The sequence below is a fragment of the Tachypleus tridentatus genome, chromosome 10, assembly GCF_004210375.1.
Source record: "Tachypleus tridentatus isolate NWPU-2018 chromosome 10, ASM421037v1, whole genome shotgun sequence".
NCBI lineage: Eukaryota > Metazoa > Arthropoda > Merostomata > Xiphosura > Limulidae > Tachypleus > Tachypleus tridentatus.
In genome coordinates, this window is record NC_134834.1 from 170,133,627 (window position 1) to 170,277,805 (window position 144,179).

General features: G+C 33.3%; 1 protein-coding gene across 11 annotated transcripts; it reads right to left on the reverse strand.

Moving 5' to 3' along the window:
* Nucleotides 1-59,313: 59,313 nt before the first annotated feature.
* Nucleotides 59,314-121,032, reverse strand: LOC143230894 (protein C-ets-1-like). Of its 11 annotated transcripts, none has more exons than XM_076465185.1 (9): nucleotides 120,883-121,032; nucleotides 119,554-119,658; nucleotides 113,669-113,846; nucleotides 91,669-91,785; nucleotides 90,565-90,765; nucleotides 80,726-80,881; nucleotides 69,213-69,416; nucleotides 62,821-63,123; nucleotides 59,314-62,089 (listed from the first exon to the last, which is right to left on the reverse strand). In XM_076465185.1, exons 2-9 carry the CDS (start codon nucleotides 119,650-119,652, stop codon nucleotides 61,749-61,751), a joined length of 1,599 nt encoding a protein of 532 aa, XP_076321300.1. In that variant the 5' UTR covers nucleotides 119,653-119,658; nucleotides 120,883-121,032; the 3' UTR covers nucleotides 59,314-61,748. The 11 variants fall into 11 exon arrangements, with proteins under 11 accessions (XP_076321300.1, XP_076321306.1, XP_076321302.1 ...); XM_076465191.1 differs by having other exon boundaries at nucleotides 62,830-63,120; nucleotides 120,883-121,028; XM_076465187.1 differs by having other exon boundaries at nucleotides 62,821-63,120; nucleotides 120,883-121,028.
* Nucleotides 121,033-144,179: the final 23,147 nt, after the last annotated feature.

The following is a 144,179-nucleotide window of genomic DNA, read 5'->3' on the forward strand; positions in this document are numbered from 1 at the left end:
ATGAATACCTCGACGAAATCATTGAACTTCAGCAGAGCCAGGTTCAACAGCAACTTTTCAGAACAACAACGCTCTCAACGTTTTGGTGTCACCAAATCGTAGTGTACCCTGTTATTCCTGAGAAAGCCCTTGAGATACTCATACCGTTTGTTACAATGTATTTTTGTGAGCAATTCTTTTCGAGGATGGTAGACATAAAAACGAAGAAAAGGAACATACTTTGTTGCGAAAATGATATGAGAGTGGCACTTGTCAAGGTGAAGCCGCGCATTTCTGAACTTGTCTCTGAAAGGCAATATTAAAAGTCACATTGATTTGCAGTAAATATTCATTGAGTTATGTTTTTGTTTCTGTGTGAACTTCATGTTTTGTTGGTTTTGTTCTTTGAACACAGTGATATTGTGTGTAACTGATGCATGGTTCATTTTGTGCACTAATAAAATATCTACTTATGTTTTGAATTTGAAAAAAAAATCATATTTATTTCCAATTACGAAGGGTTCAGTGAATGCAAGTACGAAACTTCCGGAGTTTAGTATCTTCAGCAAAGTTAAGAACCACTAATATAAACCCATGGATCATAAAGCTATCAGTTAGGTTCTGATACTGGCTTGTATGCTTTACTAAATGAGCGATGAGTATGACTGCTAAGATATTCTCATAAAATGCGGTTCTATTCTGGAAATACGTTTCTGTATGGTACACTTATTAACACTATAAGAACTTTGGATTGATCTGTTACTCATATTTCTAAGGTCTTAAGTTCTTAGTGTGTCATAAGTATTTTCGTAATAACACCTTGAACATTAAGGAACATATATAACATTCCCAGAATTAGAGAAATTGTTTTAATATTAAAACTACAACATTGGCAACTTGTATTATTGCTTTAAAAATATTCAATTGTGTTTACTTTATGTTTGGTGTGATATAAGGGTCTTTTTAAATTTTCGAAAGCATACAATCAACTTGGTGCAATTAACAGCTCGTGGGGCGAAGTTTGAAGTAAAATTTAACAATAAAGTTCTATATTCGGTACATAATAACGCCAGTACTAGGATAATGATTCTTCCGGAGACTGAACGTTAAGTTGGAGGATATATAACGGTAAAATTCAATATTTGAGCCATTCGATGAACACAGTACATATCTCAGATAGCATAGTGTGCAATTTTGCTCAATAAACAAACAAACTAAGAACTATGTAGTGAGAAAAGGTTGTTTGTAAAACAACGTGGTTAAATTGAATTTAATTAGAAGTTAAAGTTGAACATGACTACCGTATCCTCGGGATGGTTTCATTTTTTCGATAAAGTTGTTTAGTCTGAAGTTCCTTTTTATAGAGGATCGATGAAAAATCCTATAATAATTTTTGTTAAGCAATAAACAAACCTTTCTTTGATATGTCATGATAACGTTTAATATAATCTAAATAAAAACAGAACGTTAGCAATTTTGTCTTTAGATTTTTTAATAGTACATTTAATTTTCGAGCTAAGATTAATCATAATTCCTAATTTTTTAATTAAAAATTTTATCCCAAGTAATAAAACAATTACTTAAGATCCTAAACCAGTGTCACATTTATTAGTTATCAAAGTTGTGCAATCTTTCTTTTATAAATTTCATAACTGATGTAGCATAAAGAGGAAACAGTACAACTTAGTTGTATGACTTTATGATATTTTTAGATGCAAAAGGTTAAAGGTTTAGTATCAAGTTCATGTTTAATATTATGTAAATTACATAGTAATAAAATCACTAGAGGACAGATGGACTTTACTTGGAAGCTTAGGCAGGAACTCTAGACTGTCTACTTCATAATGTTTTATTGATAAATAGTTTCAGTAATACATTACAAATGCAAGTGAAAAGTATGTTACGTCCTGATATGATATATCACGATCATTTGCAAATCCTCCTATCGTAAAGCTATAGATGTGTCTAAATTTATTTTAATATTTACGAATTTTAGAAAGGTTATAAAAATAACAGAAGAAAAACAAGTTAAATATTCACACTCCTCTTTATTAAGTGTGTTTTTTATTAACCATCTCGTGACATTCATGAACATATTTCTTTAATGACTTACTTTGCTCGCCTAGAATCCACTTTCGATTTGTGCAAATATCAGTTAACAATTTTTTCGTGTCAATAATTAAAATGTGAGTAGTCATATTCTTATATGTTGTTGCTTTTTGTTTTACTCATAGATAGAAATATATAGATCTTTCTCCCATGGTTTTAATTTCAGCTCTCAATTGTTTCTATTCTCATTTAAGATTTTTTTACGCTTTCACTCATTATTTGTTTTTCTTATATTGTAATTTTCTTGGAATAAAAATAAAGTTTAGGAAATAAGTTTGTTTGTTTTTTTGTAAATATCTGAACAATTTTCCTGTGTTCAGGGATCTTAATTGAAATTTGTATTTCCAAGCCACGACTGTTTTGCTGTTGTTTTGAGGAAGTGAAACGATTTCAACACAAGTTCTGAATGTGCTTTAAATGATCATTGCACAAGATATATCATATATACATATATTTATATGTCCCCAAATGTTCATTTACTTGGGAAGTTACTATAATAATTTCTTATATATAATTGTCTACTTCAAGGTTAATGTTCGCCAAATAAATGACTGGAAATAAGTTTTGTTTAAAAATTCCTCTAAATATATATCAATATGTTAACAGAAAGTTTATCAATATGTTAACAGAAAGTTTAATTTTAAAAATTATTTTTTTTCGTTTGTTTACCCAGTACCACAGTGGTATATCTGCGGAGTTACAACGCTAGAAACCGCTTTTCGGTACTTGTGGTGGTCGGAGCACAGATAGCCCATTGTGTAGCTTCATCCTTAATTACAAATAACAACAGCTATTTTCAAAAATTATTTTTAGAGAACATGCAATATACCTAACTTAAGGAATAACCGGTAACTATGCGTTGTACAAATATAAATAAATTATGCGTACAAATTCTTATAAGAATGTTATTTTTCAGTTGGAATTCAAGGATATTTGACATGTTCCTGAGAAACCAACGGATATTTTGACACTATAATTTGTCGAATATTAAAATTAAGTTCAATCCGGAAACTCCCAGAGAAAGTGTTTTTGCACTATCTTTTCGAGGCAAGTTTCCGTTTGGTAAATGATAAATATTTAAGTGAAATACAGCGTCCTCAAGTTTCCATAGTAGCTAGTACTGAGGTCTACCCGGTTGGAGTAAATTCGATATATATTAATAAAGCCACATTTTCAGCTTCATTAATTAAACATCTACTAACCTCTTACGCTTCTGCTATCAATTTTTAATATTTAGCTTTGAATTGACATACAAACGATTTCATCCGCGATTCGGTAGAGAAGGTCGAGGTATTACAATAGTCAGCAGTGGGATGAGTAGGCAGCAACACTTTATAAGCAGCTACAGGTATAATATTGTACTCGGTGTGCTATACGGTATCTATCAAGGTGGTTCTGAACAGTTCTTGAATACCCCTGCGTGTCATTTCGAGACTTCAATGCTTCCTGTGCTTAGCAGTTAAGCCCGTGATGTGATGACGGATTTCAGTCACTTTACCACTTCAAATCACTTTTCGCAACCTCAACGCTAAAATAGTGCACAAAATAGTTTCTTTAAAGCCAATAAAAATGCTCAAAAATTTTAGTTCAAAGTTTTAAAAATCGGATTGAGTAGTTTTGTTTTTTGTTCAACAAATATAACTCTCACTAGCTCTTAAGTGGCCTGTACAATAACAACACTTCAGTAGTTCATTAATAAAATATTAGATGAACTATTACTGAGATGGTGAAGATACAATAACGCTCAATTTTCAAGCTCTGGTTCAAAATTATATTGAATTCCGTCACCAAACGTGCTCGCCCTTTTAACCGTCGAGTGTTATAATGATTCCCTCAATCCCATTAACGGTTGGTAAAGAGTAAACCAGGAACTGGCTATGAGTGACACTGACTATCTGCCTTCCCTCTCTACTCAGTCAAAATTAAAGTTGGTTAATGCTTATAACGCTCAAATAACTTTTCACGAAATTCAACTAAACAAACAAACAGAAAACGAGACTGGCAAAACAGTAAGATGTACGACACCTTTACATAATCTTCTATCAAAACATATTTCGTGCTACATTTATACGAATGTTCATCATAATCAAATTAGGATGAGACGTAATTTTAATGTAGTTTTTCATTAACTGTTATAGATTATGAGATAGAAATTATCACAACTGAATGAAACTGCTCGCTTTTCAAACTTGCGTATAAAACAGAAATGTTATAGTGTTTCAGTAAGTCAGCACTTTAAGAACGAAATAAAACGTTGCTGCTATCATAGACCCTTTACAATAATTTCTGTTGTCAATATTTTAAATACTGTGAACATAGTTTAAAATATTATTAATATTTGGGAAATAATTTATTATCAAAGGCTCCATTTTGATTCGTGTTAACTGTCGATAAAATTGTTTGTTTGTTTTGAATTTCGCGCAAAACTACACGAGGGCTATCTGCGCTAGTCGTCCCTAATTTAGTAGTGTAAGACCAGAGAGAAGGCAGCTAGTCATCACCACCCACTGCCAACTAGGGCGCACTACTTGTAATCCGTGGGTTGCGGGCTCAAATCCTCGACACTACAAATATGCTTGCCTTTTCAGCCGTGAGGACATTATAAAGTGACGGTCAATCCCACTATTCGTTGGTAAAACAGTAACCCAAAAGTTGGCAGTGGGAGGTAGCGACTTGCTTTTTTCCCTCTAGTCTTATGTTGCTAAATTAAGAATGAACAGCGCAGATAACCCTCGTGTTGCTTTGCGCAAAAATTCATATCAATTCATTGTTTTTTAATCAAGTTAGCAGTGAGTGCTTTCTACTTATATTACATTTCATCTTGAAGATATCCTACTTTTCATTATTTTGATGGAAGTTATCAGTTTTTTGTCTTCAATCTTCAAGCAGATATAAAACTACCGTTTTACTACACATCATTAATCAACTAAAGTATTTCAATTTTGTCTGCCCCCTCCTCCCGTGGCACAGCAGAATGAGTACAGACTCACGACACAAAAATCAGATTTCGATACCTGTAATAAGTAGGTAGCCCACTGTCTAGATTTTTGTTTAACTTCAAACAAACAATTTTGCCTAATATAACTAAAATTACGAACTTGAATATATTTGCTTTGAAGATGGAATATATATTATTGGCAAAAACGTTTAAAATAGACTATCCAACTAAAAGAGTAAAAGCTAGTATTTCGACATTTTTTTTCACAGTATCAAATTGGCATAGATAGTAACGCAACTTAAGAAAATGAAGAGTGACAGTAGCTAAGAAAAGTCGTGAGTAGAGAAAAGATGGGTTTGAAGTACCAGAAACAATGAAAGTTAGACAACAAGTGCAGTTTCATTATTGTAGATGTACATCTTTGATGGAATAGTAAAAGTCTAACATCTTGACTTATAACTATGTACGATTTGATTTAATTTTATTAAACAATAAGTGTCTTGAAACATAGAACACTAATTTCAATTTCTTTTAGTTTTTCCTAAAAATTAAAAAGGTTGTTGAACATAAATTGCCAAATGTTTATATTTTTGACATAAAGTATATTCTACATTTCAGTGTATTTATGTTTTGCGGAATTACACGTTGACTTTAAAAAAAATACTTTGAACAGAGAGTATGACTGTATAAATTCGTGTGTTGTCAGTTTTCTATACATAACAACAACATTCAGCAGGAGTTTAACTTTATATCGTAGTTTTATATTCTGAATAAGTGTATCCGCACAAATAGTTTTGATAATGGTCAAAACCTATTTATACGCCTAATAAGAGCTGACGTGTATAATAAGTTCAGCCATAGTCTTAAGTAAAACTTGGTAATAAAGTTGTTGATAAAGCTAAAAGAAAAACTTACTACTTCAGTGTATTTTTATCGACTATGCTTTTCGCCATTATTATCCGACTCAGTTTTATGATGTGATTTTCTGTGTCGACGACCAAAGAAGCCAGTGGCCACAAGACAGCTTGGAAACAATCTTGGTTGATTAAGGTTTAAAATTTTGACGCTAAATTGAAACTGTCGTATAACACTTTAGATCAGGAATTGTCTTTTAGAGAAGTGATGTTTTCTGGGAAGAGTGAAGTAATCAATCCTAAACAGCATCTGATGCTGTAAATAAACACACGTGCGTATATACGGTACAGTGCAAAAATATAAGGGTAAAGTCAATAATTAGATTTCAGGCTACTTTTAAAGAACAATGGAAGATAAATTACAAGTGAAACATCAAGATTTGATTAATCTCCATATTTAGTACAACAGAAACTCAGTGGAAGTGTTTGAGTTTAACAAATGATTAATATTTTGTGTCTCCTTTCGCTTTAATAACTGCAGACTGTCTTTCAGGCACTTTAGCAACATACTTAATCAAAGTGTCCTTTGGGATTTTACTCCATATGTCTCTAATACGCTCCCATAACGTTTCTTTGGAAGTAACGTTTGATTTGTCAAGTTTTGATATATCACATCCCAGATCTGCTTAGTTGGTCTGAGGTCCGGGTTCTGTGGGGATTATTGCGCCATTTAAATAACTCCAGCAGCTTCTTTCTCAGCTAATTAATTATTGTATAGGTTGAATGGATGTTTAGGGTCATTACATTCTTGGTAGTAGAATCCATAATCAGTAATACGTAAACAACTGGGTATACCATCTCGAATCAGTATCTGATAGCATTTGTACTGGTTCATTATTCTATTTTACAAATATCTCCGTCGCCTCAGCAGAAAAACACCTCCAAACCATCACACTGTATCACCGATGCTTCATGATAGGTGCTTTGCATTGTGGTAAGTATGTTTCACCTTTCATCCACTGAACATAAATCTACAGTTTGAAGTGAATATTTCAAACTTAAACTCATCCGTCCATGAAAACCTTTTCCAATAATAAACAGTTCAATTTTTGTAACTTTCAGCAAATCTCAATCTCTTGACGATATTTGAAGATCAAAGTAGAGGTTTTTCAACTGCCATATGACCAAATATTTCATTCTCGTTGAGTCTTCTTCATACTGTAGACCTGGAAGATTTTCTTTCATTTGGTACATGGTTGTTTATCTCATGCTTGAGATCAGTGACAGTATTCCTTCAGTCCCAAAGGCTGAATAAGCCAGGATACTTAGCACCAATATGATTGAGTTTAGGTGTTCTGCTTCTTCCTTTCCTATTTTTAAATTTACTTGTCTCGGCCTCAGGATCTTATATACTTGACAGTGTTTGAAAAGTATTTCATTTCTGCAACAATTTTCTGGACAGTCCAACCAGAATCAAGTGAAGTTTTTTAAGAATTCTATGCTGTACTGACAATTCTCTGCGAGTTTTTTTTGGTTGTGACATGACAAAAACCTGATATATTGTTTTAAACATTGTTTTTTAAGGTTAATTTGCGGAGTGCTATTAAACTGATTTTTTTGTCATATACCTCTACCATAAGCTAGCTCCTTGCTGGCTGCTTCTTTTTATACAGTTAAAGGCACTGCATAGGGTATCATAACAGTGATTTCATACTCTAAATTTTATCAGCATATCAGTAACGTCAGGTATATCATGCCTTTGTATGAAAATTGGGAAGGATTTAGTTCTAAAGTTTTCTAAATGAATATTTGCTTGTTATCTGCTTGAAAAGTGAAACTCAACTCACCTGTGGAAAAATACTTCTTTACAAAGTGACCCTAAGAATGTGTCCTTGGCTTCATTTCCAACCACACCTCACTAGTGTACAAACTATTAAGATTTATTTAGCAAATGTTATAAAACTATAAATAATTTCTGTTTCTATATTACAATTAAATACATTTGATTTCATGAAATTGTTTTTACATGACTGACAAAATATTTCTGTATAATATCCTAACAAGGTTTCCTGTGCATATTATCAATCAAAATATATTTAAACTACGCATTGCAAGAATTAGTTCATAAATAATAAACAGTATCTGTCATTACGTTTCATTTAGGTTATTATATGCAGAATTATCTGTGGTAAACAATTAAAATTAAATGTTTGCAAAATATTGTGGGTATTTACTATGGTTTATGTTCGTTTGTGGTTGATAACTTTGGCGAAATTTAACATAAAGTTTGTTTTGATAGGAATTGATTATTTGACAGATTGTTTAGGCAGAGTATTCATGATGAAACTTTGTAGAACTGCCTGTTGTGGAGATACAAGTGTAGAGGACAACGTTTCTTCCGCTTTTCTTCTTCAGTCTATGAATTCCTAGTAGTATACAAAAGACAAGAATGGCACAACAAGAATAACGATAACACCAAATTAAAATTAAAATTTTAACAAATGTATAACAAAAGAATACAATCCGTATTTTTAAGTCTACATGAGAAGAGTGAGGAATAGTATGCGCTAATGTATATGTATGCCTGAATATTTATATTGCAGATACAGATTGATATGAAACAAGTAATCACACTCTTGAACTAAACTGACTTCTCCTCAGAAATATTACTGTATAACACAGATAACTTATTTAATTTGCCGTACTTACCATTTTCTATTGTCACTGTTTCTATGAGAAGAAGTCCACTATTTGAATGTACCACATTCTGAAGTAGATTGTGAGCTTCAAGCATTGGAAGAAATAATTTCATATTCTGTCACAACACTGCAAGAGAGCAACCCAAGTTTCAAATATAATGTGGTGCAGAATTATAGTTTACGTAGATGGTCAGCAAGTAAGAGACTGGTCGTTTATGGAATGTCTTAATTGTAAAAGCCATTGTTGGAAAAGTGATTTTTTATCACACAACTAGTGAGAATGCAACTAGTAATGGGCACCATGAATGATAACATTAAAGCTTTGGAAGAAAAAAACTGAAGAACCATGATGATGAGCATCATGAATGATAACATTAAAGCTTTGGAATAAAAAAACTGAAGAACCATGATGATGGACACCATGAATGATGACACCGAAGTTTTGAAAGAAACAACTGAAGAATCATGATGATGGACACCATGAATGATGACACCGAAGCTTTCAAAGAAACAACTGAAGACTCATGATGATGGACACCATGAATGATGACACCGAAGCTTTGAAAGAAACAACTGAAGAATCATGATGATGGACACCACGAATGATAACACCGAAGCTTTGGAAGAAACAACTGAAGAATCATGATGATGGACACCACGAATGATAACACTGAAGCTTTCAACTGAAGAATCATGATGATGGACATCACGAATGATAACACCGAAGTTTTGGAAGAAACAACTGAAGAATCATAATCTAGCCTATTTTTCTAGAAAGTGAAACGATTAAACACCGTCACAAATCAGTAAAAAAAATTAAACAAACATAACTTCAGACATTTATATGTTCTGTTTTTGCTCAGCAGGATATATTACGCTTCACATAACTTGAAGGAATCGAGGAGAAAACTTTAACTGTTTATTATTTGTCAAATTTCTTCCATCCAAGAGACAACAAAGCCCTAAAACCATAAAGAGTGTATAGTGGCGACTTTTAAAGTGTAATAATAGAAGATGTGTTGTGATAAACCTATTAGATAGAGACAAATAATTCATCTTGTCAATTGAGTTCTAAGGTAACTGAACCAACTTGTGTGAACTTTTGACGAAAAGAGAGTTATTTAAAGCTCCAGATTCAGTTGTGGTAAATTGTAGTGTAACGAAGTTTTTTACATACATTTGACTTATATGTATTATTTTGAAACACGTGGATTGTGCTCTGTCCGTTTATTGTTGAAATTATTCGCTAACTAGTAACAGATATCTACTGTAAATAATTCGTCTCCGTTGAAGCTGATAGTGTGCATGTTCTAAAGAAACGTTTAACGAAGAGAGGAAAACTTAAGCAGAGAAGATGTGAGCTATACTATGGTGAATAGACTTAATCATTGTTTGATCCCTTCTCAGAGACTGCAAATAATAATTGGTATTTACTGGGTTTTTTTCTATAATTTCAACAAATGAAATGAAATTTATTTTCTCAATAACACTCTAATTACAACCATAGCAGAGAGGTCAGCTAAGTAGAATTTATCTTGTTCACATAACCTCATTAAATCGAGAAAAGAATGTTAACAGTTTGTTGTTCGTCAAATTGTGTAAATACAGACGTGGAAAATGCACATTTTAACACATCACTTTCAGTCTGATGGTTGTCTGAACAGAACATATAACTGTCAAGTAGACAGAGATTTATTGAGTCCAAACGAAATTGCCCCTTTTCAGTGGTTCAGTAATAAGTCTGAAAACGTATAACGCTGCAAAACGTGTTTCTACACACGTAGTAGAAATAGCACATAATATGTGTTTGTATAGCTAGCTTTTCGCTTAACAAAAAATAAACGAAATCAATTCTGGTAATCACATCTATATATTTCGAAGGCATACTGATCAATATAAAATCCGGTTGTCCTCTCAAACATCACTCATCTGTTGCTTCAGAATTTTTCTATCGACCTCACAATGTTGATGTACATTTGTTAATGAAGTACTTGTGATTCATATCTTGTTCTCCATGAGCATTTTTTTCTTTGTTGATTGTATTAATACAGCCCTTTATTGTCTTCTATTTATAACGTAACAAAATTTGCACCGAACAATTGCTAACGAAGCTCAGGTTTGAAAATATCTAAGGCCAACAGCTAAGCATGATTGGATAGAACATACTGTGTCACTATAGAGTAAATAACACACTATTCTATGCAGTACTTTTTTGAGATACTTGTTAGAACTCCTTTAGGAAAAAATAAAGTATTCGAATGAGAAATGTATAATAATTAGAAGCAAACCACAACTGTTAAATGTTCAGTTTTTTGTACTCTTCTTAGCAACATGTCCATTCAGATCACTTTAAGCTAATGTGTGTCTTACTTCAATCAAAGTCTGTACTCAACTGTCTTTTATTTTATAAAGAATGTACCGCGACACACTTAACATCTCTTTTAAAATGTTTCGATTTTCTACCTCTGCCACTTGCATTATTCACAGTGCCAATTTCATGTATCCCTTCTCAGAGAAGAAATCTTGTCATGCTGTTTAAAATGAAGTATCTTTCACCATACAACACGTAGATTTCTATCCACGTGACATGCATTATTTCACTTCTAAGAGTCGCTATTGGAATCACACTACTATTCTTGGGAATTTTATGACTATCTGTACATTTATAGTTTTTATTCTGATGAGACATTTTCTCGCAACTAATTAAATATGAAACTATCAGCTAATGACTGTCTCTGGCTCAACTTATTAATATGTAACAAATGAATAGCATTTTCCATCTTTGTCATGAGAGTATTTTCAGTATGATGCCAATTTAAGCTTTTGCTTTGTTAATTAATTATTTCAAACACCAGTTTGAAAACACTTTATGTTAATATTTATCCTACTTTTCTCGAGGTAACATTAATAATCAACCTTCGTCTTTTTCATAAAGAGCATAGTCCTTATTTAACATCGCTCTTGCAGAGTCACGATTTTCTACCTTAACCATCTCTATTATTAATAGTGCCAAGTCATATGTTCTTTAAGACGTTCTATATATTTTCCACATAGAGTATCTTAGACCAGTGAAAAAAACTGATTTTTACAAACTTCTCATGCAGTGATACACTTTGTTATCGATGGTATGACACTCGGTCTTAGTGTCAGCAATAAATATGTGACTATATTCTTCTGCAATTTATTTGCAATTTATTGAGTGAATTTCCATTATATTTGTCTTCTATACGTTTACTCATTATTTCTGTAATTGTTTCCAAAAATGTCTGCATAACAAACCGTCAAATATAACTTTTTCCACATATGCTTTACCATACACACATGATAAAATTCAAGTAGGTAAGCCATAGTCACAAGGTAATGAGAAAATAGGTAATTGTATTGTGGTGTATTAAATAAAGTTACTATGAAACATACATTACACCAGACAAATATTCATCAACTTGATTAATAAAATGTTTATTTATCAACTGTTTCAAATGCAGGAGAACTATTTGTTGGACATTTTATCTGATGAATAAAAGATGCAGATCTAAGTTACCTTGACCGTCTGGTTTTTGATATGTGAATTGTGAAAAGTATGAATGACCTAACAATTGGTTCTGAGATTGGAGAACGACAGTCAATTGATAAGTAATGAAATTGGAAAAATTGCCATGCCATGAAGAGCTAATCTCAACGGTAAAATGTCATGAATAGTAGTTGTATCCCAGTTCTGGCTTCTCTAGCATTACTGTAGCAAAGGTCTCGTCCACCATGGCGTCTGTAGAACCAGTCTTTACCAAGCACTTCTGCGGCAGTCAAAAATGCTTCTCAACCGTCAAAGAAGACGTTCCCTCAAACGTGTTAAATATTTCACCAAGAGAGGTCACTAAGAGAAGCCAAGTAATGCTTGAAGAGTGAGTGCAGCTGATACAGGATCACCTCCTCTTGAAATTAAAGTATTTTATCTTGGTATTAAAACTAGGAAAACAAATTTTGCAGACCATGAAATATGATGAGAACCGAGATCATGGGCAGAACTACAGAATCACCAACATTAACATGAAACCAAGTCTGGTAAAGTCTGTTTGATTCTATTTAACTGGCTGATCCATGCCATTCGTGTGGTAATTTTAGTCAAACTGTATGATATAGTAAACTGATGTTAGATATTCAAAATAATAATAATAATTCAAAAGAACTGCTGTTTTTGTTTTCATTTTCATGACTGTTAGGCTTAGGTCAGCAAAGTGGACAGGGCGCTTGACTCGCAATCTGAGGGTCGGAGGTTCTCTGTTCCACCAAACATATTAGCCATTTCAGCCGTGGAGGCGTTGTATGTGAAGGTTAATCTCACTGTCCGTTGGTAAAAGAATACTCCAAAAGTTGGCGGTGGGTTTTAACTGCTACATTATGGACGGCTAGCGCATTTAGTCCTCGTGCAGCTTTGCGCGAACTTCAAACCAAACAAACCGATAATTGCTACAGACAGCCAACCTTGCAAAGAAAAAAAAAACATTTGTATTTCTCAAGCATTGTTTTATTACTTACTCCAAGCTGTGTTTCTGGAGGTTATCTTCAGTCATTTCACCAGTATAATAGTTTTCTTCTTACTGATTTAATTCTATGCTCGCCTCTTCTTTCTTGGTCAAATACTTATCTTTAAAAGTTCCTATTAGGAAATTCATTAAACCTCTTGTTCTCTGTGGATACCTCGGTCAATATTTCTAAAGCTTTATTTGTTTGTTATTGAACACAAAGGTCCACGACGGATTATTTATTTTGACCCGAGTATTAGTATTAAGTTCTCAGGCTTATCGCTAAGTCATCAAAGGACATTTTTAAATTCTCAAAATATCTGATTTCTCTGTAGTATGTTTGTTTTAAACACACAAACTTTAATAATTCTTGTAATTACTTTTTTACCGTTTCATAAATAAATGTAAAAACGTTTAAATGCTTTAATGTTATTATTTGGATAATAACTTGTAGATAAACATATACAGTCAGGTGAAAAAGTTAGGACACCTTATGAAAGCCTGTGTATTTTTATAACATTTTTGGATATATAGATATTTAATCTCAATTTTAACAATACTTGAGATATTATAGGAATACAACTAAACAATTAAAACTGAAGAAAAGACTTTTTAAGATTTTCTGTAAATGTAATCCTACAAAAATGCATATTCTAACTCAGGAAAACGTTTGTACACCCTACCTCGTAATAGCTAGTGTTACCCTTTTTGGCTGAAATAACTGCAGTGAGACGCTTCTTGTAGCATTTTGAAGGCTTGAAAATACACATATGTCATTTCATAATGATATTTTTTTATTATATCATATTGTTCATATAAAATTCTATCTAAAACTAAGTTATGAAAAACATCAAGAATGTTTTTTGGTTGTTGAACGTTTTTCGTGAAAGAATCCGAATAAAATATGTTTTCAATCACATTCATATCTCTTAGGACAAATAATATTATTAACTTTTTGCGTGTTTAATCCACCAAAACAATAAATTTTCCAGCATTATCACACTGAAGTTTTGTCAATACCATAACTGCTTATTAATGATCTTCTAAAAAGTAACCAAGATTCATGGCGAGAATAATGCTTATCGCCCTCTGTTGTTGTTTTTTCTTCTGTTCAAACAATGATTTTGGGTGTCATTGAAAAGAAACGGTGCTCTTTTGAGCATCTGGCACGTGCTTTGAAATAGTGATTTATTTCACTGAAAAATGATGCCAGGCCTAAGGTTGTTGTTTTGACCACTGACTTCACTTGGTGTTTGACTGCTGGCAAGTGCTAGTGTAAAGACTGACGGACTCGTATCAATCTTCTTCGAACACAAAGAACCCGTAACTATAGCAGCAGAGACAACCAGCCAGCATAAAGTTTGTTAACGATCCACGGATTTTTTCCATTGAACGTGGTAGTTTTCTGTCATATATTTGGACATAAAATGTTCATCATATCTAATATATGATGTTCAATTATAGATTATTATGAACGTGTTGGTAATCAATCGCTCGGAAACTTTCTTAGAACCTGTAATTATTAGAACTTTCAATCCCACTATTCGTTGGTAAAAGAGTAGCCCAAGAGTTGGCGGTGGGTGGTGATGACTAGCTGCCTTCCCTCTAGTCTTACACTGCTAAATTATGGACGGCTAGCACAGATAGCTTTGAAATTAGCTGTGTGCTGCAAAGAAATTATAAATTCTATACGCTGTGTGCGAAACAAACAAACAATATATATGTATAATTATTTACCTTATGTTGTTAGACGTTAACGTGGTTGTCATTAAATATACCGTAATACGATGCCCCTATAAAATTAATCTTAAAAAGACGGCCCGGCATGGCCAGGGGGTTTAAGGCGTGCGACTCGTACTCTGAGGGTCGCGGGTTCAAATCTCGGTCGCACCAAACATGCTCGCCCTTTCAGCCGTTGGGGCGTTAAAATAGTAGCCCAAGAGTTGGCGGTGGGTGGTGATGACTAGCTTTAGTCTTACACTGCTAAATTAGGGACGGCTAGCGCAGATAGCTCTCGAATAGCTTTGCGCGAAATTCAAAAACAAACAAACAAACTTAAAAAACTATTAGTAGAAAGTTTTGAGGAAAATATATGTAGAAGAATAAATGCTATTATTATAAATATTTGCCGTTATCAACATAACATTTTTGTTTCCTAACTTAAAATGTTTTGTTTTTAACTAACTGTCAACAACTACACATTATAATTACTGCAGAAAGTTATATATTTCCAATAAGAACTATTGGCAACTTATAACAGCCAAAGTCAATGATAGATTAACATTATTAAGACATTAGACAAATTATTATATGCACCACCAATAAATTCCTTTATATTACGATAAATCACAAATGTCTTTCTCTCTTTAAAAAATTTAATTATGTGAATAATCAAATATTATTTTAAGACGTTCCATCGTATGTTATAATCATAACTGTATTTTGCTTAATTAAAGAATATGGTATATGAAAGATTCATGAAATTAAAGTTTTTCTTTGGAGCAAATAAAATTGATAATTTGTAAGAAACTACACCTATTGGACTGAAAGTAAAAGATGAAAATTAAATACTGTTTCTCGGAAGAGCATTGTATTACAGAGTAGTTAGATGAAAGTCTATTAAGCCCGTCTCTGATAATGAGAACAGTTAGCCAATAATGGCAAAGCAGTAACACGAAAGTTAATACTAGTTATTATCCACAGAAGCTATTTAACAACAGCAAACTATTGATGACCGCTTTTTTTTGTTACTGGTTCTCGACAGAAAATTATTCAGTAGTATGTATATGGATTTTGTAATTTCGTTGTCAAGTATTAAGAACTTCCTTTTCGGCATTATTTAAGCTGTTACTTGTAGTTAGTTTTTCAGTAATTGTATAGAATTATCTACATAGTAGTAAATATGTGAAAGCTTACTCAGAACCTCAAATTCTTCATTGTCTATTTAAACTAAAAAAAGAAGCGTAATTTACTCATACAACTACTCTATTCTCATGACATAACAGAATGAAATATACCAAGATTATAGAATAACTGAAACACAACAAGAAACTTGTTATATGAAAGAATATAGAATAAATATCACAACATGGTATCCATACAACCTGATAACGTATATGTTTATCAACATGGCTTTCCGGGTAGAACTTTTTTTATTTATTCTAATATGAGGAAAGGTATTGTATGCATACCGTCGTGTTAAGGAAAATAAATTTTCTAGTCGTGTTGGTAATATAAAACATGTAATTTGTAGAATAATTAAGTTCCTTTTATACTTACTAAATTGAAAATTAAATGAGTGGGTGTTTTGTAATAGCAAATCCACAGCAGGCTATCTGCTGTGTCCACCGAAGGGAATCGAACTGCTGATTTTAACGTTATAAATCTGTAGACTTACCGCTGTACCAGAAGGGGGACAAGATTAAATAATTTCAACACATAAATAAACTTACTTTTATTTATTGTTTTTATAGAGAGCGCTCCAGGCCGTATTCAAAACAGTTGTCGCGCTCGCAGCAAAATTGTAACGTGACTTCAGTTACTTTATCCTATGATAATTTGTTTGTAGAAATTGGGAACAGTCAACAAACTTAAAGAAAAACAAAGTTTTCCTGTTTTCTACTCAAGTGTAAAAGCATAAATCGGCTGGTGCACGTGCAGCTGGTATACGGAGGACGTTTTCAAAGTTGATAACCAAAGTAAAACAGAGAGAGAAAATAACTCAATATTTCACAGTACGTAGCGAAAATAAATCAATACCATATAATAAGCTTCAATACAGAATCAGATTCTAAGTTTGCGTGCATGGAACAGATTGAGAATCTTTTTACTTAATGAAACTTATGAGAGTTGATAATAGATAAATATTTTTGTGAGTAATTATTAAAATGTAGTAAATTATAAGCAAAAGTTTTTGTTTGTTTACACGATGGATACCTGCACAAGCTGTCCCTAATTTAGTGGTATAAGACAGATAGTCATGATAATCCATCGCCAACTGTTAGACTACTCTTTTACTAACGAATAGTGGGATTGACCGTTACATTACAACGCCCACACGGCTAAAAATGCTAATATGTTTGCTGTGACGGGGATTCGATCCCACGCCCCTCAAAGTGGGAGTCGATCGCCTTAACCACCTGACCATGCCGAAGTCTATCAGCAAATGTTCAAGTTTATTTGAAGAATTTCACGCTTTGTGTTGTTGAATTCTAGCTAACAGCAAAATACAACAAATACAGTTCTAAGTTCGATTTCACTGATTAGGCTTAGCTGGGTAGTTAGCATGCCTAGATTGTGAATAAGAGGAATGATGATCCAAACCTTCAAAAACGCGCTCTACCTTTGAAAAATGTTTGTACGAAAAAGTAAGAGTGAAATTTCATTATTCGATCAGATAAGAGTGGCACAAAAGTTCGCGAAACGTGCTGTTATATATTTACCTTTCACCCAACTTATCATTTCGGCTTCCTTTGAATTTCGCGCAAAGATTAGAGGGAAGGCAACTAGTCATCACCATCCACAGTCAACTCTAGGGCTGCTCTTTTACCAACTAATGGTGGGATTGAGTGTCACATTACAACTCCCCCACGGCTGAAAGGACGAACATGTTTGGTGTGATTGGGATTTGACTTTGCGACCCTCAGATTACGAGTCGAGTGCCTTAATCATGTGACCATGCTAGGTCTATCATTTCGAAATTATATAAAGCTGTTTGCAGATAGTCTTTGTGTAACTTTGCGCGACAATTCAGAAAAAAAAAAAAGACCGATTTAACACCACTTTCTGTTACGGAAGCGAAATTAGGTTTAATAGGTAATCAGCTTGTTATTCTTTATTCTTGCTGTCTTGTGAAATTTCGTTTAATAATTCAGCGTTTAAAAAACACAGAGTCATTATCGTGATATCTTTTTAATTACTTACGTTACGGAAAATTTTTCTCCAGTGGAAGAAAAACACCCTTTAAGACCCCGGAAAAAACGAAATAAAATCACACTTTCCTTACACTTAGTAGAAGATGAGAAAGAAACAATGACAGAAATACTTTTATTTCTCCTAAGAGATCGATCTTTAATTTTAAAAAAAAACGAAAACAGAAATTTATTTATTTTACATTTTACAACCTTATTATTACAATAAATGATCTAACTTTCACTTATAGATAGTAGATACATTAGAGATAATTTGTTATCAGAATAATAAACAACCGTCTTCTCTGAAATGGAGCCACAATATTCGGATTTACAACGCTAAAATCAGGGGTTCGATTTGTCTTGGTGGACACAAAAGATAGCCCGATGTACCTTTGCTATAAGAAAAAACACACAAACACGCTCTTCGAAATGTGGAAATGGAAACTTGCATCACTATTATTTCTTGTTTTGAAACCGACGCAGAAGCATTTCTTTTTATTGTTGGTGTCAGTCTAGCACTGGACTATCTTCGACTGAAATTGTATTTTCGTGTAACGAAAATAAATTAGTAAAAAAAAAAAAATCCAAACCGGAGTCTAACTATCCAGATTTTCTGACCATTCAATGAGCATGAAAGCTTATGTTCTAAGCTATAAATACCTAGGTATTCTAAAATATGCCCCGTTAATTATTCATGATATCCCACGACGGTTGTACTTTTTTCCATCTGTGATGACACGGATGTGCTAAAGTACATTAAAGACATGTTTTAATAAAATATTTGTGTGTTGTATTCTAGCTTTAACATTCTATCAGATTTCATATTTACTCATTTGAATTTCTTCAAGATACGTGAAAACAGAAAAAATACAAAAGTTATCTTTCTCCTTCTAGGTCAACATTAACTTTACAGACTTCAAACGTTAAAATAACGGTTTGATTCGGGGCCCGGCATAGCCAGGTGAGATAAGGCGTTCGACTCGTAACCTGAGGGTTGCGGGTTCGAATCCCCGTCGCACCAAACATGCTCGCCCTTTCAGCCGTAGAGGCGTTATAATGTTCGGTCAATCCCACTATTCGTTGGTAAAAGAGTAGCCCAAGAGTTGGCGGTGGGTGGTGATGACTAGCTGCCTTCCCTCTAGTCTTACACTGCTAAATTAGGGACGGCTAGCGCAGATAGCCCTCAAGTAGCTTTGCGCCAAATTCAAAAACCAACAAACAAACGGTTTGATTCTTCGCGGGGGACAGTGATGAAACAGCTCATCGTTTGACTCTGAGCTAAAAACAAGTATGTCTTTTCACAGCACTAGTACTATAAATTTATACAGCCAAGTTTCACTTATTTTATTCTATAAAATATTGAAGAAACAGTCAGCTATATCTTTGCCAAAACCTAATAAAGTATAGGAAAACCTTACGATTGCTTTGTGTGGTATGGTTGATTCATTTGTTTAACCAAACCAAAGAAAGGAAAAAAAAACACATTGATATTGTATTCTAACATTTTTGTGTTCATTACCGTCTTATATTAATTATGCTGATTTATTCAAGTAAGCTTACCTTTTTCTCATTTATTTAATGTTCTCCATAAATGTATAAAGTCTGATCATTATACACTGATGTTGTATTCGAACAGTCTGTGTTTACAACCGTCTTATGCTAAGGAAACATATTTGAAATATCATGTTTCTCTGTTTATCTAATTTTCTACATATATCGTATAAAATTTATATGAATCTATACAAAATTACCTAAATTAGTAATTGCATTTAGACTAACAATGAAAGACCGCAATTTTTATAGGCTATGATTTTTATCAATTGAAAATTACAGATCCAAGTAATACAGCTCTTGTTAGTCTACCCCTCTGGTAATCCAGCTCTTGTCAGTCTACCCCTCTGTAGTCATCGATAACATTGCGGCCTTAGTTTCCAAAAATCGAAAGTTTGATTTCTATTAGTCAATAAATCGCAGGTAGATAATTGAAAATATTATTCAGTTCACTATCGTTATGTTTTGAACGGCGCGGCATGGCCAGGTAGTTAGGGCGCTCGACTCCCCGTCGCTCCAAACCTACTCATCCTTTCAGCCGTGGGTGCGTTATAATGTTACGGTTAATCCCATTATTCGTTGGTAAAATAGTAGCCCAAAAGTTGGCGGTGGGTGGGGGTGAATAGCTGCTTTCCCTCTAATCTTACACTGCTAAATTAAGGACTGCCAGCGTAGATATCTCTTGTGTAGCTTTGCGCAAAAAACAAACAGTGTTTTAAACATACTTGCTGTACTAAGGGAAGAAGTAATATGTCTCAGAAAAGCACTTTTATTTTTAGTTCAATGATGGTAACCTAAATATCTTACTGTATAAAGTTAATAAATTTTAAGTGGATGTCAACTCAGTGAAGGCAATTAATCTTAAGTAATCAATGAGGACTACCTATTAACTAAAACTGACAGCAATAGCTTATTCGTAGCTGATGCTGTGTGGCTGATGACTCAATACGATAAGTATAGTTGATATGGGAAGATTGATGGAAACTGAAAGTTTTTAAATCTTTCTTTCTTTTATTTGGTGAACAAAGACCTTCGCCTTCATTTGTCATCCATTATGGATATCAAAGACATTGGGCAACCAACGAAAGATATAAAGCATCAAAGATACACCGCGTGCCTGGCGGGAGAATACTAAACAAGAAAGTACTACCAGAATGATATATTGTACCATCTCTAATGAGACTATACATTGGAGAAGTCAGAAAGATGTTTATTTGAGCTATTAAATGGATTGCAACATCGAAATAAAAAAAGGTTCAGCCAAGACGTCCTTCCTAGTAAAGAAAGTCAGTTTAATGAATTTGGTTGTGATGACATCTGCAGCGTGAACATCCATTGAGCTTCAGACCAATCAACATCAGACTTACTTGTATCTGATCTCATGGTTAGATGCCTAGGAACTGCTGACAAAGCGCCTAGCAAACAGCTTTCCTTTGGTAGTGTCAGTGTCAGGACTGGGTCACCAAGTGTATTTAAACATACCTATTATAATTTAAAAGATTATGAAAATAGAAAGAAAAGGGTATACTCAGAGGATAGAGAATCACTGGGTGTTCTAATATATAAAAATAATGTTCCTATACGTATGTTTGTGTTTGTATCGCTTAACATAGCTATCTATTTTGCGCATTAAGCAACTTGCTCAATAATTACTAAAATGTCTTTTAGCGACTTTGACAGATGAAACATTTATTTTGAACGTGTGTGTCATAGGGTAAATGTACGTGGATAGATAGGTGCGCCATACTATGTTTTTTAATATTTTATTTACCCTTATTAATCTATTATTTTTGTAATTCATTTTAAGAGTTATCACAATTGTAAGATTATTTTCTAACATGTAATGTGAATCGTGATTTGTAGAGATATGTATGTACATTTCGTTTTGCTGTGATATTCCTACATGTTATTCAAATTGTTCGCTACTGTCTATTTGTTTCTAATTTTTCTTTGACTCTCTTCTTACTTACTAATTCTGTCTGTTTTACTTATTTATTTCGAAAGTTTAATTTACAGGTTCGCACTAATTTGTTTAGTTTGTCTTTACTATTGTGCGACATAATTAGTTTGTGGTTGTTTTTCTATTAGTTTTTTTTTCCTCCCATTAAATGTTTCGGACGTTTTTCGACGTTCTAATTTTGTTTGTTCCTAATAACTTAAGCTATTTGTATGGTGTTTTATAAAGCATACTGAGCTATATTTTGATATCTTATTATAACTGAGCTATATTTTGATATCTTATTATAACTGAGCTATATTTTGATATCTTATTATAACTGAGCTATATTTTGATATCTTATTATAACTGAGCTATATTTTGATATCTTATTATAACTGAGCTATATTTTGATATCTTATTGTTACTGAGCTATATTTTGATATCTTATTATAACTGAGCTATATTTTGATATCTTATTATAACTGAGCTATATTTTGATATCTTATTGTTACTGAGCTATATTTTGATATCTTATTATAACTGAGCTATATTTTGATATCTTATTATAACTGAGCTATATTTTGATATCTTATTATTACTGAGCTATATTTTGATATCTTATTATTACTGAGCTATATTTTGATATCTTATTGTTACTGAGCTATATTTTGATGTCTTATTACTACTGAGCTATATTTTGATACGTTATTATTACTGAGCTATATTTTGATATCTTATTATAACTGAGCTATATTTTGATATCTTATTGTTACTGAGCTATATTTTGATATCTTATTATAACTGAGCTATATTTTGATATCTTATTATAACTGAGCTATATTTTGATATCTTATTGTTACTGAGCTATATTTTGATATCTTATTATAACTGAGCTATATTTTGATATCTTATTGTTACTGAGCTATATTTTGATATCTTATTATAACTGAGCTATATTTTGATATCTTATTATAACTGAGCTATATTTTGATATCTTATTATTACTGAGCTATATTTTGATATCTTATTATTACTGAGCTATATTTTGATATCTTATTGTTACTGAGCTATATTTTGATGTCTTATTACTACTGAGCTATATTTTGATACGTTATTATTACTGAGCTATATTTTGATATCTTATTATTACTGAGCTATATTTTGATATTTTATTATTACTGAGCTATATTTTGATATCTTATTATTACTGAGCTATATTTTGATATCTTATTATTACTGAGTTCATGTACTCAATTGTTAGTGTAAATTTAATCCTTTTCATGTGTTTGTTTCCTTTTTCATGAATAAATGATTAATTTTCCAAGTTTTAGTGTGTCTTTTATGATTCTGGGTAATACGGTGTGGCATGTTATGTGGTTTTTACAAAGGGTGTAACCAGTTAAGACTTAGTCTGCATTCTTCTATTATATTGAAGTGATCGTCCTACACTATTATATTGTATTCAAAAAGTAAAATTTAAACAATGTCGTTATTATTATCTGTGTTTAAAGGTTCTTTATGTTATTTTATATATTATTTATTTAGCTAACATCATGTGTTTGTTAAATTCGTGTCTTATAGTTATGTATTCCATAAATGGTGTTCACATATTACAAGTTGTCTTCACTTTTGTGTGATAAAAACGTCCAGTCTACCTCATGTTATTTAGTTATATTCTCTTCAACTTCGTCAAGAATGTATATATGGATACTTTATAACTGTCACAACAAGGTTCTGTCACCTATCTTCTGATTGGTCAGTTATAAAGAGAACATGGATGAAGAAAGTGGTTTTGGTGCTTTGAGATAGATTCTTTTCTGTTGTGAGGAAGGGACGAGGGAAGACACAGTTCTGTCCAATATTTCAGGATTGAAATAATTTTTTGGTGTGCTCTTTGCTATTAGCCTTTAACCCACTCAATTTGATAGATGGATTTCTTTAAGTAACACCTATTTCCTTTCATTAATTCCCTGATCAATAATTCCCACCATTTGTCACGATTGACCTTTGTTTGTAGTGTCATTCTGTTCTTTGTTAATAAATAGTTGTTTATGTTTGTCTTCACGCTGTGTCTTGACACTTTCATTCATCCTGTAACAGATTACTAAACTTGTTCTTCTAAACGCTAAATCCAAGAACTTCTTGTTGTGGTGGAGATTGAGTGTGTTCCGTCTATTCAAAATCACGAAACCACAAGGGAAATTGATGCCTCGTGTTTGTTGGCAACACTATACTGTAGGTAAGTCGTAGTAGTTGATTGCTGATAATAATTCAAATGGGAAATTAATACTGAGTACTTGTTGTCAACATCCCAGGGAGGTTAATTGATAGCTGACAACAATCCATTATATATATATATAATCAATGCATCGTAAGCGTAAACAGAGCCTTAGTAAGGTAACTGCACGATTCTCGACGACAATTCACAATAAGGGTAAATAACTCTTAAAATAACATAACGTTACATGTTTCAATTGGTGCTGAATAATGTTCATAAGAACAATGTACTAGCAGAGTAAATAATCATGAATGAGCACTAAAAACAATCTGACATGAATAATGGGTTGTCTGCCCTGAATGATTCTTTACTAGAAATTAGTAAGGAAAGCTAATATTGTGTTGTTGTTGAATTAAATCTAGTAAGGTTTGTCGAAGCTGAGAATTTACTTGAAAACAAAATAGTTCGGTTAGTTCTTGCGAAGTTATAACCAACAACACTCTGAAATGAGTGGTTAATTCTGAGTGGTTATTGATAATAATTCAGTAAGTTTGAGTAGTTCAATTTGATAATTACAGCAATTTTATATTTGGTCAATGCTATGTGATTATGACAACAATTCAGTCAGGATAATTGATAATAATTCAGTACGTTTTAGTAATCGAAGATTGTAATTACAGAAATCCTATAAATATGTAGTCAATATTGAACGACAGTTAACAACAACCAGTATGGATAATTAACCCTGTACGAATACTCATATTGTGGTTAATTAATCCGGTGAAGTAATTTAAAATACTTCAGTATGGTTACATAATGTTTACAGTGCTTCCGATATTTACAAAAAAAAAGAGAAAAATATGAAAAGTGATGTTTTATGTTAATTAAGCACAGATCTAATTTTTTATTGACGTTACTGCAAATGCGTTAAAACTTTCAAGCTCTAAAGATAGTGTCATAGTAAACCGAAACGTATTTAGAGCCCTTTTTTGAGGGAAAGTCGCTGTTTTAATAACTATTTATCCCGTAAAGATTTGAATATCGTATTCCTTTTAATTGTATACATACAGTATTGTCTTACTTTGTTTATAAGTCATGATATTAAGAACACGCCTGTTTCCCTCGTATCAAATGGGAACAGTCACACGGATCTCAGTTTCAAAGATAAACATGAAATTTTCTGTTTATATTGTATTTCATTCTACTGATCCAGAAACCCATAACGATTGCTACTCAGTCCTTGAGGTAAAAATCTAATGGAACACGTGTTTCTCTCCATAAACAACATAGAAAAGTAGAAAATGCACTTATCTGAGCTTAAACTGCACTTCAAAAAAGAGATCGAAATAACAGAAGGACTAAGCCTTATAATCTCAAAGAATCATATACCCGTTGCTTATGTCATATATTCTTAAGGGGTTTCTTCCTACGTTGAAAAATACACATTCTTGTGAAAATAAGAAATGAAACACTACAAGTGATCATAGAGAAGCATCTTTATATCCATACAGACGTTTTTACACGAACATTTGAGCATTCTTATGCGCAAATGAGACAATAACACATGAATAATTTCAAGTTAGCAAGCAGGTGAGAGAGAGATGGAAAAGAGACAAAAAATAAGGTGGCCATGACAACAGAAGAAAGTGATTAATGAGTCCTTTAGCAGAAAGATGATTTCATTTAATGTGCTCTTCTGATTGTTTTGAGAAATTGGAGAATTCATTAACTCAAATCATCCCAAAGCAGAAAAATAATATCGATTATATTGACCATATAATGTTGTTAACGTTAAAAACATGTGGTATCTTATTATGGTGGCTCCTGAATTATCTGTAAAAACATGTGATATCTTGTTATGGTGGCTATTGAATTATCTGTAAAAACATGTGGTGCCTTGTTATGGTGGCTACTTAATTATCTGTAAAAACCTGTGGTATCTTATTATGGTGGCTACTGAATTATCTGTAAAAACATGTGGTACCTTGTTATGGTGGCTACTGAATTATCTGTAAAAACATGTGGTATCTTGTTATGGTGGTTACTGAATTGTCTTTTCCTTAGACATTTATAGTATTGTCTTTATATTCCTACATAAAAAACTGACAACTAAACTTACAAAAAACAGGACTACTTAAATGGTTCATATTTACTAATTAAAGTATTGTTTAGCATATCAGCATATCGTAAGAAAAATGGGTGTTTCACATGAAATCTCAAGATGCATGTTTATATAGATAAAGTATTGGAAACGTATTAATCCTGAGCTTAACTAAATATAATCACAAACAGGAAACAAGCAATATGAAGTACATGTTTTCCTTACTACTATAAAAAGCAATTTGTAGTTTGAAAATCCTAATTTCCTATTTGGATTTTCTAGGTTTAGGATATATATGTTTATGAATGTATTTTATTAACAGGCTAATGTATTGGATATTTCTCAGCATATCAACATTAAAATGCTCATATATTACTTAATTTGCGTTTTAATTGTAATGATAGGATCAACGCTTCATTCTCAAGGTAACAGTAATAATAACTATGTGTATACAGGTTAACAATTCTTAACTTAAACGTTGTGAAACTGTGAATAATATCCTTATGCAATTCTCAATTTAATACTATTTAGTTATTTGGTAGAATTTCTAGTCGTTTCAATTTCACATTCCATTTACTTTCATCGTTTCACTTTCGTTTATCTGTCGGAAAATGCACACCATGAATCACACAATAGTTATTAATTTTCAATTTCACTCGAAAAGTGACGAGTGATAAAGTGTATAATATGTTGTTTGACGTCCGACTTGATGATTCTATCAACTTGTATATATATCGGGGCAGTAAGGTGTTTTAAGATCGTTATCCGATTAGAACTTTAAATAAGCATTGATAATGACGCTATAATGTATAGATTGTGTTTCTAAATAGTAAACAATGATCACTGTGTATTTTCTTGCTCTTTGGTTTATTAGAACACACGCCCTTTGCTTTAAATTATCATTGATTATGCGTGAAAAGACACAATAACTAATACGAGTTGCATCTAATATAAGTAACAATTGAACAGCCCGTTTTTCGGATATATGAACTGATTTACATATCAATATTTAAACATAACTGTTATTTTAAATCTGGACAGCATTTTAATGAACTCTCCTGCCTTTAACTTTGCCATCGACAGTTATGACCAAAAGTGGACAGCATGGTCAGCTTGTCCTTATTCAAATTCTAAAGTATTTGAGTCACATTTTAAATCTACGCTGTTAAAGCCTCAAAGCTATTCCTATCGTACTCAAATGAAGAACCTAATAAAAACCAACGTAAAGTGTATTTTCAAATGGAACTGTTTATTTATACTTTAATTTAAGATAACACTTGACACCCCGTGAGCTCAAGAAAACTACCATCTGTTAAGCAAATGTGTAGATATGATGGAATACGTATCCCACGTTTCTGAGAAAAATTTATCTTTCCACAGTTGTGAAAATATATTAATATCGAAACAAAGTTTCATTATACAATATGTATCAGGCAAACGAAAGAATTCGGCAACTATATACAAAATCATGTAAGCTGGAGAATGGTGATAAGTGAAAATATCAGATACATGTTATTACTTTTTGTTCTTATATTTTTCGTCATTTCAATGTTTAAGACAAGTATTATAAGCCCGGCATGGCAACATCATTAATGCATTTGACTCGTAATCTTAGGGTCGTGGCTTCGAATCCTTGTCACACCAAACATGCTCGCCCTTTCAGCCGTGAAGGCATTCAAATGTGACGATTAATTCCACTGTTTGTTGATAAAAGAATAGCCGAAGAGTTGGCGGGTGGGTAGCGATGACTAGCTGCCTTTCCTCTAGTCTTGCACTACTAAATTAGAAACGGCTAGCGCAGATAGCTCTCGTGTAGCTTTTCGAGAAATTCAAAACAAACAAAACAAATATTATTAATTATGTAATTGAGGTATTAACGTCAGATTCAAACTTGTAAACTATTACAGTGATATAAGTTACAGATTATTACAGGGTTGACTGGTATAAGTTACAGATTATTACAAGGTTGACTGATATAAGTTACAGATTATTACAGGGTTGACTGATATAAGTTACAGATTATTACAGGGTTGACTGATATAAGTTACAGATTATTACAGGGTTGACTGATATAAGTTACAGATTTTTAAAGTTATAATTTCATTGATATTTAACTACCACTTACTCAATTAACATAAAACTTGTTGTCTGTAGGTATGAAAACAAAACTTTATTTTATGAATTAAGAACGACAGTTTCTTTTACATAAAACGAGCAACCTATTATGTGTACAGATTATTAGAGTATTCAGGTTGATACTTAAATCTGTATCCTTATCCTCTAAATGTTTCAAAAACCAGTAGGGAACTGAGTAATGGGTTTAAGTGTATAGTTCTGTATTTGATTCAGATAAAACAATAATATTCTGAGAAAATTCGAAGCTTGTCACCAAAAAAGAAAAAAAAAACATTTTTTTTTTGTAAACAATATAAATATTCTAAATCTTGATGTAAATTTATATTTAGTCTATTATCAGAAACATTTCTGATAATGCTGGTTGTAAAGAGAATTACTGTGGTGCTTGATCGCTCTGGAACAATATTATAGATTCGAATTTTCCTTATGTCGTCCTACTGACTAACCTATCACCTGCAGCAAATATCATGTACTTGATTTAATATTTTACATGTATAAATATATCTAAAAGTTAATACACCTGATCACCATGTGTTATGTAACTTATCCACAGAAATTTCATAACTATACTATGGAAAATTAGATATATAGAAACACACTCATACAAATGTATTCCCCATTATATTGTTTTAAATTTATTTAACACGTTTCAAGACGAAAAGTATAATTTTCTTCATTACCACAGGTTTCAGAACAAATTCATCTTCACATCTAGTTCAATACGGAAAAACAATGGTGTAGATGCACAATCAAAAAGGCAGTTTTTTATTGTTTTTTAGTATAATAATGTTGTTGTTATTTTCTTTCTAAAGAATTTGCCTTTATAATGTCTAACAATTTCTATGCTCACCGTGGCGGCATCTAGTGAGAATCAATGCTTTTCATCGTACATCACGTTAAAATTCGGTTCACCGAGTGACTGTCTTTTGAAAGACGCGAAGAATTCTCGTTTGGAAGATCGCAATTTTTGTATGACTTATTAAAACAACCATCCGTCGCACTTAGCAATTAGTTTGTCGGTAAATTGGTCATTACTTTCGAGAGCTCTAACAACTTTGAATTAATGAAGGCCTACTGAGTTCTAGACGTAAAAGAGCTTAAAGTTCGTTGAATGTTGTTCTCTGTTATTGAACGATGAAACATGCATAGCTGGAGAGTATAACTTGAAGATCTGTATGTACGTGTGAGAAATAGCGTGTTTGTTTCAGTATTTAATTACTTCCGCAACCCGAACATTCTATTACCTTCCCTATATATATATATATATATGTTTGTATAGATTTAGCATGATTTTTTTACCTTCGTAGCATTTATATTTTGTACAGAGTTTTTCTATACATTCCTGTTATAATGGTTTTAGCTTTCTGATAGCTTACTTTTACTGTATTGTTAACACAGGTTTGACCTCGTGCCATTTTTAAATGAGACCTTTTTGTTGGTATGTGTGTGTGTTTTCTTATAGCAAAGCTACAACGGGCTATCTGCCGAGCCCACCGAGGGGAATCGAAACCCTTATTTTAGCGTTGTAAATCTGTATTTTTTTTATTTTTTTTTTCTCTTTATTTATCCCACCTCAACGAGGGGGTATACACAGAAATACAACAAATAAAACACAAGTTAATGAATTAGCATGTAACAATAACTCTATAGATTACCATGCTGAAAATTACCACAAAGTTAATAAAATTAAGGAAAAAGAAATAAAAGAGGTAATTGGAACAGCAGGTAATCCAACAAACATTATAATGAACATTAACAAACAAGAAATCAATGGATCTTTCATTGGTAACAAAAATATAATGAAATAACAACTTATCTTAACAACGTACACAAGAAATAACCTTGGGCACCTTGGGTTACCAAGCTACCAACATAAGAATACACAGAATAAAAAACATTTAATGAGTTATGTAACAAAGATCTATGATAATGAAGATATATATGTCTCCGTACACGCACTTTAAACATGGAAATTAAATGAATGACGCGATTTCGTGCCAAAGAAACTGAACGAGCAGAACATATAACCTGACGTGCCAAACTTGTAATTAAACGGAATATGTTCCAGGTTGTAAATCTGTAGACTTACCGCTGGACTAGCGGGGGACTTTTTTTTGTTGTACTGCGATTTTAACATTTTAACATTGTTAAGCATTTCGTAGGTAGCGTGATGTCTTCTAAAATTGTTGGTTAAAGAAAAGGTATGTAACAGCCTTTTCCAATACAACGAACATATACAATAAGATAATAAGATAACATAAGTCAACATCACCATCAAGAAATAATATGTACCTCATCCGCGATAAGCAAAGTAAGAAATTGGTTTGAAATTTGTGCATAGCTACAAGAAAGCTAACTGTGTTAGGCGTCCCTAGTTTAGCAATGAAAGGCTAAGGGAAGGCAGGTGTCATCACCACCCACCGCCAACTCTTGGGCTACTCTTGTATCAGCGAATAGTGGGCGTTATAATGTTACGGTCAATCCCACTGCTAAATTAGGGACGGCTAGCAAAGATAGCCCTTGAGTAGCTTTGCCCGAAATTCAAAAAACAAACAAACCGTACTGGGTAATAGTGAGAAAACTTAAAAATTATATTCCACATTTGAAATTTTCGAAATACTAATTACATGAAAACATGTGACAATAAAGTTCTTTAAACAGCTGATTTAGGTTTTAAGACAAATATTGTTTGAGTAAATGTAATTATGTAAATCTTTCTGAAAAAATAATAGACTTTCTTCTCACGTTACATTTTGTTTTCCAACAATCTCAGAAAGTTAAGATTGAAATAGTGTTAATATCCAGGTCATTAGGAAAACAAGTATCAAATATAATCGATATTTATCGGGAAAAGTAATCATATTTGTCTTGATAGGGTTATAATGTTATTATTAAAAACATTTTTGTATTTTTCTTTAATGTGTTTTAGCACAGTTGTCTTCAGTGTGTTAACTAATGTGGGACGTTTGTTCAGAACTACAAAAATTGTTAAATGCACGACATTATTACTCAAAAGTTGTCTTGCTTCATAGAAGCATTTGACGGAGAATTTCATATCATCCATTTGACATTTAGTGCATTATACGTCACACGGCGTGTAATATGGTGCATTTTATGCGTGGCATACCACCGATATTTCAGCTACACTTATTTCACAAGAGATTGAGGTTACTAATGCTTCATGTCAGTCATGTGTGTGTTTTCTTCCTATTAGCAAAAACCACATCGAGCTACCTGCTGTGTCCACCAAGGGGAATCGACCCCCTATTTTAGCGTTGTAAATCCGTAGACTTACCACTATTCCAACGGGAAACATAGCAGTTATAACAAAGTGTATTAATCAAGAATTCATAGAATATTACCTCATCCATTTTTCAAAATCCTTTTCATCGAATAAATTATTAAACATTACGCAAATATATAATTTTTAAAATCTGAATATTTCAATATCCGTGGTTTAAAATAAGAATTGTTTTTAAAAATTATCATTTGTTATTATTCTTTGACATGAATATGCACACATAAAGAAATGTAACAAAGTGGTAGAGTAGCACATCTGCAGACAACGCTACATAACCAGATTTCGATACCCGTGGTGGCCAGAGCACAGATTTCCCAATGTGTGGCTTTGTGCTTACGTTTAAACAAACAAGATATTTTTATCACAAAAGAGCTTTTAGAATATTTGCAAAATAATATCATGAAAAATAGTACAAATAGTACATTTTGCCTGAAACTGACTAGCTGGGCTCCTGGTATCGAATTTGTTTTCGTCCATCGAGTAAATCCTTGTTATAGTTCTTGTCATGTTATTCTACTATAGTCACAGCCACTATCAATTATTTTTCTACAAACAGAACGATCAAGGTTTTTGCATTTTAGACTTAGTTGGCAGCGGTGTAATAAATATATGACAAACGATCCCGCAAGTAAAATTACTGATAAGTTTCGTTCGTCTTTGAGAGGGCTTAAAATTATAAAGTTTGGGTTTTTAACAAAGTATAGTGTTGATAACATCAACTGGGTTAAGCACGTCACAAATGTGATCCAATGGCAATCTAATGCATACAAAAAAATACATTTACAGATGATGTAATAGAGCGATATTTTATTATGATCTTTATATTTCCAGATTTTATTTTATTACAACACGCCTAGGGACGATTGCCCCTACTTCCTTCTACTAATGCCACTGCCTCTAAAGTTGCCTGTAGATTTCTTTGTGATCGAACTATTTAAACAGGCACCTTCGTCCTCTTACATAAGATGAATTATGAAAAGTATACAAGGAGAAATTGTGTGCTTTTGGCATTACAGCCTTACGACGGAGTATTTTATCATTAAAAGTGCTCTGCAAAGCTATCGTCAAGGTGCACAGCTATCAGGTAGCACGTAACCACACGTGGACTGTAACGACGTATTGAGGCTCCAAAATCGTTTCACTGGAAGGTACTCAACCTGTGTGGTGTGTTTTTACGTGAAAATACATTGATAGTGATGAATTTTGAATTATTTTAGATGCTGAACTTGTAGAAGTAAACAAAATTTGTTTCTGTTATTTTCTTTCTTCATGCATACATGTTTATATTCGCAAGTCTGTTTAACCTCTCGTTTACTGTTTTGGGTTTAAAGTATGTCTGAACAGTAAAACTTTTGTGTTTAGTATTTGAGTTTTTTTATCGTTAATTGTTATCAGTATGATATTATTAAAACAAGATACAAAAATCCGACTTTAAGAAGCTGTAACATTGAAAAGAATAATCTATTCTACATGCTGTTTCTTTTCTATCGGCCCCCCGCAAGTACAGCGGTATGTCTCCGGATTTACAACGCTAAAATTAGGTGTTCGATTCCCCTTGGTGGGCTGAGCAGATAGCCCTTTGTGGCTTTGCTATACAAAAAACACACAAACACACACACACTGTTCTATCAACGGGTCGATACGGATTTTTACAAATAAGCCTGCTTTCAAATACAGTGAGAAGAGTCACTACTGTTGAACCTATGTATTCTTGAAATCACTGCTTCTGAAAACCTATACCTTCATATTAACCATTCGTGTGATCTCAGTTAGTCGAAAAAAAAAATGAAGAAAATTAATGTATTTAACACAAGCGAAAATTTTTAACAGTGCTACTGTAAACCATATATTTTCTTACTCATATAAAGAGTTTATTTTGAGATGTATTGCTACACCATTATCAGATAAGTGTCGATAGAATAAAAATTTATCTGATTTTCATTGAGAGTCGACAAAAATATTAAGATCACTTAGTGGGTAGAATGTGGAAAACTAAACCAAATCGACAACATGCAGCGAATCACTTGTTAATAAAACTCATTGCTGCTAAATCAATGAAATATTGCTGACAAAACTCTTAGTTTTATCTCTTTTTGATTTTATAAAATTCGTGCAATTTCAGTAATGTTTGGTTTTTCATTCAAAGGAATTTACTCGTAAGTTATGTGGTTTTATTATTATGTATATATTACGTTCGCTCAAAGTTGTAGAATGTTTATAACAGCAATACAAAATCTTAATAATAACGTGAGTACGATGTTGTTTTCATAACGTTACTACGATGCTGTTCTCATAATCTGAATACGATGTTGTTTTCATAACCTTAGTACGATGTTGTTTTTATAACCTTAGTACGATGTTGTTTTCATAACCTTAGTACGATGTTGTTTTCATAACCTTAGTACGATGTTGTTTTCATAACCTTAGTACGATGTTGTTTTTATAACCTTAGTACGATGTTGTTTTTATAACCTTAGTACGATGTTGTTTTCATAACCTTAGTACGATGTCGTTTTCATAACCTTAGTACGATGTTGTTTTCATAACCTTAGTACGATGTTGTTTTTATAACCTTAGTACGATGTTGTTTTTATAGCCTTAGTACGATGTTGTTTTCAAGGATATGAATATAATGAAAGATTTGTTTCATGTTCTACTAACTTTTCTGGTAATGTATAATTTATTTTCATTCTAAATAAAAATGCTATAAATCAAACGACTACAATACAAGACAATTCCACAAAGTGTACGTTTAGTCGATAAAAAATAAAGTTCTTTAAACAGCTGATTTAGGTTTTAAGACAAATATTGTTTGAGTAAATGTAATTATGTAAATGTTTCTGAAAAAATAATCGACTTTCTTCTCACGTTACATTTTGTTTTCCAACAATCTCAAAAAGTTAAGATTGAAATAATGTTAATATCCAGGCCATTAGGAAAACAAGTATCATATATAATCGTATTTATCGGGAAAAGTAATCATATTTGTATTGATAGAGTTATAATGTTATTATTAAAAACATTAATGTTTAATTAAAAAAACATTTTTGTATTTTTCTTTAATGTATTTTAGCACAGTTGTCTTCAGTGTGTTAACTAATGTGGGACGTTTGTTCAGAACTACAAAAATTGTTAAATGCACGACATTATTACTCAAAAGTTGTCTTGCTTCATAGAAGCATTTGACAGAGAATTTCATATCATCCATTTGACATTTAGCGCATTATACGTCATACGGCGTGTAATATAGTACGTTTAGTCGATAAAAAATAAAGCGGCTCTTTTGTTTGTTTTTAAATTTCGCGCAAAGCTACACGAAGGTTATCTGCGCTAGGTGTCCCTAATTTAACAGTATAACTTAACTAGAGGGAAGGCAGCTAGTCATCATCACCCAACGCCAACTCTTGGGCTACTCTTTAGCCAATAGTGAGATTAATCGTCACATTATAACGCCACCACGGCTGAAAGGGCAGCATGTTTGGTGTAACGGGGATTCATGGCTCGATCAAACCTGGAAAAACGTAGTTTCGAAGGCAACTTAGGACATGAAACATTAATAAGTATTAAATAAATATTAAGGTCCGGCATGGTTACGTGGTTAAGTCACGCGACTCGTAACCTGAAGGTCGCGGGTTCGAATCGTCGTCGCACCAAACATACTCTTCCTTTCAGCCGTGATAAAAGAGTAGCTCAAGAGTTAGCGGTGGGTGAAATGACTAGCTGCCCTCTCTAGTCTTACACAGAAAAATTAGGGACGGCTAGCGCAGATAGCCTTGGTGCCGCTTTGCGCGAAATTAAAAAAAATATATATTATTAGTAAATATTAATACCTAAATAACACTCTAAACATGAGCATGATTCCTGAATACATAGTTTCTCTGCTACGTACAAGACCTCTTATGCAAATTGGTGTGTTGAAAGGAAAGTCATTTTCAATGAGAAATCAAATGTGAAGAATCTAATAATTCGTGTTTTATTCACACCTAAATACAAAAAGCCCATATTCTGAATTTGTATAAACACACAAAAGAGCTAAGCAAGAATACCTTATCATGATTTTTCTAGATAGTAACTGATAACTGTGGGCAAAGATACTTTTCTTTTAACAATATCTAGAAAATTTAAACAAAAATAAACTAAATACATCTTATATTGAACAATAATGAGGTACAACAATAAACAGGTAGTTAAACACGTGTATAAACAGACAGATATTTTAACCAGTATGAATGTTTCCATTTACTCTTACCTTGTGACCACAGTTCTGAGAAGTAATACTGAAACCGTCACAGAGAAAACATTACAGATAACATTCTACATTCTTTAACGATCAAAAACATTTGTTTTTGTGTTTTTATTTCTTGCACTAAGAAGAGCAAAAAACGTTTTACGTCAATATTTCACATTCGTTTAACGCATGGCGAGTCAGACATAATTGCAGTTTACTTCAAGCAAGAAATGAAAGATTGGCTTTATGATACACTTGTGTACTAAAACTTAGTTTATGACGAATGATTTTAAAAAATCTAACACCCCGCATGGCTATTTTCTTTCAAAGTTATCTACGAGATCGACAGTGACTAAATACCATAGCGAATATTCCCTCTCTCTTGCTTGAAATGATTAATAGCAAAGGCTTCAATTGGTCAGTGAAGTCATAAAACGTGTACGAGCCTCTTGGGAAGTAACAGGAAATGTCATATATATATATCAGTTAAATGTTTCATATTGCGAATACAAATTTAATTATTTATTGAGCACACTAGTACTTCTTTCACAGTTGCCAATGTTGTTAAATGTGCAGGGTGTTAAACTGATGAACAAACACAACTAATTCATGTATATATGTGTGTGTGTCACTGTTTAAATGAATCTAGATAAATAGATAAATTTGGAAACATGTTTATTTCTGTAAAACATTAACATATAACGAGTAAAGCTAAATGGCGTAAAATGTGATCATGATACCTTGAAAAAGTCGTATTTCACTCTACATCATTAAGAAATATTTGATTGTTCAATAAAGTTCGCTCAATAGACATTTTTATAGACACTGAACAGTCTGCAAGTTTTCATGTTATACTCTGGATGAGAATGAAAGGAAAAGAGCGACATATCTTATACACACAAGTGCAATAAAGTTAAATATTTCGAGATTTAATTATTCATTTGGTAATCATTCCACCGTTTCCATTTTCACAAACATATTAAAGTTATGTATGTTTGTTTTTGAATTTCGCATAAAGCTACACGAGGACTATCTAAGCTAGCCGTCCCTAATTTAGCAGTGTAAGACTAGAGAGGGAAGGCAGCTAGTCATCACCACCCACCGCCAACTCTTGGGCTACTCTTTTACCAACGATTAGTGGGACTGACCGTCACATTATAACGCTCCCACGGCTGATAGAGTGAGCATGTTTGGCGCGACGGGGATGCGAATCCGCAACCCTCAGATTACGAGTCGCACACCTAAACACACTTGGCCATGCCGGGCCAACATTCAATGGGAAATGGTATAAATTTGTAATTTCGACATGTGGCCTGCTTATCGACCAGATGGAAATTAATGTGTATGTTTTATTGTTTAGGTCACACTCTTTCTGGTTATGTGGTTTCGATCAATTTCAGGCTCTAAAATCTTCTCAGTATGAGACGTAAAATGATGCCTAAACCATTAGTATGATTACATCAACAAGAAATTCTAGAGCAGCAGTTAATTACTAGTAAAAAGAACACCTTCCTTTAGAATAATTAATCATATAAACTAAACTAACAAAATTATTAACCTTTTACATTATTATTACAAAAACATTATGCGTATAAAAATGAGTTAAGAACGTTTTTTAAATGAAGAGTTTTTTCCAGAATGTTGACTCTTCTATCTAATTAAGTAATGCAACACATCATCATAAACATTAAATCTTTTTAGACTTTATTTAATTTTTAACTGTGCAAAATGTTCCGAGAATCTGATAGAAATGTTATTGAAATATTTAAAGCACAAGGAATAAAGATGACATAAAAGTGAACGAATGAATGTATTTAATGTTTTCTTATATTACATATAAATCCAAAACATTTTCCTACCTGAAATTTTGTTTATTAAAAAGGAAACTTACATAACTTTAAACTAATAAATGTGTGAGTGAATAATCAGGCCCCTGCATGGTCAGATGGTTAAGACACTCGAATTGTAATCGGAGGGTCGCGGGTTCGAATGCCTGTCATACCAAACATGCTCGCCAATTCAGCCGTGGGAGTGTTATAAAGTGACGGTCAATTCCACTATTCGTTGATAAAAGAGTAGCCCAAGAAGTGACGATAGGTAGTGATGACTAGCTGCCTTCCCTCTAGTCTTACACTGATAAATTAGGAACGACTAGCGCTGATAGCCCTCGTGTAGCTTTGCGCGAAATTCAAAAACCAAACCAGTGAAGCATCCGGTTTCCCACATGAATATAATTAAAATAAATTTATCCTACAAAATGCTAAAATAATTTTGTAACGTGAAAAACTACTACGAACAAAACTCTATTTGAAGCTGAACAAGTTTATTTATTATTGAAATGGTAATTACAAGCATACACATCTTTATAAAAAAATTGCATTTCTAACCATTTACTTTGAACTATTCCATTTCGGTTTTCGTAATGTTTCTAAACATATATTTCGCTTAACTTTGTATAATTCTTTTATCCAGTTCGAAAGCAAAATAATTACATATGTTTTAACAGCATAAGTTGTTTTTTAAGTATCGAAAACTATAGCATAGTTTAACTATGCTATGCTGAGATATTTTTTAAATATAGTAGCAATTGAAGCACCCATCTGCATATATTTAAAATCCCTTTCCTAAGTATTAATGTATTTTTTATGGTTAGCTGATACGAAAATGATAAATATAATATAATTGATATTCACATATATATACATATCAATTTGATATATTTATATTTTTGCTATATTACATCGCAGTTTGTTATAAACATTTAATTTTTGTGCAATACATTAAAAATGATATTAACTTTAAACAAGTAGAATAATGTTATTCTAAGGTATTGACAGTTGCAAGAGTCTTTGCGTAGTTGATTTAAAAAATTAAGCCACCGTAAACTTAAGGCACTGTAAAATCACCTCAGATACAGAACACGTTTTCACTTTTACTGCTGAAAGCCTATCATACCACCGTAACGCTTCTTTTATCAATTTAAAACAGGGAAGCCTAAACTCTCTATTAAGCCAATTACTTTAACGACTTACAGTATTACACTTCACCATATGTAATGGTAGACAGTGCTTCGTTTTTGTTTTATTTCATTCGTTTTAGTCGGAGAATTAAATTTCTAAACCAAGACGCCATGAGCAGAGATTAAAATATATTATAGTATTTTCCTTTCAGAACTTGACGGTTTTAGGAAGATAACGAAAAGTATGTCCATTTCCATGAAATGCTTTTAAACAAACAGAAATTATCCATTTCTGATTACATTAACTTTCCTACTTTTCGGAGAAAAGTAATCAAAGTTTGTCGTAATCAGTGGATGTCTAGTGGTAACTCTAGAGCCTAAGAGAATGGAAAAAAAAGATAACTTGCAAAATTGGACTACATCAGTAACTGAGAATAAGCATCGCGTTCTTTTATTCTTCTAAAATACCTTACACATTTGACGCTTGCGTCTTCGAGTGAAATAATAGCAGACGTACAAGAAGTGCAAAGAGTGAAGAAATAACATAATTCACTTGATTTATTTATTCGATTTTATATTTTCTCTTTGCAAACAAAAGTATGTGAATGTTCTTAGAGGATTATTTTGCACATAACGTATTTATTTTATAATGAAAATCTAATTTTATGAGTTTCTTGCAAAACAATAAAAATTATTTACATTGAGGATTCATAATAAATAACATCAAAGTTTTATTAGGTCGAACACCCCCTAATAAAATATTGTTAGGGTAGGTTTTTTGCAGTTAAGCACAAAACTACACGAATGGTTATTTGTGCTAAGGCCTGGCATTGCCAGGTGGTTAAGGCACTCGATTTGTAATCTGAGGGTCGCGGATTCGAATCCCCGCCACACCAAACATGCTCGCCCCTTCAGCCATGAGCGCGTTATAATGTAATGTCAATCCCATTATTCGTTGGTAAACGAGTAGCCCAAGAGTTGGCGGTGGGTGATGATGACTAGCTGCCTTCCCTCTAGTCTTACACTACTAAATTAAGAACGGCTAGCGCAGATAGCCCTCGATTAACTTTGCGCGAAATTAAAAACAAACCAAAATCTGTTCTGTGCACACCAGAGGTATCGAAATCCGGTTTTTTGAACGTTCTAAGCCTTCAAACTTACTGATGTACCACTGGAAGAGTATTGTCATAGAATTATTTATTATGTTCTCGTTATACACGGCCAGTTTATAATCAGTTACAAGTAAAGTTGTAATAATTGTGAAAATTTTCTAAAGTAATCAACACTGGATATTTACGAATAGTTTTTCTATAAAAAAGGACTAATAAAATGTATAGAATGTCACTTCCACAGCTTTTGAAGATTTAGAAAAACATGCAGCCTCTTTCTTACGATATTAGTGCCATTGTATAATACGTTCTCTATATATTTTTTCAAACATATGAGAACAAATTATGAAAAGAAAGCCACACTTTGTTATATTTTAGTTAACTTCTATTCTGTAGTAAATGTTCTCAGTTATGTTCTGAAAGGTATCTAGAGTAACATCTTTATTGTTATTTCCAAAACTCAGTCAGTCATCGAGTATAATTTTCGAATAAATTTCTATAGAATATGAATTTTCCGCATTATCCATCGATAATACTATTAGACAATCGCGATTGTAAGCTTCATAATTCCTGTATTTACAATTTATGTATTAATGAACTGCATGAACCTTGACTAGTGTTTTTATGTACGTTGTAAAAATAAACTGATTTCGTTGGTGTTTTTCTGTAAACAGGTTCTGTCATTAATCGCTTTTCTGAAAGAGATTTTATTTTCGTGGCATCTTTAACGTCTGAAATCACTTGACGAGATATCTAACACGTCCTCCCCCAAAGAAAGAGAATCCTCAGTAAAACTGTACCATTCATTCAGTGAATCCACTAATCTTAAAGGAATCTGTCAACACAGTGAGTGTAATTATTATCATCCATTATGTTGTAGTGAGGACCTATTTCACCAGTGTATGTCAGCACAAAATGTTGTGTAATATGGCTCTGATAAAGTGTGGCATTATTGGTACCATTCCCATAATATAGAAACCATTATGTCCACTAGTGCTTATTCTTGTCTCGGTTATACTCCCACCACGTCCCTGTATGAAAATGAGATAGATATGGTTCCTATTTTATCCAAAGTAAATATACATGCTTTCTGATTACAAAAATGAAACACGATTCATCTGTAAAATGAATAGCATGATTTAGTACCAAAGAAGGCGGGCTGTTTTGTTTCGTTTTTTCACACTTTGATGTGAGTGAAACATTGTTAACTAGGTTTTGGCACACAGATCAACTTTGTGAAGTATATTTTTTACTGACATTTTGTCCAGATGATAGCTGTGAACAACTGATTTGGTCTCGAAGTAAGTATCGTATAATTGGGATAAGCTAAAGTCAGCAGCAAATAATTATTTGTTTGTGTTACAATTGGTCTAAAAGCGATTTCGCATTCTGATAACGACGTTTGGAGACTCTTGTCCAAACCTTAACAGTCTGCTATGATTGACTGGTTTCCATTCATACGATGGCTTTCTACATCAGTAAAACATCTGAATGTCATTTATGATGTCAAACTATGGTTCACAAATAATTTGTTATTATTTCAACGTTATATGTAATACCTCGAGGTACAATTATTAGTTTAGTGGTAAATATTCAGCTATTTGTGATCTACTAAATTTCTGTATAAAAAAAAATTATATTTTCAACTTGAAAGACCCCTTATGCGACCAGCGAGTTGTGGTCAAATCTGAAACTCTAAGGCTAAACCATAACCCATAAGTACGTACAGGCAGAGAGAGGAAGTTAAAAAGCAAATTAAGATGAAAGATTGCTTGTTTGTTTTGAATTTCGCGTAAAGCTACTCGAGGGCTATCTGCGCTAGCCGTCCCTAATTTAGCAGTGTAAGACTAGAGGGAAGAGAGCTAGTCATCACCACCCACTGCCAACTCTTGGGCTACTCTTGTGGGAATATGTGGCTACACTATTCGTTGAATAGTGGGATTGACAGTCACATTATAACTCCCCACGGCTGAAAATGCGAGCATCTTTGGTGCGAATGGATTTCGAACCCGCGTCCCTCGGATTACGAGTCGAACGCCTTAACACACTTGGCCATGCCGGGCCTAAGATGAAAGAAATAATAGGCAGACCTGGACTGTGTGAGCGATTAGCCTTAACAGGCTGTTTCTAAAGGTAGTTTAGCAGCTGCATTGAAAAAACAGAGATAGAAAAACTATTTGTCTTGTCAGTTGGGTGCTAGAGTAACTGAACCAGGCTATAGACTATGTGAACCTTTGACAACAAAAAAAAGAGAGAAAAGGAGAGAGAGACCATTATGTAAAGCTCTTGATATAACTGTGGTAACCAAAGCAAATTGAAGTGAGTAAGTAAAAGTGAAATTAAACAGTATGATTGTTAGTTTAACTGTAATGGGAAATATCTAAAGTGAGTTTCGTAATAATATTGTAGCAACAAAGAATAAGAAGATTTTTTCTATGTGGCCTTTGACGAAAAAGAGACATTAATATAAAACTCTGGATACAACTATGATAATCAATAGAGTAACACATTCTTGTAGATACGTTTGACGTCGTTTGAATATCTTATTTTAAAACAAGTGGATTGTGTGGTGTCCGTTTATTGTTGACATTTATCGCCAACATGTCACAGACACCTACTGTAAAAAACCCGGCCCCATAAAACATAAAGATGAAGTTATTAAGATATATACTTGGAAATGAATGGTTATAAAACTAATAAGACAGTACTTGAGATTTTTTAACATGTTTTATATAGTATATTCTTAATGATGAATCTAAGAAAGCCTTATTATATGTAATCCAGATTATCCCTTCAGCTAATACTGGTTTACTGCTAAATTTATAGCAACTACGTTTATGATAAGTCTAGAATGATGGAAAAAGTTTGTATCGATCTTTGGCATTAAAATATTAATTTATTTAATTAATTAATATATAAATACATTATATTTATTTATTTACAGGTTTGCGTTTAATAATAACAATATTTCATAAAAGTAACGAATGGTAAAAAATGTGGATTTTTGTTCATAGTTTTCGCTTGTATAAATCAGGACTTTTTGTATTTTGTGGTTTCATAATATAAAACAATCCATTTGATTTTTGTGTGTTTATCAAATCATTTTAACAATTAAGTTACAAGAGATGAAGAAAATTAATTTAAATTATTAATGTATATTTATAGTTAGTCTGATAACTGTCATATCGTTTTGAAAAATGACGCGAAATATCAACCTCTCCAATTCACGAAATCAGTAATTACATTATTAATAGAAATGCAAAATAAAAAGATCACCTTTTTATCTTTTGTCAAGAAGAAGAGAAGCGCTAAGACATAGAAAACACTCTGCAGTAGTAACAGTACAGCGTGAAGTACACAATATCTGTCAAACGTTTTTCAGCCCACAAAATTCAAATTATCCGAGCTCAACTATACGGTTGAAAGGGAAAAGACAAAGTCAGAGTAATTCCTGAACTATTATATCCTAAGCCTTAACTGCCATTCACTGTCCACCAACGATATTGAGCAAAGCTATAGTCAAAAACGACAAAATGTGGTACATTACGAAAAGCTCAATGAAATATATATATATACATATATTTTCAGCATATTTTTACAGCAGTACAATAACCAACTACCCAGTCTTATCACGTATAGAATTTATAATTTCTTTGCAGCAAATGTCACAAAAATAAATATTTGTTTTTTGGGTTTTTTTTTAATTTCACACAAAGCTACTCGAGGGCTATCTGTGCTAGCCGTCCCTAATTTAGTAGTGTAAGACTAGACGAAAAGCAGCTAGTCATCACCACCCACCGCCAACTCTGAAAAGGAGAGCATGTTTGGTGCGACTGAGATTCGAACCCACAACCCTCAGATTACGAGTCGAACGCCTTAAACCACCTGGCCATGCTGGGACCCAAAAGTAAATAACAGGTTGGTGTAAATGATTATTGTACAAATATCAGGAAATATGTGAACAATGTTATTGTTACCTGTGTTATATGTTTCCAAATGTGTTATGAGTGTGTGTTTAAGTATATACTTTGTTATCAGAATGAAATTTAATTTGTTACGCAACAAGTTGATCGCCTAATCAAGATAAAAATAACAATTTCTATTTTTGTTTTATGTATGTCTCTCTATTTACTATTTGGTCAGGTATTCAGTTATGTATACCCTTGAAATAGCGCCTTCAATAATATTATGAGAATAGATTATTGAATTCGTTCTCTGTTCACAGGATGTTTATACTTTGATCTCGATATATATTTCATGAAGTATTGAGTAACTTCTACAGCTTTCTCTTTTTTGCATACCTTTTAATGAGGCCTTCAAATATCAAATTTAATTAAAAGTTATAATTAGTGCTGGATATTTGTATACTTTGACGTTTTACCGAACTTCGTATAGAATACTTGTTACTAATGAAAATTATTAATCACAAATACATTTGAAGTGCATTATGATTATAAAAATAAGAAACAGAAAAAGCGAATTTTTATGCGGTTGTAAGCCTTTTAACATATATATATATAAATAGTTTCAACTATGTAAAAGCGGAGTATAAATATGAAAATCCATATAAAAAAGTAAATAGAATAGTTTCTCTAATTTTTAATCCACAAGTGAAACCCAAATGGTGAATTATATATGTGATGGAATTAATTATACCAACAAAATGTTTAAAAGTTTTAAAAGAGTTGATTCTGTTGAAGAAATATCACTTTTGAGAAATTATAAATGCATTATTTTTTATTAAACTCAATTCCAAAATACCAAGAAATTATACGTGTGTATAATACAGTGATAAAACAGAAAAATGCAATATGCAGCCACATTACGGATGCGCAGTGCCAAATTACATAAAATAGCACGTGATTGAAAACTAAAACTTATTTGATTATCCAAAGAAAAGAAGAAATAAAACAAATTCGTTCTTCAAGAAATTTCTAAAGTTCGTTCTATAGTTTTTATACATGAATGGAAATTAAAGTGACTCTCAAGAGTTAAAGATGTTACGCTTGCCAAAAAACTTAACAAAGCGTAAACTCTACTTCCTTTTTGGATGATTAATGCACTAAAGCTAGCTGAAGTTTCAAACAAGCTTACTCTAACTTTTTATTTAATCAATTTTACGATCAAGAATGTTTCAAAGTCCTAAAACTCCGTTCCAAGCTCTTTTGGTTAAATTATTCGTTCAAACCAAATTAAAAAAGCTCACAGTGTATTAAAAAAATACAAGCGTGGTATAAAATCTGTAAATGTATTAATTGGCAATGGTTTTGGAAATATTGTATACTGGTGTAAAGATATAAAAACACTTCAGGTAAAGAAAAAACAATAGGCATATTTCTAAAGTGTGCGGTGTCTTAAACGTACATGCTGTTTCTTGGTGTTCCCCGCAAGTACAGCGGTAAGTCTACGGTTTTACAACCCTAAAATCAGGGGTTCAATTCCCCTCTATGGGCTCAGTAGATGGCCCGAGGTGGCTTTGCTATAAAAAAACACATACATAATCATTCTCAGCATAAAAGTGAATTAAAAAGTTTATGCTTCAATTACATTTTTGTTCTTGTAAACTAATTTCACAAAAATAATTATTTACGACTTACTACTACTGAACATGAAATAGTGATATAAATCTACATTGGTTTTTGTTTATCAGAACGACGAAAGTTGGGAGATTATGTGTAGTAAAGCAATATTAGAAAATTAATAAGACGTGATGGAAAGCAGAATTATGTCTCACATCGTCTGCGAATGTTTATTTTCATTCATTTAATCTTACAACAGCCTGCACATAAATAACGAATTAAAGAGGAAAAAATCTGTCACTTTTACTTCTATACAATAATCTAAGTCTAATTATTAAATAATTATTTTATTTACTCAATATTTAGTTAGTTTGTTTAGTTTGTATCGTGTCCAGAGGAGGGCACTTCTGTTGTTGTGACAATAAACCTAAGATCTAATCAAGAGTTTAGTCAAATGATTTATGCACAACTTATTACTTTTTTACAATGAACCAAGCACGATATTATAAATGAATTTTGCATTATATAAGTATTACTGTCATTAGATAATTTTGGAAAAGAGAAGAATTGTTTGTTTGTTTGTTTTATAAATTTCGCGCAAAGCTACACGAGGTCTATCTGCGCTAGCCATCCCTAATTTAGCAGTGTAAGACTAGAGGGAAGGCAGCTAGCTAGTCATCCCCACCCACCGCCAACTCTTGGGCTACTCTTTCACCAACGAATAGTGGATTGACCGTCACATTACAACGCCATCGCGGCTGAAAGGACAAGCATGTTTGGTGCGACCGGAATTCGAACCCGCGACCCTCAGATTACAAGTCGAACGCCTTAACCCACCTGGACATGTCGGGCTTGAAAGAGGAGGAACGGAACAATAACGGTATGGGATTTAATTCCTTTTGGTGTTTCATACAACGCAGGACAATTTGAAAAACTGCTTTTTTAACATTTATTGCAACTAAAATATCTATCCCAAGTATTTAGCACTGTTGAACGTTATTTTGAAAGATTTTATTTTCTTAAAGAGAAAACTAAACTTTGGTTTTTCAGAATTGAGACACGTCAAATTACAACATTAAGTGATAACTTAATTAGAAAGCGATTCTTCAAGAAAAATTTAATTTCTTAATACTGACTTACTTTGATTTACTGTTATAATAAACTGAATTAAACAACTGAAAACGGACTCTGCAAGGCCAGGTGAGTTAAGGCGTTCGACTTGTAATCTGAGGATCAGGGGTTTGCATACCCGTCGCATCAACCATGCACGCCTTTTCATTATGCTCCGGTCAATCTCACTATTTGTTGGTAAAAGAGTAGCCCAAGAGTTGGCGGTGGGTGGTGATGACTAGCAGCTTTCCCTCTAGTCTTACACTGCTAAATTAGGGAAGGCTAGCGCAGGTAGCCCTCGAGTAGCTTTGCGCAAAAAACAAACAAACAACAGAAAATTATAGCAACTAACTTTACTAAGGATTTTGTCTATCAGTTTAATGTAAGCTATACGAAACGAATGGTTATAATGTTTCAGGGTGTCTAAATAAATAACACAGACATTATTAGTCTGAAATGTAGTCCCTTTTTATTGCTAGACAGTCTGTCTAATTGAAATATAATCGACTTCGGAGTTTTTAGTCCGAGACTAAATAATAATTCCTCAGTAATTATTGACAGTCTGTTTATTGGAATTTAACTTATCAATAACCGATAAAAAAGCACGATGCTCGAAGTCGATTGGAAAGCTAGTTCGTGCCAGTGGATTTTCGTTTGTAGAAATTAGTGAATAGGACGCTAACAATTACCGTATACAATTACCATGTTTGATGAGTGACACGTGAACTTGTCGAAAATGTTGATAATCACAGCTGACGAGACAAATACAACAACAAGGAATTATACGTCTACAGATCGAAGAACTTTCAAAACTCTAAATTCGACATACAAATTATTGTGAAGTTCTATCACGTTGTAACTTTGCCTCAATAAAACACTTCTGCGAGTTAATACACTGAAAATTAATTAAAAATCACTGTCTAGTAATATTCTTTAGTAAAGAATGTACTCTCACAAAAAGCTTACTCAATAATGAAGATTTAATGGTTAGAGAGCTAGACTTGCAATCTGCGGGTCGCAGGTTCACATCCCGTCATTGAAAATTGGGTGGTAAAATAGTAGCTCAAACGTTATCAATGGATAGTGTTAACCGCCTGACTTTCCTCGAATGTTTATCATTTTAAAATTACAAACATATAGCGCAAGCAGGCCTCAAGCAGCTTTGCACGAAATTCAGTAAACGAGCAAACAAATCAGAGAATTCCATAAGGTAATCTTAATCACTCCAGAGGAAACCACAACGAAATATAGGATTAGTGAAGTCCAAGTTAAGCTTCTTAATTACCGTTTGTTATATTTCAAGCCAAAAGTCGTTCAAGTAGTGTGATAAATATTGAAAATGTCCTTTTTTTCTGTTTTGTTTGAGACTCGTAATAACATAATTTATACGAGAAAAAAATATTTATGTTGTATGTTCACGCTGCACTGCTCAACTGTTATTAATTCACGACTAATAACTTTTCAGTAAGAGGAAATTATTTTTTTAAACAGTCATCCGTACATCCTGCCATCTACCGTCCAAATACAAATTAAACAGCACAGCATAGTTTTCAAAATTTCTCAACGCTAAGTCTGAATGAAGGCTTATAACGATAAAAACTGAGTTAGTCGTGGTAAGCAAACTAAAGATAGCCCATTGTGCAAATTTGTGCTTAATGACTAAACGAACTTTTTTTATCGTAGTTTAGGGGATCTTGTCACTACAATCAAATGAATTTAATATTTAACTTAAAAATTAGAACCTTGTTAATGTAATAGAAATCGATTATTAACTTTAAATGATAAGTTGAGGCCCAAGTGTGTTTATATATAATATATAGAAATAATATAACAAACTACATTTCGCTAAAACAATTGTTTCCTCTTTAAAAAAAAAACTTGTTTTTTACATCACTTTGATTTGCTTGTTAACATGAACAAACCCAAGACACTCGGGTCTCAGCCCCAGTAAATTACTCAATAAGCAATACATTTGCAGTTTGTTTTTTAATTTCAGGCAAATCTACACGAGGGCTATTTGCGCTAGCCGTCCCTAATTTAGCAGTGTAAAACCGTGTGAGCTGGTCATCACCACCCACCGCTAACTTCTTACCGATGAAGATATTTAATGTCCTTGTAAAAATAATAACGTCCAAGAAATTATATATAGGTGAACGGTTTATAATTTTCGAAATCTATAACTGTTCCTGGTCACATTCTGTAGTTTTGGGTTAATAGGCGTTAATCACAATTATAAATTCCTTGGTCTATAGCACACTGGCTGTAGCTGACCAATAATAATAATAGTATTTATCTCTCGGCGCGTCAGTTCTTATATGCAAATCGCGCGAGCTTCTCGAACTTTCAAAAACGATCGAGCATGCTAGCATTTTCGTAAAACGAGTATTGTTGATTCTTACGATCAAGAATCTTCTACAAATTTCGAGAACAGGCGGGACTTACACAATATACAGCCAATAATATACGTCACAGATAAGAACGAAAACTACACTGAAACAAAATTAAAATAAATGTGTAACAGTAAATCTGTTACACTGGGTTTTGGAATTTCGCACAAAGCTACTCGAGGGCTATCTGTGCTAGCCGTCCCTCATTTAGCAATGTAAGACTAGAGGGAAGGCAGCTAGTCATCACCACCCACCGCCAACTCTTGGGCTACTCTTTTACCAACGAATAGTGGGATTGACCGTCACATTATAACGCCCCCACGGCTGAAAGGGCGAGCATGTTTGGCGCGACTCGGGCGCGAACTCGCGACCCTCAGATTACGAAGCGCACGCCTTAACGCGCTAGGCCATGCCAGGCCCTCTGTTACACTTAATTGTATGAATGAAGTAAACAGCTATTCCACAGATGTTTTTTTTTTCTAGGGGTTAAGCTCAATTTACACAATGAATTATCTGTTCTCTATTTACCATGAATATTGAAACTCGATTTTAAACGTTATAGGCCCACAGGCTTACTGATGAGCCACTGAGATTCCTGAAATTGAGAAGTATGTCACATGTTTGTATAGAAATAAATACAACCAAATATATATATATATATATATGTGTGTGTGTATTTTTTTAATTTGCTGTTGAAGCGTGATGGTTTGTTTATGATGAATTTCGCGAGAATTCAAACCCGCGACCCTCGAATTGTGAGTCAAGCGTATTAACCACCGTGCCATGCCAGGCCAGATTTTTCAGTTAAACTGTCTTTCTGACCAATATTTTATAACCTATCACGTGACAAATAACTAAACTATGGCAAAAGTGTTATATATATTCAGTTTAAATCTACCTTAGGGTGTTTTATCTTAATGTCAGTATGCTATAATTAAATTGTAAGCTTGAAAATCAACATTTTAACATAACTATTTATAAATTCTAACTGGTATAATATAATAATATGAATACAAATACTTTATAATTATTTATATCACCTATTATGTTATGAACTTAAATTGTCCATTATTTCATGTCTTTTCGTTATTTTATATAATAAATATTTTTATGTTTTGGTTAGTGACAGTGAAAATTTTATTAGGTAGAGATAATATACTCATAGATGGCGATAGCATTGCTTCCAAATTCATAACATAATTTGAGTTTTTCTTTGTATGTTCTCAAAACGTTTTAGAATTATTGTTAAATTAGTTTATAATTAAGAAAAACGCATATTTATTACAACTAAATTTGCTTTTGAGTCAAACTCAAATGAATTACTTTTAAAGTTCCTCAAAATGTTATAATTTCCTGAAAGGTCGAACATGTTTGGTACGACCGTGATTCGAAGCAGCAACCCTCGAATTACGAGTCGAACGCCTTAACCCACCTGGCCGTTCATCTGAGATATGAGTCACTATTAAACATTTTTTCTTAGTTTTATAGGTTTTCCAGTGATAAATGGTATGTCTGCAGACTCATACTACTAGAAACCGAGTTTGATACCAATGGTAGACAGGGTGCTGATAGCCTTTTGTGTGACTTTGTGGTTTATAGACACAGTATTGAAACAAAGCTAAAAATATATGGTTTGTATAATTCGAAAGTATATAAGTCATAATTTGAAATGATTTCTGTATTTTTATTATATTTCTGTTTGGATGGTTAGTGAGCCAGACTGTGGGCCTTGAGGTTCAGTGGTTCGCGCTCCGGTACCACACACATACATACATACACACAGAAAAACCGTTCCACCCTCCACATTTTGGGTTTGTAGAGGCATTAAAATGGGAAGAATCAGAACTCAGCATTCGATATGGCAAAGTCGCCTTCCCTCTAGTTTAACACCTCATAATTAGTAGCTTTGAGAGAAAAACAACAAACACCTTAATTTTGTGTACTATATAAAAATGCACAATGAAAGGTAAATACCATTCATCGAAAGACAAACCACAATTAGATGACAACCTACGTTTCGAACGATACCAATTATCATTAGATATAAAAGCTTATAAGTATCATGATCAGTTAAGGACATATCATACATCAAAGGTTATACCAAACAAGATGATGAATGCAGTATCATGTAAAATTATATCTTGTCATTCGTCAACCCAGCTTATGTGCACTATAAAAACATATGCTATTACTTGCTTTTTGCCACTTCAACTTCATCAGGCACAAAATTCAACAGCATCTACTTGAGGACCACAGTTTAGGGCGCTATTGTCTATTATCAATTAATCGATAATGTTATATTTCAAAAGATACAAAAATATTATTCAAATAGTGCTTTAGAATGAAAACTTAGCGGAAGTGTAATTTAACAACTTTTAATCTAACTTGGAAATATTTTAATTAGTTTCTTACCTCAGCCAAAAACTAACAAAACTGAAGACTTGAATTAAGTTGAGAATCTGAAGCATATTTTCATATTTTATAATCAGAAAAGAAAGTACAACTACGAAAAACGCGTACCATGTGGAAAACAATAAACCCTAGTAACAGTACAGAATAAAATGCCTTGTGGTATTTATTGTCTGGTACATTGAATTTCACTAAGAGCAATTTGGTAGGTTCCACAGAATAACAGGAGGTTCGACAGAAATTGTATTATTAAGCAAATTTTAATTCTCTGATTGGATACTTTGTGCGGCAAAAGCGTATGTCAATATCACGCGTTTGCTGTAAAGAGCACTACTTATAAACTTTAATAAGATCTGCATATGTCTTGGAATCGCTTTTTAAATGTATTTCAGATTTAGAAAGCGTGACAATAAATACACAAAAAAATTGTGGTATCCTTAGAGTTCGCGTGCAACCTACGTGACTGTTGGCCATTCTTATCAAATAATTAGGGAGTTTTTACCTTCAGAGGGTCATCTAATCTGTCAATGGTTAAAACTGATGGCTATTTGCATTGCAGTGCAATTTCACTAAAATATCTCTCGCAGTAATACACATGATCCAGAACAGTAGGTGAATTTTGTCGTCTACAGTTAATTTCAACTATTAAAAACAAATCAATTTAGTCTAATACAGATATGAGTAACGGAACATTTACAGTACTTTTGAGAGACGATACAATTTAATCTGCTGTTTTAAAAAGCAATGAGCCAATATCTCAAAATAAAAACTGAAACATTATTTTGCTAGTAATAATGAAAATATCAGGTTCGTATACCTTCGATAAAACTTATAAAGAGTTATGGTTTACTTCAAATATTTCTTGATTTGCAGATAAAATTCCCTTGTTTTTATTCATATATTATTTAACAGTTGCTTTTTGTGAATAACTGATTCATTTATGTTATACAACACTTAGGAATGACATTGTATAACACGTGTACGACACCAAAAACATATATTTCTTCACAGACGTGTATACATATCACACTTTGTCACATATATTAGTAGCTGAAAACAGACTACCTTTTGTTCATGTACATTATTATGATAACACTGCACAACAACATTTTTGAAAAGTTTTGCTTCCTGAAAAGTGTTTGCTGATTGTGACAGGTACCTGGTGGGTATGCGCAAATAGAGTTTTGGGTTTGCTTCATCACGTAAGAACTGTGAGAAGTAGACAGTTAACTGTTTACCGGCAATAACGTATTTAATTGCGTTTATATTTCTAACACGCCATTAAGTTCAACATAATTAAAAGTGTTTTGCTCTTGATTTTCGTTTATATTCAATGTCCGGTGCATCACGTTGCAGTGTCTAACAGTAGTTAGCAAGCATTGACGGATTCCAGTTGCTCTAATATCGTTTTTCCATTGTAGCAATGTCCTGGTGAAACTGAAGATTTCGATGAAACGGTACGTGATGGGCAAATTTGGATGTGACTATCGTGATCAGCAGCCAAAAGTCTATAAGGAACATCCAACAGTGTTCAAGAAGCAAAAACTTTGTTGTGCAGTGTAACCTACACAGGTCACATCTCGATAGTTGTAGTAATTTAATGTAATCTACATATCGTTAAACTCAACATGTTTTTAGCATCATGAAATAAAGCATCATTGGCAGAATTCAGCCAAATTAAGATATTTATCTAACAATTCATGCTTGTCCTTTCAACCGTGAGAGCGTTAAAATGCTAGGGTCAATCTCCCTATTCGTTGGTAAAATAGTAGCCCTAAGTAGAGTAAAATTACCTGTCAATCCATTGAAACAAAGACTATTCCTCTTAGCTCCATAACAACCTGATTCATATTCCATGCTAAGATAGAGCAAACTCCATCACTGTACCTGGAGTTATATACACAGATAAGTAGACATAGCTAGAACGGGATTATGCAGTCTGCTCTGCATAGCTTCCACTACTTGACCAGGATGGTTATGTGCTTCTCATTACATAGTGGATGATGTTTTGCTTCGGAAAACTGCTTGATAGCTCAGAGAGTAATGGTCCAAAGTTTTAAATTCCCAGTACTCGTTGTCATTTGTACAAATTACTGGCGTTCTAAACATTACACCTATTGACACCAGCCATACTAACTGTGTGATTACAAAACAGCTATTATTCGATATCTGTGAATATCTCTTAATATAATTTTTCTCGAAAACTCAGAAAATAAGAAACGCAAAATGGTGTGTGAAGAGTGTTCATTGCACTGTATTTTATCTGATCATCTAATCATGCAAACATCTGCTTGATATTTTGTATTACCTGGTCTCGTAAATCATCATAGTGGGAGTGATATGGTGAAGTGTGCATCTCTGCCACATCCACTGGTTTACACAATTCAAATGCTAATTGTCTATTGTAATTAGCTCCCTGAACTAGTATGTCTCTTCAAGTGCACCAATCAAGGCTATCCAATTCCATGATAACATATCCCCCATGATATGTGCTGAAATATTGATTACTTAGCGAAGTAATCGATAGCGACTAATACCATTCACTTCATTCAATTTCTTTGAAATTAAAGAAGAACCAACAATTTTCAATTTTTTTAATTAAAATGTTTAGACTTTTTCTGGGCATCTCACATTGTACAATATTTAAACTAGCACTTAATGTCTCAATTCAAATATATTCAGTAAAACTGCTATTGAGCATAAGTGCATACAACACCTTGATTCCCTCCAGTCTTTGTGTTATGATGCAATATGACCATTAGTTGCAGCACGAGCTGATAACAGTAGTATTTGTATTTATACCATAGGTGTCTATACTGCATTCAGTGCAGGCTGAGCTCCGTATTGCTGTATGGCAAAGGTGTGTGTGTGTGTATGTGTATCTGCGTGTTTTCTCATAACAAAGCTACATAGAGCTATCTGCTGAGGTCCACCGAGGGGAATCGAAACCCTGATTTCAGCATTGTAACTCCGTAGATTATCGCTGTACCTGGGGAAAACGTATGGCAAGGAGTGCTTACTCTAATTTAGGGTCCTTCAGCTGTTTACTTCGACTTCCTGGAGTATTATTTATTTTGGTATTCAGTTACTAATCGAATCAGAATCACCTACTTTATGACTTTATAACAGTCGAAACGAGTTTTTTCTACCACACAGTGTCCAGAGATCTGGTGAGAAAAGTCATCAACATCTCGAAATTACATGACCGGATGATGTGATATAACAGTCATACTCCTGCAAAGTTGTTACTAAATATTCAATTCGTTCCAGATTTTCAAATTCCATAATTCACTTCAGCAATGCATGGTCCACCTGAGTAATGACACTTCTATTCTACAACTAGTTTATCACAAAGTTCATTAATGCATACAGTTCTTTAGTTCTTTTCTATCGTAAAATAGTTGTGTTGAGGAACCGTTAACAAACAACGAACATAGGCAATAATATATTCTACTACATCTAGCAAAATTATTCAAAATGGAGAACGGTAGCTTTTGAGTAACAAACATTGCTTTCATTTAAATGTTACCCCCTACTTTATTTGATACACTGTAAAATGAAGTAACATACATTGTTTTCATTTAGATGTTATCCCCTACTTTAGTTCATACACTGTATAATGAAATAACATATATTGTTTTCATATAGATGTTATCCCCTACTTTAGTTCATACACTGTATAATGAAATAACATATATTGTTTTCATATAGATGTTATCCCCTACTTTAGTTCATACACTGTATAATGAAATAACATATATTGTTTTCATATAGATGTTATCCCCTACTTTAGTTCATACACTGTATAATGAAATAACATATATTGTTTTCATATAGATGTTATCCCCTACTTTAGTTCATACACTGTATAATGAAATAACATATATTGTTTTCATATAGATGTTATCCCCTACTTTAGTTGATACACTGTATAATCAAGTAGCTTTGCGCGAAATAAAACAAATAAACGTTATTTAAAATTGTGTTATAATAGAGCGTGTATATTTTATTATAGCAAAACCACATGAGGCTATCTACGCTAGTCGTCCCTAATTTAGTTGTGTAAAACTAGAGGTAAGACAGCTAGTCATCACCCCCCACCGTCAACTCTTGGGCTACTCTTTTACCAACGAATAGTGGGATTGACTGTCACATTACAACTTCCTCACGGCTGAAATGGTTAGCATATTTGGTGTGACGGGGATTTGAACCCGTAACCCTCGGATTACGAGTCGAACGCTTTAACCCACCTCGCCATGCCGGCCTTAATTTCAAATAACACAATTAAGGCCACACGTGTTTGCAATATTGTTAAAGTAATATTTAAGGCATGGGTAATAATTTTCCTTTGACAATATGCCAAAAATATCTGAATCTCATGGCAAAAAATATATAGTTAGCAATTTTAAAGTAATCTTTAAAGAAACTGTGCTTTACTATTTTTCTGAAGAAATGTAATTTTTATTATCTTAATCTGTTCTCAACTACGAAGATAAAATACCATTACATCTTGAAAGATGATTTACTGAATTACCAGCATATTCGTCATCATTTCAAAATAAGAAACGACATGTATGCAATTAACTTTGTAACAGCGATAAATATAGCTCAGGTATTGTTTTTAGTTTCTTTTATTTCAACACTCTGACTAAACAAAATAATCTCTTGAATATTAGTATCAGCATTTGTATAATTCTAATGTGTTAATGATTTTCATAATACTTTGTCATAAAAATTCGTTATTTTTATTGTTCACGTTAAGACACCTGTATTCCTAGTTAACATTACATTTGTTTTAAATTATTGTTATGTTGATAGCAGAAATAATTATTTCACTAATAGTACGCTAGTAGTTTCTCAACTTGGCGTGAACTATTTGATAGCGTTTGTCATGCTGCGGATCGTAGGTCCAAGGCTTGACACCGTGATATGACACTGAACACACTTTCATCTGTCTGTTCTTTAAACAACTGACAGTCACTCTTAGGCCCGGCATGGCCAGGTGGTTAAGACAATCGACTCATAATACGAGGGTCACGAATTCGAGTCCACGTCGCACCAAACATGGTCGCCCTTTCAGCCGTGGGAGCGCTATAATGCAACGATCAATCCCACTATTCCTTGGTAAAAGAGTAGCCAAAAAGTTGGCGGTGGGTGGTGATGACTAGGTGCCTTCCCTCTAATCTTACACTGCTAAATTAGGGATGGCTAGCGCAGATAGTCCTCGTGTAGCTTTGCGCGAAATTCAAACTAAACCACTCACTCTTATTATTCGGTTAAGAGAAATCATGCAGAAGAGGGTACTAATGACTGGTTGTTCTTTTTATGATCATCAGTTCAAAATTAGGGACAGCTATGTCATGACATTTAGGAGTCTGGCATGACCGTTTAAATCATATCCCACACACAATATGCCGATCAGTTTGAAAATAACAAGTATGATTTTTTGTAATTATATTTACTGGTTATTACATGTATGAAACTTTCGTTTATTTGTTGTTAAGTGCAAAGCCATACCATGCCCAGTTGTTTGCAAGTTATAAGACCAAGAACTTGCCTTTGACTTTAAATTATAAATAAAATATATATTTCAACTGACATGATTAACAAAGAAAAGCTTAGATAGGACAACAGTAATCATTGTTGTGGAATTTGTTCGGTTGTTGTTCAGTGTGAAACGTCACAATAAGTTATCTGCTGTGTTGTATCCACTGCAACTGCCGACATCAGATTTTAAGAGTTATAAGGGTCAAGCTTTCTTAAGTATCCATTTTTCAACTGAGAAATGTTGGAAAATATATTCTCCTATAAGTATGATTTATATAGTTCTTGATAACATAAGTTCTAAGAAAACTTGCGTCGAAAAACTACATTCTGTTATAGGTTTCCACTTTGATGAAGATAACTATTTTACAAGTGTTCTCCTTTACTAGATTATTTTGTACTTAGCAAAAAGCAAACAAATTTTAAGGTTTTTCCTTCTGCTGCCTTTTATCTGTGATAACATTTCAGATGTTTACCATCGTTTTTAAAAAAATACAAATATGAATCCCATCACCGAAGTGCAAACCACCTCTGGATATTAATAAAGAAAGGTTTTGTGTGTGTGTGTGTGTGTGTGTGTTTTCTTATAGCAAAGCCACATCGGGCTGAGTCCACCGAGGGGAATCAAACCGTTGATTTTAACATTGTGAATCCGTAGATTTACCGCAATACCAGCAACAGGAGGTGTAGAAGTAAAGATTATTTCCTGTGCATTTATAGAGGATATACTGCTATAGTAAGCTAATAAGAATTGTTATTTTGTATTAGACTACTTCCAAAGATCATAAACGCAAGCCTTTATGATAATGTGGCATTATACTGAGAAGTGTAAGCATATATTAGGTGTTGAATTAAAATGGTGATTTCCTTTAGCCATTGTGTGAACTCCTTTATATTCATCTCACCACGTACTCAATAATCTGTTTCAATAAACATACCCCTAATTGTAATTTATCAGTCATTTAAACCTAAATCTACCATTACTCACACCATTTCAATGTTAGTTATACCTTAGAAATTTATATGCAAAAACGGCTCGTTTGGGTTGAGAAAATGTTCGCTCTTCTATGTAAAATATTTTCTCAACCCAAACGAGCCGTTTTTGCATATAAAAAGCACACCTGTTATTTAATCCCACTTTCAAGGAGTTTTCTTGCACGAAAGTAAGTTTATTTGTGACTAATACATTTCAAATCCACCCTATTCTAATCATCTGCACTAAGGTGAAACTAAATATGGTAGGAAAAGCATTATGTTCTCTGTATATTTCCCTCTGAAGTAAAAGAAAACACGTAAAGGAGTTCACACGATTTTATATTTAGTGATTTTTACTGAAGAATGCACTTAGTGTTACTCTAAGATATTTATAACAAAGTTTTGGCTGTCGTGCATAACGATATAACAAAATGACACAACCGGAGTATCTGCACGAGATACATGCGTAAAAGAGACCACATGCTTAAAAAAGCAAACTAATAACAAACTCCTGATCTACATACCCAAAATACCTCTTCATACCCTGTGTTTGTGGTATGATTATTTCAACTTATATACTTCCTAGATTGATTTTAAACCCTAAACTTTCTACTTACTCAGAAATTTGTAATTATTGTCTTGAAAATAAACAACTGTAGAGGAGAACACATGATCTCAGCAGCATGCTATTTTGTTTATTTTTATATGTGAAAAAATAATGGGACAATCAGCCAATAACAAATCTTCAAAACATAAATGTGTAGTAATTAATCATAATAAAGGCTTCAATCATACTTACAATTTTTGTGTTTGTGTTATTGCTTTGAAATTAAATTTTTCTGATGGTGACTTTTAACACCCCGACATTGTTTGCTTTCTAGGATGGCTGGAAAAACTTAATACAAACTTGCAATATTTTATACATTTGGAAGGTTCTGTCGATTGACTATCATTTAGAAATTATTATAGTTTGTATAAGGTATGTACTCGGAGAAATTTGCCCCAGAACATTTGCAACATCTTATCCTTTATCTATACATAATTACATTAAATTATATATGTTATATATTTTTACAAAATACGAAAACCATACAGGCAATTGTAAACAAGGATCTGCCTTGAATCCTGTGTTCAGCATTATTGTTTTTCTGAGGTATATTTAAAAAAGAACTTAATTGCGTATGTTTGTACCAATAGATACTTAGCAATGAATTACAGAATTAAAGCCTTAATAACACACTTAATTTTAAACTTGCTGAGTTAACTACGTGAATTTAGCACACGCAATAAGTAAACAAAGTAAAATCTTGTGATAAAGTTTTGCCTGATATTTTGCATCCAGTCTGGTTTTGGTTGTTGTTTTCTGTTCTTTTCTTTTTTTTTTTTTTGGTGGGGAGGTGGGGAGTAGTGACTCTAATTTAAAAAAATCGAATAGTAAATAAGAGAGTAATAAATCAATTTTTTTAAATATTATTTCATCCAATGAATATAAACATTTCGATAAACCAACAATAATATTTCAAGAAATCATTACATACCCTCATTTAATTATCTCGTGTTTCAGTATAAACTGTTTTAGTGCAAACAAATCTCGTAAGTATATAAACTATAACGTTAAAGGCCTCTTTTTAAAACGTCGTGCAAATATCTTTGTTTGTACCTTTTTTTAAACTAAAATGCCATAAAATCTTTCATATCAAGTGCAAAAATGTGACCTTTATTTTTCAGTGCATAACAACTGAAAAATGCTTACGTATTATTTTCCTGTGAAAAATGCCTTGAAAAGTAAGTTCCAGAAACACAACAACAAAGATGTTTATAGAAAACACAAATATTTTGATATTTATTGAAATATAACTTCGCAAAAACAGTTGTCTTAATAACTGGTAAATATAGTCTAAATTCATTTGATTACAAAAGTATTTCAAAATCATTCATTAATGATATTTTTACTTATTATTGACGTTACTGGTGTTCGTTTTTAATCTACAAATGACTAAAGAAGTGACAACCACACTTGATAGCAATGTTATATATAAAAAGAAGCTTGTAATGTTAGAGCATACGATGCAAAACCGGCAAAGATAAGTTTTACTGATATTCAACACATTTGGACGAACTATACAAAACTCTCAATATAATGTGTCCAGGATAGCGAGAAGACAACGCAGTAATATGTGCAAATCAGAAAAACAAATAAAATTTAAAAGTGCTACTTTTATGCCCTATATAATCCTACTACAAGTTTTATAAAATTATAAAACTAAGAAAATCATACTCACAGTAATACATCTATGCAAATGAATATAAATTATTAAATTCTAACTAAAAATTATTATTCTGCATTAACTACTCTTATTGACACTAGGATACAATAAAAATGATCAATTCGAACTGAAAGTGGTGTAAAATAATTTTTTACAAACTTCTGAATATGTTTTTTAACGTGATAATCAAGTACACAAACATTTTTCTTCTAACAGTACAACAATTAAATCTACAAGTGTTGTCTGCTTTGTTTTCAACAATTAAATCTTCGAGTGTTGCGTGTTTTGTTTTCAAGAACACCAAACTGTATAATTTCTATAGTGCGTACTGATGGATAAAAGACATTTTAATACTAGTAGTACACGATCACATTACATCAAATTCTAGATTTTTCTTTAATTGCACTCTCAACGTTTCGTTTTGTGCTGTCAGTTACAGTCTGTGTTTTAGTAAACACTTCTGAAGAAGCTGTAAAGAGAAACTGTGTGTCCAACTGAAGAAAAATATAAAATCTGGTGTTATAAGATCGAGTACTACTAGTAATCAAATACCATACTGTAAGGAAAAGTAGAAATCCACCAATAATTTTGTATTAATGTTGAGAATTACTCAATTCTTTATCTGCTGAAGCTAAAAATGGTTAGTCTGTTTTATTACAACTACGTTAAAAACAATTTGGAAAACAGCCTATAATACACTTGAGAAAAATTTACAATGTTTTAACATGGATTCTAAATAGGCTGTCAATTACCATTCAACAACCATTGTTGTTATCCTCTGTTAACTTAAAAACTTAGGGAAGAAATAAATGCTGAATAGTCATACTGCATAAAGTATAATAAGTATTCATACAGAAAGTTTTGGTCTACGAGTCTTAGAATACTATCTATTACAGTGCTTTATAATTTTTGTATTGTAAACATAAACTGTTATCCCTATTTAAAAGATGGTGTGAACAGTAAACAACTGATAAATGAAGCTTCGTTTTATTACACAAACTCTAACTAGAAACTTTTGCATATTTTGATGCCAGTAAGTGAAAACTGAGGGAGATTAACATGAAGTATTATGTACTATTCTCATTTCTAAACCGTTCAATATGTATTTCACTCTAATAATTCAAAGTATTGACTGCAAAAAAATTAATATTGAGTCTTAAAATTAGTGAAAACGTCAGATATTTTTCAGTAAAGTGGAATTATATAACTTCTGGTCTAAAAATATTTAATTTCGATACAGATATTTATCAGTTCTTAAACAAGTAAAATTAGCTGAATCAAGGACACTCAAGTGAAGACAAAATTTTTTACTTAACAGCCAAACACTGATTTAATTATTGTTGATGTTTTACTTTTTTATACGGATGACTCATTAAAGTGTGTTGTTTGTTGCATAACAACAAATGCATTCTGTAAATGCAAAAGTCTTCTACTCTCAGGTAAGATGAAGAAATAATGTAAGAAAAACCTGTGTAAACATAATACTAAGAAACTTGCTAGATCAAAACTATGCACACTCAGCTTGTATATTAACCAGTAAATAAGGCACTATAAATACAATATACAAGCTACAATAGTCCAGTCGCATATGTTTCTCTGTTGGTGTACCAATCATAAACTTAGAGGGAATCTCTGTTAGGTTCACATTTATAGCGCATCATCTTTGAAACCTTTTCCAGAAATTGAAAAACGACTCTGCCCTATTCCATTAACACATTACTATTAGAAATATATACAAAAGGTTTTCTGCTTCACCAACTGGCAACCATAACAGCAGGATATGCAAATTCCAGTGAGTTGAAAAATAGTAGATAAAAAGAATAACATTATTCACATCTTATCTCCACTTCTAACACCAAATGTCTTGATAGAGTTTACTTCGCATATCACTCAGAACTGCTGGTAATCCACGGGAATATTTCTATCCAAAAATATATTCATTTGAAGTACAAAAAATCTGGAGTAAATACAGGAAAGTGGTTTTTACTCATCTTCCTTCTTCTCGGATTTGAAATCCACCACTGCTCTGAGTTCATCAGGCGAATAACCGAGCATAGTGTGTAAATCACAAACAAACCGATAAACGTAGCGTTTCCCAGCTGTTTTGTGGATAATATTCTTATCATAGTAATATCTCAGTCCACGGCTAAGTTTTTCATAGTTCATTTTCGGTTTATTCTTCCTAATGCCCCAACGACGAGCCACTTCATCCGGGTCAGTCAGTTTAAATTCCCAATCATTTCCAGTCCAACCAATAAAGTTTTGGCAGGTTTTGTCTGTTAATAGTTCCAGTAAAAACTGCCACAGTTGAATAGGTCCACTTCCTAAAGACAAAAAAAAAAAGAGCATGTTAAAATACCCCAAGAAAACCTTACTACAGCTTCCATTTTAACTGTTTTTAACTTATTTTAATTGAAATTATCTGAACTTATTTTACAAATTAAATTATGAAATTTAAAACAAAAGTAGCTTACAAACTATTACACCGTATTTCAAAAAGCATACAATCAAACTGGAAACTGGATCTTAATTTATTCTACTTAAGAGCTTTCAATGCATTACATCAATACGTTTGTCACAAAAGTAAGTTTAACACTGAATCCTAACAGCACTTAACTGAGAAGGCCAACAGAGAAACAAACCAATAATGACAATAATGAATGCATTGTCCTTTAACTTATGATAGATTAAATTATACAAATAACCCTTTTATAGGATTTTCTGGATGTGCAATAGTAGACTACAGATCACGAGAAAATATTATTTCAACCATTCATCACATAATATAGAATAATAATAATAAAAATTCGAAGGCTATCTGCACTAATCGTTCTTAGTTTTGAAACGGTAGACCATACAAAAGTTAGCTATCATCTATCAATAACTATAGCAACCGAACGTGAGTATGACCTTTGCTCTTATAACACACCCACAGCCCCAAATACAGAGCAATATATTTTTTTTTACAGTCTTTAGTTTCAAATACTTCACTTTTTTAGCTTCAGATTTTTATATGCTGGCCTTCTTAGTTAATTACACAGCTATAACAACACACCGGAATAACCTGCTAAAACAGCAGCTTGGACCAAAGGTTTATTGTCAATTGGGTGCTGAGGCGTATGGTTCTGTTTCTGGTTTAAAAGTTGACTCTGTAAAGAATTCACGTGATTCAGCTGTGCTTGGGAGTCACGTAATGGTAACCTGTTCGGTGCTTGCTGGTATGGATGCTGCCCTGTCATTTCGGAGAGCCACTGATTATTTGGATTTATCACTGACCCAGGAACAGTTTGAAATGGTGGTTCGTATTGCTGGGAGCTATAAGCGTCCGAAAGGGCCATATCTTGATGACAACGAACTGCTGGGCAAACAAAGAGATAAAAACAGATGAATAAACCGACAGTTCTCTTACAAAGTATCGTATCATATATTATCTACAGTTAACAATAACATTATGTATAATTTAGTGGAACGCCCTACATCACGAGTAAGACTACTGAAAAATAGAAGTACACAAAATTAACTATTAAAAAAAAGTATTCATCTTTAGAAAACATACAACCCACGATTTGGGGTGTAGTTTTTCACTTGAAAAAAAAAAGCGAAAGTCTTTGAAAAATGCATTGAAATAATTCATCGAAATGTTATTAATAGCTATATGTTATTTCATTTATAAAGACGTGTCTCCATTGTCAGATAACGTGAATAAGCTCTAGCTGCTGTACTATTCGTGTGAATATATAATTGGCAGACATACGAGTCTCTTCAGGTTTAGTTAAAACACGGAAAACTAACAAACCAATTTCTTTGAGAGATATCGGGTAGAAATGCCAATATATACACACACACGTAAATATATATACACACTTATTTATTACTATATAAATTTAATATATATATATATATATATAGTATATATACAGTGGATAATATATATATTATTTCCTTTACAACTTAGCCACGATATGGATTTTTAGTAGTACAGCAAACAATACGCCTTTGAATGGTTTAAAAACATCAACAGGAATTATCTACTCATTTACTAAACTCTCACATCCCTAAACACACGCACATATAGCACACTGAAACAGACATTTCCTTCTAAAACACTTTACTTTTCTAGATACCGTTAATGATCTTGTTGAATTACGTCGTAGTTTGTTTCGTTATATCACACACAAAAAGTGAAACAAAGTTAGTTTGTCTTAACTTGACACCACCTTGAGCAAACAAATGAGTGGATGATTAGCCAACCACGAGGTCTTCATGACTCAGTGAAAATCACGCCATTGTGTATGAGCAACATACTACTTATTTGTTAAGGCGTGAGTCACATACGTACAAGCTCAATGTTTACATAACAGCATGTTACCAGTGGGTTCGATGTTAAGCCACGAACACATACCTGGAAATAAATTCACCAGTGCGATCAAAATAAAAGTTTGGTTTAGTTCATTATTAACTGAATGTTTAACTGATGCGGATGTTAGAAGTGTCACTGAACAGTGCATGGGTGAACAACATTAGGACACGCATATTGGGTAATTTAAACAATGAATACCATCAAATTCCCAGTATAAACATACCGATATAATAAATTCCCACTCCGATAGAAAAGACGTCCCTCGAGCTAATAATAAAATACAGAAGTTTCTCTCGTGACAGCAGAGCCCCAGATGGAGAACTTAGAAATGTCAATGCTTGTAGGTGTTACTAATGTATACATTACGGGCGTATAGCGAAATACAGTGAAACGACTGTTTCACTCATTCACTTCATGAAATAAAAAGACTCGTTTAACAATATGCCTGTAATACATACACGTCTGGAAAAAATATTTTTCCTTAATTAAGTACGTAAAGAAATATTTATCGTGTTTATCTAAGAGTGTGCTTGTACTGTTGCTTTAAACACAAAAGCTAGTGAATTTGTTTCATTTGTGCTTCCAGTACAAGTCTGCGTGACAGTACTTTATATTAGCACTGAGAAGTATAACACTACAGAATTACTTTGGATATTAATTTTCATTAATATAGTATTAGATTATCCAGAAATAAAGGTCGTTTTTAAACTGCGAAGTTTGGAAAAGTATAAACCAATGTTTTAAAACATGTATATGTAAAAACGGCTCGTTTGGGTTGAGAAATTTTTTTACGTAGAGGATGCTTTAATCAAAGTTAGCACCAGTTGCTTCAATACACTTTTGCCAATGTGTAACGATGCTGTTTATGCCTCTGCTGTAAAAATCAACTCCCTCTAAATTGTATGCTTCTGTTATCTCAGCGGCATGCCTAACTAACGCTCGCTCTTTCTTGAATGTGTTATAAAATCAGTGTTTAGGCTGTCTAGAGTAGATCCTTGGATCCTCGAATCAGTCAGTCATTTAACCCTTGTTGTCCCAGTCTTTGTAGTCTGTGTTCATGGTTTACGCTTAAAAATATTCCCTACGGCAAATACTCAATAAATACAATTGACCAACTAGAAAAGTCGATTCTTTGATTGTCTGATGATCACTCCCTTCTTTGTCACTTTTACTTCACATTAAGTAAAAGCGTCGCATTACCTTTATTTATTTATTTCTTGTGTGAACCTGGTTTAATTCATAACTGATTTATTTGCATTGCGTTCATCATCCTTCCCAATGTTTAAGTCCCCCACTGTTACAGCGGTAAGATTCCCCTCGGTGGACTCAGCAGATAGACCGATGTGCCTTTGCAAAAAGAAAACACACCCTATGTTTTAGATACTAATACCAATCAGGACAAGAGTCAGTTTCCGGCCACGAGTCATAGAAATTCAAAATCTAGTCTTGTGTAGAGAATGCAGAACAGAAATTGACTCTTAAATTTACAAAAAAAAAAAAAAAATACACAAAAGGAAGAAAGTGACATTCACCACAGTTCTTCTACGTAATCAGGCGCAGCTAAGCTTTACAACAGGTGAGAGCAGCAGAGAAGTAAAGCATTGGAAGTTGGATAGTCAAGCAGCAACGTGTAATGATGCTGTTGAAGTCTGAGACACGCCGTCAACAAGCGAACACCCGTCTCAAACTCCATTCTTGGAGACGTCTTATGATGTGAAATACGCCATTCCTGACTCTGAACAACAATAGCGTACTGGATGATGCCTCGAAACAATCGTCAGTTGATTTTTATTCCGACCCCAGTTGTGTCCAAGAATTTATTACACACAAGAAATTGGAAACCCAATCTCAACCAAATCCTTCTCGAGAGGATATTCCAAGATCTTGGTGAGTACATTCAATAGTGAGAATGTTAACGTCGGATTTTAGTGTCCGGATAAGGCTAGCAGTGAGGATGAGACACCTGTTGCTTTCGAGTCTATATATAAATTCAGCTCTTGTGTGTCACATCCAACAGCGTCTGAAACTGAAAGAGCGGTGCAACGATAATAACTATTTACAACTCAAGGAAGTTTGGACAAGAAAAATTAACCAGGGATTTTATAACTGGAACTGAACAAGCAACACCTTTAACTACGTTACTGTACAATGAAAAATAAAGGTTCTTGTCATGTTTGCCGGGAATATCTGAACAATAACAAATTTTGAATTCATTAATTGAAAAAGTCTCTCATCTGGCTAAACATGCTAAAAGTGACCAACTTGCCCTTTCTTTTACGATGCATCACAAGTTGCTTTAAACACATTATTATAACAATAGTTAACTGATTTTTGTATGTTTATAATTAGGCACAAAGCTACAGATGGACTATCTGTGCTCTGCCCATTACGGATATCGAAACCCAGTGTTTAGAGATGCGAGTCCGCAGACATACCGTTGTGCCACTGGGAAGCGTATGTAAGTGAAATATCTTGTAATTCAAACTGTCTAAAGTCTGAAAGCTACAATCTACAAGAACTTTACCAATTATCCAAAACTCTGCTCAACACCGTGGAGGTTGAAAATGGTTTCTTGATATAAGGCTGGTGTATTACTTAAAAATCAGTTTAGTATGACTTATCTAAAGCTGGATAAGCGTGTAAGTCAGAGTCAGCTAAACAACTTAAATATAACGAATACTGAAGACATTGCTTGGATAAAAGTTTATTTACTGTTTTGCCTCAACAGTGAGGTTTCATTTTTGTTATACGTTTGCTAACCCCTATCAAGAAACTGAAGTTTCATTTGATTCAATCACTAGTAATTTTAAATATAGTTCTTACTTATCTATTATAAACTGTGGTAAGTCTCAACAACAATTAGGTTAAATGTTAACGTAAAATCTATTCGATTGTTTTTGTCTTGAGCGCTCACCACTCTTAACCCGAGGCTAATATTATACTCTCACATTAAAGGATGCATACAGTGTGTACAGGCAAAACACGTTTTTTTTCATAATTACGTCATTTCGTACTTTAAATGTTTTTCAGAAACAAGTTAGGCCCCAGCCCAGGTTCCCTAACTGTGTATTCTGTTATTTTCTGCGAGTTAAAAAAAGACAAGAACGATTTTTTCAGGCTAATTAGTTAACTCCCCCTCCCGAGAAGGTCAATCCCGTATGCCTACGTGAGCAATAATTAAAAATACGCGTTCATAAAGTACAATAACAGTAAAAACACGCTCTTCTCGCTCCATATTGCATAGCAAAATCTTCGGTTGAAACAGTATACAGAAGTATCCACCACTGATTCTTTGGACTTTTGTAAAATGGGTTTAGTTGGTGTTTTTAACATACAGACTAGGGTTTTTACGTAGTAGTCCGATAGAAATTTCTGTCAACGTTTAACAAAAAAAAAAGTCTACGAAATATCTTGACAAGAACCAGACGACCAAATAGTCCTCAGAAACGAAATCAAGTAACTTAATGTATCCCTAGTTGTCGTAGTGAGACCTAGTGGAAAAACATGCAGGTGTTACAATGTTCCCAAATACAGAAAATTTAACCATACCTAAACACTCCAATATAGCATGATCTTTGATCTTCATTTGAATGTAACAAATTCACTATTTTAAACGTTCCGAAACACTTTTAACTCAGAAAAAATAAAGTCATCACAAAAAACAACCAGGATCAAACCCTAGACACTAGTAATACATTCTTCAGAAAGTTAACAAATGTAGTACTAAACAACCTTCCCCATGGCCTATAAAAAATGTTTGACAAATAATAGTTCTCTTGTCAGTGCCACACTACTATTTTACTATTTTTTTCTCAATTCACAAACTACAGATCTGATGTACTCGTTACGAAACCTGAAGCATCGTGTTGAAAACCAAAAATACGTCAAACTTCACAGAAAACTGTATCTGTATATTCTTTGGACTTCAGGATATCATAGTGATATATGATCTTTTATTAGTCTTTTAAAGTTCTCATACAAGTCTTTGAAAATCATTTTGTACATACTCACATTTTCAAATTGCTAATATAGCATTTGTTTTTCACTCAACTCCCATTGTAATCAAAAGAAGTAATGTTCTTTCAAAGTGAATGTTCTGTTTTCCACATACTTCTCTTCAAAGAGTACGTTAATGCGATTAGTAATTGGTCAGCAATCTGCACGACGAATATATTTTGCCGTTTGTTTTTTGTAACTTAAGAGTTTTCTTATTAACAGTTATAGCAAGTTACTGATATATTAACTAAAAAATATTTCAGTGGTATGAAAGTGTAGCCCTAATGTATTTGCTACTATTGTGTTAATTGTTTTAACAATTACCACAGCATAGGAACACACACAGTGCATTTTCAATAAAGACTAGGTTTCCCTTTTAAGAACTTAAATTGTCACTACACACCACACACCATTATTTACAGGAAATTCCTTTTTATATACGTGTTGCAGTTAATTCTATGAAACATGGGTGTGATACCGCCTCTAACAAACTATCACAATGTTTACATACAGAGGTTGTAAAATTGACAAATTCCGGGAACAACTACATTTTACAAGTCATGAAAAATAACTAGATACTAATGAGTTCAAATGCATAACTCCATCAAGGGCTACCAAAATTATACAGGCAAAGCTCTATCGCACATACATACATAAAATCTTAATAAAGTGACAACATTTAATGGGTTTTAAAAACAATGCCAAACTTAGGATCTACTGCTGCCAGAAAAATACTTATCATGTCTTTTGAAATAAGTACTTTATCAATAGTTTGGTTGTATGTGTGAACCTATAAGACGACTTCCTCCAGATTTGATTATTGAAGTTCCAATGGACCGCTATCCAGAGGTAAACTTATTACTGCTAACATGCTATAGTTTAAGATACTTTGCATGAAATCGTGAATTCAACTGTAATAAAATTCTTTTTTTATTATTTTGCGCTGATACTGAAACTTTGAATTACATTTGTTTACATTTTTATTCCATATTTCAAAAAGAAAACGTTCACAAAATCATATATGAAAAATGTATATTGTAATTCTCTGATAACAGATGTGTTTTCTAGAAAAGATAAACATGTTTACTTACTTTTACTAACGTTTTTGTTCTGAAAATTTGGTTGATATTTAATATCTTGAAACATAGAAGGTGGAAGAGTAGCAGGGTAAAACTCGGGACTTCTTTCCATGTAACTGGACTTTGGAGTGTTAGTTTCGAATCGAGACATTCCAAATTCGTCGGGGTTTATATCATTCAATGTCTGTATAGAGTCAGAAACGTGGCTGAATCCACCTAGAAGAAATGCAAGTCATAATCTAAAAAAAAAGCGGATCAAGGTAAATGTAATATTCTGTTCATGGACGAAACTTCACAAAGATCTTGAACATTTGCTGAAAAATAAAATAATTACGAAATAGGTCGTCCAAGAATAAGATGAAAACAACAACACGAAATAATTTTTCAAGAGGCTTCTCTTCGTAACTTATAAGCTTAAGACTTTAAGACAAAAAGTAAGGATTAGATCATTGCAGCGGGCAATGACGCACTTAGTATATTATGCAGAATTATGCTGAAACAGGTTAAGAAACAAGGAAGAAATAATCAAACAGATCAGCTAAGAATCAGTTGAGAGAAAAGAATTAAATCCTCAAATAGTTCAGCTGCAATGAAGTTGAGAATAAATGCGAAGTGACTGAGAACAAAACAAACAGGCCCGGTATGGCCAGGTGGGTTAAGGCGTTCGACTTGTAATTTGAGTGTCACGGGTTCGAATCCCCGTCGCACCAAACATGCTCGCCCTCCCAGCCGTGGGTGCGTTATAATGTTACGGTCAATCCCACTATTCGTTGGTTAAAGAGTAGCCCAAGAGTTGGCGGTGGGTAGTGATGACTAGCTGCCTTCCCTCTAGTCTTATACTGCTAAATTAGAGACGGCTAGCGCAGATAGCCCTCGAGTTGCTTTGTACGAAATTAAAAAACAAACAAACAAACAAATCAGTTGCCGTACAGTTTGGTCAATCAGGTATCATTCATTATGATAGTTAACAGCCCAAAATATCACTTGTGTCTGCTAGATACACAACGGTATACTTTGTGACTTAATATTTAATAAATGTTCAGTTTCCGTGACAGGGGTGTTGAAAGTGATTGTTTTAAAAGCATTAGTTATGACAAATTTCGTTATGTAATTCTATACGAATCGAGTCGTACGTTGTGCATGAAGTTGACTGTTGCACTAGGCTCTAATAATATTGTTGACGTCATGCGACTCATATCTTTGATATTTTTCTTCTTACCTAAAGTGAGTATTGTTACATTATACATCGCGTAGTTTATAGAAAGTTCGAGACCCCAATAAACAACGTATAAATATTGGCGATCAATCAAGTGTAAATCAAGATCAGTGAGAAAATGTCAGGTGGTGTTGGTGTTTTCCTTATAGCAAAGCCACATCGGGCTATCTACTGAGTTCAATAAGGTGAACCAGAAGACGTGAAGTTAACCGGCGTGCGAGTGATTAGCTGTATTGTTTGTTTGTTTTTAGAATTTCGCGCAAAACTACACGAGGGCTGTCCGCTCTAACCGTCTCTAATTTAGTGGTGTAAAACTAGAGGGAAGGCTGCTAGTCATCACCACCCACCACCAACTCTTGGGCTACTCTTTTACCAACGAACAGTGGGATTAGCTGTTACATTTAAACGCTACCGCGGCTGAAAGGTTTGGTTTGTTTCTCATTTCACGCAAAGCTACACGAGGACAACCTGTGCTATCCGTCCCTAATTTAGCAGTGTAACGTTAGAGGGAAGGCAATCAGTCATCACCAGCCACCGCCAACTTTTGGGTTCCTCTTTTACCAACGAATAGTGGGATTGACCGTCAATTAGCTGTAACGGGCGATGTTTTAAAGTGAGTTTCACAGTTTAATAAATATAAAGAAAATAGTTCGTCTTGTCAATGGGTGCTGTGAAGTCAGTGAATCAATTTACCCGCACTTTGAGTACAAGGAAATAATTCTTTGAAGTTACAACTGTGGAAACCCGCGAAATAGCGTAAGTGAATCGTTTACTGTTAATATTGTGATAAGAGTAGTGAAAAATAGTTCGTCTTGTCAATTGGATCCAAAAGCAATTGAATCTACCTTATGGAATTTTGACAAGAAAAGACAATTGTTTAGTTTTAGATACAACTATGGTACCCCATGCTGCAAAGTATTTTTGCACAAATGTTTGACCTGTTTTGAATATATTATCTGAAACAAGTGGATTGTGTGCTGTCCATTTATTGTTCGAATTTTTCGCCACAAGTCATAAACACCTAATGTAGAAGAATCCCAGCCCAACAAACACATACGTAACAACCTGATGAGTGTCATAATAAATGTTTAATTAGTTAGGTATTTATCATTATATATCAATTAACAACAAATAAAGCTAGAAGTTTTTCAAGTTATAAAAAATCAACAAAGATTGTAAAAGCAAACAAGCACAAAAGCAAAAAAACAACAAACAACTTACATAACTCACTCTAGAATTTAATCAAACATAACACAAAAGAAATGCAAAATTATTTACTGCCAACAAGTTTTTGTTTTTAAAAACGGTCATTAGAATTAAAATTAGTAACTAAAGATGGATACATTGTTACACTGCTTAAAGCGGAATATAAGCTTAGTTAAAATGACGCATGTAGTTCCTTTATTAGCATTTTAAATAATACAATAAATATATTATTATTGTATACAAAGAATAACCATAATAATGGATATACCGTTTCAGTTATATTTTAAAAGTAGATAACAATTAATCCTTATTTTAGATCCCCACGAACTGAGTCACAAAATATAAGTTGGTAACTCAGTGAAATAACCAAAATGAACAGGACTCTTTATCACGACAAAAGTTAACACAAAGCTTCACTTATTTTCTGAGTACACATATGATTAACTTCATCAAAACCAAAATAGTATTGCAGATTTCTTTCGTGTTATCCACGTTCAAAATAATTTAGCACCTCTTAATAGGCCACAAATGTATGCTTATTAGGTTACGTGAAAAAACATTTTCTGAAGCTTATTAATCATGAAATAATTCCGTAAAAAATATACATACATATGTATATACACACACACTTATACATAAAGAGGCTTACAACGTCGCATTTTATATACTTCCAAATTATTCAGCCTTTAGAGCCGCTTGATTGAGTTGAAATTTAAAACAAACAACAAAGATTAGTATATAAAACCTCCACCAGGTGAGTATCCTTGCAACTTCAGAGTGGTGGTGAAAAACACAAAAAACAAAAACAAAAACTTTTACTTACCACATCCACTAAATTCATCACTTCTAATAAGTGTATAGTACATTAACTTTGTTTTTGATTTGTTACATACTTAATTTATAATTTATTGAAGTTTCACACTGTGATAACTTTAGATAAATTCCAGCTGTTTTCTTTAACAGCGTCTATTTTCTGTGTTTATACAGCGTGAAATTCGCTTTAACCCGTTTCTGTTTGAATTAAAAGTATTTTCGACACTGTCAAGCAGCTGTCCGCTTTCATGCTGGACCATCTGCGCAGTTCTAACTTACGTAGAAAACAGACGAGACGAAAATCTCCAACTTTTGACCAAACTTGCTATTGTTGCGAATCTTGAAGGTGTTTCATAATTAAATTCCTAAATCAAAACGTGACCTTTGATGAACTACTCGTTAAAACTGCATCCAATTATTTATTGTCTGTTTTACGTGTACAAAAACTGTGAAAAAGGATAAAAAGGCTGTTTCTATAATACTGAATTGTAAATATAAGCACATTGGAAAGAACGTTTTAACAAGATTTTGTTTGGTTACTGTTAAGCGCAAAGCCATAGATGTGATGGGCTCTACCCATCACAGGCACCGAAACCAGATTTTAAGCGTCCTTAGCCAACAGACTTACCACTGGAATGTGGTATGAATCAGTATAGAAAGGAAGAACTGTTTGATACCTAAGATAAGATACTATGTGCCAGTGAAACTAGTCGCTTATTGCTATGTTTGGACACGCATAACATGGCCATAGAATTTTTAAACAAAGTGTCAGAACTTAAATTAAACAAAACATAGAAATCTACATTTAATCGTAGGCACTCACCCTCTAAAACCATCATATTGTAGCTGTTGAAACTTTTTCGTCGTCTCACCTGTATTTAATAAGACACGTCAACCATGCACGAGCACCAGATGGCAAATGTATTTTGGCACGCGGCGCACTTCAACCCCTGTGGCTTAGGACGTCCAATCAGTGCTGTGTTCACGCAATTCTGAAAGAGTTTTGGGGTAGGCGCTTTACTCTCTAACATCCGCCACGCGCAGAACGACAGGTGAGAAACGTAACAATAGAGCTCATGGTCATGGGATTTGAAAGTTTTGCTTGGTTATCAGTGATACTTAAAAGTTGGTCCTTATTAGGGTTTCGAGGTCACACGGCAACCTAATTGGATATCTTATATAACAATTCATAGAAGACAAACCCAACCTCACAATAGCTGTCAAGAATGATTATGTGCAACGATGCATAACATGTAGGTGTAAAATTAATACAGATATGATTAAGATCAAATAGATACTATTCCTAACTGTAAAGTAGTGGAATGGGATTCACTGAAACCTTTCTATTTTTCTTTTACACTACAGAAGTTTCGGGACGGATTTGTTACAACTCCCAGGATTGTATCAAATACGGTGAAATAAAGGAAAATGAGAGGAAAACCAGACACGTTTTCGGGTTAAAAAAAACGGAAATATAATTTGCACTTAACACTAGATAAATCTGTAATGCTTATATAACTTTAGGTTTAATATCCTAAATAAACAAAATACTGTTAAATGACTTCGTACTAAACAACAAAATAGATGAATAATCCCAAGCAATATACACACAGACGTTATATATCTATATACAGACAGATATTGAGGAATCTCTTCCATATGGTAACAATCTGTGTTTCTGATGAAGTGGCCTACTTCTAGAAACAATCATCCTGCACACGTGACTCTGAAACTTTTTATTTTTTATTTTCTGTATTAACGCCGATACCTTATTTAAAATTGATTTCCTGTATGAAGTAATTCTGTTATATTACCCTCTACAGTTTTACTAAACTTAAACTGATTGTGTTTAATACATTTTACAAAATCTCCAGATTTTAATCGAATTAGTATAAAAATCAGCAAACTTAAAGGACATAAAAATAGCACGATTTAAGGTCTTCCGATTATTAAAGCCAACAAAAGCATCCTGTGACCCAAGTTCTCATGAGGTCGTGATGCATGAACTGTGTGATCTCATTTCCGGATATTTCAGAATGGCCATACGTTAAATGTAGATGCATAACAAGAGATTTCCGCCTTAGGCTACGTGATCAATAACAGAAGTTAAATTGTTCTGCATAATTATATATATAATGCTTTAAAAAATCACTCTTGACGCCTCTTTCACGTCTAAAGAAAACACATCCAAGTTCATGCATGGTAAATTATTCTCATTCTCATTAAAATATTTATATATAGACATTATTGATGACGCTTGTTTATGATATTTAAAACTTGGTTATTTTTCCACTTGCTCGTGAAAGTTCTAGAAGTAATGTTTAGCCTAACATGTATGAGAAGGTTACGGTATCTACGTTTCTAAGACACTGAGCCGAGTTCACGAATACGGTATCTACATTTCTACGGTATCTACATTTCTGAGGCACTGAGCTGAGTTCACGAATACGGTAGGCACTGAGCTGAGTTCACGAATACGGTATCTACATTTCTGAGGCACTGAGCTGAGTTCACGAATACGGTATCTACATTTCTGAGGCACTGAGCTGAGTTCATGAATACGGTATCTACATTTCTGAGGCACTGAGCTAACTTCATGAGTGTAGTATCTAAGTTTCTAAGCTGAATTCATGAAACGTGTACATAATTAATCACATTACTGAGATATGTATGAAAACATATCGGTAGGTAACCATTTAAAGCAATGTCCTTTTTCAAAGACATACTAATATCTAATACTAATAAGTTAATACTAATTCTTAAGTTATATTACAAGCATCCTATCAATGCATTGTATTTTTTAATAATGTTTGTTCTTAACTTCAATAATAAATGATTACCCAAGGTTTATTGTCCATTGTTTTATTATATAAGCTACTGAAAAAGAAAAAAAGAAATGAAATGTTCATATACAATAGTATTAACTTTCGATTAGTGCAAGTCACTTATTAATAGCGAAACTAAAAATCAATCTGGTATTGAGTACAGTTAATTAAATATACTTTGCTTACGTCTTACTAATAAAGATCAGAAGTGTACTGTTTCATCAGTCAGGTAACTTAGTTTTAAACAATACATTTGGCTCTAATCCTAAACATTATGTCGCGAGGTATGTAAAGTTTAAAGGACTTAAGTTAGTCCTAAATACACATATTAGACTAACAATGCAAAACAACGTGTATAATAAAAGTATAATATAATATAAAATGAAAAGATAATAAAATTGGATATATTAAATTAACAATAAAAAAATAATAGAGTATATATTACTTACAAAACAATTGAGCACTAGCTGTAGAATTATACAATATAATTATATAATACCGGAGTATTGTACATTGTTGTCTGATGAGTACCGGAAAGATAAAAGTATTTTAACGTGGAGAGAAGTCCGTGTATACTTCTACATATTAACTTATCTATGCTATGAATCTTAAAAAAAACAATGAACACTAGCTGTTGGCTTCAAGTACTGTCGCCAATTTCATGTTAAACAATGTAACATCAGTATACGCAAATTTTACAGCTCCTCTTCGCAAACATCACTTGGCCAAGGAAAACTCTCTAAACAACTTCAACAGTGTGTAACAGATTTACTGTTACACATTTATTTTAATACGTACGTTGTTCCAGTATAGTTTGTTTATGCATGTGACGTGTACTGTTGGATGTTATTGCGTAAGTCCCGATTGTTCTCTAAATGTGTAGAAGATTATCGAGAGCAAGAATCAACAATGTGTGGTTTAGGAAAATACTAGCATGTATTCGAACACTGTTGAACGTTCGAGAATCTCGCGTGATTCCGCGTTAGGCCAAACAAGAATAGAACTAGCTAGCGTTCCCGTCAAGTGAAGTATATCTGTGTATCAACATAAAAGTAACTTGCGCCTCATTGACCTGGACCGTCGATAAACTATTCAGTTGAAACCGGAAAGAAGAACGAATGTTTTCTGCGAATCTGTAAAATTGTTGTATATAAATAATTATTTGCATTAACTATTTGTAATAACTGTTATTATAAATTGTATTGTTGTCCGCTTAATAAAATATATTTATGTTAATAAGATATATTTATGCATATCAATCTTGTTGGCAAATATCATTAACTTGATACATACCAAAATTTAATCATTCTCTAAATTAAAACTAAAATTTCTGGCTAGTTAAAATCGTAATACGTAACGAATATAACAATAAATTGGAGCCTCGTCCGAAATAAATAATACGTAAGAGTATAATTTTCGATGACATTGGCATCTAAGATAAATTACTATGGCATGTGTTACAACTTAAGTGTGTAGTCAATTATGGAAATACAAAATGTTGAATAAAATATTCAATGAATACATAACTTGTACAATAAATAGCTAGACCATTGGTTCTGTAATGGAAAATATAATAATGTTATAACAAGGGAAAGAAAATAATATGTTGAACATACTATGAGGTGTGTCTAACACAACCATTCGCACTTTTAACTACCCTTTGTCACTTAATTAACACGTGGCAAAGACTACTAGAAGTAACAAATAAAGTCAAACCTTCTACAAACGTTGAAATACAAGCACGATAAACCATGGAAAGTTCTATAATAATACTTAGAAATGTAACTTACACCAAAAATAAATGTGGGTAATTAGCAAAAACTTGGGCAAGTTCTGGAGGTATGTATCTCATGCACTTATAAAATGAAAAATTAAATTTTAACCCATTTAAGCTTTTTCATTTTTAACTAATATAACACACATTGACTCTTATATAGCTAGTACTAATTATATGTAATAAAACTCAAATTAAAGGGAGAAAAACAATGGTTGTCAATAAATTACGGTAATTAACTATTATCCGAAACAATTTCCACAAGAATTAAAACAAACTTAAAAATCTGTAGAAGGTTGTACTATTCCGTAAAAGTCTTAAACGCATACTTAGTAGTAAAAATAATGCTAAATTTTCCAAAGATTTGAACGAATTATGTGTATGAAATACGATAGGAGAAACCTTATTTTCTTGTTTACAAGCATTTTACAAGAAGTCTCGTGCGGTTGAACAGATTATTAAAATGTACCTAATAAATTGTGAGCAGTAAAAATTTCAACATATCATACTATCCTTTGCTTTTGCTCACGGGTTCTTAGAATAACATACTTGAAATATTTGCATTTGAAAACAGAAAATTTATAATTATAAAATTGAAGTTGGCCCGGCACGGCAAGGTGGTTAAGGCGCTCGACTCCTAATCTGATGGTCGCGGGTTCGAATCCTCGTCACACCAAACATGCTCGCCCTTTCAGCCCTGTGGGCGTTATAACGTGATGGTTAATCCCACTATTCGTTTGTAAAAAGAAGCCCAAGAATTGGCGGTGGGCGGTGATAACTAGCTGCCTTCCCTCTAGTCTTACATTGCAAAATTACGGATTGCTAGAGCAAACAACCCTCATGTAACTTTGTGCGAAATTCGAAAACAAAGTTAAATATATCCCTTTTATTGCAAATTTTGAACTTGAATATTTGAGTAATGATTCTGTTATCAAAGTTCAGATACTGCGCTTCGTTTTTAGTGAAAAGCTTGTTTCTGGAGTGATCTCTGGAAGCCAGATTTGTTCGGCTCCGTCACTGAAACCGTATAGTAGAAAATACAAGACATGGAGAAATAATGAAAAAATAAGTAATTTTTCTATGTAACACAGTTTAAACTGCCCAACAGAGGGATTCTGCCTAAAACTTTGCATATAAAAATAAAGTTTTGTTATAAAAGTGTTTTACCAATTTTAAACATTTTTTTTACAAGGAAACTTCAGTAATTACGTAGAAAACTTTTTTTATTATACATAAAGTGCGAACAACGATCACAACTTCATTTATCATAGCTTCTCTTACTAATATGAAAATTCCAATTGAAATGAATATAAATCTACAATTCTCAGGCTGAGGTTACTTCTTAATAGATTTTCCTTGGAATTTTTGGAACACACGTTGACTTCGTTGCGCAAATGAGTTTCCATGTAAAACAATATATAGTCTGCAATAATTCGATTAATATGAAACTTGGTAGTCTGGGAGTGAAATTGTTATTGAAAAGTTCTGTGGTCAATAATGCTGAATATTAATTTGCAATAATTATTAAAAGTCCGCAAAGATGACTATAAATAGTACTAAAATTGAATGTTGCCATTTGTGTAGCTTCCAACTCTATCTTTACATTTAAATAAAATTGCTGATCTTAATGAGTGGATTAATACCTGCTCTCACTTTGACAAGTTCTTACTGCATATGTATAGGAGTTTTAAAAAAGCGCGAGTTTATTCAAAACAGATGGGTTTAAAATATTGTTTTTCTCTCCTTTGCTATGATTTAGCGGTTGAAGATAGACGTTAAACAGATCCTAAATGTTCTTTATGTTACATTTCTCAGCTCCTGTCAGCATGGAGCTACATATACGTGCGCGTGGGAGTCACCATCTTATAAATAGCATATTAACATAAACTTCTTTAGTTCTGATACTCGATGTAAGTAGAAATATTACAGAAATGACGCGATCAAAGTGTAATGATAAAAGCATCAAATCATTTATAAGCTTCTTCGCAACGGTTCGTTCAACAACACAGAAACTGCTTGAATATAAAGTTTCGAATGCTAAGAATTTTATAGATAAATAATTTTAGAAAGCATTGAAAATTCTGTTTTTATTCCAATTTTTATTCTTCGCCTATATGTATGTATTAAAAACCGATTGGCCTTTTTCGCCACCTAATATGCTTTAGTCTTAACTGGAAAAAATTTCATTTTACTCTAACGTTTGGTAATGTTCTTTAGGCTAATGAACTAAAACACTTAATGATGAACACTTATAATTCATACCAACTCATCAACATTTTAAAAGGTAAGGGAAACAAAGAATTTTAAAGAAAAAAAAAAAGAGATCCATAGATACACATAGAGATGGCTGAGTACCTAGATTAAATATGCTTTTGAATATAAAAAAAAATCTGCAACTCACGTGACAAACTGATACAAAGTTGCGACGGAATGGCATTAATCGGAACAGCATTTTGACATTGGTTCGCATTTTGTATGCATCGTGATGTCACTGAAAAGTAACAGCTTTTAGGAAGAGTACATTACAGCTTTTTCCGATGTAAAGCATTCGTACACTTATATCATAAAGATGTGTTTAGTTAAGAAATTTATAATTTTTCAAGACAGTGAGACCCATAGTTCCTCATGATATTGGAGAAAACAACTAATATATTTCAATTTGGGGTACCAAATCATCGAATAAAGCCTGCAACAAGTCGTATGTCGTATCCCAACCGTGGTAAACAAAGTGAATTCACGAACACGGAAGTCACCGAGTTGTGCCCAAATCATGATTATGGTAAATAATCATGTGTACAGATGTTGTTCCACGACATATCCTATTAAACAGTCGCATAACCCAAACAAATAGGATTTCATGCTATTTCATAAGGAAAGACGACATACCTGTTAAGTTGCCAATGGATTGCTGTGCGATCGGACTGTTAAAACGAGCGTTAAAAAAACTGTTGGTCTTGTGCACAAGATGGATTGTAGAAAGAAAGCAGGAAAGGGTAGTTACTTCGAACATGACAGCCTTATGACGGAGCCTTTTGCAATGGAAATACGGCATGACTGAATTGTTTTCATGTGATGCACTAAACCCCTTTACATACCAAATAGTGTGTTACCTATTCAGGGTTAGAACATCCACTGAGACAATATGCTTAAATAGTATTGGGTCATGGTGCTGTACACCTAACTCCGTGTAATAGTACAAATAATTAAGTAAAGTGTATTAATGTACAGAAAACGAGAATAGTGTATGATAACACCGACAATTTTATTAAAAACGCATGCACGTAAAATAAACTTTGTGTGAAATTACCTATAGAAATAAATTGGGAAACTGAAAAAGCAATTTCAGCATTCCATGTCGTGCAACTGTGTCTAGAAAGATGTACCTCACTTTTTTTAATACATTAGGTTATAATTAAAGTATGTTCAGATAAAATTACAAAGTAGTTCTTTAGATATTTCTAATATCCATAAACACGAAAATGTTTTTTTTTATATTTTAAATGTGAAGTTTTCCTAAAACGTCATAAAAAACAGTGTGAAATGTGTGTGTTATAGAGAAATAAGGAGCTGTTAACTATGCCATTAATAATGTTACGTCTAAATACAGAAGAACATTCAGTTACATTCATGCTAAAGCAATATGGCATGAAGTAAAATCAGCAAAATAAGTCGAATATTTATGCACACTCACTTTCCATATAATGCTGTTGGGTTGAGGTTCTGTTGATAACAGCAATAACCTTTCCTTCTGCTTGTTGAAGGCCAACATGTTCTGGTTGTTGAAAATTGTCTTCAAACTCAGGCACACAAACTGACTCGTACAGTGAAGACTGTTCCTTATCTACATCTATAAGAAACATAATTTTATAAATATATAATATATTTGTGTCAAATAGGTCACGTGAATAATAGATATTTTTCTTTAATATTGGAGGTGTTGTGACGGCTTATGGATACTTTGATATAGCTATACATCATAGCAATATAAATCGTTCAGTCATGAATATCTTCACAATCCTAACCATTCAGTGGGTATCCAGTACCTTTAAAATAACATCTCAACTTTCTAATTTTTTCTAGTAATATAAATATTACAGTTATAAACATTAATTTTAAAATAAAATTATACTGAAGTTTCGCGCGCACTCTTTTTTTGTTGTTGCCAAATCTGTTTCTAACAATGACCCATAAAAAAGAAAATGCGCAGGTTTGATTTTTTTGTCTATTTCAGAAGGTAGCGGTAGTTGAAAGACTAAGAAAGTTAACACTGTATTATGTCGTATTTATATATATGTAAAAAAACGTAGATATAGGAATGTTGAAAAATAAATTTCTTTATTTCAATTTAACAAAGACGATATTTGAATATTCTTAGTGTAAATCATATTCATAGTTCTGTTTTGTCAATGTGCTGTACAACTAACTCCGTGTAATAGTATAAATAATTAAGTGTATTGATGTGCAGAAAACGAGAACAAAGTGAGGCTTAACTTAATCAGATAGTGAAGGAACATAATAAGTAACACACTTGAGAACATAACATCATAAAACTCTAATAATCTCACACTTAGTTACTAATTTGTAAGTGCGTGTTAAAAGAATTCTCGGTTTTACTGCACGGCGAAATCCACAGAAAAGTTAATTGGGTCACACAGAAGTTGTCATACCTTATTATATTTTGTTTGTTTGGAATTAAGCACAAAGCTACACAATTGGCTATCTGTGCTCTACCTGCCACGGGTATCAAAACCTGGTTTCTAGCGGTGCGAGTCTGCAGACGTACAGCTGTGCCAGTGGGAGGCTCTTATTATATTGTTTTCTTCCTCGTGATAAAATTATATCTTAATTGATGAAACAGAATACAACATTATACAGACTATTTTTTATTCTATATTTTATACATTTTGTTTCCCACTTAGTCACGTCAGAAACATAACATCAGTGGATATGTATATATAAATATGGGAAATGAAATAACTGAAACTGTAAGGTCATTTTCAATCGGATTTTATAAAACCAAGTTAATAGACAGTTACGTTTCTACAGACACTTGAGTTAATCCGACAATCAACATGTTCTAAAAGCGCACCTCAGAAAATACTCCATCTTTTTAAACATGACCTTTTTAAGTATTTTAAACCTATGTTTATGATGAACGTTATGGTGATTATACACAGTCTAGAGCAAAGTTTTGTAACAACGATGGTAAAATAATTTTGTTTGCTTCGTTTGTTTTTGAATTTTGCGCAAAACCACACGAGGGCTATCTGCACTAGCCATCCCTAATTTAGCAGTGTAAGACTAGAGGGAAGGCAGCTAGTCATCACCATCCACCGACAACTCTTAGACTACTATTTTACTCACAAATAGTGGGATTGACCACCACATAACGCCCCCCATTATAACTAATTTCTGTATTTTTCGAAATAACAAAAAAGTGCCAGCAAATACATATAACCATATAATTCAAGGAATTTTATGACCTATTGGTGTGTGTAAGTTATCCCATCAACTAAACTGAGCTTTTAAAATAAAAATATAACATTCAAAGCCATCTCTTAAACTCCTTTCAACACTTTAATGTTCTTTCTGAGGTAATGCACTGAAACAATACTCTAAATGAGGCTTAACCAATGATCTATACAATGAATTTATAGCGTCTTTAGATTTGTGTTAATTACTTCTGTACAATATATAACCCAAAATATTATATTGCTTGGAACTGTTTATTTGTTTTAGATCAAAGAAACATTGGGTTATCTGCTATTTTCACCAAGGAAAATCGAGTCCTGAATTGTAGCTTTGTAAGTTGGAAGACTTACCGATGTCCAACCGCGGTTCTGTATATTGCTTAAAAGACTCGTCAACTAAAATCCTAAGATACTTTTTTTTTTTATAAGAATGTTAAAAGTATTCTCATCAAAATTATATCCATGAATTATTAAAACACTAGAACAATCAACGTTTCTTAAGTACATAATTTAGAAACTATATCACGAGACCGTTAACGACCAAGTTTTTAAATTGTGTACTTTACAACGTCAATCGTTTGACTATTTTAACTGATTTATATTTTCACCTTTTAACATTGTACTCAAAATTCAAATCCTGTATTGTACATGCTTTTGACATCATAAAAAGCCACCTGGCATTTATCGTCTAAATCATCAAATAATTAAAATCAGTTTGTAAAGCAATATTTAAAACTTAGTATCGTCAACAAATTTAAATAATTTATTGATCATTGTTTCATCTATGTAATTAATGTAAATCAAATACAGCAAGGTCACAATAATGAGCCCTAAGATACCCCATTCGTGACGTGAATCTAATCTGAATGAACTCCATCTTTAGAACTCCCTCTGCTTTCTTCCATCCTGCCAGTTTTCTATGTAATGAGCCACCTATCCTTCACACCCATAGAGATAGCTTTTAACCGGCATTTTATCTGACATTTTAAAAAATATTTTCTGAAAAGTCAGATACATAAAATACACACCCGTACTCTCGTCTACATGAAGTGCAAGTTCTTCAAATAATTATTTTATTTTTAATATTTTATTTTAAAATATTTTTAAGGCACGTATCTCCTAAGTGAAATTATCCAACAAAATTTAAACTTTGTTAAATGATTTTGCAAAATATATTTTATCAAACTTTTAAAACTTTTCCCACCAATAACGTACGACTAATAGGCCAATAATTATTGACAATTTATTATCATGTTTCTTCAAAAGAGGATGTGATATGAGCCACCTTACGATCAACTGACATCTGCTTACTATTCTAGAACTTACATGAAATAGTGGCTCACATATCCAATCCTTGCACTACAAAAACAGCGGTTTTCTTGTAATTGTACAAGTGATTAATATGGACATGTCTGAAAAACTTAGAAATCCAGAGGTTACATATAAGTGTATTGTGATTGAGTTTCATTTCAAACCATTTTAATAATAAATAATAATATGACAAATAATCGATCCACTAGTTCTTATTAATAACTGAATTTCGAAAAACCTTTTTCAGATAAACAGACCAATCAGGCTGCCTGCCGGCTGCAACAGTCGCTAATCTTGAACTACATACCAAAGAAAAATCAGTATTCAGTAGCAGTGCATTACTATAATCACCTACGTTGAAGGATTGACGGTCTGTCTTGTACCCACAGTTTCAAGCGCGGGGAATATTTTGTGGTATCACACTAATTTGAACGCGGCTTCCCAGCTCCAACACTTTAAAGCTTTATCACAGAGCTAAGTGGCCTAGCATGGCCAGGTTAACGCGCAATTTGAGGGTCGTGGGTTCGAAAGTGTTCACTCTTTGAGCCGTGATGGCGTAATAATGTTACGGTCATTCACACTATTCGTTGGTAAAGAGTAGTTCAGGAGTTGACGATATGATGGTAATGAATAGCTGGCTTCCCTCTAGATTTACACTGCTAAATTAGGGACGGCTAGCGCAGATAACACTTGTGTAGCTTTGCGCGAAATTCAAAACAAACCAAGTCATACAACATTATTTAATTTCTGAAACTTCCATATTTGTTGCTATGAGCAAAGCATACAAACAAATTATATGAAAAATGACATTCGCAAAATCGTCTAATACTTAAAACCATTTTAACAGTGATATAAGAAAACACTGTTTCAAGAATTAAGTATATTGTGAATTAAACAGTAGAGCTTTCAGTTTATATACTGTGAAGTGACAATGTTACTTAAGTATTTTCATGATATTAAACATAGTTAATAATTTCTTGGAAGGAAACGCCTGAGTTAAAACATTTCTATTACCCAGTTAATCACACTCTAACCTTCGTAAGTCTTATGTGTTTAAAGGACAGTATAACACTTACACATAAAAAAGTATATTTACGCAAGGTCTCAGCATGATCTAAAAACTTGTATAGAAAAGTTTTACTTCATAAATGCATCTGTATGTGACAATTATTTTGTCAATTTCATTGTTCGTTATTTCACCCACATCGATTAAATGTTCTGTAAATTTGGTTCGCTTATTTGTTTGAAGTTATGCACAAAGCTATACAAAAAGCTATTTGTGCTCTGCCTACTATAGTATATAAAACCGGTTTCTAGCGTTGTAAGTCCATAAACATGGTGCTGTGCCACTAGGGACTAACACTGTTTAATGTGCATGCAATATTTTATGGTATCGCACGGATTAAAAAACAACAACAAATAAAAACGGGTAACCAGCTACGAAATCTAGAACTCTACTACAGGGTCGGCTGTGACACGACAAACACAGATTTAGAAATATAATAAAAATAAGTGACAATTATTACAATCACATTTTGCCATCTTGAAAAATGTGTTCACACCATAATAACTGTTATTGTAACAGATAGCTTACTAAAACAGTGTTCCAATCGTTATTACATATTTCTTATTATTTTTTATTATATCTTTTTATTGTGTCCCAGTTGATATGATGAGCTCTGGATTGAGCGGAACGCGTCATCGATAATTAATACGGTTAACAAAATTCTTGAAATTCTCTAATGGACTAGACATAGAATGCAATTTTAAAGAATATTTTGTTATTCTGAATTTCGCGCAAAGCTATTCAAGGGCTATCTGCGTTAGCCGTCCCTAATTTAGCAGTGTGAGACCAGAGGGAAGACAACTAGTCATCACCACCCATCGCCAACCCTTGGGCTACTCTTTTACAAACGAATAGTGGGATTGACCGAACATTATAACGCCCCCACGGTGGAAATGGCGAGCATGTTTGGTGCAACCGGAATTCCATTCAATGCAATGCAGGGAATCGAGATCGAAGTTTATGGCTATATCTCAGAACGGCTGGTATGGGTATTAACACACATACCAGTCGTTCTGAGATATATTTTTATTTCAAATGGGTTACTCATCGTGAAGAATTTTAAGGTTTTTAAGTCCCTAAACTTACCACTGACCTACCAAGGGACCCCATTAATATCTCACGATGTTTGGCAGCTCAGAAGATTTAGGTTAATCCTAAACCCACATACTAAATTAAAAACTTTGAAAAAAAAACCTCTATAACAGAGATACAGCAGTAAGGATAAATCGAGAAATAATAAAATTACGTTCAGTAAACATTCTATTCTAGCCAATCCTATTAATGAAACTAATATTAAAGGAAGAATACTCATCAGTTATGAAACGCACACACACATTAGTTGTTAGCTTCAAGTACGGTCGTAGATTTAAAGTTCGTAGAAAATCGTAGCGTTAATATAACCGTTATAAGCAAAACCTTCCACAGTCCTCTCTAAAAACATCTTGTGACCAATGAAAACTCATCAAATGGTCCCGACAGTGTAACTTCAGAGGAGCCTGCCATCTGAGATAAATTGCTACGACACATGTTACTGTTTAGGTGTGGTGTCAAGTAGCAGGACAGTAATACTAATATAGAAAAAAAAAAATAATGTTTATGAAGATACAAAATAATAAGTACGAAAATAAAAGAATATCTGAATTGTACAATAAATGGCTAAGTTATTGGTACTCCAATTACAATATAAAAACGTTAAATGTAATAAAAAAGAAAAACCACGTATAAAACATACCATGGGGCGTGTCAAACTGATCCGACATCAACTGACTTCTTTCACTTAACAAAACACATGAAGCAGACAACAGGAAGTAATAAATAAAATTGAATCTTGTATAACGGTCAAATACTACACGTGATAAGACTCAAAGAAAACTCAGCACTAATAACACTTAGGTTACAACAATGTCACTTGTCATAAGACATTAGTATGAGACCTATTATATTTCTTAAATACCACATTCTTAAGCTAGTTCCTTAAGGATTTTCAAAAATTAAAAGGAGTGTGTACAACAATAGTATTCCAACCACACTATATTTGTCATAGCTATTGAAGACGACACGTTTCACCCAATCCAGAGCGCTTCAGACCAGTAAAGGACAACCATACAATAAAGATAGTAGTAATAAAAACAATATTTATATTAGTAAAAAAATGATGGGGAATAATAAGGATCATGTTGGTATGGCAATGGCAAAAAGTACAGAAATAAGGTAGAGAAGAATACAGAACCATACAAAATCACAACATGAGCAACTAAATATTCCCAACAATAAATTTTATCTTCAACTAAATGTTCAATTCTTTCAGGTTTGAATAAAGGCATTAAAACTGAATAATGCTATAAATCTTAGGATGGTTAATTCCCATAAGCTTCTAACATTGACTCAGTGGCTACTTATGTAGGAATTCTTGTATGGTTTTATGCATTCATCCCTACCTTGTGTCTGTGCCTTTCGACATTGCCATCCTTACAAAATCATTTTTATCAATTTCTTTACTCGTTCAAGTTAGTGAAACACTATACTACTTCTGTACTCCCTAGTTACGATGCAATATTTTGGAGTGTAGTTATTGCAGCAAGTTATAGCATTGGTGAGCTAATTCTTCCAACGCTAACATCAGAATAATCAACAAAGCATTTGGATGTTACACTACTCGTAGGTGTTCTACTTTAGCGATGTTTTTTGGCTTAAGGGAAGGTCTTGATAGTTTTTGAAACCTTGAAAACGTAAGCTTACACTTCTTTTCCGGCCCATCCTTACATACTAAGCTCGGTGATGAGTTGCTTGATGCAACAACAACTATTAAAGTGTGTAGAGCAATTACAAGAGTTTTTATATCAAATGAATTATTGTTTGTTTGTTTTTAGAATTTCGCGCAAAAATACACGAGGGCTATCTACGTTAGCTGTCCCTAATTTTGTAGTGTAAGACTAGAGGGAAGATAGCTAGTCATCACCACTCACCGCCAACTCTTGGGCTACTCTTTTACCAACGAATAGTTGAATTGACCGTAACATTATAACACCCTCACGGCTGAAAGGGCGATCTTGTTTGGTGCGACGGAGATTCTAACCCACAACCCTCAGATTACGAGTCCAACGCCTTAACCCACCTGGCCATGCTGGGCCAAAATAAATTATTATAATTTTACTTGTCATAACACAACTGTATTTGGTTACAACACTGATAAATATGACAATTAAAATAATTTGCAGAAACTAATATAACTTAACTAATAACATGATGTTATACCATACTTGGAACTGATTTATAGTTAGTATTAGCTGAAAGCTTAAACAAAAGGGGTGTAAAACTAATATCGGTCAATATGATAAAGCGAATCATCTCAAAATATTCCCAAGACATTTAAGTGTAGACATGAAAGTTTTAAAATGTTCGTGAGATCCTGCAAAATTAGAAACAATAATACTACTGAATATATTTTGGGTTTAATATGCTACATAAAAAATCTCGTATGCAAATAAACTTCATGTTTAACATGTTATAGGAGAAATCTTGTTTGTAAAGTATGCGAGTGATTTTAAGAGCTTTGTTAAAAAAATACCACGTCTCGCAACGTTTAACAAATCATATATTGTGTCTGCTAAGCTACGAGTAGTTCATATCGAAAGATAATTTATTTGAAATATTTGTAATAGGAAATATAGATTAACCCCGGTTCTTTGTAATAGGAAATATGGATTAACCCCGGTTCTCTCTTTAATAATATTGTAGTGTTTGTTTAAGCTGTTCTGTAATGTATTTCATACCATTACCGTAACTCCTTAGACGTAACTTTTTGGTCACGGCAATAAATCTTAGCTTTTACGGTATCTTATGTATGTACTTTGGAAGTCCAAAATAATATAGATATTAGATTACAAAAGTTAACAGAATGAACTTCAAAATTTGATAAAAAACTGTAATGTGTTTGTATAAGGTAATTGCTATATCGGTTATATAACGTGTTTTTAAACCTCATTGTCTGAAGATTTAAAAGTTTTAAAATTAAACCATAGTTGGTTGACATAATTACAAAGCTGTAATACATATATACATACATAAACATTTTGTATAAATGAGAACAAAGTTGTTTGCTATTTTATCGACGACTGTGGTCACATACCTTCTATATAAAGTATGACAGTTATGAAAGTATCTATAAGTATGTTATGTTTTTATGGACCATATCTTTAACCCTATTTGTCCTCTAGTGGCACATTGGTATGTTTGCAGACTCATGCCGCTAAAACCAGGTTTCGATATCCTTGGTGGGCAGAGCACGAATAGCCAATTGTGTTGCTCTATAATTAATTCGAACAAACAAATTAATCCTGTTTATCCGTTTTCTAGATAGGATTACTTTTAGGTTCTTGTTTTGTTAGTCATTTCGGCAAAAGTTGTTAAATGATATATGAATTACTCGTTTAGTACGTTTCCAATTAATTAATGGGGTGAAGGGTATTGCCTCTGATACAGTAGTACCTGGAGTAGGTCAATGCTTTACTGAAGATTACGAAAATACATGCTGAAAAATGCGTAACGAACAAGAATCTGCTTATTGCTTTAATTACAACGCCACCTACCAACAGATAATATTATAACTTTAATCTGGCACAAAATTATGCACGATCATCCTATTTCACTGTAAATCGTTTTGGCATTTAATAAAGTCAAATTACAAAACAGTACTTTCGAATTTGTAGTTTCCAGTATATCACACATTATTGGGGGGGGAAGATTCTAAGTGACTTTGATTGGTTTGGTTTGTTAAATCTCGCATGAAGCTACATGAGAGCTATCTGTGTTAGCCGTCCCTAATTTTGCAGTGTAAGACTAGAGGGAAAGCAGCTAGTCATCACTACCAACTGCCACCTCTTTTATCACAAATCTTGGGATTGGCATAAAATTATAACGTCCCCACGGCTGAAAGGGCGAGCATGTTTGGTGTGAGAGCGATTCGAACCCGCGACCTTCGGATTACGAGTCGAGTGCCTTAACCACCAAGTGATCTTGAACAGTTAATAATTAACTGGATGAGATTATTAAAAAAGTAATAAAAATTGTGATAAAATGAAAATAATTTAATTTGAATCCATAACGTGAACGAAATTATTCAATAAATTCACATAGAATTTTTTATCACTACCTCAGGCACCATATAGACCAAATATGTCTTCATATGTTAAGCTGTTTTGGAATTTAATAATTGCACAAAATATTTAAGTTTAAGTTTCGCTGCTTTTTCGCTTTGTTACAAGTTTGTTTTACTCATTTCGTAACATAAAAGTAATTGTTTCGAGTCTCTGTGTATACAGGTGACTAAAATCGTAACTGTCGAATTGATCTTTATAATGTTCGTTGGTATGGAGATTTTTGGAAAACTATAACTTTTTTGTTTAAACATGAACTTTATATTTCAACACTCCAAACAAATTTTATGTACCTATATCTATAAAAGAGTGTTTAAATCTTAGTAGACAAATACGCCATACTGGAAAATATACCCCTAAAGTTAACTCGCTAATTAATAACAAATTAATTATTTAAAATAAAAACGATTACAGCTCTTGTTTAGTAGTTCAATCATAAAGTCTTCTCGAAGAAAAATGATTTGTTACAAGGAAATACCAACTGGTTTAAAACAAATACGTAAAAACATTGAAATTCAAACAATACCTTTTTGTAACATATCTAAATGTTCCCACAAGATATCACCCATAAATGGAGGTGCTTGAGAGAGGAAGCTGTCTTTGGTTAGAGCACACATATCTCTACCGTTCATTTGAAATTTCGATGGATTGACTCCTTCTAAACTAAACTCTCGAATAGCCCAACCTAGCCATTGGGATACATTCATTTCACTCCACAACCGGGGATCTAAAATAGAACAGAGTATGTTATCATATAGGTTAAAAAATATTAGGTTGAGTTAAAAAGACAAACGTAATTGTGATATAAATATTATACAATCTTCAACGGTATTCACTAAAAAATAAAAGTCTAACAATGACAGTAGAAAACAATAAGCCTCTTATACAAAACTGTGCACGAGGAGCGTAGATTTTGACTACCTATTACAATTTTCATATGTCCAATATTATACAGTTTTCAGTATATAGTTACCCCTACTTCCATCAATCCAAATTATGCGTAACAACGACTCTGTCTAGTAATTAATACTTATTAATGTACTGAATGCTTATATACTATATAAAGTTATTGGATCTCGACTAATTATTGCTTATTCATGTAATAAATGTTAATATTAATCTAATAAACTTTAATATAAGGTAGAAGGACCTTGTCTAAATGCAACTACTTATTCATGCACTTCACACGTTATATAGAAGGATCCTGGCTAATTGTTCATGAACTCGACACTAGATATAGTAATATTAACACGTTTCTACTACTCATTTTTGCATACAGTATTAGTTACAACATGATTACTATTTGTGAGCATCATTATATATACTCCTCTCTTGTTGTCTGTTGTATTTGTTAATTAGTATTTGAAATTGTTGCTTATTGGAATAATACATTATTATAATATATACAATATATACTGTAATCATATATAATAACTTCAGCTCACAGGTTTGTGGAAATAAGAGTTCACGTTTCAACTGCCAACTTTATTTTACAAACAAATTTATGAAGTGTTATTACTATTGCGATAATGATCAAATTCTAAAAACGAATTACTTCTAAAAAAGCTTAGAAAGTAATAGAAATTGGTGCATAATCTTACAGAATGATTAAACATAGTAAAATCATTACCTTTTGGAATGTTCAGCTTGTGCATTTCTCGTTCCCAGCTACTAAAACTCTCTGTCAGTGCTTGAGTCATCTTCTGATTAGTAATTGGCGTCAATGGCGGAACTTGGACAGGAAATTCTGGTAAAACCGTTCAATTTTTATGATGTAAGTTTATACAGAACTATCGAAGATTGTAAAATAAAATGAAGGAAGAAATTTCCTAATCATGTTATTTTAGGTTTATAGCAATCCTCATACGACACCTTGTTAGATGCATCATTTAAAATACATTGCTTTAAAATAAGGACAAATAAAACATTTAAGATAAACCAACATTTCCTTACTTGAATTGCTAAAGTACTCTAAACTTAAAATATTCTGCTAGAGCTGAGTTGTCAGTGTTATTTCTGTTTTCATTTGAGGTGCATTTTTAACTTTTAAAAACATTCATTTGTAACTGTTGCTTCTTTCTATTCTTGTAAAGAAAATGAAAAATTCAGATGTATATTTATCAAAATCGTTAAATAATTAAAAAATAACATCACGTATAACAAAGATATTACTACTATAGAAAACCAACGGGTTATCATCGCTCAGGCAGAACAGAATGTAGGAAAGTTATATATAGAGTGGCGTAAGTGATTGTTATTAGAAAGCTTCACATATAATGTACACTTTGGAATAGTAATTTTGAAAAAATAGGGTAATAAGAAATCAAAGACAACTCTATCTTCTTTACATTCTATGAACTTAGAGCCACATAGAAAAAAAATCATTCTATGAAATATGTCATCACTGAAAAAATATTAAACTATGTATAGCATTTAATGTTACAACTTTAATATAAAAAAAACTAAAAGAACAAAATAAATATTTAAAAAAAAGAAAATCTAACGTAAGTGAACAACTAATTAATATATAGTATGTATATCAAATATTCCACATTTGTTTCATTTATATGACTTTCAAACTAATATGTATGAGATTAATCAATCCAAAACGGGAAATATTTCGCCGTTTTCAACTTGTAAACACGTTTAGTGTTGTCTTCTTTATATAAAAGTATTATTGAAAATGGTTAACGTTATTCAAACTTGTTGTTACATATCATATGCGAATTAAAACATTAGTCACTGAAACTAATTCTCAACGTAACAACATAGCTTAACCAACTGTACATTTCAATACAGATGTTACTGTAGATCAATTTCTTGTCAGTGAACGTTTCGTAAAACACGAACTTGTTTTGAAATTCAACACGTCAAATTGGTATTCGACACGCCTTTGGGTACATAATAACTTCACGTGTTGATTTAAGCTCATAACTTAGGTGATGTATAGACGTGTTAACACATAACAACCAAGTTTAATGTTCTGCCATTTTCTACGTATTTATTATCTTTTGTAGCCGAAAGCTTATGAACTGCAAAGGAAATCTCGTTCTTACGTATTAAATTTTGTTATGAAAAACGAAAACGTAAGAACTAATACAACTGTTTTGTTGTTAAGCAAGTGACTAAGCCCGTATGGTATATATGCGTAAAGTGTTGATAGTATGCTTTCAGTGACTTCCACGAAGTCAAAGCAAAGACTACATGTGCAATCCGAGCCTACATTTTACTTACGCATGCGTGAATTTCAAGGAACCTTACTAATCACATGGTAACCGTCTGATTGGATTTACAAACGGAACAGTGATACAAAATTCTTTATTATCAACACTTTTTCCTGTAAGTAATAGTCTGATTGCATATACAGATGTAACATTGAGATATGAATACTTTTTCCTGTTAGTAATCATCCGATTGAACTTTCAGATAATGTTAATATATATACGAAGTATTTTATAAATACCTTTTCTTACTCTAAATTTCACAGCTTATGCTTACCATTAAGCAGATCGCTACAGAGGCATTATAATTATTTTAATATTAAGCTCACTTGTAAGTTTTCGCTCTGTTTCAAGTGAACTTGAGGAAGGTACCAAGAAATGAGTTAATTAACAGTGTTTCATCTGACTGCCTTTTAATACCTGTATTTGTAATAACATCAATTTAAACGTTTATCTTAATATCTAAAGATACTATGATATAAAAATATTAAGATAATTAATTACAGTTGAAGGTTTTAGTGTTGTGTTCAGCCTACAGAAGTTGAGTATGTTATATTGAAACGATTTTGGAGGCTCACCACATTGTTATAGCCCACCCGATCCCGGTCATGCTCTATCTGACAACCGTGCATCTTGACAGTAATCCTGCAGAATTATATCTATTGCAAAGAGCTCCATTAGAAGGTTCTCATGTTCAAAGCACACCATTCCTCCACGCTTGTTTTCCATATTACATTTAGTGTTCGACGATGACGCTTTCCCGGTGCTCGCTTCAACAGTCCAACCGCACAGAAATCCATAAATGCTGCGTCTGGGGGTTTGATCGGTACGTCTTCGAATGAAATAGTGTGAATGACCGTTTCATTCTTCAAAATGTTTTAGATATGTGGTGAGAGTAACTTGTGTCATTTCACCATATTGAGAGTCTTCTCGATTATATTGGGGCGTACTGTTGCCCAGGGAGAGTGTACCGATTTTACTACTGACCTTTATATCTCTTTCTGGAAGATTCCGGTACCAAAATTTGATTTCCAAAGCCACTATTTACAAGAAATATCCCGTCTTAGAAATTGTATAAACAATCTGAACACGTCGTCATGATCTAAGCATATGAATAATTTGCGTCAGAAAAGCTGTAAAATTTCCTTCCTAAACATATTCAATTTTCAATGACATCACACTACCTGGATAGTGTCAAACAATGACAAGTTTTATATGAGCTGCATACCGTGTTACTGTAACTTTATATTGGTTGTTATTGTCACGTGCCTTATTGGCTTCCAAATTAAAAATCGTTTTAATATTACGTACCCAGCGCTCCCTACACTTTCATTGGTACTTTATTAGAGATCTTACCATACATATGTAAAACAGTTCATTCATTTTTTTTATTGGCGCACACAATATTTTTATTGGTATAAAACTCTTTCTAACTTCATCTGTAATTTGACTACGTTGGAGTTAAACATGAAAAACTACCTCTTTCAATTTCAAATCCAGATTTAAGAATTAATATTTTTCAAGAAGAATCTGAATCATAAAAGTTGGTTTCTGGTCAAGTTATTCATTGTCTTATACTTACTACAGAGGCTTATAAAATCGTATTTATTTGTACTGCCTTAACAAACACATTAGATATAAATGCCTGTGCATTTTAAGTTTAATATGATAATATTATTCAGTTTATATTGTGCAAACGTCAAAGTAAATTATTTTTAGAAGCGATAGTTATGGCAAGTTTGCTTACGTAACTATTTACGAAACATTTGTTGCGTAATTGTTGTTTGTTTAAAATCAAATGATTGTTTTTGGAATTTCGCACAAAGCTACTCGGAGGCTATCTGTGCTAGCCGTCCCTAATTTAGCAGTGTAAGACTAGAGGGAAGGCAGCTAGTCATCACCACCCACCGCCAACTCTTGGGCTACTCTTTTACCAACGAATAGTGGGATTGACCGTCACATTATAACGCCCCCACGGCTGAAAGGGCGAGCATGTTTGGCGCGACTCGGGCGCGAACTCGCGACCCTCAGATTACGAAGCGCACGCCTTACGCGCTCGGCCATGCCAGGCCCTTGTTGCGTAATTCAGTTGTTGTTAACTAACACCACATTACTCAAACTTTCTAAACTTTTCTCGTTGTTTTAAATTAGTATTGTTACATCATAGTGTATCGCAGTTTGTAGAAAGTTCTATGCCTCAGGTGGGCAAAATATGTATGTTTGTGTGTATAAGCAACCAAGTCAATGGAAATAAGTTAGTCAAAGTAAAAATGAAAAATGTGAAGTTAGATTACGTTATTGTGAGTTTAGCCATAAACAGCGTATAGTGATGATTTCTAAAGTGAAAGTATCACAGCTTGTATTTTAATAACAGAAAAGAGGAGAATCCCTTGTCTTGTCAAAGGGTGTTCTCAAGTAATTGAAACCGCTTGTGTGGACTTTGACGAAAATGAGACAATTATTTACAATTAAAACATTATTAAATAAAAGCCTGATGGTGTCAAAATTAATAACCAAATTCCAGTGACTTACTAACGTTTTATAATCTCAGATTAGCATGTCTGTCATGATAAAAAAAAACCTAAGAAATTTTAAATACCCGTAGATAAGCACTGAAAAATCAGATAATTAGAAACCATTAATAAGCATAAAAATTATACAATTATAAATAATCGTAACTGAGCATAGAAAAACCTAAACAATTATAAAAACCTAGAAAATTAATTAAAAATCGATACACATAATAATCTTGAAAATTACAAATAAACCTAGACAATTATAGCCATCGTTTTATGTAACATATAGCGCATCAAGTGGTAAAAAACAAAACAATCTATTCAAAAGCATCGATTTCTGTATAAACAAGCGATTTAACGCACACGCCTTACATTTTTCTATGCGATGTCTTTACTGAGGGCAAGAGTGCTGGCACTGTGTGTGAAAACACATGGATAAAAAGCAGGAAACGCGTCACTCCAGCTTTAACGTTACACTCTGGCCGAGGGAGCGCTTTACACAAGCCAACGATTTCAGTCTCACGTAAATTTGAAGTCAAAAGGGATACCGATAGAGAAAAAACAACAAAAAAACTTCCGGTCAGACAACTGACGCCCCTCCTGCTTTGTTTCTCCCAGTTTCTAAATACAAACTAAATCGCTTATCTTGTCATTTAACTAGCGCGATGTTTTTCTTTTTTGGTTTACACTGCAAAATTAATTCAAAAGATTGTAACTCATTCCAGAAACATGATCAAACGCATTCAGCTTTCACTATACAAAAGAATCCTTTTGAAGCTAACTTTCCTAGCGCTTTTTACTGCTCGAAACTAAGATGACATCAGCTGTCAAAATCGACATATTTTTAATATTTTTGTCAAACTGATTAACATGTATATTCAAACTAAGCGTTCAGAATATTTAAAAAGTTATTTCTCAGTTGCTTTTCACAAGAACAAACCGATTATTTTGATGTTTAGAAACCGGCATTGACAATAAAGTTCATGTTGTATCTGATTTTTAAACATATTTTCCAACAATGTTTACGCACATAACGGATGTAAATCTATTACTTCATTAATCACAGGTAACCCTACGTAGTAAAAAAAAAAAAAAGAAACAAAATTGCCGTCATTATAGTAATTAACCCTGCTGCTTGCTGTTGTATATTCCTATTTATTTTACACAGAAAATTAATAATCTCAACCAATTTCACTGGGTCAGTTCTTTTACAATAACACTCATGGCAGGCAGATATATGAAATTACTCAGTGTGTTGCAATGACGGAGTGTGTGTACCTCAACTGTATTGAACAGTATGTGTAAACATTTCGATAACACTCAGAAAGAACTTTCATCAGGGGTTTTTATTTCGCTTTGGAGAAAGTTTTTGAACATGTTCATCTAACATAGCGATTCCCAAACTGGGACCTTTTGGACGGTCTTAAAGGTCCTCAGTGCAGAAATGTTTTATTTAAAATTTCTCAAACATCACACAAAACACGATTTTCAGCGATAATTTTATTTGAAATAAAAAATAAATACACAAAGTTGTTTTTTATATATAATTAATTTCAAAAACAAATTGTAAAGAAAGTAAATTCAGAATGGTGTGGTCAGGGTGACTACGGTTTCGAGGGGGGGAGGAAAGCTAAGATGTTAGGTAGTTCCTGATCTGAATTTCCCAAATGAAGCAACCTTTGGCTGATTGATATTTTATTATAGTACTGAAAAGTTTGAACATAATTTTCCAAGCCGAAATACATTTTGAGAAATATTTAAAAAATACTTCTGGTTAAATATAATGGTAAGTTTTAGAAAGCATTACCTAAAAAAATGCTGCATTTTTCTCAAAACTCATTTTTCTTTAAAAGTGTGAACTATTTCCTCATGACTTTCGAAAGATATGTAAATATAACTAAAATCAGGGATCAGATTCCCTTCGGTGGACTCAGCAGATAACCCAATGTGGCTTTGCTATAAGAAAACACACACACACACACACACACATGTAAATATATTCACATCCTATTTTGTGTTACATTATGTATTTACTTCACGATTTAAATACTACTATATTTTAAAATGTCAAAGAAAACATTTTGGTTACTTCATAGTAATAGTAAGTGTAACTTGCCTTCTTTGGAATAGTATTTTTGTTAATAAAAAGATGTACCAAATAATACGAATAACTGATAAAAAAATTATAAATAACAGTATTGTGTGTGTGTGTGTGTGTGTGTGTGTGTGTGTGTCAAAGTTTATTTTGCGTCATAAAGAAATGTGGCAAGTTTTCCAAATACAAAACACTGAGTTTTTTTCTCAAGTCAAGTTCCTCCAAAATTTTGGTTTCTCGCTTGTCCCCTCTTCATGTCGGTTAACAAATGTCAAGTTATCAATCTATGAAACTATCTTTTTCAAGTTAACTCACACTAGATAATGAATATTATAATATACAGTGGCCAAGTACGCCTGAATTTTAGAATCCATTATTTACTCCAACTGCAAGCCTCTATTTTGTCTCATTGCTGTTATTTAAAATTAAATGTGATGGAGTCTAAACAGGAATTTACAGTTTGAGTTAATAATATCTACAGTTGGAGTTAATAATATCTACAATTTAAGTTAATAATATCTACAGTTGGAGTTAATAATATCTACAGTATCTTCAGCCTTGTTTTCTTACCTTTCACGATCCATATTTGCAGGTTTTCAAATGCCCAATTTTTTTATCTTCTATGTCGGCTTTTTTATGCTCTACTATGAGCAAAGGAATATCTTGATATGGTAGCTAACTTTATAAATTGTAATGATAATAAACATATCTAGTATCTAGCTGATTGGTTAATGATGATTTACAGTACCTAGTAACCATCTGATCGCATTAGTTCGAGATGCAAAATATTAAGCTGCAACTGATAATTGTCATGGAAGTTTGTTTAAGAAAATGGCGAGATTTATAATTTCTGTGTAACTACATATTATATATATGATGCATGGTAATGAGGAAATATTCGGTTTAGCCTAAGACACAACTCTCACTACGCGGAAACAAAAGAATTGTTACCAGTAAAAAAGCAGCCTTTTCAAATAAAACATATACACCTAAAACATCGCTTTAAATAAACCCTAGTGACTTTTAAAGGTAGTTATTTTGCAAATTTATGTAATAACATTTAATATTATGTGTATTCATACGTTTACCAATGATATACATAATAAAGGAGATGTATAGTGTACAAAGAATTGAGTTTCTACATGTTACAGTCATCTAATGTTCATTTATTACTGGCTGGTAATTTTGCATTTCACTCTGTACTAAGTTTTTTAAGGAACATCAGTTATTAGTAAAAAGGCTAACTTCAAGTGGTAATGAAAATATCGTTTAGTTAAGAATTATTATGTTTTTAACTAGCTTAGTACCTTCAAAAGGTATGGGCGCAATACATCAAGCCGTTTTTGTTGTGGGCTGGCTAAATAATACTAATAATAGGAAGAAAAATTATAACCAGACTTCCTTTTCCTTGTCAGTAACTAACTAACTTCATGCTTTCTTGTGCTTTGTTATATGTGTACAGCCTAGACAGTCAAAAGTAAAAGTTTTAAAGCGTTGTTTGAACTAAATCTTTACTGTGTAAGGTGTAAAAACGCCCGAACGTTCGATTAGAATTTTGTTCAATTCTTTGTGATCCCTGTTATGAACCACTATCTTGGTTCATCATGAAGGTCATTCAGTATCATAACATTTCGTTCGTAAACGAATGAACAATTTCCCGACTACAACAACTATTTCTATGAAGTTTTTGGGAGACACTACCCTTTTAACCCTTCCATTGGAGTATTGTTTTCGTGCATATTGTCTGCTACATAGCTACAGGAGTTCTATACATTGCTGAAATATGTAAATTAGGGTCACCAATAAAACACACACGACTTAATCATAATTTTGTTTAATGGCCAGTCAAATAACCGATTACTTTATTTCTGCTTACTTATTCCTGTTACTTCTTTATTTAAAGTCAGTCTATCACTTCTGTAGCAAGCGTAAACATTGGATTACATATATTTCCTGGAAGTACGAAGACATTAATAGTTTTAAGTTAACTTAGAATTTTAAACGTTTCTACTATGCACTGACCCAGCATGGCCAGGTGGGTTAAGGCGTTCGACTTGTAATCTGAGGGCCGCGGGTTCTAATCACCGTCGCACCAAACATGCTCGTCCTTTCAGCCGTGGGGGCGTTATTATGTTTCGGTCAATCCCACTATTCGTTGGTAAAAGAGTAGCTCAAGAGTTGGTGGTGGGTGGTGATGACTAGCTGCCTTCCCTCTAGTCTTACACTGCTAAACTAGGGACGGCTAGCACAGATAGCCCTCGTGTAGCTTTGCACGGAATTCCAAAAAACAAAACAAACTACTATGCATTAAATTATTTGTTGGTTACTTTTCCGTTGAATACAAGATCTCTATTAAAGTATGCCACACAAAAACATTAGAGAGAATAGAACCATGTTCAAATTAATCCCACTAATTATTGATTGAATCCCCTATGTAATTGGCAGAGAAAATAATTGGTTCCATACATTATGTTTAACACTTCTTTACGCTATAAAACAAATGCAATTACAAGTTAATACATAAACATTTCTATATTGTTCATAGCTGAAGTTTGTACTAAACTACAAATAATCCTATTTTAAATAAATGTAATAAATGCATTCAGAAGCCATATTTCGCTAATAGTGGAAAAAACAACAAACTATAAGAACAAAAATATTAGAAACGTTTTGTCATAGAGTGAGAAAAAGTTATAAAACTATAAGATATTATCGAACATTCAGAAATACTTATTTATACCATTTGGGACTTTGTAGGTGTTGAAAGATTTTAAGATTCTGTTAGCAATTTAAAGGATTACTGATATTACGTTTCAAGATTTTGAAAAGAAAATTCTACGCCCAGCAAATGTTCGTCAAATACCAAACAATATTCACTAAACTTTACAATAAGTTATAACAACGGTTATCAAAGAGCCTTGCATACTGAACGACAATTTCTATAAATGTCGATGTTTACATTAAGCAACTTTTAACAAAAGAAAATAAAATAGGTAAACCTGGACCGGATGGGAGAAGCGAAGAAGAGAAGGAAGTGGCCAAAAACAGGGGTTATGTGACTCTTCGAGTAAACTATCAGCCCACCTGTTTTCCCATGCGCTGTGACGTAGAAAAAGGCCAGGCTCCCACGCGCTTTCAAGTAGAATAACCAATAGTGAGACAGAAAAGCATTTCACCAACGACGATGGGAGAAAAGCCAGTTGGTAGCATACGTTGGTTAGATTTGCTACAAGCTAAACAGTTCTGTGAATGAATAGTATGAAATACAAATGCTGATTTGGTTGATAGAATCCTAGTAGTGTAGGTGATTAGAAAGGATTATTTAGAGTAAACAGATTGAGGCGCACAACTGTTCACTGTAGAAATTCCTGTACCAATAAACATTTAGAAGTTAAACCCACGTTATACACACACCACAGACTATGTTACGTTCATACTGACGAAGTAATTTCAGTTAAGAAGCTAATTTAATACACAATGAAACCAATACGTTATTGCTCATTACTGTAAGTTAAGGCCAGAATATACAGAATATTAACTGTACTTACAATTTGATGACAAAATCATCAGATAAGCCGTTCAAATAAATTGTTAAGCAGATAAAGAACCTTAAATGTTATGTTCAAAACACGAAACAGCAATCTACTGAATAACAAGCTACCAAAGAGAAAATATTAATTTTATGAAAACAGCGTACGGTCATATAACACAAAACATTCAACTTTTCCTATTAATATATACATATACATACATATGTGTAACTGCTTGGTTAATTGTCTGGCCCGGCATGGCCAGGTGAGATAAGGCGTTCGACTCGTAACCTGAGGGTCGCGGGTTCGAATACCCGTCGCACCAAACATGCTCGCCCTTTCACCCGTGGGGGCGTTATAAAGTGACGGTCAATCCAATTACTCAAACATTTGTTACAACTATTACTAGTTGTTTTTAACTTGTGTTTGTACTCGCGACTCCTTCACCTTATGTGATTTCTTGAACACCAAATACTAAAATATTCAAACTTTATTAAAACAATTAACTTGACTTACCTTTTGATGAGATTTAGGTAGGTTTCTGTTTATTGTAAAAATTGAAACTTGTTCTTGGCCCGGCATGGCCAAGCGCGTTAAGGCGTGCAACTCGTAATCCGAGGGTCGCGTGTTCGCATCTCCGTCACGCCAAACATGCTCGCCCTTTCAGCCGTGGGAGCGTTATAATGTTACGGTCAATCCCACTATTCGTTGGTAAAAGAGTAGCCCAAGAGTTGGCGGTGGGTGGTGATGACTAGCTGCCTTCCCTCTAGTTTTACACTGCTAGTTTAGGGACGGCTAGCGCAGATAGCCCTCGTGTAGCTTTGCACGAAATTCAAAACAAACAAACAAAACCTTTCATTCGATTATTAGGTTTTCTTTCACTGCTATAGTTATTACAGCGCGCAATATAATAAAACAATAAATTTACATCTAAAAATTATGCTTTGTTCACAAAAGTAACATTAATTCTAGAAATTCAATATCCCTAAGTAGGAGAGGTATAGAAGATATAACCAATTTATATCAGCGAATGAGAGAAGAGCCTTAAAAATACTTTACAGTACTTGGTTATCTCACCAATTTTATATTCTCTCTTTTTTTATCATGTCATACTATGCATTCAGTCATGGAGGTTTGTTAATTTAGCACGTTCTGTGAAACATAATTTTAATTTCCTTTCTAAGATAAAAATGTGCCAATGTTTGAAAATGTCCATTTTTCGGGAAGGAAACTTTATACCGCATAAAATATTCGTACACTAATTTAAACGACCTGTGAATCTTACTATCAAGTAACCAATACAACAACAACTTAATCGAAGAAGACCTGCAGTATCATTAGAAGAAAAAGAGGCCCTCATTAGTCTTAAAATAATGTATAACATGTGGGCTTCTGATACGTGTAGACAGGATTAATTAACAACATACCACAGTTAATTTGTTTGTTTTGTTGTTAAGCGCAAAGATGCGCAATCAACTACTTGTGCTATGCCAACCGCTGGTAACGAAACTCGAATTTTAGCATTATGACTTTGAGGCTTACCTTTAACCACTGACAGACCAAACAAACGGAACATAAAAGTTAAAATGAATTTAACTCAACATTTAATCGAAAGTTTTGAATTTATTACTAAATTATATCACTTCCAAACTTGTGCGAAAATAAACTTCTGTTCTTACCCTTCGCTCCACGAGGTTGAAACTTGGGGATTTATAAATAACGTGGTTCGAGACCCGCAGTTGACAGAGCGCAGGTAGCCCCTTCTGTAGCTTAGCGCTTAAATTAATTAAAGCTTACCTTTCGAAAGCTTACAACGAAAATCTCCTGTAGAAAGCATAACAAAACAGTATGCCTCACCACTTCTTCAAGAAATATGGATCAAAAAAGAAAACACCTTTTGTAACAAATCAAATGTTCGCACTCATCGTTTTTCATGTTCGTATTTTAATATTCATAACATTTGTTAAGCATTTTCTTTCATTAGTTCATACAACGACAAAACCTCTCTTCGCAAACAGTGCACTGTGTCGCTTCCCGCGTCGAAACGTATTCGATAACTACGCCATCCTTTATCTTTAACGACACACAATTAATACAACAAAATTACGAAATATTTAGCCGCTATCATAGGACACTTGTTTACTCGGTATTTTACTTCTAGTTTGGTTAACAAAGGCATTGAGTGTCCAGATATTAAACACATTTCCACTATATAAATCTGTAAATAAACTTAACTGTCGGTAAATGAATGATTTCGCATTTTCAGTTAATAACATACTTCGTCATCTAACTGTATACAGCTCTTACTCAGTACTGACTGTTTAGCGTTTACGCTTTTAATCATTCTAATCTCCCAGCTGTTACACAGCCTAAAGGCTTAGAAAGATGTGGGACAAGACCTCGGTCCCTTCCCCACCTGAGTACTCCAGTCAAAACTCACACGCTACTTCCGTTCGCCATTCTAGCAAACGTATTAGCACAGTAGTAGTAAATCGTTTTATTTCATATGTATTTGTATCTATGCGCTATCTTCAGAAGCAATAAATCATCGTCAAGTTATCTCTTAACCTGACTGGTATATTACGGATTTATCCTCTAAATTTATTAACACCAATAATATTTCCAGTATACACATTTTTAAAAACACACTTTAGTTTCATGGTATTTTCTTCTATTCTTCTACATAATTGTCGTGTAAGGCTTCTTGTGATTGCTTGACTCTAGTGTGAGGAAAGCGGACGACGCCCTCTTCCGGCAGCCTGAGCTTAACAACCTATAACGTTGCATATAATAAGTAAAGAAAATAAACAACGATTTTTTTTTAAATGGTTGAAAATGCTGAATAGAGAGCACAACAATACAGTTTAAATATAATTATGTAAACATTTAGGCAGTATATTTACCTAAAATGTATATACCACATATTGAAATTTAACAGTGGTTAAAAACCAGTTTCCTAGTTATTCATATGTAAAAACCTATCATTAACTACATTGAACAGAACTGGGTCACATTCTTAAAATAAATGTGGTAATTACTGGATAATTTCACTTTCTTATTACGATTTGACTTTTTTTTTTCCTTTTAAGCTAATTACCATTCATGTTTCCATCGCACTAAACCCAAATGCAACAAACCCTTAAATATCAAAGACCCAACAATGAACTCGCTTCATATTCTTGTACGTATATTGTTAACCACCTAGTTAAGAATTCAGTACAAACTAAAGAACAATTAAGACATCCGTATTCATGAAGTCATGAATATATAAGTATTTGATTCTTACACTTCAATAAATACTGTAGTCTTCATAGAAAAAGTACAGCTGAACTCACTTTTAAAAGTGATATACGAATATGTGAAGTGAGTGTTCTTATAATTATGTGATCCACCACTAGGTGGTTAACATACAATAACATGCAAGTTTAAGATCCACATAATTTTGAAGCATCATATTATCTTATTATACTACAGTTTTTCTATACTTCTGTTTTCCTATCTATTATTTATTTGTCATGTTGAATACACAGCTTGATTTCCTTGTGATATATCCTATTAAAGAAAAACAATTTCATTTTTTAGTCACAAAGCTCCACTCAGTACCAGTTCTATTGGTCGATTAATCATGGTACAGGTTTTGTTGGCTACATGGAGCTTAGTAAGTTTTTATTAGAATCATTATCACAGTCGCTATTTTGCTTTTCGTTCTAGTGAAGGTTTGATTGTTTTTTAATTTCTCTCAAAGCTACACAAAAGCTATATGCGATAGATGTCCCTGATTTTGCAGCGTAAGACTAGAAGGAAGGCAGCTAGTCATCACCACCCACCGCCGACTCTTCGGCTACTTTTTAAAAAACGAATAGTGGAATTGACTGTCACATTATAACGCCTCCACAGCTGAAAGGACGAGCATGTTTGGTGCGACAGGGAATCAGATCCGCGACCTTCATATTACGAGTCAAGCGCCCTACTCACCTGGCCATGTCGAGCCTCTAGTACATGAGGAATATTTCTTACACGACAGTATTAAAACGGTACGAATGCTGGTAAACATGCGTAGCTTATATATTACTTCATTAAATCAGGTAATGAGATAATGACACAACCCCAACTAACCTTCATATGACAAATACTTCAATAAGAGAGGTACTTTGGTGTCTGTTTCAAATTATATACTCTCGAAATGAGGAGAAAAGTCTCCAATGCAAAATTAAAGCAATAGTTTTTGATACTGTTGATAGCATATAATTTAAATTATGGTTAAGCAATCGGTCTCGTGTGACTCACAAGCTGATCTTCTAACTGTGATAATGTAGGTATTCGCAATCCACTGTCTGTCGTGCGAAGTTTCGGAGCGACGCTTTTCCGTGGGAAAAATACGTGAACCCAACCAGGTGTTCTTCCCAAACATAGCCGTTGCCCTCCTAATCCACGAACAGAAACGGTTGAATCTGTAGTCTGTAGTAAGCAGTAACTAACAGTGTATCTCAATGTACAATGAACAAAACGTCATACGTTAATGAACAGTATAAATTAAACGTTAGAAAATTACATATTCAGGCGCTATTGCTATCATTTCTTTTTACTGAGCTACACAGAGTACTTTGGCAAACCACAAGTAATATATCTGTTAAAAAGTCTGAAATATAAGATGGCAAATTTCTAAACACAATTTATCTTTAAAGACACCTTTGAAGTGAATTGCAACAAGTTAATTATTATTACTTATGGGTTTATTAGTAACTTGCTATTCCACATTAACCTCACGTATTAAGCGATGTTGTCGACTCACTTGTACTTATACACAAGAAGTTGGAGATTTCTTTTAACACCGTAATGCTCATTGTGTGAAAAAACATCCTTCTTGTAAACAAGTTCATTTAGTGATTAAATATGTCTTTAAATAAACAATGTAATTCACCTAGGTTACATTTAGCTGTTCAATACCTTAATCTTCAAGCGGTTTGCAATTCACCTTATATGTGTGTCCAGTCACCATCGGTTGCTCCTTTTAATCACCATCTGACGAAACCGTTGCTATCAGTATTATCCTATGGCAAAGCTGCGCTAAATTTAGATCACCATCTGACGAAACTGTTGCTATCAGTATTATCCTATGGCAAAGCTGCGTTAAATTTCTTCTTTGCTTTTTCAAGACTGACTTCAACTTTTCGGAAAACATTTTAAATTAAAAATCTCTTCAAACAAAAGTTCTTATAGTCTTCTCATCGGTATTCGTTGATCAATCCAATACCAAGTGAGACTTCGCTATATATTTTTTTGTTTTTAACTGCAAAAACAATTTCGCGAAGTTTACTTGTGAGAAATATTGAACGTACAAGTGTTCAAGTATACGCATCCGCTTCCACATTCAAAGAAAACACCAATAAAGGGGGAATATCACAGTACGAAGTGCCTACCTACCATTCATGAAGGATGAATAAAGGGAATAAGAAACTTTAACACAAGATATAAAATGTTAAAATTTTCAATTTTTACAATAAACAAAAACCTACCTAAATCTCATCAAAAGGTAAGTCAAGTTAATTGTTTTAATAAAGTTTTAATAAAGGAGTCGCGAGTACGAACACAAGTTAAAAACAACGGGTAATAGTTGTAAGAAATGTTTGAGTAATCCAGATTATTTGTTGATAATTAGATGTAAAATTACCGATGCCATAGGTGCGTTATAACAGTAACAGTAAGTCCCAACTTTTATTTGCAGGACATAAAGAGTTAACAGTGAATGATATTGAATAGCTGCCTTCCCTATTCTCTTTACTTGGTCAAATTAAAAGTGGCTATCGCACACAGTCTTTGTGTAAATTATCATGAATATACAAAACAAACTATATTTCTTAGAATCTCCATTCCAGTACATTTCCATTGTAATTTCGTGAAGATGTCGATTTTTATTTTTATTACTCAATTATTCATTTACGCACTTTGACTGTGTGAATTTAATAAGTCAAATTATGGGCATTTTCCGTTCACCTATGTTTTTTTCTTGTTTTTCTTTTCGTATATTTTAAATGGACTGAAATAATTACTTGGAGTCAGCATTAAACCATTCATTAAGGTTAGAGTGGCTTCTGTTGGTTAAAGTTGGTCATTTGTTTTTTAAGTTTCAACTACACCCCCCGATTTTAAACAAAATATATATCAGTGATGTATTGTTTCCTTAACAAAAACAGCCTGTTGATACACAGTAAATTGTAATGTAATTCTACATTCTTAACAGTAAGAAATACAGTTTTATTTAGGTGAGTTAAAGAAATAATAATATACAGCCTTTGTTGAATGTCACTCAGTACCCATGTAAGTTTACTGAAATGCAAAATATATAAGCGAGGTTTGATACTGAGTGATTGTGTTGCGTCTTCCTTGTAAGTCTTTTAATAAAGTACAAACTAAGATACTAAATGTATTTATTAAGTTTCAGTTGTAAGGTCAATGCCTGGCTTTTAGTTGTTGTAAAACCACAGCAAATCACCTTAAGTGTTACTTAACAATGTTTAACGGCAAACTAAACGTATAACTTACAAAAAAAAAAAAAAAAGATAACCTATGAAAAAGATAAACACGAAATCGATACAAAGATAAAAAATTGCCCTAACGGCTACTGACTGATAAATGGAATCCAGTAAACGACGCCCTCGAGCTTCACTTATATTTTAAAGGATGAAGTTAGTTGAAATTCGTAAACCATATTATAAGTTGAACATTATTTTCACTTGTAATTTGTCTTTCAATCTTATCGTATGAGTGTATGAAACAATATATCTAACTGCAAAGTTTCAAAACTTTTGTATACAAACTAACTAATCTACAGCAATAATATATCCATCTTGCACGTGTTCAGGAAACAACCGTCATGCACGTTACAAGTATCTCTGCAGGTGAAAATAAACCTTTGATAAACAAATAAATTTAGTGCTGAAGTACAAGAAGGATGAATGTTACGCTGTCAAGACTTAAACACGCATAAATTCGTTACTAGTTTCTAAAAGCTTTAGATTAGCAGTTAAACAAGTGGGTATTGTCTAAATTAACATTAAAAAAAAAAACAACTCGATAACTTTTTCAACACAGAGTAGCTTCTATGTGTGGAGGCTTCATGCACGTGATGTAAGAATGCATGCAATAACTCATCCGTATTTATCAAAAACTGCTTATTACCGTACATCTAAAATGGCACGCATGCGCTGACCTACTGTCCTAAATTCAGAGTTCAAAATCCATAACTTTGTTTACATGTTCTTATGCTTGAAAAGTCATAGTTTACTGTTTGAATTGTTAGAGCTAAAGTAACAGTGCTAATTAACACACATAACACTTAGTACTACTATATATATATATATATATAACAAAGCAACTAAAATGTAATAAAATTATATCAATAGTTTACACAGGCTAGCGATGAGACACAAAAGACAGATATTAAATTACATACATGAGCAACGATTTTGTTGTTATTGTTTAACATATACAAGTGTTATGCTTTTAGTAGTAAATCAAGACCTAAGCATGTTGTATAAAATCACCACAATCAAACTACAGTGTTACTACAAGTTTTCAATGTGCAAAGAAACGAAGTTTCAGTTATGATTATCTTAACGTTCATTTTCAAATACGAATTATAATTTTTGTTAAAACATACAAATTAACAGCTTCTTACAAGTTGTTTAAAAAAAACCAACAACAACCTGGTCATTTACGCTCTTATCTTCCAGTCGAATGTTCGAGAAAATATAGTTTAAATAAATTAAATCAAATGGTGCATGATAATATATATATGTTAATTTTTTTATATTCATGTTAAGAAATATAATTTAGAGAAGTAAAACAATGGAACGTATAGTTATAACGTGGCAGGCAGATTGTTCATGTTCTGAATAAATTACCATGTATAATTTCTACAGGAAGAAAGACCTTTTAATTGTTTTCTATTTTGTTGTTTGTTTTTTCTTTTCATGCGTATAATATATCCTGACAGCATCCGGTGTAACAGTACTGCGTAGAAGCCTGACAGTTCAATTAGTATTTCATCACATTTCGAAGAAAAGCAAACTTTGTTGTGTTACGTGATGCCAGTCATGAACAAATACGTTGTAAACAAACACCTATAACTCTACACATTATCATACTTTACAAAAATTATCATCACAAAAACTTTATGAGAATAGTGTAAACTAAGCACCTATAGAACCAAATGTGTTCACAATACAGCAAGAAAATAGTAGTATAATTTTAAACAGACTTATCACCCACCCACCCCCTCAAAAAACAACGGTATTTCCAGAAATACCGTGGTGTTGTGCTCTGCGCAAAGATTCACTTAGGGCATGAAGATGGTGTCGTTTAGAAATCGTAACTTAATACTATTACACAGAACCTTATTTAATAAAATATCGGTTAAAATACCTATCCAGGAAGATTTATTTATACCAGTGTTTAGAACTAAGTGTTCCAAAAACTATGCGAAAATACACTAAGTAACAACTACGTTCAAAAACTAGCCAAAAATACACTAAACAACAATTACATTCAAAAGCTATACGTTTATTTTTCCTTTTCTGCAATCAAAATTACTTAAGTACATAAACTACGCAATAAAGTTTCTGAAAATGAATTTCAGTAAAATAATAGGATCGCCAAAATAGATATATTTAAACTAACCAATAAGCATATATAAACAACACGATACGATTGCGCATCCACGTTTTCATAGAAAAAATAACAAAAACGTTACCTGTATTTATAAAACATGAGCTCCAAGTTCCGATAAACACGGTCAACTAAAAATTTCTGGTAGTATATTGTGACCAATTTTAACTAAATATGGACCTATGAAGTAGCACGTAGGCCTCATACGTGATATTTATATCCTATATAATACTTGTTTTGTTTGTTTTTTGTGCAAAGCTACTCCAAGGCTATCTGCGCTAGCCATCCATAACTTAGCAGTGTAAGACTAGAGGGTAAGCAGCTAGTCATCACCACCCACCGCCAACTCTTGGGTTACTCTTTACCAACGAATAGTGGGATTGACCGTCACATTATGGGCTACTCTTTACCAACGAATAGTTGGATTGACCGCACATTATAACGCCTCCACGGCTGAAAGGGCGAGCATGTTTGATGTGATGGGGACATGAACCCTCGACTCTCGGATTACAAGTCTAGTGTCTTAACCACCTGGCCATGCCGGGCTAGTCTATAGAATCTCCTTTTAAACTTTTGATTTCCTTAGTTAATCTTCTGGCTAATATACTAAATATCCAAATAGTATGTGTAATACAATATTCGGTTAAAACTTAATCACTTAAGTCTTTACATTTCCAATATGTATACTCAAATGTGGCTTTGTTTAGATAATGTTTTTGTTCCAGAGCTACGGAATGTATCTAAACAATGCTATTCTCTAACATGGGAAACCTTTTCTGAGTATATCTTACAATTATGTTAAGGTAAATGAAAAGTGAATATGACCACGTTAGTAACCGTAGCCCCCACCCCCCTTCGGCTCAGTAGTAAATTATAACGGAGGTTCCAATACCCGAAGTGGGCAGAGCACAGATAGCCCGTTGTGCAGCTTTGGGCTTAACAACAACCAAACAGTAAAAGCGTTTTGAATACAATTACAATCACGTATACATGTTGTTGTAGTTTTGGCATTAATATCAATTTTACTTGAACAAACTAGCATATAAAGAAAATATTACAATAACCTGACCCCAAAAATATTATATCCCACATAAATATCAAACATATAAGAGCTTAAGTCAAGCTCGCACATTTTAGTGTTTTGACACTTTTTTTTTATTAAATACTGTACACTCAAAACTGAACGGCAGGTCACAGAGGAAATACTGTGACAGTAGTTTAGGTTTTTTTAAAAGAAGAAATATTTAACGCTTTAGTTCAGTTCTTAGACATTAACTTTCAGTACCAGCGGTATCGAGTTCGAAACTTGCTTCTTACAAACATGAAGGTAAGATTACCACAATGTTATAGCTACGTAAGAAAACTCAAAAGTGAAACTGAACTAGTTATTTCAAGGTCATTCACTGAAACCTTAAAAATTTCGAAGTGCATTAGGTTACAGAAAATTATCATCAGTTGTGATTTTTTTTAATCTTGATAAATAGTCAGCTCGTGCTGAAACGTTTTTGCACTCTTAAACACTCGTTGAACGTTTTTGAGATACCTTATATAATTATGAACATGTTCACAAAAAGTGGTTTGATATTGCCCATGAGTTAGCGTTAAAGTAAATATAACATTTACTATTTCTTATAATTTGAGTATTTTTAATATGACCTTCCTATACCACTAACTATCTTCAAAGCTTATTAACGATGTACATGCTATTTGTTTTTACAGTATTTTCGAGATTGCTCCATTTGTCGACATTTAGACATTGAGTCTACATTAAAAGGGCAAAGTACTGACTGCTACACAACAGTAGTGTGATTATCTGTTCTTAAGCAAACGCTATCGAGATATTTTTAGATCAACGTAGCTGGCTTCAACTAAGAAACTCGAGTAATCTTCAACGGTTAACGACTGAGCATTTTGTCTCCTCAATATCTTAAAGACTGGGTATTTCGTCTCCTCAAGATCTGAAGAATGGATATTTCGTTTCGTCAATAATAGCTTTGATGACAGTAATTACCTTTCAACTAGGTTGTTTTATCAGTCATTCTAAGTCTATATACATCAATACGCTATTTCAATAAAAACCGGTAACCTTGAAGAACCAAGTCTTTGGTTGTATAACTATCTCTTCTTCTCCAGTCCGTAAAAATGGCTTTAAACATGTTATCTCTCATTTTCTCTGTTTTACTGTTGTTCATGAACAAAGAACAGTAAAAATACAATGCTATTTAATTCTTCTGTCACACTAAGACGAGGGGTATATTTTATATTCAACGTTTTTCAAAAGTTTTTCTATACTCCAGATATCACTGCTTAACTTTGTTGAAAATAGGATGGGGAGGGGCAAACATCTACGTCAATACTTCGTAGTTGGTACTGATATTATACATACACTAACTTGATGAAAATGTTAGGTCTCCGTGTTCTACAGGGTGAATGATATTATCTTAAATAACATTACTACATTGTATTAATTAATTATTCAGTACTTTGAGCCGTGCTCGAAATACGCAGTACTGAGAATGCTGTAAATACGTCAGTTATTCTACTCAGTTTCTTTCTGTTGGATTACGTTAACCCTTAAACGGTGGCCACTAACAATTGCTGCTGCTACCTTCAACATTCCCGCTTTGTAAGGGTGAAATAACATACTTACATTTGAAGAAAAAAATGAAAGTTAGCACATATAAAACGATATATCAATAAATTTGTAGCAAATTTTCTTCAACGAATGAGAAGGAAAGATGATGTTAAACCATCTCACGACCCAGTTACACGTTGGTTGCAGAATATAACGAGAGTAAAAATCTTATGACAAAGGATAAAAGCAGTCTTATGTTTTCGAACATTGAACAAGTTACACAAAGAGTGCTTTGTACATACATGTCTGGTAAAAATTTAAGTCTTTCCGTTCAAATTGACCATGTCATGCTATCAAGTTTCACGTATAAATGTTTGAGCGATAAAGATACTATAGTCCATTTCCTTCTTAATGCTGTTATTTGTCGCCACATGGCAAATGTCGCCAGTCCGTTTATCAAAAACAAAGAATATATATATACATACTCTGACTGACTGTTACAAACAACGATCAGAGTAAAACAAAGGAAACAAACACTTTTATACTTTCTATTTTGATCATGGTTAGAGCTGACACTTTTCCATGACAGCCATAACTAAAGATTACCATGTGTATGTCATTCAACATTAATGCACATATTATGTTACTCTATATCAAAGAGAGGTGTGTTTTCAAGTGCAACAACTTACTACAATTTATGCACTGTCCTAATTCCTTCCGATTGAAGATAAACAATAATAGTCAAAAGCTTTCTTATCAAAGAAATCATAACTGGAGTATGAAACACTTACAGGCATATAACGTTAAACAACAGTCTGTCTATTTGACAGTATTTAGCATTTTTCGCCGTGATTAAAATACTTTTAACATTGATACGCATACATATAGCAAAAACTAATTCACTTAAATGAAGCAGAACACTGTCGTTTTCTCTTTAAATTTTCGAAACGTTTTCAAGAACCAGATACTGCTTTATCAAGAACACTTATTTCTCACGTAAGAAATAGTTTATAAAACAAAACTAACCTGCTGAGCTTTCTTCAGACAAGTCACTCATAGAAGGTACCTTTTGCATGGAACCAAAGGGTTTAGGTAGCAGTGAAGGTTCAGATGCGTCATCATTCATAGAACTCCCTTTATAGGTAATATCGTAACTGCCCATTCCGCCATATTCTCTGTAACTGTTCTCCAGTTTAACTTCTATCTGCAACACAAAATAAGATACATAAACACCATTACTTATGTCACGAATCTAATTAAAAGAGTCCAAAAAACTATGCAATGTGAATTTTCGTTTTGTTTTAGACTTAGAGAAAAATCAATAAAAATGGCACAAGAAAGAACTAAAATTTTTTCACCAGATCTTTAGTTTGGAAATTTTAAATTACGGTTAACATTTTAATATATTCTTCGTGTATAAATAACCCTCGCCATTACTAAAGGGGAAGAACAACATTACTTTATACTACGAGCTCCCATCAAATAATAGTCTAGCTATCTGATCACGTGGTTTCAGCTGAATAAACATAATAGTTTGCTAGGTTTATCAGAGTACTCTGCTTATTATTTGATAAGATGACAGGTGGTCAATGAGCTACCAGCACAACTGGATGAAACAACACATACGACATGCATTGATAAACCACAATTATATATTTACTAATCTAAGTTAAAAAGTTATCATAATTTATCACGTATTAAGTAATATTGAACTTACAAAAAAGTCATACGAAAACCATAAAAAATTGTGAAAGAAAACAACAATCAAATTCGTATATTTCTTCTGTTCATTATCTTTAGCATTAAATCACAACTGATAAATGTATCTACATATTTGTTTCGGAATTATCGCGTAAAGTTACACAAAGAGGTGCATATTTGCCCCGAATTTTCAACTCGTAGACAAGAGAGAAGACAACTAATTCAGAGATGCCAACTATTACGATTTTGGTGTATACATTACGACTTGTTGAAACCCCCCAAATTATTATATATTATATAGGCCTATACAATAAAGTGATAAATTGTTCTCCCAGGGCTTGAAAGGGGTGAAAAGAAAATTCCTAGTGAGATGCAAATAAATTTTAATAATAAATAAAAGACATAGTCCAAATGGTTACTTGCGATAATCATGTTTGTGCTTGAAATAATAAAAAAATATTTGTATCTCTGACGTCTACCAATAGGTTGAGTGCGGTGCTTCTCCATACTGGGTACGTGGGGAATCTAACGTCATCAATGCTTGTCAGTCAATCAGCGCTCGCGTAGATGGGTATTTCTCGTTTTCTAAGCGGCATAGAAACACCAATGCAATCGTTCACAAGATGAGAAAAAAAGAGGGCTCGTTCAACAGATTGTCTTGTTTCTGGCAAATCTAAAAGGACTAAAACTGTGAATCAAAAATTTAGGAAACAGTACAGTGCAAAATATCCGGTCATTGCATCAGAAGTCAGTGACAGTCATGTGTTTTGTACAGTTTGTCACATCGATTTTTCTGTGACGCATGGCGGGATAAACGATTGTTCCAGACATACAAAGTTGGCATCTCACCAACAAAAGGCGGAGACGAAGACAAAAATGATGCAGATAACGACATTTATGAGTAAGAATTCAGAATATGAAACCATAAATGCAGAAGTGATGTTCACGCAATTCGTCATTGCTCATAATTTATCCCCAGTTGTAGCCGATCATGCAGGACATCTATTCAAAAAAATGTCCCCAGACTGATATAGCGAAAATATATGACTGTGCTAGAACCAGAACTACAGCCATTGTACAAATGTTGGGTTGTGAAGATGAGAAAATGATTTCAAGCATACTTACTAACAGTGTTTACAGTTTAGCCACAGGTGGTTCCACAGACATGGATAACTTAAAACTGTATCCAGTGGTTGTACGATATCTGTACGGGCTCTGTCTACAATCATTACGCTCAGTCATTTGAAATAGTTGGCATCTCTGCCAATCAACATCACCTAGCGCCAACCTTTGGGATACTCTTGTCTGGTTAAATAGTTAGTTGCATTGGACCATTAATTTATGGCACACCCATGACCCCAAAATGTAGAGCACATTTGCGCCACAATGAGCCATGAACCATGCAATCTAAAGTAACTCTATTCACTTGATCTATCTGCTTGTGAATAAAGTTTAAAGGTAAATTACACTGAACTTTGATCAGATTTATTTTATATTTGACATTTTAATTAGCTTTTCATAATATATAAATATTTCTTATGTAAAGTGTTTTGGTCATAATGTTACTATATTACCTTTATACGGAGGTTATTCGTAAATTAAAAATTACTTAAACTGTACACATGAGACCAATTCCATTCGTTACAAAATCTGTTTTGTTTTTTTTCAACAAGAGCTAAATAGGAAGTTTTACATTTCAAACTGCAAGGTTTCGCTGTAATTTGAGACATTGAATTATGCATCTACTGTTTGTTGGTTTGATTAATTTTACAAACAACAAAATCCTAGTTAGTGGCATATAAATCTAGTACAGTATCAGTAAAATTAGGTTTTGCAGAGCTCTTTTGCAGTGTTAAGTTGCTTTGGAGAATTCCTCAAATGTCTGGTACTATAACACCTGGAAAAAGTCTTTTTATAAAAAGAACAACTTGTGTATGTTACTTTGAAGAACAGATACAATCAAGTGTTTACAAAAGACAGTAAGTATAATGGGCCAGAAATGATAACACTTGAAACCAGTTCAGGTGTAGACGTAGCCTGTCAAGGTCGGTTGTCTACCGCTTGTCTGTACCAAAATATACACATTCTGAAAGTCCTACGTATTCTACGACTACGAGAAGCACGAGAATGATCGCTACCGCCAGGGGGCGATTTAGTCGTGGGAAAATTCCTATTTGACCTGAAATGTGACCGACAAATACATCGCCGACCACATGGTGTGCGTAGTCTTCACATTTTCCCAAAATCCACTGACCAGTGGAGAGTGACTCTAAATTATCTAAATCCTTTTGTATATCTAAATGCAGTGACCTTAAATAACCTGACGAAAACAGACAATTCGAACATATGTATGTATAACAAATTTATTAGACGCAATATTACTTACGCATAGATACATGCTACATTACACCATCTTAAGAATATCCTTTTTCAAACATTACTTTCACCAGTCACTCCTCAATCCTCAAGTCACGTGATAACAGCATCAACTAATAAGCATCGCAGGTCCTCTCTTTTTAACTTAGTGGTGTCATCAATATTCATCTTTTTTCATAAAAAATTATTACATTTCTTCAAAAGCAGTATTTACAACACTACAAGGCATTTGAAATTGTTAAAATCACCATATTGTCAGAAGAACGTGCCTAATTTTTTTTTATTTTAGTTAGAAGTAATTTCATACTGAGAAAATGTTAAGAAAAACTGCTGCTCCTTGATAGCTTAGCAATAAGTGAGAGCTTATAAAGCAGAAAATCAAGTTTCGATACCCACTGGACACGGTACAGATAACCCATTACATCGTTTTACGCATAACAACAAGTAACAAACAGAACAAGAAAACTGGAAGACAAAAAGGGCTTTTGAAATAACATACATCGAGACATTATTTTCAGACAAACTGCTTAAACTTCTCCAGTTAAAACAGTTGTTTTGTGATATGCCCTACTTCTACAGAACTTCTGAAGTCACGTAAAACAGGTCTGTTCCTTCTGTTTTAGTACAGTTGCCTTTAGTAACCGACATAGAAAAAGCAAATATATTTTTATTATCAACAGAAGTAATATGTGTTACGTTAACACTTGTACAATACCGCAGACTACGTTATTAAAATAAACGTTTAAGCTTTTATATTTTTTTATACTAAAACAGTAAACATTACGAGGATTTACTGTATTTGTAAGCCGATCATAGAAATAGTAAAGAATTACATATCTCTATTTACAAATAACAATAATGCTACCGAAAGGCCTTTTTCCCATGAAGTATTTTATTATTACAATGGGTATTTGCACAGTTTATTAATGGTAACGCTTTTTTTGACTGTTTTAAAAACTCTCTAATGATTGATTTTGTCTTTATATATATTTTAGGGCAGTCTTAAAGCATATTTTGTGATCAGTTGACAGACAATGACATGTTTACCGCTTTTTTTTTACCACTAAGAATAAAACCAGTCGTTTATTTCTCTCTCTATCAATTACGAGACGACTAGTAGAGAATACGAAAAGGAAAGTCGATCAGTTTGGCAAAGTGCCAAATCATGGCTCAAACAGTATTTGCCATAACGTATTAACCGATCAGTATACATCAAACATATGAAAAAATATCCTCCCCTAGTGCAGCGGTATGTCTCCGGATTTACAACGCTAAAATCGGAAGTTCGATTCCCCTCGGTGGGCTCAGCAAATAGCCCGATGTGGCTTTGCTGTAAGAAAACATACACATATGAAAAACCTTTTTTTTCTTTATCTTCCATTTGTGATTTCAAAGATATAAACATTTATTTAAACTCCAGTGTTTCTTTTGTTTTTCATACCTAAGCATCACATTTCTCCAAGATAGAAAATAATATTAAAATACATCTTACAATCTGTTGTTGAATTTCACGTAATGCCACATGTGGGTTATCTACGCCAGAGTCGCACCGTATTTTAAACTGGTCGATTGGAAGGTGGTAATTAGTCAACAGCACCCACCTTCAACTCTCGAGATACTATTGTCAACTGAATAGTGAAATATGACCATCACACTTCAGTACATTCATAGTCTTAAAGTTCAGAGTGCATGTTCACGAGAATTGGAATGCAATATAAATAATCAGATTTATAGTTTGTGGTCTGGACCACGCCTGCGCCAGATTGGTGAAGAACGTTCACCGACATTTACATTTATATTTCATGGAGATTCTGTGTTTTCGCATTAATCATCCATTTGTCTTTCTAATGATTTCAACTTTGAAGGATTAATTATAAGAAGTAACTCTCAGCGGGATGTTGAGACCAACGACGTTTCGAACATCATATGTTTGAGTATTTTTGATACTCTCGACGTTTCAGCTTCCATTTTCTGTGAGCCCGATAAGTCTTTATTGTAAAAACACCCAGACACTTGGTATCCATAAATATTATTAATCTGTTTCAACTCACTGCTTGAAAATTGTGCATATTTTAATTTGAAAAAAAAAGGCAAGTCAAAAAAAATATTATTCTTATATAATAATTAGACATTTTTACCATGAAAAAAATCCTATACGGTGTTAACAAATAGTCAACACTGATTTTGAATTAGATTAATTACATATAACTTGAGATTACGTATTTCAAAGCAGGAATTCAAAACTTGTCGTTTTTAATAAACATTTCGCAATCAAAATAATAATTTTCTACTTTTTTCCCACTAAGCACACTATTAACCCGTGCATCAAGTTTAGTTTTTATGACCATCTAAACGCGAACTATTAATGTAGTTTCCTGGTACTATGATTAAAATTTCACTTTTATCTGAATTGTTGCTGCAAAATTTGAAATATAATGAAACTCTAGTTATTAGTTCAGAATAAACACATTTAGAATCTGTAGAATAAACACTAAATATTTCAGTTCCTATGAAATAACATTTGAAATATTCTAATCAAATCTTGAAACTTGTATATTTCTCTATAAAAATGTAAAATATTTTCATAAGATGTATATGTACATTTAGAAAATAAATTATTTTGTGCTATTGTTAATGAAATGCACTTAATATGTTAGTTGACTTTTCCATATTTTGTACGTGGTATAAGACACAATAAGCTACGCATATAATAATCACACGTACACTATGTTCCACACTAAAACAAATTTATCGAATTACGTTTCAGTTAAACTGAAGAACTAAAACTTTTAAAAGATCTTTGGTCATTGTTTTACAACAAATATCAAACGTACCATTGGAACTTGTCTTGGTTTTAGAAACTTGTACGATCCAGGGCAATAAATGTCACGTGATGGTAGACTGATGTCAGCATAAAATGATTCAGGTTCCATTTTGTACTAAAATTGAGAAAATAATAACATCTCCAGTTACCTTTAAATAGTAACAAATATATGAATAAACATCTTAAGTTTATTCGTTGAATATATACAATGATCATCAAAATGAACTATGTACATGAAAATTGTCGTTTAATTAATTTTTTTTAATGTTCTCAGTTTATAAAATACTATATTTTAATAAGTTAGCGCGACTAATAAAAACTTACACGAATTGCAATGCTCCAAAATACGTTTAATCGCGGGTATCTTCGTTCATTCTATGCCCTAAGTACAGTTCGTGAATTTATACATTGATACGTATTACTACCAAATCTTATTTAATATAAATCCCCGATCTGTTTTCTACTTAACCGAATTAAATATATGTACTAACTAACTAAACTACTATAAAATATGTAGTTGATTAGTAAATTAAAACCTGGTTAAAGATACCGTTTCATACACACGTTAACTTCCTTAGTTGTTAAATTATATTTGCATCAAATTTGACAAAATAACGAACGGAACTTTCAAAAGTTGAAACCTTTAGCTTTCCGTAACATACAGATGATAGTTGTATATATGTATTATTCTAAATAATATGATATTTCAAAGAGAGATGTAGAAGTCATACAAGTGTCTTATTTGCAGGAGCACTTTCAACGTAGATGACAAGACGTAAATGTTACACGCAACAGTGAGGTTTTCAAGGAAAATGTTTAAAAAAAAAGCTAATGGCTTTGGAAGGCAGCTACAAAACATTGCTCGTTTAAACTTGTGAATACAGTTTGAACAGAAGCACTGAATTATTCACTAAACTTATTTAAAGTGTGAGCAACTCATTATTCATCTAAATATTATTAATGAGCTTTAGTCTAAACACGTAACACTGAAATATTAATAAATTTATTTTCATTTAAGATGTCTTATCTGGTTGTGGGTACTTTTTTATAATACTGCTTATGCGAAGGAATACCAACTTCAAACTTACCAGTTCGAAGATAATCTTATTATCAGGTTATTTTAAAGAATTTTAAAGCGACAAGGATCACTTCACTTCCAGTTCCAGCTGCCGTCCTGTCGCTGTCTTGTGTTCGAAAAAGTATGTCACCGTACTAATAGTCTGTCACCTGTGTCTTTGTCTGGGACACCCTGGTGGTGAGTTATACTATCTTATTCAAAACTTTCCGTGAACTCTCTCCAGCCTTAACCCAAAACTTATTAAGTTGGATTTTCACTTACTTGAACACAGAAAAGTAGGGTTAACTTTTCGTCGATAATTCGTTTTCTCCACTGTTATGGAACGCTACTTGTACAATACGTTTTCTTAACTAGCCAAGACTGGTTAGGCTTGTGTCTTTCAGGTTGAACGCTGATTGGCTTTCGTCGCATGAATGAAATCGGTGTACGACGAGTTGTTGCCATGCTCGAATCTATGACGTAGCTCAGTAAGTTGGAATCACGATTTGAAAGAAGACTGAAGAAAACCGGTTTTTCAGAACACTGCGTGATTCATGGAGGTACTAACCTCGGTATACAGTTTAGTTCTTTTCAAACTGACATATTAATATTTGTTTTATATACGTGTTCAACACAAAGGCAAAGGATTTAATACTCGAAAACGAGTTACGTACTTTTTTTTATAAGATTCTAGCAAATATCCTTACACTTAATTACTTTCTGTTATGTAATTAATACAGAATATTAATATTGTTTAGATTGTACACATGCAACTTTCTTGCGGTCATATAATGTACAAAAATAAACAGTGTTATAAAATTTGTGACCAAATGTTACAAAAACTTTATCACAACTTAATAATTTACAAGTTCTTCACCAAAAAATATTGTACTTGGTTTTAATGGTTATATGATGAAGATAGAGGTCAGGCATGGCTGTGTGGTTAAGATTGACTTACTATCTTGAATTCGAATCCTCTGTACTACTAAACATGTTCGCGATTATGTATTATGGCCAAGCGCGTAAGGCGTGCGACTCGTAATCCGACGGTCGCGGGTTCGCGCCCGCGTCGCGCGAAACATGCTCACCCTCCCAGCCGTAAAGGTGTATAATGTTACGGTCAATCCCACTATTCGTTGGTAAAAGAGTAGCCGAAGAGTTGGCGGTGGGTGGTGATGTGATGACTAACTGCCTTCCCTATAGTCTTACACTGCTAAATTAGGGACGACTAGCACAGATAGCCCTTGAGGAGCTTTGTGCGAAATTCAAAAACAAACAAAACAAATTACGTATTATAATTTGTCCTGGACGAGTCTCCGATTTATTGTATTACTATTTCAAATAACTGAAAATTTGATTTTAGAAGTTTTCTTCTCTAATTAATTAACTGTTAATACGTATCAGTTTTGTGTTATTTGCCAACAAGGTTGATACACTTTTCTTTTTTAACACAAATATACAAACAAATAAAAAAAATTACAGTTTATAATAACGGTTATTACTAACAGTTATTACAAATGATGATTTATGTACAAGAGTATTACAAACTTACAGACAGTACAAAGTTCTATATCGGGCCTAATACTGAATATTTGTCTATGATCCAGATCCATGATGAGCGAATTAATTCTGAGTTGATATTGTCACACCTCGTTGAAGCTAGCTAACTTGATTGGACTCACACTGCTGGCTTTTACCGATGATGATGTTTAATGTTCTCGTAAAAATAATAACGTCCAATGTAATTCACTGAAGATGAACAGTTTGCAAGGTTCGAAATATATAAACGTTCCTGGTCAAATTTTGTAGCTTTCCGATTAATAGGGGTTAATTGCAATTGTAGTTTTCCGATTAATAGGTGTTAATTGCAATTGTAGCTTTCCGATTAATAGGCGTTAATTGCAATTGTAGCTTCTAGGCCTATAGCGACTGGCTGTAATTGACCAATAATAATAATACTGTTTGTTTCTCGGCGCAACAGTTTTCAAATATACCAATCACGCGAGACTCCAGAACATTTAACATTGATCGAGCATTCCAGTGTTTTCGTAAAACAAATAGTATTGTTGATTTTTACACTTAAGCAACTACTTTAAATTCTGTGAAGAGGCGGGACTTGTGCAATACACAGCCAACAATATACCTCATTGGCAAAAAAGAAAACTATACTGAAACAAATGTAGACACTAAAGTAAATGTAAATCTGTTACATTGCACTTTAGCCATAGCGGTGATTTAAATGTTACACTCAATCCCACACTATTCATTGTGAAAAAAGTAGCGCAAGAGTTGGCAGTGGGTGGTGATGACTCTCTACCTTCCCTCTACTAAGCCCTCGTATAGATATACGAAAAATTCTAAACAAATAAAGCCAAATACAGACACTAATAGTGAAAATCATAAAGCTAAGCGATAACTGTTACCAATTACATTACGATTATTCTCTGTTATAAATTGCTGGGAGTTAGTTAAGCCACTCCCTGTAGCTCATGAAGTATATAATTAATCTTATCAATGCTATCAACATCATCAGAGTAAAACTGCACAAACGTATATATATATATATATATGCATATGTATATATGACATAACGTCGTTCTATTTCAATAAATGTTTCTTACGTTAAGCGAATTGTTATGCTGTTGTAACTTTCTCTTCTCGTTGGCAGTTTTTTTTTTTAATATGTAGTGAAAATAATGCTACGTTCAGTCCACACAAACGATAACAAAATTATCATATTTCTTCATTAATCTTTTACTACCTTGAACACTGTGATAAAGTTAAGGCTCTGTTTATTTGGTTGGAATTAAGCACAAAGCTACACAATGGGCCATCTGTGCTTTGCCTACCAAGGGGATCGAAACCCGGTTTCTAGTAGTGTGAGTTCGCAGATATATCGCTCTGCCATGGGGGAGCTTAAGGTCCTGTTTACAAATAACGTTAACTGCACTACACTGATGTAAAGAATCATTTTTCCTATGTCACTTCATGGCTGAAACGAAAACACACTTACTGATTCACTCTATCGGTTTGGAACAGTTCCAATACTTCTTATATCATCTCAAAGCTTAATACTTACAACATATCATTGAAATTACTAAGAAAACTTTAGTCAAATCTTTAAAACTTTCTTGTTCTATATTATTAAATATTTTAATAATTAATTATTAAATATTTTAATCATTACCATATTAATTCAAAAGAAATTACAATAAAAATATAGCTTATAACACTTTCCCCTTCCTGGATTATGAAGTCCCTTTAACATTCCTGATAGAAAAAAAAACAAACTATAATAAATCTTCCATTCACCAATGTTACGAAATTTGTTCTAAGAATCAGTTGGGACTGGAAGAGCTAAGAAACGACTTAGTTTCAGTCAGTCCCTAAGAGATTAAAGGATTATAGTAACAAATGTTTAGTTTGTTTGTAACTAAAGCACATGGTTGCACAAGTGGTGCTCTGCTCACCATTGGTATGAAAACCCGGTTTTGGTATTGTAAATCAGCAGACATACCGTTGTGCCACTGGGGGGCGCAAGTTGTTATAAAATTATAAGGGATATAGCTAACCTTTCTTGTTTGGCCGCTCTGGAAATTACAGAATTCCATTTCATTATGAGCGTCATAATCTTAATGAGGACAAACAGGTGCTCATGTTGGAGAAAAAAGTGCAACTGCAGGCGTGGATTTCAAAATGAAAAACATAATATACAAGAGGATACGTTAATGCTACCAGAAGAAACAAAACCTAATTTTCTTGTGTGATAATGGTATAGTAATCACCAAAAAGATGTTATGTTTATATTTAGTATGATTCAATTCTACACGTAAATAAATAAAATTTTGATAAAGTTGAAGGGACAGCAAAATATGAACATAAAACGGCCATAACAAAGTGATGTCAAAATCAGTCTATAACAAACTATGTCAGAAGTGGAATTTATCAATTCGTTTAGAACACAGTCCTGAGATGATTTAGTTGTCTTTAAATTTTTACATGCTCTATAGTATTTCCAATACACTGACCCGAAAATGATATCCATTTTTCTCCATCATGTACAGAGTTTTATAACATTTCCTATGCACTTTTACATAAGTGAATCATTTTCATGAAATCGGGTCACATTTTGTCATGCTTAAAATGTTGACAACCACTGGCTATAGATTTCTCTAGACCAGTTGTGACGTGAGAGTCTCATCAATCGTTCTAAAACCCACGTGAAACACATCACTAGTATGTAAACGGTTAACAGGCCGCATGACATGTCATTTCTGGATAGTATTTGTTTGTGCATGCACTTTGACATTATTTATTTGTGTTCAATGTTATTTATTTGACGCTATGCGACAATATATTGTTTAAATGACCCCAACATATTCTGTTATATTTATGGTAAAGAAACAAAGTCAAAACGTTACAGGCCTTGCCAGAAAAGCATATTATGAGTATTTTGTGGGAAGATATTGGGGAACCAAGACAAATCATGGATTCCATACAAAGCTCCCACCATTTATGTCGAAGAGTTGAGACAATGGACTAAAGGTAGCAAAAAGTATTTGCCTTTGGAATTCCAATGATCTGAGGTGAGTCTAAAAACCATGGAAATGACTGCTATTTTTGACCATGTAACGTGCAAGGTCACAACATTCGAAATAAAATGGACATTTTTTTATCTGCTTAAGACCTGTTGCTCATGGATCTGATGTACCTGTACGTATTCCACTGGAGGTGCAATACGTAAAAGAAAGATCACTGAAATACTGTACTTAGAAAAAGTAGTCAAAATTAATGAGGATGCCTATTTGTTTGACATCAATGTTCTTCCATTTTCTTCAGTTTGTATGTATTTTTCTAAACAAATATAATAATAACAAATGTTCATTAGGGTAAATTAAATAATAATTTGATCTAAGTAAGAGTTTGTTTGTTTGTTTTTCTTTCCCGATTTGTAAAAAGCCCTTAGTAATAGAAAAAATATATAATATTATTTCCGAAAACTGCGTAGCTGAATTGTGAAAATCTGTTATTAAAATCAAAACAACTGTTAGGAAGTATAAATTCACAGACCTGTGTAATCAATATCCAACAATGAAAGAAGAGTTTAAAAGGGGTTTCATCAATATGTCAACAATTGAAACTCAACAATAAAAGAAATGTTTGAAGTGGGATTCAACAATTTACTAGGAATCGAAACCCAACAACAAAATCTGTCCATGGACTGCCCCTACAACATACCATTGGTTAAAGAATAACATTTTATGAAGGTAGTGAAATCAGTCATAACTCACACAGATGAGAGAAACATATATACTAATAACTATGATGAGCATGCTAGAATGTTGAGAGAGATACTAAAACAGATTGAGTGAACAGGATTAACAACAAAATCAGGCAAAGGAGAGTTTGAGATAGACTGAATAAAGTACTTAGGTCATATGATTATAAAATATTAATTGCCTCAGTAAAATGGGAGAAACAAACAACTAAGAAAAAGAGTTAAATCTTTTCTTGGGATAGTTTAGTATTACAGGAAGTTTATTTTTGATTTGCAGAAACAGCATTAATCTGTGAGCCAGGATTAAGCATGTTGTGTGGGATGAAGCTAATGTGGCAACTTTTGAGAAAGTAAAAGGTGTGCTATATAAAAACTCAATTGTGTAGACTGATGTTATCTAATCTAACTACAGAGATAGTGATAAATCAACTAGGTGAGAATAGTATGGAGCATCCAGTGACATATTTAACAGAAAATTACTAACACATGAGAAATGTTTAGCCACCTGAAAACGAAACACATTGATTCACACGACCAGCTAAAACAGCTCTATTATCTTTTCTTATCCTCCCAGCTTCGCTTGACCTGATAATTAGAGCACTGGACCACTAATTTGAAGATTGCAAGTTCTAATCCTTGAGCCCGGCATGGCCAGGTGGGTTAACACGTTCGACTCGTAATTTAAGAGTCGCGGGTTCGAATCCCCGTCGCATCAAACATGCTCGCCCTTTCAGTCGTGGGGGCGTTATAATGTGACGGTCAGTCTCACTATTTGTTGGTAAAAGGGTAGCCCTAAAGTTGGCGGCGGGTGGTGATGACTATCTGCCTTCCCTCTAGTCTTACATTGCTAAATTAGGGACGGCGAGCGCAGATAGACCTCGTGTAGCTTTGTGCGAAATTCAAAAACAAACAAACGAACAGTTCTAATCCTCGTCACGAAACACATCGCCCTTCTAGAAGTGGGGCAATTATAATTTGATGGTCAATCTCGTTATTCGTTGATAATAGAGTAGTCAAGAGTTGGTGTTGGGTAGTGTTAACTACGTGCCTTCCTTTTAGCCTATCACTGCTACATTAGAAACGGAAAGCACAGATAGTTTTTCTGCAGCTTTATGCGAAATTCAAAACAAAATAAACTAATTTATCTTCTCCCAAACTCATATTTATAATCTACTCTTGGGCTTGCTAGAAAACTTGAGATAAAATCTTTAAACCTTCTTCTCTTATATTATATGATTTCGATCTTATCGTCATGGTTATAATCTGCAACTATCTAGAGTTAACAATTTTTGCAATTTTTCCATGTAAGCAAAGAAGAGTTTATAGTAACATGTAAAACACATTGTAGTTACTGTCTCCAATTCCGTTAAGACCATTTCAATGAATTTCGAGGCTTTCCAAATCGGCTGGGATACAAGAGAGACATTATAGATTAAGTCAATATTTATATCGGTAAATTACTTGGCAATAACTATCATCATGACAAATACATTAAGTTGATAAAGTCATTTATGTCACAATATATGAAGTTTATAATAAGAATTTTTAAGACTATGCTGTTTATTAATTTTAAAACAATGTATAAATATTTACCTTTAATTGAATTAACCTACTGATTATTCAAAAGAACCGGTCAAGCTGCAAGAACAGATAGACTAGTTTGTTTGTTTGTTTCTTTTTTAATTTCGCGCAAAGTAACACAAGGGTTATTTGCACTAGCTGCCCCTAATTTAGCAGCGCAAGATTAGAGGGAAGGCAGTTAGTTAGTCATCACCACCCACCGCTCACTCTTGGACTACTCTTTTACTAATGAATAGTTGGATTGATCGTAACTTTCTAACACCCCCATAGCTGACAAGGCAAGCATGTTTGGTATAACGGGGATTTGAATCCGATACCCTCAGATTACGAGTCGATAGCACAAACCACATGGCCATGCTGGGCCTATTACATAAAGTACTCCACTTTTAAAATAACAATGTTTGCAGCTATTACTGAAAAGAAGAAAGACAACATTAACCTGTGTTATTCATTAAGTCCACAAAAGTATTTTAACATCAAATCTCGTCTGTCTGTAATAGCTATACATTTATAAAAGTAAAAGACCGATATTCAGCCATTTGTACCGGTTTGGTTTATTCATCTCCCTGTTATTAAACTTCTCCATCTTCTTTCTGTAATAAAAATAACGATATTATTACTATTATTATCATTATAAATTTTCACAAAAATTTTCAAAACATGGGGAAGCTTAAATTACGAGTAGCAAAAATATAGGTCTCTGGAATTATTACATATATATATATATATATTTCAAAATGTTAATGGCTCATGTGCCTCATGTAGTGTTATACACATACTACTTACTACGTAATGCAGCAACCTGGATTAACATTAGGTCTACATATATAGATGCTTTTATGTTCAGCTTTCGGGATATCGGACGCTAGCACTTATACAATCCATTAATAAAGGAAAGTTTCAACTGTACATTTTACCTTGTAATATGGTTGATAGTGTTTCAGTGTTATAGTCTGGTACTCTGTATCAAACCTAAAATTTCGATGGAGTTTATGTAGACCTTATCTATTCTTAAAACAAGTTTTAAAACTAAACTATCTATACATTAAATTCCTTATGGGTTATAACATCTCTAACGTGTAAAAAAAGAAAGATAAAAATGTACTAGAAACATTTCGATTTATTTCACTAATTACTGCGGCTGCTCCCCTGTGTAATTACTGCGGCTGTCCCCCTGTGTATTTTACCTAGAAAATTTGTGATTCCACACCACGTTTTGGTCAATTCTTTATATTGAGAGTTGAAACAAGCAAATTAATAATAATATTGTTTTTTTCAATTTCGCACAAAACTGCACGAGGGCTATCTGTGCTAGCCGTCCCTAATTTAGCAGTGTAAGACTACAGAAAAGGCTGCTAGTCATCACCACCCACCACCAACTCTTGGAGTACTCTTTTACCAACCAATAGTGGGATTGACCATCACTTTTTAACGCCCCCACAGCTGAAGGGGCGAACATGTTTGGTGCGACGGCGATTCGAACCCGCGATCCTCAGATTACGTGTCGAGCGCCTTAACCCACCTGGCCATGTCGGGCCAATAATAATAACGATTAAAGTTACTCATTACACTGTAATATGTTAACCCCACCAACAGTGGTCTGTAGGGTCCGGTTGGCGGTGGGAGGTGATGACCATCTGCCTTCCCTCTAGTCTTACACTGCTAAGCCAGGGATGGCTAGCGCAGATAGTCCTTGTGTGGCTAAATGATTAAAACATTTGAAACCGAATCCGTGTAAATAGTGACCCCGTCGTGATTTATTACCAGAAATAATGTGCAAAACATACGAGGTCTGTTCAAAAAATACGCGGACTGTTTGAATTGCGTGGCTCCAGTTGGTTCCAGGGGAATCCGTTTGGTGTTGCTAGGTTCGCACAGATCAGCTGATTACGACGCCATTTCCCGATTGCAGATATTTTTATTTGTGTATTAGTTACGCGGTTTTAAGTGAAGTACGATTTTTTCGTTTGGCGGATTTCAGAATGAATGACCTGAAGGAGCAACGAATTGCTGTGAAATTTTGTGTTAAACTTGGAAAATCTGCGACTGAAACTTTTGCTATGCTTAACATGGCTTACGGTGATGTTACTATGAAGCGTACGGCATGTTTCAAGTGGCGTGAACGTTTTAAGGATGGTCGACAGTCCATTGAAGATGATGAGCGTCCTGGACAACCTTCCACGTCAACTGACAACCCACACGTCGACAAAATCAACACCCTGGTGCGGACAAATCGACGTCTGACTGTCAGGGAGCTTGCTGAAGAGTGTGGGATATCAGTTGGATCTTGTTACGATATTTTGACCGAAAAATTGAAGATGCACCGCGTTGCTGCGAAATTTGTGCCTCAGAACTCTTGAGTTTTTAGCCAAACACTCGATCACTGTTCTTCCCCACCCCACCCTATTCACCTGACCTTGCTCCTTGCGATTTTTTCTTGTTCTCCAAACTCAAAAGACCCTTGAAAGGAAGAAGATTTGAGACGATTCCCGAGATTAAGCCAAATGCGACGAAGGAGCTGGAGGACATTACAAAAGAAGCGTACCACGACTGTTTCAACAAGTGAAAACACCGTTGAGATAAGTGTGTGCGTTGGGGAGGAGAGTACTTTGAAGGGGTCCTAGACTTGTAACTTCTAAATAAAGTACATTTTGTTTTATGACGTCAGTCCGCGTATTTTTTGAACAGCCCTCGTAAGACTGATTGAAATAACTTTGATAGTTGAAATATCCAAGATGTTCGGCATTGGAATGAAAACTACAGACCGGTTTATCATGATAGAGTTCCTTTAAATTTAGTTAGGCAATACTAAGCGTTTTATTTGAAGTAATGCTAACATTCTATTTATAAAACGTATGTAACTATAATCATACCTGAACAAACAGTTGATAAAGCTATAGTTATTACCATAGCATCCAATGGTTGTCAGCCAAGGTCATTTATAGTACTTAATAACCATCCTCGTGTCACTATTGAAACGTTACTGAGGTAACATCAGCTTACAAACATTTATACAGTACCTTTTACTACCTTTAACACAACACCCAGTGTGGGGTCACATATCTGCAGAGCGCTGCTACTTATGTGAGCTTCTTTGCTTACTTTTATTAATTTTAATTATATATGATCTTAGATTATTGAGAAAATAAAACAAATACATTATTAACTGTGATATTTCATTATTATTGTAGCTGTTACGTGATACGATTTACCTCAGACGAGCCTCAATTTTATTATGGTTGCATATTACGATTGCAAATAGCCTGTAACTAAGTTAAATTACAATTTAAATTTAGAAGTTAGTTAAATGTCAATATGTATTAACTTTATGATATTTACCAACAAGATTGATACATAAGTTTGTTTCTTAAAGCAAATAGATTTTAATGTACAAATTATAGCACAATTCATAATAACGGTTATTACAAATATGATTTATATACAAAGGTTTAAGAAACTTACAAACAGTATTGAATCTTCTATTTGATCCGGAACTTCCTTGATATCCTATCGAAAATTCACGATGAGTGAATTAATTTTGAGTTAATATCGTTACATTTCACTTAAAAGGAAGTTAGCTAGCTCTTCGCTTATCACATGCTAGTTTTTCACAGCTAAAGTTATATTATATAATCTCTTCATAAAAATGCTAACGTCCGATGTTAATCCGCTGAGGTTATCGGTTTGTAATGTTCGAAATCTATAAGCGTTTCTGATCAATATCTGAATTTTGAGCATTAATCACAGTTACAGCTTTCGAGATTTACTTTATAGTATACCAACTGTAGCAAACTAATAATATATAACATCTCTTGGCGCCTTGCATTGGTTATATTTTATACGAGTGATGTGAGATTCTAGAAAATTCGGCTTGCACAATAGTACTGCCGATACACTTGCATTTACATACACATATAGTACATTCTTGGTTCATAGACCCGAGCTACATGCATTTCGAAATAAAATTTAACTCTAACAAAAGTCAATATTAAAATAGATTTATAACAGTAAATTTGTCACACTTCCCTCCTTAAAAACTGGCATTAGAACAATACAATAAATGTAATAATTTGTTAAAGAATCATACAACTTAAATAATCATGACAGTATGTAACACAATCAATACAAATAACTCTATGATCATAAAATTACACAGCACGTGAAGGTGCATCAGCAAAAATATTGTCTCTTTTGGTAAAGGGTAAACAAAATCAGCAATCACACGACTGAGGAATATGAGTGGTTTTATAAAACTTAGAAACATCTTGCCTAATTTTTTATAAAAAGAAGTCTCATAATTTTATCACATGTCTTGTTGACATTTAAATGACCTTCAATAGGAAGTTCTTAAGCAACTTTCAATATTTCAAAACTAACAGCTTTGGGAACAATGATTTGATTCTGAATCTGAAATATCTGATGGTCTCCATTTCCTTATGAGCACATCATTTTTAAAAAATAACCATTTCGAACTTTCTCCAGTTCATCTTTTGGGACAACATATTTTAAAAGTGAAGAGATCTGCAGATTCTGTTCGTACTCAGTAATTAGTCACTTTTAACAAATCACAACTGGACTTTGAACTGGGTCTGATGATAAATAAATGTTATAAAGAGGAGCATTAACAAAAGCAATTCTTAATACCTGAAATAGTAATACACCCACCAGTGGTAGAACTTGAATCTAAAGGCAATATACCTTCTAACAGCAATGATAAAGTCGCCCCAGTGTCACGTATAATATTTGAGGGTATGGTTTTATCAGTCATTTGCCAAAAACACAGAACTAACAGACATAAAAGGTTTAAATTTCTCCCTGACTATATTAACCTTGTTATCAGTGGATATATAAACAACATCGGTTGATTTGGTTAAACTTTAATGGGACTATGGGTGCTTGAGAACCCCAGAAACGTACTGATGTGAGTGCTGATGAGTCTCCAAAAGAAAATACACCCAACACCCTTATTCATTTAGAAATTTCGCTGATGGTAAAGATCCATTGTGCCGTTTTACTTCAAAATGACTAGAGTATAATTCGTTTCTTTTGTAATTGGAGCTATAATAAAAGGCAACATTTTACAATTATTCGCGGGGCCCGGCATGGCCAAGCGTGTTACGACGTTCGACTCGTACTCTGAGGGTCGCGGGTTCGCATCCCCGTCGAGCCAAACATGCTCGCCCTTTCAGCCGTGGGGGCGTTATAATATTACGGTCAATCCCACTATTCGTTGATAAAAGAGTAGCCCAAGAGTTGGCGGTGGGTGATGATGACTAGCTGCCTTCCCTCTAGTCTTACACTGCTAAATTAGGGACGGCTAGCACAGATAGCCCTCGAATAGCTTTGTGCGAAATTCAAAAACAAACAAACTATTATTCGCAAGAATTGCGATGTAATTTCTGACGCCATTTTTTAGTTTAACTTGATTTAGACTCTCAGAAATAGTTTATATTTAAATTAAACTGCGTCAAAATGTTCTCCCAGTTTCAACTGTGATGCAGAATATAACTGATCACTGTTAAAATGTTATTTAAGAATTTTTCGTTGCCTTTTTAAAACAAACTAAAAGCATTTTATTGTAAAGACAACGTCACAAGTGTCAGACGAATAGTTTTACATCTTAAATCAAATGTTAAAATCTGATTCACAGAAAGAAAATTTGAAAACATCTTACTGAACTATTTTTTCATTAAAGATGTTTTATTTATACAAATTTAATTTTCGATAATTAAATCATCACTTCCTCCCATTGTGATAATGGATATAACTTAGAACGTGAGCTGCACCCGTGATTTAAGTCAAATCATATTCACCTTTCTTTCACCACCTTTACTATTTAATTACTGAAACCATAAAGATAACAGTTCTACCATCCGTAACTTAAAAGAAAGGAAAACAGTGTTCTTCATGCGTATATTAGGTTGATTGTCACAAATATTACATTAAAATCATAATTAAATTGCAGATTTAATTTTATTATTATACACAACTAGTGTTCTTACGAACCAGTTTTAATATAGTATAGTACAGTAGCTGGTAACTTTTAAGTTTAGCCTCGGGAACCAGTACAATCACACACATACAATTCTTTGCACAAACTCAAAATTTTCAGTATTCCACTGTCCAAACAGCCTTTTCTTTACAACAGCTTTAATATGTTCAACCTGAAATACACTTAATGAGACATGTATTCTAAATAAAGGGTCGAGTCATAGAACCCAAGAGTGATATATCTGTCCTTATTTAAAACTGCAAGCCTGACGGGGCAACGATCGAGCGTCACCTGCCACCTTCGTGGAACGAATAGCAGGATTAGCTGTCACTCTTATAATAAACGAGTTTAGCTCTACATCGTGGCTCGAATCTTAAACTCTTAGAATCACAGCCCGACATGGTAACTACTAGTCAGCCACCTATTTTGGTATTATATCTTTTGGGTTTCGGGAGTAAAAACAAACGTACAACACAATGCACCTTTTTGTCTTGGATTATTATGCACAAACATTATCATTACCTTGATTTGAACTAAGTTTGACAATTTAGTAAATTGAAGAAAACTGTATCGCTCATTTTCACGTACTATTAACAATTCATCCATAAATAGCATATCTCCAAATGAGCCTATTCACACTGCTTTAAAATTAAGCGACATTGTTTTGTTTTTTTATCTTCTTTACCTAAACGAAACCACCAGTAATTCTCGATATATTTGAAAAAAGTTTGCCGACTTAACATTTCTGTTATAAGCTTTCTCATAAATCTACCTGTAACTAAGAGCGGGATTTTGTTTCAGTAACTTTCTTGTTTGTTTTTGGCATTAAACTTTGTAGATAAGACTCTGTTATGAATTATCCTGCTAATTAGGTTTATCTTATAAAAAAGAGAGTATTCTTGGAAGTATAAAAATTATGATTCCATGAGACAACGACAACAGTGTGTTATCGGCGTTTTAAAAATAACGAAACTGAAACTGATTTCATTTCCAAGGCCCTGTTTAGTTTGATATTTTAAAGCCTCATTCTATTTGCTACTGTAAAGTTTGCATTTCTTAACTTCATGATGATCCTGCCTGAGTGTTCATTCACTTATGGATCACGTTTTGATTTTTTTGACAGAAAGAGGTAGAAGTTTAATAAAAATGCTGTCAATATATAATTTCTTGACACTTAAAATGTGTAATTATAAAATCGTACTATATTACTCTTAATTTTTATTCTCTCGTATATGGGCATTCACTAAACACAATAACCAACTTTGGAATCTGTCGTGTAGTTCAAATATATGTATACCTAGACAAATTAGGGTTCATTTAAGGGCTCATCTTAAAAGTATACTTAAAAAACGAAGTTGGTTTGATCTCTCTCTTCTTTGTACGCATGCCATACTACCTGTGTTATCTTGTGCACATGGAGTTATATTACACGCATGTCATACTAATGAAATTATATTGTACGCATGTCATACTAATGAAATTATATTGTACGCATGCCATTTCAATAAAATTATCTTGCACGCAAGCTATACTAATGGAGTTATCTTGTGCACATGCTATTCTAACGACTTTATCTAGCGCTAGCTTAGCTGAAAGTCCGAGAGCCTATAAAAATAGGTTTCCATACCCTCGGTTCACAAGGAACAGATAGTTTATTGTGTTACAAACTAATGGAACTTATCCTATACTCCACAAACATAAGGTAATTTTGAATTCTTTATGAAATAACTGAAGTACTTTTGTTTATGTTAACTGGATGCTGCAACTTGCTGGTATATTTCATATACAGTCTTTTTATTATTACCATTGCATAAGAATAACAAATAACCCTCGTAACAATAACGTACTGTTATTTTGTTAGATATGCTGGATAGATCATTACGTGGGAGTCAATAGTTACATAATCATTCTATAAAATAACAACTGTTGCAGATAGAGACGTTATTTGTGTGAATATCTTTAGGAAAGCACAACTTAGCGTCCGCTATCAATAACAGAATAAGGATTAGTGTTGCTGCAACTTGTGCTGCTTATTATGAAATACTTACGAGTAAGTTAAAAAGATATACATTGGTCTGGTTGCTCAGCTGGAACCTTCTCACTATATACTTCCACACTTATAACTTCTAGTCTTCTGCTTCCTTATATAGTTCTTTAATTAACCCTAGGTCTACGAAATGTTTTAATAATCTTTCGTACAGTGGAGTACGTAAATGAAGTCACGATGTTTCCCTTCATATTGAAGATCTCTGTGTATATATCGTTATTATAAAAAAATCTGTGAAAGTAATTTTAAAATAAAGAAAAAAATAAAAATGTTAACACGTACTTAAGTTTAAAGTAAAATGCGTTCAGTCAGAATATTGCAGAATGCTTCACTCTGTAATTTTATTTGTAAAGCTTAATTACGTTTTCCAGTAAGAATGAGATTTAAAATACAGTTTTGTACGTGCCATTAAAAGCCAATGTTTCAATATACGAATGAGCCTGAATACTTTATTTTACTTCAACGAAAAAGAAATTACGACGTTTTAATGAATTATTTCACATATCTTTTCCAAAATTTGGTATTTCTATTCACACTTTATATTTATGGTAGAGGTACTAAGGTTATTTGTCTCCTTTCCCAATTTCTTAACTGAACAGTAAGCAACAACTTACCACTCACCAAAATACGCTAGGCGATTGACTGTTTCTCTTATATACATTAAGGATTTAAAGTGAGGTTGTTTTTTTTTGTGGTACACATGGATTTACGACCAACAACCGCGCCCTCTGTTTGGGAAATGAATCTCCTGGAAATTATCTTAATTTCAACACTTGCCTTTTGAAATCTTGTGTTTGTGTGTGTTTTCTTATAACAAAGCCACATTGGGGTATCTGCTGAACCCGCCGAGGGGAATCTAACCTCTGATTTTAGTGTTATAAATCGGTGGACTTACCGCTGTACTGGCGGGGAGCTTTGAAATCTAACCTGCAACATGCTTGTGATTATATATTCCAATAACATACACAAGCAGCGTAATGAATTATAGTTAACACAATGATCTGGCTTACGTTAACATAACAGAGGAGTTTCGTACTGATTAAAATGTAATCATTGTTAGTCATAACACTGAATTTCCTTTACGATTAAACCTGAGTTTGGTCACTAAATCAGTACAAAAATGAGTAAGTAACCTTTGGTTATCTCGTGAAGACAACAGACAATGTTAAAAGAGCAATAAGCAATTGAAACGTGTTTTTTTTTTGTCCAGGGGAGATAATAAATTTTTAACGGAGTGTCGAAATATTGCAGCTGATGAGTGACCTAATATTAAACAAGTCGCTTTTTTTTTAATCCGTGAGTTTGATAAGATCTTCGAGAATAAAACCCGTGTTTATTGTAATAACAAATTATTTAGAGCAAAACATTTTAACAGTGACACGAGGGCTGTACTAGTGACGTTATTCAACCTTACGCAATGTCATTTCCTGCACTTCAGATTCTAATGAACATGTTTCAACAAAAGGGCGTACTTACACAACACAGGTGCATTTATAATTGCAAAACTTTGTGCAAACTTTGTTCGACTTGATGATGAAATATCTGACGTATATCAAACTGTGAAAATACCGGTCAAATGGAAGACAAACCTATGAAAAGCATGCATTCGTGAAACAAACGAAAGAACAAAATTATTTCTTGGATCCTTTCGAAAGATTCTACAAACATTTTTGTAGAGGAATGCGTAAAGCTAGAAAACCGTTGATTCCGTTTTTGTTACATGTTTATTGTGGCATACATTCAAGTTCCGGCATGGCTAGATGGGTTAAGGCGTGCGACTCGTAATCTGAGGGTCACGGGTTCGCATCCCCACCGCGTCAAACATGTTCGCTCTTTCAGCCGTTGGAGCGTTATAAGGTTACGGTCAATCCCACTATTCGTTGGTGAAAGAGTAGCCCAAGAGTTGGCGGTGCGTGGTGATGACTAGCTGCATTCCCTCTAGTCTTACACTGCTAAATTAGGGACGGCTAGTGCAGATAGCCCTCGAGTAGCTTTGCGGGAAATTCAAAAACATTAACACACATTCAGATAGTCAGTCTTATGTTCATATTTCACATATTATGCCCGGTAAAGTGTATTGGTATCAGTTGTACCTTGGTCACATGTGTTTAAAGTTATGTACTTTCTTTCTGTTGTAGCTAAAATAATAGTAAATGTTTTAATAACTTAGTAATAAAATTTCTCAACGTAATGCCGTAAAGCAAACTTTATCTTGTAATGATTGCACGTTATTCATAATACACTAATTAAGAATTATGAAGTTTTGATTGTTTATACAGTTAATTTAAAACAGTTACATATTTGGTCATAAAACTGTGATAAACGACATTTGCCCGGCATGGCCAGGTGGTTAGGGTGCTCGACTTGTAATCTGAGGGTCGCGTTTTCGAATAACCGTCACATCAAATATGCTCGCCCTTTCAGGCGTGGGGGCATTATTATGTTGCGGTCAATCCTACTATTCGTTGGTAAAATAGTAGCTCAAGAGTTGGTGGTGGGTCGTGATGACTAGCTGCCTTCCATCTAATCTTACACTGCTAAACTAGGGACGGCTAGCGCAGATAGCCCTCGTGTAGCTTTGCGCGAAATTCAAAAACAAACAAACAAACGACATTTAGGTAGTGGCATCATCTGTTCAGTGCTAGTTAAGATACTGACATCGTTTAGAAGAAGGTTATTACGACTAAAAATAGATAATACGACATCACGCCTTATTTTTCCTTATTTTGAATATTCAAAAGATTTCTTGAGAGATTTCACCAAACAAAAAAATCCCCAAGACAAGCCAATTCTCTAGAGATTGTTGATTTAGTGAATAGCAGTGGTTTTACCGTTATATTTTTAATCTTTGAAAACCTAACACAGATGGAATTTATAAGTAATTTAATAAAAATGTAAAGGAAAGTGACAATTAATTTTTCGTTTAATTCGGTTATTATGACTAATTGTTTTTGAATATCACTTGCTTTATAAACTGCACATCTAGATAGCAATTCTTTTAAGAAATATTTCCCTTTCAGAATAATGTTAACGCCATCGAACCAATTACTTTTAATTTCCATTGAAGAACTGCACAACAAGTACAATGAAACGAAAAAGAAACAATATTATTATTTTTCGTCATTAGCTGTCAAATATCCGATTAACAAACATCAGGTAAACTTAATATACGCATGAATCTGTGACCGTGTATTAAGATCACTAAACGTGCGTGTCACAACTCACAAGCCAATGTGTTACCGATCATACGTTGTTTGGATTAATGGTGTGAAATGGGATACCGTTGTTTATTTCACTGAATCTACGTCATCCTTTTAAGAGAAGTTTTTTACTGATACAATTGTACTGTGACAGTATCAAGTCGCTTAAGATAGAATACACTTGCAGTGACAGATGTTACTACCTTTACTGCTAAAATTTACAAACTAACAATTAGGATGTACACGTATAGTTATGTGGTGATATAGTCATGTCGTCATGATATTTAAAATCATCTTGTCTGTCTCTTGTTAGCTAGCGCCTAATAAGCATCATTTATAAATATAACAGCTTGAAAAGGTTTATCTGTGCAAACGATGTCGTAAATGTGTCTCAAGCCTGTTCCGAGTTGTTAGTTTGCATAAGTAAAATAGATATATCATGAAAATTCACACCAAATTATTCATTGAAGTTGTACATCTCCTTTTATCACTCCAAAATATATCCCATTTTATAATTGTACATCGTAATATTAGAAGAGTTGCCTAATTTTGAGATGAAAGTGTCATTCTTATAGCTAATTGTGACTTTTCAACTTGCTGTATTTCCACTGACAAAAATAAACCTTTAGGATTAGTACTGGTACTTCAGTAGTTATGGAGAACCATGTACTTTATTTTACCAAACAACCTTGGCCAAGCGTGTTAAGGTGTGCGACTCGTAATCTGATGGTCGCGGGTTCGCATCCCCGTCGCGCCAAACATGCTCGCCCTTTCAGCCGTGGGGGCGTTATAATGTGACGGTCAATCCCACTATTCGTTGGTAAAAGAGTAGCCCAAGAGTTGGCGGTGGGTGGTGATGACTAGCTGCATTTCCTCTAGTCTTACACTGCTAAATTAGGGACGGCTAGCAGATAGCCCTCGAGTAGCTTTGTGCGAAATTCAAAAAACAAACAACCAGGCACGTTGAGTTATGGATGATGAAACAAGTAATCCCTGTCTGTACATAAGTCAATTTATTTTACACTAAAACTGTTTCGTATATGTTCTGAGATAGTCTACCTAAACTGAATACGATACATCATTTGCTTCCTAAACATATTTCATAATATTTCAGAACAAACTAAATCCACTTGAACTTGAACAAGGTTTTATACCATAAATGTCACCCATTTGTTCAAATATTGGTGCTCCCCAGTGGCACAGAGGCATGTCTGCGGACCTACAACACTAAAATCCGGATTTCGATACCCGTGGTAGGCAAAGTAAAGACAACTCATGATGTAGTTTTGTTTTTAACTATAAACAATAACCACTCCCTATCAATAATGTCACATTTTGATCAAATACAAATAACTTAAACAATTTTTTTTAAATACTGGTATCTTTACTCCATTAATTAGGAAACGCAGATTCGTGGAAATTAACAACAGATTTAAGCATTTTAGATTTCCATACAGAATTTTTAAATGTTTTGATATAGCGAAATAAATATTGCCAGAACTTTGAGAGAAACACGTAAATCAAAATGTATATATGTAAAAACGGCTCGTTTGGGTTGAGAAAATATTTTACGTAGAGGAGCGAACAATGAAGAAGAAGGTCAAATGAAGATGAAGTCAAAACGTTGTTCGCTCCTCTACGTAAAATATTTTCTCAACCCAAACGATCCGTTTTTACATATATATTTCTCTACAAGTGGGTTTTCTCGATATCACTGATTATTAAATCGGAATGTGTTCCAATGAACACATTTTTTCATATGAACATATGGTACTTTTTATGAAATATTCATTAGCCATATTTACTGTGAATTTGATATTAGAAATTGTGATTCCCTTACATGGAAAGATTTCTAATCCAGACGCATTAACGAAAAGAAATTTACAAATGGTCGTATTAAAAAAAAAAAAATATCAAACATACTAGTTTCTTTAACAGGTTATACGTATACCGTATTTGGTTATTTTAGAGGTAAAAGCATATATTTGTAACATAACACAAACGTAAACTTTGATGCTCTTTTAGAAAAGCATCTTTGATCATAAACATTTAAAGACGCCATGATTCAAACCTAAAAGTTGTATTTTGTCTTCCTTTTTGTTCAGCTGCAACTATGATACCATTTGCAATCTGTATTAGATAATTGTCTGTCGTTGGACTAATGACATTGCAATACGAGCTCGATGCCCACGGCGACCGAAGAATACATAATCTTTAGTGTAACGATTCCAAAATCAATATTTTCTAGACTTCATTGAACATGACGATTGTCATTTTAAGATTTCTGTAAAATACGCCCCACCATAAGAATTTGTTACAACAGTTGCATAAGTTTAACTGTAGACTTACGGAATTAGTCAGGAATTATATTAAATCGATAACTGCTGATACATTTTATTTTATTCCATTAATTGCATATCTGCAGGACATCGTGATTACAATATGCATATGGAATTCATCAATAATTTTACGATACATATCTTTTTTCATTTTATACTTGTATTTATTCACTTTGAACAGCAGTGCACCATCGCAATATTCAAAGCACCTTTTACGCATTTAATAAATCATAAATTCACAATTTACGGGCCCGGCATGGCCAAGTGTGTTAAGACGTTCGACTCGTAATCTGAGGGTCGTGGGTTCGAATCTCGGTCGCACCATACTTGCTCGTCCTTTCAGCCGTGAGGGCGTTATAATGTGACGGTCAATCCCACTATTCATTGGTAAAAGATTAGCCTAAGAGTTAACGGTGGGTGGTGATGACTAGCTGCCTTCCCTCTAGTCTTACACTGCTAAATTAGGGACAGCTAGCGCAAATAGCCCTCGAGTAGCTTTGCGCGAAATTCAAAAACAAACAAGCAAACCACAATTTATGATATGAAAGAGGTTTGTAGTTTTTTTTATATTTGGTACAGAGCAAAAGTTATTTGTAACCAAACATTTCTTTCCAGTATCCACGACTCATGAAACATATGAATTGTCTTTTACTTCGAAGAATCTGTACAAAATGTAGAGACCAGTTAATTCTCATATTTATTTACATCTGTATCCTTTGTTATAAGCTTTTTGGAGAAATTTCAATTTCTGTATCACTTATTGTTGTTTTGAAGTGGTCCGGCATGGCCAAGCGTGTTAAGGCGTGCGACTTGTAATCTGAGGGTTGCTGGTTCGCATCCCCGTTGCGCCAAACATGGTCGCCCTTTCAGCCGTGGGGGCGTTATAATGTGACGGTCAATCTCACTATTCGTTGGTAAAAGAGTAGCCCAAGAGTTGGCGGTGGGTGGTGATGACTAGCTGCCTTCTCTCTTGTCTTACACTGCTAAATTAGAGACGGCTAGCACAGAGCCCTCGAGTAGCTTTGTGCTTAATTCAAAACAAGTTTGTTTGCTTGTTTTTGAATTTCGCACAAAACTACACAATGGGCTATCTGTGCTCTGCCCATCACAAGTATCGAAGCCCGGATGTTAGTGTTGTAAGTCCGAAGGCATACCGCTGAGCCACTGGAACTTTTTCTGTATCAGACACCTGTTTATATGTTTCAGGTGTATTATCTGTAGAAGCAAAACCTTCAAATTCCTTCTCGATTAATTCAAAGGGGATTTCTTCATTATTCTGTTTAACTGATTCTGCATGTCACTTTTGTGTACAAGATGGAATTGCAATAAAACAGTTTCTTTAACATTGAAAAGTAGAAGAATAAAATAAAATATAGTTGCAAGTAAAAGGACTTGACTGCACATTTATAAAAAAATCATGTCAGATTTAAAGGTTCCTCCATAACGACTTCAAAGCCATAAAGTGACTCAACGACCACAATTACCAACACGCGGTACGTCTGTAAAGCTACTGGTGAATTATGTTTCTCGGATTATAAAGCCATGTTAATGAATTCATTGGCAGTTATGACTACATATGGCGTTATAGTTTGCGGCACAGGAAATCGTCGTCAACCGGTATAATGTTTTTGGTAAAGGCGGTCTTTAATGACCGAGATAAATTCAACGCCATATTTCGGTTAAGTGGGCCAGAACGTATAATTACCTCTATTGCATTTGAATAGCTTCTGGGGGTGATATCACATAAGTGAAATCTTGCTAAGTCTAAAATATACAGATACGATATATTCATTAAACTCAAAGTTATAGTGGAAGTCAAAAAAGATTAAATAACCATCTTGAGACAAAACTAAAACATTATTCTTTAATATTTGAAGAATTCGAGACCTCATAAGTGAATTCTATTCTGTGTAAATAAAAGGATATTTTCTTCCGAACACTTTTCACAGATCACTGGTTATAGAACACACTAAATAATCATCAATTTCTAAGTGTGTATTAACCTTGGAAAGAATTTAATTTTATGTACGAAAAAAGCAACTAGGTACACCCACATCTGGTATGGTTCTCAAAGATAGATATACGCAGCCGTTCACCGAACTACTTAGGAAGAATAACTCTGTGAACGAAAAGTTTTGGGTCTCATTTTATAACCAACAAGTCATTTATCAATATCTTGTAAGAATGTGATTGGTATGTCCAGAGGTTTTATTTACTTCTAAGATAAATATATGTTGGTATCTGATGCTTTTTATGTATTCCAATACATCTGATAAGAATGCTCAAAAAGCAACTCCCGATTTTTTTATGACTAATTTTTGGCCAGTAAGTTAATTAGAAATACAACTGAGAGTTAAAGAGGCCAACATTCGCGAGCAAATGCAACATGTCTCCGCCATGTAAACTCAATGTAACTAATTTAACATCAGAAAAATCGAAAACTGTCTATATCACGGCTTGGGACCTGAAAGAGTGTACATTTGTGCTAAATCCCATGTAAGTTTCTTCATATACAGATGAATAGCTTACGAAAACCTCAAACCGTACTTTCCTTGCTTAAAAATTGAATAAAAGATAAAAATTCCAAAATTGTTTTATATCTGTTTGGAATCTGTAAAGATAATCTTTGTACCAAACTACATGTAACTTGGTCGAAACAAGGATAAGTAATCGACCAAAACTACTAAAATTGTGGGTTTATTTAATCTTTAGATCCCTCCCTGAAGTGATCAGTGTAAATTGGCAGAAATACGACGGAGTAATTGTCAAAAACCCAAAATTATACTTTTTGTGTTTCTTGAACCTCCTGTTATTACTAAAAATAGGCAAATACACAATTTATATTTGTCAATGTGTGGTACCTGTGGAAAAGTATTTTACACCAAATCCCATGTAAATTGGTCAAAATATGACCGAGCAATTGAATAAAATAATCAAAACTGAGTTTTTTGTTTGAGCTCTGACCCCTTAAAATCTCAAAGTAAGCAAATTCACATTTTTATGTCAATGTGTGCACGAAACTTTATGTTTGTTCACATTTTCACCTTTATTGCTATAAACACGACTTTTGGCTCCACAAAATCCTTGAAAAGCCTTTTTTTTTATTTAAAAGATATCTTAGCGTATTGGACTAAGGTATATA

What these genes read in the sequence shown, in the direction of transcription:
- LOC143230894 (XM_076465185.1), bottom strand. Translation starts at nt 119,652, where the DNA reads ATGGAACCTGAATCATTTTATGCTGACATCAGTCTACCATCACGTGAC. An exon ending in AACCAAGACAAGTTCCAATG is followed by an intron (nt 113,847 to 119,553) that starts GTACGTTTGATA and finishes TTTGTGTTGCAG; the next exon opens with ATAGAAGTTAAACTGGAGAA. An exon ending in TTTAGATATGTTACAAAAAG is followed by an intron (nt 80,882 to 90,564) that starts GTATTGTTTGAA and finishes TGTTTCTTATAG; the next exon opens with ATGTAGATAAGGAACAGTCT.